At 39.6% G+C, this 144,179-nt stretch overlaps 3 protein-coding genes and 2 long non-coding RNA genes across 5 annotated transcripts; all 5 read right to left on the reverse strand.

The window, feature by feature from the left end:
* Positions 1–55,860: 55,860 nt before the first annotated feature.
* On the reverse strand, positions 55,861–61,581 carry LOC124160596. The gene is made up of 4 exons (XR_006865210.1): positions 61,533–61,581; positions 60,218–60,297; positions 57,661–57,934; positions 55,861–56,253 (listed from the first exon to the last, which is right to left on the reverse strand). It is a non-coding gene; the product is annotated as an uncharacterized LOC124160596 (long non-coding RNA).
* Positions 61,582–62,399: 818 nt separating this feature from the next.
* On the reverse strand, positions 62,400–65,939 carry LOC124160422 (eukaryotic translation initiation factor 3 subunit B-like). Its single transcript, XM_046536276.1, has 2 exons — positions 65,859–65,939; positions 62,400–62,839 (listed from the first exon to the last, which is right to left on the reverse strand). The coding sequence occupies exons 1-2, from the start codon at positions 65,872–65,874 to the stop codon at positions 62,400–62,402; spliced, it is 456 nt and encodes a 151-aa protein (XP_046392232.1). The 5' UTR covers positions 65,875–65,939.
* Positions 65,940–85,826: 19,887 nt separating this feature from the next.
* Positions 85,827–90,241, reverse strand: LOC124160948. Its single transcript, XR_006865289.1, has 3 exons — positions 90,193–90,241; positions 88,877–88,956; positions 85,827–86,236 (listed from the first exon to the last, which is right to left on the reverse strand). It is a non-coding gene; the product is annotated as an uncharacterized LOC124160948 (long non-coding RNA).
* Positions 90,242–91,057: 816 nt separating this feature from the next.
* Positions 91,058–94,592, reverse strand: LOC124161305 (eukaryotic translation initiation factor 3 subunit B-like). The gene is made up of 2 exons (XM_046537613.1): positions 94,512–94,592; positions 91,058–91,498 (listed from the first exon to the last, which is right to left on the reverse strand). The coding sequence occupies exons 1-2, from the start codon at positions 94,525–94,527 to the stop codon at positions 91,059–91,061; spliced, it is 456 nt and encodes a 151-aa protein (XP_046393569.1). The 5' UTR covers positions 94,528–94,592; the 3' UTR covers position 91,058.
* A 34,157-nt stretch (positions 94,593–128,749) lies between these two features.
* On the reverse strand, positions 128,750–132,304 carry LOC124160421 (eukaryotic translation initiation factor 3 subunit B-like). The gene is made up of 2 exons (XM_046536275.1): positions 132,224–132,304; positions 128,750–129,204 (listed from the first exon to the last, which is right to left on the reverse strand). Exons 1-2 carry the CDS (start codon positions 132,237–132,239, stop codon positions 128,765–128,767), a joined length of 456 nt encoding a protein of 151 aa, XP_046392231.1. The 5' UTR covers positions 132,240–132,304; the 3' UTR covers positions 128,750–128,764.
* Between the last annotated feature and the right edge of the window lie 11,875 nt (positions 132,305–144,179).

Raw genomic sequence — 144,179 nt, forward strand, 5'->3', positions numbered from 1 at the left:
CATCTTATGTTCTGCAAAAAAATTATAGCCAACATTTCTGATTACTTAAAACCATCATCAGGGCTTAACTTTGTATATTATATAATATATCAATAAATATAATAATAACATAATATCAATAATATATCAATATCAATAAATATGTATACAGTCAAGCCCTGAAGATGGTTTTACATAAACACAAACATTGGCCATAACTTTTTTGCATAACATACGTTGACCTACACTCCAAGAATTGCTTTAACAAGTATGAAATGAAGACAGAATAAGGAAAAAAATAAATAATGTTATTTTTAAAAATAATAGAATAAATTTCAAAGTACCGTGATGATTAAATTTATATTGCTCCCCTAAAGAGTGGCTACTAAATGGCCAAACGGGAATGTTAAACTATTCGTATCCGTTATTCAAGCTATATTGTCTCGTACAGTATCGTGGCTTTATTTTGAAATGATTGGGAAGGTGTTTGCAGGGGAATTCTTTAGTCACACCTCTCTTCGAACGGACAAAAATTCCATGAAAACGTCCGAAAAATTAACTTGCATCCATCGCTTAGAGGACATGTTCGATTGATAATAAAATACATCTTCATGTCCTCCTCTCTTCGTATTTTGACTTCGAAGAAAGAATTGAATGTAACGGATTTGCTAGAGGCCTACCGGAAATAAAATCGATTAAATAAGCCACGACTACGGTAAATTAATTCCGTCAGGAAAATTGACGCTATGAAATGACACCTTCTTACGTGGCACTAGTAATCTATTCCTTTAGTAAATCGTCCCGAAAACCAATGAAAATGCAAATTCCTTCGACGTAAAAGGATTTTTAAGAGAACAGACGGGAGTTGCCAAGTAGCTCTTTCCGTAGGATGTATTTTATCAAAAAATGAAAAAAATACTCATTCTTAAAGACGTATTTCACGGTATGATAATGTTCAGAAGTTGTTCTGGTACTTACGCAGAGCGTTTCCCATTTTCTCCTTTTTGTTTCTAAAAAATTCACACACTATCGAAGCGTCTGCAAGTCTTTCTTCTCTAAGAAGCGAAGATGGCAGTGTAAATTAGGCATACCTAGCAACGCGTTGCTATCGGCTCCTGAGAGCATTGTTGTGAGGTAATGCTTAGGACTATGCATTTTTATTCGCGGCATTTCATCGCGAATTTACTGTTAGGGCATAGAATTAATAGAGTGTTGTATTCTAAAGTTAGTATATGCATTTTCAATGCATCATACTACATGAAGTGGCGGTGGCAGAAGATTTTTTTCCTTTAAAATGCTTTTGGCTAAAAATGCCACGGATTAGAATGAATTTATTTCTATCCTTGTTGATTTATCGTAATCTATTTTGTGCGCCGCGTATTCGGCTTCAATTATTTACCAACTTTTAATTTATTTGTCCATGCCCTCAATTTAGTTTACAATTTAACTAGTCTAAGTAAGATTTACGACGCGGAAGAAAAAAAGCACGAAAAAATGCAGGCGTTTAAAAATTTAAATTACACATTCGTGTTATTTGGTTTTAGAAATCCCAGTTTAGACGAATGTTAATTGTCAATTTTAATTTCATTTGAAAAAAGCCAGATTGCGGCCATGCTTTGCCACTTAACGTAACGTCGCAAGGTCCGAGATGCCATACGAGTAGTCAGGAATTCTACATCGTCTGAGATTACCAATTCATGCATGTGGCACAGAGCCCAGAGAAACATCTCTTTATAATCACCTATTTTAACCCTATGTTTGGAAAGTTGCCTTCATTTGATGTGATATTAATAATTCCCATCTAAGCCAAGCGATACCTGCTAGAATGGTACTCTTCTACCTGCTAGATCCCTTATCGTCGGGCGTTCATAGCCTCGTTCCAAGTTGGATTCACCCGATGGCAGCCGGAGTCAGAATGAAGTCACACGGGCTTTTCTCAGCATTCATGCTTAGCCATCGCATTTTCGCGAGCTTGAAATTTTTCTCTTTTCATTTAATCGGGAAAAATAGATATTATCATTTAAAATTTTGAAATCGTGAAATACGTACTCCAAGTGTAATAGTGTTTCGATTTAGGAATTTAAAAAAATAGGGAACCACCCTATTATTACCAAATATAGGGCATATTTTACACGCATTTGGTATGTTATAATCCAGTAGTAGATCCAGAGAGGGGCTGTGCGGGGGGTATAGCCCCACCCCCCTTGGGTATCGATATTACTCTAGATAGAATAGGGTAGTTTCTTTAATAAAAGAAAACGAAAGGCATTGATAGCGATTCGTTACCCACCGTTAGTGTATTCATAATATACAAACCATTTTGTTCTAGAAATATCGGTTTAGACGAATTGCAAGGGTCAATTTTATCCTCATTTAAAAAAGGGCAGGCTGGAGCCCATGCGATGCCACTCCATGTGACGTCACAGGGACCTAGTTTCTATAAGAGTAGATAGGAGTTTTACATCGTCTGAGATTACCAATGCATGCATGAGGCGCAGAGCCAAGGGAAACATGTCTTAATAATCACATATTAAAACTGGCTAAGGTGGGAAAGTTTTCTTCGTTTGATAAGGTATTAATAATCCTTATTTAAGCCAAGCGCTACCAGATAGCAGGGTATAAGGCTACCTGCTAGCATCCTCGTCGTATTAGCGCTCAAGGCCTCGCCTCAAGGTCGCCTCACTTGCGGCAACGGGAACCAGAAATGCGTCACATGGAGTTTTCCCATCATTCATACTTAGCCGTCGCGTTTTCGTTGCGCTTCAAAATTTTCAATTTTCATTTAATCGCGAAAATTAGATATCGTAATTGAAAATTTATAAGCGTGAAATACGTATTCCAGGAGTAATAATATTTCGATTTGGGCCTGAAAAAAATAGGAAACCACCCTATTGTAATCTCAGCTCCCCCCCCCTTGTCCCTATCCTGGATTCGCCACTAGTTAACAGGATATTCTTGAAGTAATCTGGAACCTACTGAAATTCAGGTATTTCATGAAGTACCTAAGCAGTGTTTATTTCCTCCCGAAAAAGGAATTAATAAAGTTTACTCCCGTTATCTATCCGTGAAATATCAGCATGGTTAATTCTTTGATGATGATATAACGGATCGCCCAAGTAAATAATGAGGGGATAAGGGCTGACAATGAGAATAGGGGGAGAGAGTCTTCTGAAAACGTTCAGAAGTGGATGGGACAACTTAATTGAATCTGAATCTCGTAAAATAACGAATGCTGCCGTTAAGGCATTGTCGCCAAAAATTACCCATGCCGACATTTTCCAGGTTTGGCCTTTTCATTGTAAAGCGCACAAGCAACCTTACAGTCTGGTGGTTTAACAGCAATAACCCCCCACATGCCGCAAGACACGATGCCTTCTATACACGATTCGGTGTTGCTCTCGAAGCTCCGCATCCTCGGCGCCCGCTGCCTATCTGGGGTTGTGGTTAAATGGGGCCTCCGCGCGGACCCGCCACTTCTTACCTTCCAAAAAATTGGCCAAATGAAGCAGGGAAGGGGAAACAGGTCTAATGGGTATATCGATGCGGAGGAGTCGTCCTTATCTCGTCCCGACTAATCCCGTCTCCTGTGGGTTGTGGCTCTCCGATATGGTCTCGAAGTCTGTGAACAATGACTCGTAATAAACCAAAGTATTCGGCTGCCGTTCTGCTAAGGTCAGCGCCACCCGATTCCTCCTGATGACTCCGCTTTCCGTCTCAATGAGATAGGACCAGGGATGGCCCGACTCTCCGACAACCGTTCCATACTCCCGACGATCCCCACTCAAACGGTGGCACCCGCACGCAATAGGGGTTGTTCTTATGTCCGGTGTCGTCTGTCGTAGTTCCCCTTCTGTCTGTCCACGATGACCTTATTCTGACCTCGTAAGGCTGGGCCATTTGGGATTCAACTTCTTGGTATGAAATGGCAAAGTTGTTCTCAGCTTACGTCCTATTAGAGGTTCCGCCGGGGAATACCCCAACTCGAAGGGTGAAGCATGGTATGCAAGAAGCCCCAAAAATGAGTCTCTTTCTTTCGCCAGCATGTGTTTTGCCGTTTTCACCGCTGCTTCCGCTAGTCCATTACTCTTTGGGTAGTATGGGCTGCTAGTTACGATATCAAATCCGTACTCATTCGCTAATTCTCGGAACTCTATTCCTCCAAATGGTGGCCGATTGTCCGTTGGGGCAACTTGTGGGCAAGGGGGCGACATACCCATAAGGATAATGCGTATAGGTTTTGATACATCAGTGCCATCTATGCCAGTGGTCCATGCTGCCGCGAAGTTTGAATGCACATCTCGGCGCGTGTTTCATTTATTTTTACGCGTCACGATAGGGCGTGCTATTCAGGCTTAATAATGATACTGCAATTGCGAGGAACTTAAAAGCAATGAATGTAAGAAAATCTTCCTGAAGAACTTCTCCAGTTTACCAAAGTGGTAACCATAATACAAGATTAATGTACAAAGTCAACTGGCGATCTGGTGGTTGGTAAGAATAATGATCTCGGAAACTTACTTCAGTGGACATTGGTATTTATTGATAGAATAACTGGTAATAGAAATACAACAATAACAATTTAAATATGACATACTAGAGATGAAATCTGTGGAAGTTAACAATTCTACAAGCACATGAGATGCACAAGCAACAAATATCAATTACAACATGAGATGAGCAGCCTTTGCGTAATTGGAGAAAGATTCCATTACTTAAGTAAACACTCCACAGTTGCAGACAAAGAGGGTGACCCAATTTTCCTTGACGTAGATGTATCTTGCAATAGCTCTGGTACAGGGAAAATAATGCTAATCCTGAAACCATAGACCATAACAACACTTAACTAGAAATAAGCGTGCAAGTTTGGATATCATTTCATGGAAGATAATTATTTAATTAAGAAAGGATGACATTATTTCGTAGGAAGTTGTTCATGATGAGTACCCATTAAGATATACAACATATCTTGGCAGAGGAGTCTTAAAATGAAAGGTTCTTATAAGTTAATATCCATCACTTATACGAAAGGAAGTATTCCAAAAGTAGAAAACGAAAAAAGTAAAGAATATTGTATACCAATTTAGTAGAAATCAAGTTCTTACTTCAAAAGGAAAGACATTTAAGTTTTAAGAAATGTAAACATCGTAGAACACTTAATGAATAATGCTCAATTAATGACAATTAAACAGTTGAAAGGACGGAGTTGAAATAGCAAATTACATACATAACCATCAAAATGATTAGCATTAAACAAACCAAAGCATAGCACTAGCGATTCGTGAGTAGTTTGAACACTAGAAAACCTACAAATACAATGAAAAACATATAGAAATATAAGGAGTACAAGACACCATAAAATACTGAAAACATGAGAAAAGGTAATCACAGGTTGAAATCAAAATGGAATAATGAAGGAAAAAAATTACTCACATTTTCATCACCAAATACATTTCACACCCATGCAATTTAGCAATAACCAAGATCACTGAGACTCACATCCTTCAACGAGCAAATTCCAAAATCGTAAGGGACACTGTAAGCAATAAAAAAAAGTCTGCAGTTAACACTATTGACTATCAATAAGCCTCAATATCACGTTTGTCTACAGCGAGATTCAATATGGCAGCCCCCAGTTCATACCTGCTCAGAAAAACAGGCTACACCAGCGCCTCTATGTTGGGTAGGCCGTTGGACCAATGGGGCTCCGGAAAAATCAAAACAAAAGAGGTTTTCCATACGATATATCGCAGTTTTGTCGCCCCCTTGCTTGTGGGATTCCGTGACGCGCGAATGTGGATTTTATTTTCGCGATCACGTTCGTTTCCCGCGTATTATCCAAATATGCGACTTCCGTGTATTTTGAAAGGTTGTGTACGGTGTTTAAGTATTCACGCCCTCGGCTGTGGAAAATGTCTATTCCTACCATCCTCCAGGGCCGCGCCGACGTCTCCGTCGGTCTCTACGGCTCTATTCGCGATGGACGACGTTCGAGACATTCCGGGCACTTGCTTATCATTTCCAGCATTTTGTGAGACGCTCCTGGTCACCGCACTGACTGACTGCTGCATCCGCCTCCTGTACTTTGGAATACCTAGAAGACCTGCGCGGATACGGCACACCAATCCTTTCTTCTATGATTCCGGGATGCAAACCCTGGTCCCCCTGACTAGTAGACCGTCCAGGAGGGAAAGATTTGCTCGTTCGTGGAAGAAGCTGGTATCCTCCAACAGTAGCTTCTGTTTCCGTGGCCAGCTGTCTTTCGCATACTTACTTATTCGTCGAGTCCTTTCATCTTCTCGTTGCGCTTTCAAAACTCTCTTCAGGAGTTTGTCACTCATTGGTAAATCTGCTTTCACAGCTTCCACGTACAATTCCACGTCTTCATCGGTGAGAATACGCCTTCTTTTGGAGCTTTGGAGATTGGAGATCGTGAGAGAGCATCTGGCGTATGCAATAGGTATCTTTACGGGAACATAAATTTCCTCATAGTCAAAACGCCAGTTGGAGAAAGGCAGCCAGGGAATGCATATTCACAAGTACTTTAGTTGTTTTAGGCTATCATTAGTGCCTCAGAAAGTGTGCCGCATGTATGAACGTAGAAGGCTAACTAAAGGTGTTGTGTATCTAATTATGCATTAAATAAGAATGTAAATCATAGTTCCCAATCAAACTAAAATATACAATTCACAGTTTTTTCCGTATTTTCACGGTCTAGATGTCGTCAAAGTCACGGTTTCTTGCACTATTATAATCCATTTTCGGGTGTACGTCTGCGTGCTTGATATTTATCTCGACGTTTCATTCCACTTACTGGGAACGTCGTCAGGAGAGACCAAGACGCAGACGTACACCCGAAAATGGATTATAATAGTGCATGTAATCGCTGCGAAAACCTTAAAACTAAAATTCACGGTTTCTTGATAAACCATTTAAGGCAGAAATATTGATCTAGTAACGATCATCGGCCGCACGTTAACTAAAAATTAAAGAAACGCGACAGATGCCTTGAATGCATACGCAGCAATGGAAGTTCTATCTCTCCTGACGTCACATATCATTTGCAAAATTCAGCTCCCGCTAATGGTTGTAAGTAGGAAAATGGAGGGACCAGTGTATCAGGGAAATTAAGAAGTTCAACAGATTCAGGCTTCAATTGGTGGAAGTAAGACATTTTTTAATGAAAATTTTTCGTGGATAAGTGTTACGATCTTTTGTTTATTTGAATTAAGGAGTGTCTGAATATTCGCCAGGGTTAATGGACACTTTACCACTTACCATTCTTCCGGCTTTGGTACAGGCTCAAGGTCAATGTGTCATCACGGCACGTGGACCAATAATGCGCTTAAGGACATTTTATTATATAGAATAATATTTGAGGAGAAAAATTGAAAAGACTTCCTTAGACAAAGAACTCGTATCTGGTAACAAAAAGAAAAAGCACCTTAGCTTAGCCAATCTAAGAAAGGTTGCACAAAATGTCTCGACTATAATTTTTTTCTTAGTTAATTATATAATTTGGTCCTATGGACAACTAATAAACGAATTGCAATAGAATAATATTACTTCTGATGGCGTCTAAGAAAACCGCGGTAGATTCCTTATTACTGAAGGCACAACCGATAAGGATTACATGGAAAGAACAAAAGCGCTCCGGGATCACCCGCAGGCAAATAGGATCGATTCTGCTAGTTACCTTAGAAAACAGATTTGTAGTTTTCACGCGACATTCAACAGCTCAGAAATTCCTTCCTAAGCAACAAGCTTACATAAATCATGCATCACATCATAAGGCAACAACTAATTAATATAAGTTTAGTTTGACGCAGCTCTCCTTTCCTCTCTCTTATCCGAAAGCTTTTTCGTAGTATTTCTTTTTTTACAAGTTTGTTCGTTTTGGCTCAGGGGTGAAGCTAGGAATTAAGGCTAGGGGGGGGGGGGGGGTTTATACGCAACCACGTCCGATGTGTGTGGTTTACCCACCAGGATAAGCGGTTGGTGCGGGGGCCCTCCCCCAGAAAATATTTAATACAAGTGCGTAGCAAGGTTTCCGGGTCAACCCGGTATGCATGCTGCACCACCCCGCGAAATTCTCCATCAACATTTTATACAAGTGTTTCAAAATCGTGACTTTTATGGAAATCCGAGGGATATTTCATCAATCCTTACGCTCTTTATTGAGTAAATTAATGAAATTAAGTAAAATGGATTAAATTTAAAAGTTTCTCTTAGCTCTGGGGGAGGGGGGGTTAACCCCCAAAACCCTTCCTCCTCGCTGCGCCACTGACGTCGCTAATGAAGTTATTTTTATGGTTTTACATTTTACTTCTCTCTTCTCCAAACTCCAGCACTTCCTCATTAGTCAAACATTGGATCCATATCTTTATATGTTCATCATTCTCTGGCAGGACCGCATTTCGAATGCCTCCACACTTGACTTCTCTACGGCTGGTCCACGGGAAGAAGGGGTCGGATTGTGGCTTCACCTGGGTAAGATTAAACAAATAAACAAGTCGAGTCAGCTGTCAATGACCACTAGGTCGGCCCTTATTTTTCATAATTGCGAAAAGTTATGTTTTCCTGGTCTCAAAATGATCCAAATGGTGTTTATATTCACGTGTTAAAATTTGGTTACTTTAAAATAACGGCAACCCGTGCCCCAAGGGCCCTAAGTACTAAGGACCCTCAATTGAGTTTTTTGGGGTTGAAATAGCACTATTTCTATGTAAAACGTAAAAGTAAAGCCCTTTAGGGCTGATTTTCTGTTTGTTTTAACCTATCTCTAAGCGTTTAGGAGATATTGTCCGTCGTAATGCAATCAATCCCCCCCTAGGGCGCCACCCCGCACCGCGGCACCGCTGAGGTATGTCCCGCACCACTTACTAGAGACTTCCCCTCAACCCCCTCCCCTCCCTCGGCAAAGACTTTGCTCCTGATGACAAGATTTACATGATAGTGGTACAGTATTGAATAGGTTGCTCCTCTTGTGTCATGATTAATGTTGTTAAAGCCTATAATGTCAATTTTAACCCTTCAATGCCGCCCTATGTACTGGGTTCCGACCCCTTAAACGTTGATTTTTGCCGCCATACGGCCGCGAACCATTCCAGCAGGCTTTGTTCCAAAGTGCTTTTTATGTACAAAATATTATAAGCATGAGTTACAAATGTGTCTATGAATTATAAAGGAATGAAGGGAATGAGCAGGGCTAACAGGGCTCAAACAGTAGGTAGAAATATTCAAGGAAGACGAAACGAGGTAGTCAGTTCACGGATGTAGATCACTGTGGAGAGATAGTTCTTGTGTATAGTGTGCAAAGGATAGAAGGTGCTAAGTTTTTTAGGATGTAAGGAGAAAAGTGGTGAAATAAATACTTTATCATGAACGTGACGTTCATTTTAAGAATAGACCAACAAGGAAATCAAGACTAAATCCAGGCATTGAACTGGTTGGAAAAGAAAGTGAAGAAATACTCGGCTCAAATTTACCGACAGTGTGAGAAGTACTGTGTGTTTTCTATATCACCTAATGGGTTCGAAATTTGTAAGACTTATGGCGAGAAAAACCGTGAGAAATGCGTCTCATCCATAGTATAAAACTAGAATTCCTGTTGTTACGGAAAATAAGGCGATAGAAAAGTTAGAAAAATGACGCGAAGAATGGATGAACGTGCAACGGCAGAAAGAGAGCGCGAACGACAGTGGATATGAAGAGAAGAGAATCTTTCGTAACAAAACTTGATGATTTGCTTGACATTGCAAGGAGCGGTACCATTGCATTTTTGACGCGCGAGGAGGAAAGTGCAGTTAATCTCTCGGATAAATGTGCTTGGGCTGAAGAAATAAAGTTCTTACGCAAATAAAGAGGAGAACGAAATGCAGTTATTGGTTGAATAGATGTCAATACATTCAAGAAGAAATGAAAAGATGTGGTTCTCCGCTCCTTTTGTTGCATTAGCTCCCATCAGTGGCCCGCAGTTCCTACAAAGACTTGTTAATTACGAAAGTGTTAACCTGGACATAGCGAAAGCAGCACAAAAGAGGTTTTCAAACCACTTGTGGTACATGAGTGAGGAGTTGGTATGCCTGTCATTCTTTGACGGATCCATTTCTAGGTGTGAAAAAAACGTGATACGCCGTATGTGGTCTTGTGTAGGAAAATATGATCCACCGAAGAAGGCAGTCTATAAACGTAAAGACATGACTAAGGTATCTATACCAAATTTTGTCACCACTAATTCGAGAAAGCTATTTAATGTATTGTAAATATGTATTGCATTCTTTGATGTGAACATGCTAGAATGTGATGAACATACAAGAACGATTTGCAAATTATTCGGGGTCATTAAGTGGGAAATGATTGTGCAGCGAGAGGAGTGAAACTAATTCAAGATTTTTAGGCAGTGTCGTTGAAGGAAGAGAGCTTTCAAAATATTACTAACAATAAGTGTGACTTATCATCGCAATACAACCCTTACGTGCGGAAAGGCACTTTAATTGCCAAATATGGGATGTCAGTGAAAAATTAGAAATGCAATGAAATTCTATTTTATTTTGGTTAATGTACCGAAATTCATGGACAGAGCGAAAAAAAATTGATCTCTTGGATTGGAAGTATTGTTATGGCAATTAAATTCTTTCTAAAGTAAGCACATTTCTTCAGAGACTAGATCTTGACATCAGGAGCAAAGTCTTTTCCGAGGGAGGGGAGGGGGTTGAGGGGAAGTCTCTAGTAAGTGGTGCGGGACATACCTCAGCGGTGCCGCGGTGCGGGGTGGCGCCCTAGGGGGGGATTGATTGCATTACGACGGACAATATCTCCTAAACGCTTAGAGATAGGTTAAAAAAAACAGAAAATCGGCCCTAAAGGACTTTACTTTTACGTTTTACATAGAAATAGTGCTATTTCAACCCCAAAAAACTCAATTGAGGGTCCTTAGTACTTAGGGCCCTTGGGGCACGGGTTGCCGTTATTTTAAAGTAACCAAATTTTAACACGTGAATATAAACACCATTTGGATCATTTTGAGACCAGGAAAACATAACTTTTCGCAATTATGAAAAATAAGGGCCGGCCTAATGACCACGCCTCGCTTCCATAATAAAGAGGCATGCTCCTTATGTAGCACCTGATGAATCGTTTTCTTAGTTCCATGCTTATACTCCCAGCTGTAAGAAGGTTCCTCGCTCGATAGAAAGCCCTCTTCGCCTGCGCTATTCTACTGATTATTTCTTTCTTTCTTCGCCCATCGTTGATAATTCGGCTTCCTATGGAGCAAAGCTTTCTAACCTCCTCAAGCTTTCGTTTTCTTAATTTGATGCTTGTCCTAGCCTCTCCTCCCTTGCTGCATATTAATATCTTTGTCTTTTTTAATTTTCAGCTAATTTCTGGTCTTTGCTCTTTCCATATTTATCAAGTTCTTCTTAAAATCATTCTCTGTCATGGCTATGACTGCTGTATCGTCTGCTAATCGCAACATACCAAATCTTCCTCTGAGAATGTTGACACCGAAACTCTTCTCCTCGCTCTCACTGACGAATTGATTCCCGCATGAAATCTTATATCGAATCCCACCCCGAGTGTTCACCTCCCACAGAAATGAATAAAATTCAGTTCCTCTCAACTGCCCATCAATAACCGCTTCGTGGATTCCGTAGTACTCTTTCCATCTAATAGTACTATTGTCATCATTAGTCAACAATCCTAAGATTGGTTTAACGAAGCTCTCCATTTCCATCTCCCATCCGCTATCCTTTTCATAGCGACGTATTTCTTCTCTTTTACATCCTCTATAACCCTTTCTCCTGTGTAACTCATTCGAGGCCATTCTTCCCTTCCACCTGTCCTTCTACGATTGTCTTCATGAAACTATCATGTCTCATAATATAACCAACTAAGTTGTTCCGTCTTCTCCTTAAAGTTTTTCGAAGACGCTTGTTTTCTCACATTCTTCCTAGCACTTTTTCATTACTTGCTCGGTCGATCCATTTTATCTTCAACATTCTTCGATGGCACCACATTTCGAATGATTCCACTCTCGACTTCTCGGCTTCTATCCACGAACAAGTCTCGCCTCCATAGTGAAATAAGTACTGATGTAAGTCCTTATATTTTCAATTTTATATTTATTTTTAATGTAAAACTTCAAGGGTTTTCTTACTTAACAATTTTTAACCTAATCTTACACCGGTCTTTCCCACGCCCCATGAAATAATATATAAGCACTACTGCTCCATGGTCACCTATTAGACGCGGGAATTTGGCGCATTCCGCGTAGTGAGTGGGGATGACAATATCAGCTAGGTTTACACCTGCGAGGAATTGCGCGAGTTTACTGTCTGACAGTCAAAATTGCAAGTGTAAACGGGTCGGCGAGCAGTGTCGCTAGCTTGGCGGCGGAGTGTCTGACACTTCGACTCGCAGGTCTAAACATGAAACTTAGCTCTAGCAATTTCTCGCGCTCGCACTGTCGCCTGATGAAACCGCGGGAGAAATTTCCCGACATTTTTGCGGAAGTTGGGCTGAAGTGTAGTTGTGTTGTCTCTCGAATCTCCTGTAATTTGTTTTTTTTTGTTTGTTTTTTGTGTCATGTTGTTTTGTTGATGGATGAAGGGAAAAGGGTGGAACATCCCCTTGAGCAAAGTAGTTACAAATGATCGGAGTTGGAGAAAAACAACTTATTACGTTATATGAATAAAGCGAAATATTGTGGAATGTGACCCGGAAAGATTACAGAAACCGAGTGAAAAATCAGGAATCTTTGCGTGACATTAGCAAGAAGAATAAATACATCAGAGCATGATAAGAGTCACCTAAAAAATAGAGATTGTATGACGAAGATAGTGCATAGATAGAACAGCGCCAAACAAATAGCTATGCAATGCATAGTATGCATGGTACCACTTCAGTGGCACAAATTTTTTCTCAAGTGGATTGAGATGGACAATTTTACTACTTTACTAGTATTAGCTATTCATATAAAATTTGAAGAAAATTATAATTGAACTTTCATAACTTCCTTCGGTCTGGTAATGACTTCAAATATACGATGATATTTAAATAAAGTTAGCATGGAAGTAGTGGCCACAAGCAGTACAAGCTGAGATTTGTATTTCGGAAGGAATAAGGTTCAGTGGATGATTCCTATATGTTTTCCATTTCTATGTTTTCTTCCGCTAAAATCAATTCGCAATAGGGTAGTTTCCTTCATCAAAGAAAATGAAAGGCATTGATTGCGATTCGTTACCCACCATTACTGTATTCATAATATACAAATTATTTCGTTTTAGAAATACCGGTTTAGACGAAAGGCAATGGTCCATTTTTATCCTTATTTGAAAAGGGCCAGATTGGCGCCCATGCGATGCCACTCCACGTGACGTCACAGGGAGCTAGTTCCTATACGAGAAGATAGGAGTCGTCTGAGGTTACCATCGCATGCATGAGGCGCAGAACTCAGGGAAACATGTCTTAAAAATCACTTATTAAAACTGGCTAAGGTCGGAAAGTTTTCTTCATTTGATAAGGTATTAATAATCCTTATTTAAGCCAAGCGCTATCAGCCAGCAGGGTACTCAGCTACCCGCTAGCAGCCTGCGTCGTATCAGCGCTAAGCCTCGCCTCAAGTTCACCTCACAGGGCGGCAGCGGGAGCCAGAAATACGTCACACGGAGAGATTTCCCGGCATTCATACTTAAGCGTCGCGTTTTCGTGCGCTTGAAAATTTTCACTTTTCATTTAATCGCGAAAAATAGATAACGTCATTTAAAAATCTAAAAGCGTGAAATACTTACTCCAGGAGTAGTGATCTTTCGATTTAGGCAATAAAAAAATAATAGGAAACCATCCTATTGGAACCACTGTGCCATCCGTTAGGTTACTGTGGTTACTTACACGTACGTAAACAGGCCAATATAACGAATTAAAACGATTATACTAATCAGAGGCAAGAAAACGTGGGGTTATACCTATCAGCCGCTTACTCGCTGATATCGATTCCCTCAAAACTATGTCCTGTTTTTGGACTTATGGCCCAACAAAGTAGAGCAGATTCTCCAGCTCTGTAGCAGACATCCTGATGAAATTCCTAAACTGTTGAGAGTCCTCTCTTTGTAACTCATTTACTTAAAGTCGAGAAAGCTCTCAAATGTTGCCTTCTATCAATCCATTCCTTAACCCAGATACTCCTCTTATTTTTTTTCTGTTTATGTCCTCTTTGCCAATAATCAAGTAACACTATTGTAGCGGCAGTTTGCGCACGTCTACTTCTTGGCATTGTAAAAAGCTACTGACCACGGTACGGGAGGGACCACTTCCGCGAGTTGAAATTGCACCGAATGCTGTCACATGTAAACGGATTTCATACCAACTGTCGCATCCAACAGTGACACTGGCTCGCGCGAGAGCTCGCAAAACAACTCGCGTCCAACTCTCGGGAAAAATTGCATCTGTGAGTTTACACTATGCACTATTCACACGTACCGGCAAAACCGGTGCCGTTGCCGGCACCGGCGCCGGATTCAATGTAACCAAATGGAAGGCTATACCTGTAGTCCGGTCCGGCATCATTGCCGGCGCGATCGCCGGCACCTACAAGTGCTGCCGGCGATGAACTCGTCAAGTCGGAATCCGGCGCCGGCACCGGTTGTCGGTTACAATGTTTCTTTACCTATACTTGCCCACGTAGGTCAATTTTGCTTGTGCCGGAGAGGAGATTGTCTTCAGCCGTGCCGTTGCTCCTGCGGTAATCACACATTTGTGGCTCTCTTTCATTTCCGAAAATGGGCAGTTTTGAGTAGGATATAGCAACCCTAATCGAACTGGTGGAGAGCAGGCCTTGCTTGTGGGACAAAGCTGCAGATTGCTTCAAAGACAAGGTGGAAAAGCGAAGAGCATGGAGAGAAGTTTACCAGTTTTTAGAAGACGATTTCTTTGAGATTGATAAGAAAGAACAACGCAATATAGGTAAGTCAGTAGGTACTTTAGGTAAGTTTAGTGACCTGATTGTGCTTATTACCAACCTGTAGCTGTAATGCAGGTCAGTAAATGTTGCGCCGGTTGCCAGGTACCTGCAATGTGGAGGAACGTCAAGTAAATAGATTATGGAGGAAAGTCACGGTGTAACTTTTTTTGTATTTTATGGTCATCACCAAGGCTAATCAATGTCTCTTTCCCGATAACTGTTTTATTTCCTTTGAAAGAGCATCCAATTCATTCCTTGATTAATTTTTATTTTTCCATTTTTCTGATTCTCAGTTTATCATTGTTTGAATTCATGCATATTTTTCTCAAAACCCTGTTAAGAGCTCAAATCATTCTGATTTTGTTCATTCTGTCCCTTGATATTGGATATTATTCGCCTTACGATTCCACTATCAAGAAGCGTCTCTTTGTTAATTTCGCGTAATCTGGTGCAGCTTTCGTTGGTAAAGTGTAGCCATTTTAAGTATTTGTAAAAGATATAGTTATGTTTTAATAAATCATTTGCTCTTCCACAATTATTGCCTATCAAGTTTCAATATGAACATTTTTAAAAAAAACTATCGGTTGACGAGATAGTTACTTTGTCGATCACATGAGACAGTTACATTTCCATAATCTAATCTTCCTAATTCTAAGATTGCTCGCTACGCGTTTGCCATTTCATATCGTCTAAGGTATTACTATCTTCCCCAGCCTCCAGCACTATCGCCATTAAAATCGCAATGAAATGTATTTTTTCATCTTTTTAGGCAAACTTATCATGGCGAAATGGCAGAATATCAGGGATTCTATTTTGAAATCATAAAGGAAAAGATCTGGTCAGATCACTCCAAAGAAATATATTTACCACGAGAACTTAAAATTTTTGATGAAAATCTGTCAAAAAGATGATACAATATCAAGCATAGAAGACTCACAGGAGAAGGGACCTGATACTGAGGCTGATGACCACTTTGGCGTGGATATAGAGCATCAGGAAGAGGAAGCCTGTAACTGGGACAAAGCCTGCCACTCTCGCAAAAAAACACAGACGCCAACACGACATAGATAGAGCCATTCTAAATGCTATTACAGATTCTAAACATGAACCTGACGAAGACGAAGCAATTTTTCACTCTGTTTTATCGGTTGTGAGGAAAATGGGTGAAGGAGAAAAAATTGAATTCCGAATTGGTGTCATGCAGCTTGTAAAAAACATCGAAAGCCTGACCGTAAATCACGCGGCCCCTATCCTAGAATTTTCTCCTACCCATTCATCATCACCCTATCAGCATTCCCCATCTTTTGCCTTCTACCCAACACGTTCCATACAACAACCATCATCAGTGGCTTCAAGTCAACAATTGTCATTGCCTCAAAGTGAACATTTACAATCCCCCTGTGACCCTCAAACCAATCACTCAACCACCTTTATTCAAGAACTTTAAAAATATCTTTGTAGATAAACCCAAGTAAAATTTTCTCTGCACTTATTACAATTAAAAGTTAAAGTCGAACCAGCGTGTGTATTAATTTAAACTTGCCTTATTGTTACTGTGAACATTTCCATCGGTGGTATACATGCTCTCATAGTACATAGTATCTTGGCACTGTGTAACTTCTCCAATGCGTCCCAAGAGATAATCGTATGTATGTATACTCATACGAAAATAATTAAAAAACTTAGATTCATCACTTCTAAGCTTTTCATACGTTGTGTAGAAACCATAAAAATTGCCCACTAATTGGTAATTGGTATAGCCTAGGACTTTGTTTATAACTCCATAAACATTGAATTTCCCGAAAATACAAAGTAAATAAGAAAATTGCTGATAAGTTGAAATTAATCACCCAAAGCAAAAAAAAAATAGTAGACTGGGGCCAATGGACCTAGTCCATCCACTATGTAAATTTGTAGTATGCTATAACATGTAATGAGCCCATTCTCATTATTTCTTGCTATGTTTTAAAAGGACATACATTTAGGAAAAGTCACGGAGTCAAAAGGATTTTCCTGCATTTTTGACATAATTATAAACTTTCATAGCAACTACTGGGTCCATTGGTCCCAGTCCATCATTCTAGGGTTAAGAACAGTACATATTAGATACAGTAAAACTCCTTATTTACACTTTTCTAGGGACCCAAGAAAAAAAGTGTAAATTGCGGGAAAATGCAAACAGTGGGAAATATAGAATTTTCACTTTTATTCACATATTGGCTTTGGAAATGTTAATTTTTTAATTGTTCACTAAGCATTATTCCATAACATTGCTTCCCTCTGAAGCACAGCTGGCAACAAAAATTAAAAAATAATCCTGTTTTGTCTGCATTAAAAACATCTTTTGGGCTGCGACCTTCCAGAAGTCTAATATATTCAGATTTTTTCTTCTGAGTTGCTGTCTCTATGTTAACATCTTTGCTTTCACCACTCACCATCTTGTATACAAGACTGTACCAATTTTTGAATCTATCCAACCAACCATTATAGATGCCGTGGAAACTTCGATTCCCAATCTTCTGGGGAAATACTTTTTCTCAAGGGCCTTTGGGCCTCTCTAAAAGTACTGGAGAACCAAGGTAATGCCTTTTGGTCCTTGGTTCAATGAAAGGAAAATCCTGATGATCACCTCCTCGTGGTAGAGAGGGGGCAACGTTATTAAAAACGGCTAACGACACAGGGACCGAGTATCTCCCGGGATAAGGAGACCCCCCCTGTCAAAGCCAACAACCTCTGTAGAGGATGGATGAGCGGACAGGGGTTAGGGCACCCTCTTGCCCTTGGAATGGGAAATCATTCCAAAAGGCGGATGAACCCACGAGGTCAACGGCATAGGATGCGGAAGGCAAGGGGAAACCACCGCATTAAAGACCCTTACGGTATCCCTAGTCCCACTGGACTACAATGAAAGCATGGTGATTCCTGAGAATAAGAAATATTCCGGAGTAATATGCCCACATTCGGATCTCCGGGTGGGCACTATCCCAGGAGAACTGTGTGGTTTGAAAGAGAAGGGAAAGAAGAAGGGAAAGGTAACATCAGCATTGAGAATAGGAACATGGAATGTCAGAACAATGAATAGGAAAGGGAAGTTGGAAAATGTGAAGAAAGAAATGGTGAGACACAACATCAGTATTCTAGGATTAAGTGAAGTAAGATGGGAAGGAGAAGGAGAATTTGATTCAGGAGATTATAAGATTATTTATAAGGGAGGGGAATCTAAGGAAAATGGAGTCGGGTTGATATACAGAAAGAATTTGGAGAAGAATATAACTAAAGTTATGCCAGTAAGCGATAGAGTAGTGGCTATCAAGATACTGAGTGAGCCAGTAGATACATTAATTATCCAAGTGTACTTGCCAACATCAGATGCAGAAGAAGAAGAGATTGAACGGATATATGAGCAAATAGAGGAAATATATGAAGAAAATGGAAAAGGCAAAGTAAGAACTATAATGATGGGAGATTGGAACAGTGTAGTGGGGAATGGAAGAAGGACGAATGTAGTTGGAGATTATGGACTTGGAAGTAGAAATGAAAGAGGAGAAAAATTGATAAATTTTTGTGAGCGCTTGGAGTTATGGATTGCAAATACTTGGTTTAAAAATCATAAAAGAAGGTTGTACACGTGGAAAGCACCTGGAGATATTTCAAGATATCAGATAGATTTTATTATTGTCAATCAAAGATTTAAGAATAGTGTTAAAATGGCAAAAACCTACCCAGGAGCAGATGCTGACTCTGACCACAATCTTCTAGTTACTGATATAAGAACACGATTGAAGCTTGTTAAGAAAGGGATGTTGATAAGGAAATGGGATGTAATAAAGCTGAAAAATGAGAAGAATGAAGCATATAATAAAAATGTTGAGAAAAAATTGGAAGATGTAAGACAAAGTAATGAGGTATCAGAGGAATGGAATAACATTAGGGATGCAATATGGGAAGTCTTAGAAGAGGAAGTTGGTGTTGTACAAAAGGAAAGAAATAGGAAGGAATGGATCACTCAGAGCATGATAGATAAAATGGAGGAAAGGAGAAAGTGGAAAAATGTTCACACTGAAGAAGGAAAAGGGCAATATAGGAAACTTAACAATGAACTACGGAGATTAACTGATAAGGCAAGAGAGGAGTGGATGGAGAGAGAATGCGAGAAGATGGAAGTCCTAGAAGAACAAGGGAGATTGGAAGAAATCTATAAAACAGCTAAAAAGTTCACAAAAAGAGAGCCAAAGAAAATAAGTAAACAAGGAATGTTAAATAAATACGGAAAGATAACAACAGGTGTTGAGGAAAACAAAAACATATGGAAAGAATATGTGAAAGAACTATATGATAGTAAAGACGATCATTCTGAGATGGAGCTGGAAGAGGAATGGGAATGTGAAGAGGTGAATAGAGGACCAAACATACTGAGAAGAGAAGTGGAAAAGGCAATCAAGGATCTCAAGGAAAGGAAAGCAATGGGATGCGATAGAATACCATCAGAAGCATTAAAGAACCTAGGTAACAATGCAATGAGTCGATTAACAAATTTAATCAATAGGATATATGATACCGGGAGCTGGCCTGATGATCTACTTAAAACTATTCTAATACCAATACCAAAGAAATGTAATGCCAAAGAATGTAAAGACTATAGGACAATTAGTCTTATATGCCATGTTACCAAAGTAATTACAAGGATTATATTAAAAAGAATCGAAGGAAGAATTAAAGAAAATATGGGAGAAGATCAATTTGGATTTAGAAAGGGTAAAGGGACTCGTGATGCAATAGGATGCTTGAGGATGATAGGAGAAAGAATGATGGAAGTGAAAAGAGATTTGTTCATTTGCTTTATTGATTGGGAAAAGGCATTTGATAAGGTTAATTGGAATGTGTTATTGAAAATTTTGAAAGACATTGGCATTGATTGGAAAGATAGGAGATTAATAAAAGAGATGTATTGTAGGCAGGTAGTAGTTATAAAAATTGGAGATGATGAAACAGAAGAAATTGGCATAGGAAGAGGAGTGAGGCAAGGGTGCTGCCTTTCTCCAGAGCTCTTCAATGTTTATGCAGAAAAAATGATGGAGAAAGCTTTAGAAAAAGCTAGAGGAGTTGTAATAGGAGGAGAAAGAATAAAAACAATTAAATATGCAGATGATCAGGCAGTGCTGGCAGAAAGTGAAGAAGATTTACAACAAGTGATGGATGATATAATGGATGTGGAAAGGGAATTTGGAATGAACTTAAACATAAATAAAACCAAGGTGATGAGAATCAGCAGAAAAGAAGGTTGTGTTTGTATATCCTTAGAAGGAAATATCATACAGCAAGTACAGACTTTCCAATATTTGGGAAGTCTGGTAAGATGGAATGGAAGTTGTACTGAGGAAATAAGAAGAAGGATATCAATAGGTAAAGGAGCGTATGGAAAGGTAAAAGCATTGTTAACAGCAAAAAGAATTCCAATAGAGATGAGGAAGAGGTTTATGAAATGTTTTGTGTGGAGTGTAGTGTTGTACGGATGTGAATCATGGACTGTTAAAAAGAAGGAGGAGAGATATTTAGAAAGTTTTGAAATGTGGGTATGGAGACGAATGTTGAAAGTGAAGTGGACTGACAGAGTGAAGAATGAGGAAGTTCTAAGAAGAATAGGCGAGGAAAGAAAATTAATACATATGATTCATAAGAGGAAGGCAAGTTGGTTAGGGCATATATTAAGAAGGAATTGTTTGGAACGGAGAATAATAGAAGGGAAGATAGAAGGAAAGAGAGGAAGAGGAAGAAGGAGGATGGGAATGTTGGATGATATATAAGAAGAGGAAGAAAATACAAAGACCTAAAGGAGGATGCTCAGGATAGAGAAAGATGGAGAGAAGTCCAGTGGAAACCTGTCTAAGGACAGTAATCACTGATGATGATGATGATGATGATGATTTGGGCCTGTTTACACGATACATTAATGTCTGTTTGCATGAATGATTTTTGTGGACCGGAACAGGACAGGAAATGTACGAATACAGGCAGGGGCAGATCCAGGATTTTTCTTTCTGGGAGGGGCACAGAGGGCCTGACAGGCAAAAGATCTTGTCTTAATTGAGATTAAAAACAAGATATAACAATGATTTTACTAAATTCTCTTTATTTTTATATCAAAGTTATTCTTATTGAATTAAATGATTGAGCCTCCTTGAGTAATACACAAAATAAAGCGAACGTAATGATGACCATCAGGGATGGATCCAGGATTTCTTTCTGGGGGGCACAAGCAAGGCCATATCCAGGATTTTGTTCTGGAGCGGGGCACAATGATACCACGTTATACAAAACGAACGCAATTATAATTGGACCGTATTAAAAATCTTGCATATTTTTTAAGTGTCTGGGGGGGCACATCCCCCTCCCCCCCATAGATCCTCCTGTGATAACCGTATTCAAATATTGCCTATTTTTTAAGCATCTGGGTGGGGCACATCCTCCGCCCCTAAATCCGACTATGAATGCTTGAATCAAATTTGAACAGGTTATATTTTCTGTTCATGCATACCCACAAGTTGGGTGAATACACCGTGCATTTTCGTGTTCATAATTTAGACATTAACTTGTATGGGTTAATGTACTATGTAAACAGGCCTTTAGATGACACCATTTTCAGGAACATTTGATGATCTTGCACCTAAAAACTACTCTTTTAGAATTCATTCTATTTTTTCTTACCTAGAATTCTTCACATATATTCTCTTTTTTGATAAATGTCCGCACTGGTTTGCATATCCGATCGGATTCCCAGTCCAAATATTCGCGTTGCTTCGCCAGCGTTTGAATCGATGCGGGTTCCGGTGTGGGAATCAACTAGCTCTAAAATTTTCATTTTCTCGTAAATTAAAAATGTCCATTTTTCACCTCGAATTTCCATTTTCAAGCAGGATAAATTCTATTTCCCGTACTAATTTAGTAACACACGAGTATCTGAACCGCTCCTCGGCGATCAAGTGCGTAGTACAAACTGTCGTGCGACTTCATAATTTTTGAAAGTTACAGTTTTTTGCGATACGCTGCTATGTGGATGGGATAATTCAAGTTTAAATAAGTTTTTTTTAAGTATTTAATTAACCCATCTACGCTACGCAACTGTTGAATGAAGTCAGCGCAAATGATCCCAGTTATCGGTCAAGTTTTATAGTTCCGGCATTTATCACGTTTCAGCACGTCTGGTTTCCTCTCAAACTCTCGTATCAAATTATAGGCTACATGATTATTGTCAGCATTGCTTCAGGAGTTCTTGCATTATAATTATTACATAGCTCGATTGCTCAAAACACCTACTTTCATATCGTGAATCTTTCCGCCGCTGACAGAAAACGAGGAAACGTAGTTCAACTTTCCGACGTTAGTGACGTTCTGTCCCGCCACATTCAAATTCTTCCCGAAAATCGTTCTCATTGCGTCTCTTTCTCTTGGATTTTTAAATACAAATGCACGAAAGGAAGCCAAAAGGCAGTTTTTAAGGGGTGATATGCACGATTTATTGTTTTAGTAGGCAAATAATTTTTTTTAGCCGGCACGTCGTGATGCACATAGCGGGAAAACGAAAAAAAACGGCGTAAATACAGGGTTCTATTTACATTGGAGAGATAAGAAATATGACGGGACCCAGAAAAAAACTTGCAATTTGCGGGAAAACGTAAAATTCCGATAACGCAAATACGGGGTTCTACTGTATTTACTAGAACTTGACATCCAAATTATCATTGGGGTTTATTATGGACATATGAGTCCATCAATACACCGGTATCATATTCTCATTAGGGGAAATAACAAATGACAAATTTGAAAAATATTCTTATTCATGAACTAATGTAGGAATCTGCACAACATATTTTACAAGAAAAAATGTAGGTACTCAAGGTAATTATTTTCTTCAGGATCAAGAGCAAACACATATCAATCCTAGGTAGACTCGTCAGTAAATCCAATGCCTAGCACATAGAACTCACAATAAGGGCACAAAGTCGACATGAGACTATCTGAGAACAAGATATATTTTTGGATATTCAATCATAGCTCACATATCAAACAATAGTGTGAGAAAATTCTCAAATCAAGGTTATAATTGTGAGAAGACAACCCATGAAAGAATTGGGTTATCTGCAAATGAAATGATGCCAACAATCCTAGAGACAGTTGGGTTAACCAAAAAACAGCGTAAAATACTCAAAATTAAAATTGTTGTCACTTCATCTTGATTCTTTTCTTCTGTGACCTGATGAGTAGGAGGCAGCAACCATTCCAATCTTTCTCCTATGACTGCTTGCAAATGGGATTTAGGATTCATTAGGAGAATCAGTAAATGCCAACTTTACAGCCATCAATGGGTCCAGCCCACCAGATTCACTTATTTCCTTCAGATTTCGTTGAAAGATGCAAAAATAAAAAGAAAAGTACAGCTTCTACTGGATTAGAGAGACATCGTGAAAATTCTTGGCAGTCTTCAAGATCTCTTCAGCAGTGGGGAGAATATGATTCTGCACACACGTAGAGAGTATCCAAAAGAAAACATTATAAAAAATAAATGATAGTTATAGGATGGAACTATTGCAAAACTTAATAGAGGAATGATTCGTCAAAATTGAATGAACCTTTTTAGTGACCAGAAAACTAATTACCATTAAAATAACAGCCTTTTGTCATGAATGATAGAATGTTTGGCCATTAAAGTCAATTCTCTTCCGCTGTGACGCGATGAGTAGGACGAAGCAATGATTCCAATCTTTCGCCTAAGCGTACTAGGAAATTGGATTTTGGATTTGCTCAGGAACACAATTAAATGACAAAATTACAGCCAGGCCACAGAATCAGCTACTTTTCTTCGGATCACACCGAGAGAAGGAAAGATGAAGAAAAAAATTCAGCTGCTACCGGAGGGGAGACAGCTTCAACAATTCTGGAAGGGGGTGGTCCTTCAGAAGTGAGGAGGATAAGAATCTTCACACACCTGCTGAGTATCTAAAATGACATGAGAGAGAAATGAAAAAAAGGATATTATTATGACAGGATCCTTAAGAACTTGATAGAGGAATGGTATACCAAAATTGATAAAACCTGATATTACTGACCTGAAAACTACATATTTCCCATTCGATCATCGATTCATTCAAGTATGTATGAGGCTATTGCTATCAGAAACACTCTGTACCTGCTTTTCTATTTGTGCATTTTAGACACGTATATTCCATTTATGTGTGAGGCTTGCATGGCATATCGCCATATCGGTCTCGGCTTTCAGACGCTCCTCCACGTTGAGTTGTACATAGGGGACAACAGTTTTTCCAGCAATCCTGCTGGCACCTTGGGGTCAGAGGTACCTATCTATCTAAACCAGTATTAAGGGAACATGAACGCGCCACGGAGAGCAAGCTGTTCCGCCGTTTCGGAGCACGTGTGGTCAGCACCCTGCCACACTGTGGATTTCGATGAGCTTAAATCCTGCGTAATGGAAGCTGTTACTATCCCAGGCTAATCCCAGAAACTATAGAGATAACTAAGCATCCTGAGAACTGCAACAGAGAAGACGGCTACACATTAGCCAACACATGGAAAAGGGTCTTCTACATCAATGACCAATCAGAGCCCACCTGAGATCCAACCAATCAGAACCGACCTAATATCCCTAAAGTTCCTATATAAGACGGCAAAATGTATGCGTCACTACTACCGACCTGAAGACGACAGCAGGATGACTGGAGAAACTGTCTTGAAGAACACAACGCGGAAGAATGCCCAAAAACCGTGACTCATATGTATTAAATTTTTTCAGGAGGGAATGATGAACCATTGAATTACCTGTTCCATGAAACCTGTTACCGGGAATCAAGTCCCAGTAGCAGTACCATGTAAGTAGTAAATTTGCTATAGCTAGTACATCATGTTCATCTTTAAATAGAAAAATAATTATGGATTCAACTCTTTCAACACAGTTAACCAGAAATTATGTGTCTCATTACACAATACATGCATGTTTAGTCCGATATTCTACAAGGAAATGAACAGGCGACAGGGCAGAACAGCAACGTAAATTATTATGATCACCAAAAGTAAAAGTGAAAAGGTGTGATAAGTACCTATTATCTCTGTTTACAGTAAATAAATTTTTACTTGCGTCACTCAGGTGCTAGAGATAAAGTATATGTTTTTGCAAAATAGTTTGTTTAGGTAATTGTTGCCAAAATGGCAGTGATAATTCTTAAATTCAGGGTTGTTGAAGGAATTATTTCATATTATGAGGCAGCAATGGTTCGATTTAATATCGTTAAGTACAACCCTGAATGAAAGTAAAAAATGATGTGCTTGAATATTGAAGGAAATCACGTACATACTACTCTAATAAAAATAACGTACAGTAATTGGCACGGGATGAAAATTATGAGAAGTAGGTATTAATACCACTGAGATCAACGGTTGATAAACCACCATGAACAATCTATTTCTGCGCCAGACTGGAGCCTGGGATGGAGACTACTTGCAACTCATCATCTTCACCTTGATCTTCAGAGGAAAAAAGCGGCAATGTCATTCACAAAAATCATTCTCGTTGGATGTACCAATGCAAGTATGTAGAGGCAATCTTCATTGATTCAGGCAGGAATACATCCAACTGGTTCACAGGCGTATAATGCATTATCAATGGAGAAAATGGATCATTCCTTCGGATGTCTTCCAATCTACGAGAAAATGTAATGGAGAAAAAATATACCATTGCTTTTAATGCAAAAAACAGTTAGAATGTACAAAAACAAAGAGAATCAATTTTGAATGGATGATTTACAACAATAGGTACTTCTATAAAACAGATTTTGTGGGACATGAAATTGGCTGTGATGCTTATTAAAAATAGAAGTAACAAATAACAAAATTAGATACAGAGAGAGCTTTAGAAGTAAGCTAAAATTATAATGGTTGCTACGAGATAGAAGTGAAAGAAGGGAATAATATAATTCCCATTTGCTAATTCTATTCCTTCCCAGATATTGTTACAGCTGTATCTGCATTTCTTTATAGTGTTTGCCAAATATGTAGTAAAATTGTTCTACTTCCTCAAGTTTTGATGAATTACTTTTTTGAGCCTGAGGTTTTATTCATAGAAAGTTTCTCAAACAATATGACAAAGGTTGATATATTAATATATTTTATTTGTTTACATCGCCCCAAAAACAGCTCATTTAAGGCCTTTTACAAACGGGGGAAATAACATCAACCAATGGCTTTCACACACAACCATGCCTTGGGTAGCGACAACCTACCCGGGCAGGACTCGAAACCACGAACGTCGGTTTGGACGGGGAGGACTTGAACCCACTCCCACGGAGATGGTCTGAAGCTTCATTGTTGTTATTTTTTGTTATGTTTCTTCGGTGAAAAGACTTGGAAATTAAGCATTTAATTCTTAAAACTGCTTATAAATTTTACTCTGGCTGCCAAGATGGCGGTGAGCTCTAGGATTGGGCTCCAAGTGTTTGCTGCACCACTTGTTACATTAGTTTGACCAAATATTTGGAATTTGGTCAAACTTCTGTAACAATATAGCACAAAGTTACATGTAAATGGATGCCAATCTCTTTGTAAAGGGCATAAAAATCTTTTCATACAAGCACGAGACAGTCAACACTGAAATTTTTACAGAAGATTAAGGCTTGGTTTTTTACTGAAATTTAATGCATAGAACTAGATGTTGATAGAACTAATGATGCCATGTGACCCTGAAAAATGGAGACTGTTTACTAATACCCCTAATTCCATCTCCTTGCCATAAATGATCATGTTTTAGAACTTTGTACCTCTCAATAACCTAATAAGAAATATAAATTCTAAAGAATCCTTTTTATTCCACCAAATGATAGCAAAATGGCGAAAGTTGAAAGAAGGAATTCCCCCGAAAATGGTGGGTGATGGAGGGAAACAGATGTCATATTTCGATTCAGGAGGTCATTTTGATCAAATATCACCTGAATACCTTGCTACGTGCCTTGAACATGCAATGAGAAAAAGGATAACATGTGTAATGTATTATTGAAATTCATCATACATCAAGAATCATTAGGTGAATGGACCAATTAGGCAAATTAATTGGTCCATTCATGATTACCATATCAACCAAATTTTCAAACGGACAAATGAGAGGTCAAGTAGGCATCTGCTAAAACCAGTATGCATAGTTGAAAATCAATTATGTATTATTCCGCCTATTGGATACATTTCAGTGGATCGTGTTAATTTAATATAAGTTAATATTTTTATTTGTGATGGGTAACTTAATTTACTCTTTGTGGAATTTGTTCTAGTACATACACTGAGCAATTTTTGCTCGGGAATTTCTTTCCCTGCCGCCGTGTGCTCAGTGCTTTTGCGGCATGTGACAGAGGTAGATTCCCAGAGGGTAAGCGATAGTTCCCTGCAAAAGGGGAAACATTTATGGCATGGCACTTTTACCACCGGTGTCATAATATTTTGGAAATTTGATATGATGCACACGATGGAAGTAAAAAATATGAAAAAATCAATATGCACTCCATTTCTTTCAATGGGTTGGATAATTACATGCTATTTCCATCAGAAGGTGGTAAAATGCATGAAGGAAATCAGAGGCCCCTCCTATCCCTCCGCTGGGTATGCCCATGCAACATAAAAGTTCTCGTTCTTATGAAGGAACTGTTAGGACTGAGATTAACAAACTGAATGGGTCCATCTGTGATGAAAATATACCCTGTACTAAGTATTTCTTTGATTCCATCCGCATAGTCCTGGATTAGTTAGTCATTTGAATACATATTCAAATGCCTTTGCTTGAATACGTTAGGTGCTGATGCAAAGGCTCAAGTTAATCCGGAGTGAGTTCCAAATTATAGTCCCTGAGCCAGTTTATGGTTTTTGCGATGCTGGAATATGGAATATATATATATATATATATATATATATATATGCATGTGAAAAAATGATAATACGAACAAATCTCTTACCGATTTGATGATGTGCTGCAGGCCTGGGGCAGGTGTCATTCCCCTAATTCCGCAGCGGGATGAGTGGCCAGGTGTTATGGCTGAAAAAGAAATCAATTTAAATGATATTCATCGTGAGCCAGCTTAAGATGAATTTGGGATCATCTGCTCTACTTAAAACACATGCTATTGCTCCTGGTTATTGTTTCAAGTAGAATCATAAAATGCATGTGAAATGTGCCTTTTTAATGATGATAAGACACACTGTGTTCACTTTGAAATTGAGAGGCACTTTGAGTGAATGTTTTTTGCATGCTGGGGCTGTTCAACATTAAGGATAAATATATAGGCACGTGCTTAGGGGCATTGCAGTCAAAGCGGAAAAGCCTTCTCTCAGGCAAGAAGCAATGATGTATACTGGAGGCACCTCGCAGGGCACTGCCTCGAGCAGGAATATTAATACCAACATTAACAGTAAACAGCATAACGGAACCCACATAATTAGGGATGGGCCAATCAAGGACTTTTTTTCGGATCTTTGATTTTTGGAGCTGGATGTTTCCGATCGGAAATTTTCGAATCCAGATGCGTTTTTACATTACTGATGCTGAGATTCCCCTGATGAATGTTCAATCTCTTGGGAAGAGTCACAATATGTGCCAATTGTATTTTGCCTTTTTTATTTTCCACTGCTGAAATTCTCCTACGTAGCCTCTGCGAGAGTTTTCAAGCAAAACGGTTCATGAGTAGGACAAGAATTGCATGCGACGGTGCATTCAAAGAGAGATTCGGAACTCTTTCCAGCCTTGTGGGGAGTTGAATTCACTGAAGCTATTATTTAATATTTTGCATCTAGATCCTATGTCTTCTGCGACTTTGGATCCGATGTATCTGATGAAGGGCAATATCTGTGGATATTTGTATCCGATTCCATCATCCCTACTTAATTGGATTAACATTACTTACAGAATAGTGTAAATATTAATAAAACATCCCTCCGAAAGCAGTAAAACTAACCATTTTGAACCATTTATATCGAAAATTTTCTGAAGGAGTTCCCCCCACCATTCATACCTTACCCTGGCGGGTATTCCACACCCCCAGAAACCCCAGTATTAGTTGTGCCCATAAACCCCCCCTAGCCTTAAGTCCTAGCTGCGCCCCTGCACCATTGCAACAAGGGAGAAAAAATACGTAGCCTAAAAGCAATCTGGATAGTAAAATTTTATGCAAGTATTTGGGGAAGGGTTCCTGACCCCCTCCTTCACTTACCTCATGAGGTGGGACTTTCGACTTCACCGCGGGCCATGGGTGGTGATGTTTTTACTGGTCACCTCCAGGACCGACCCGCGGCGGTCTCTGTTCCAGGGCCTGGAGGTCTAGGTGTGTTAGTAGATGTTCAATTATCGCCTCCAGCCGGTCAATCTCCGCTACGAGGTCCTCTATATCTCTCCTCAATATGTCCATTTCTCGGAGCATTGACCGGTGGAGGCGATCGTTTGGCCCTGGATGGTCCTGCACCTCACTACTCCCCCTGGCAGGGCCCTCATCTTCATCTTGTTCTTCTCCCGGAGGAGGAGGTGAGGCGGGCGAAGGTGGTGTGCCCGCCTCCGGGGGCACAGGGGACGTGGATTTTGGTGGTTCACTGGTGTTGTCCACTGCTTCCACGCCCGCCCCCGGAGTCACCGTCTCCTCCGGGCAAGGGCCCTCGGCGGCCGGACCCTCCTCCTCATCCCGCCGCTGTGTCCTTCGGCAGCAACATCCTATCGCGGAAAAGAGGAAAGAAAATCAGAGACAGATACTTAGCTCATGCTCGCAATACCAGTTACCAGTTCGCTCACATAGCACAAGGTTTGTTATACTCTTATTTTTCCGTAACGCTCATCCCGACAGACGGCATGCATCGAGGCTTTTCTTCTAATTTCCTCCGTGGGAATGCAGACGAAATTTTTTTCTGGGGTGTCATTGCACAGAGGAACAACGCACCACATGTAATTTTTCCTTCTTTCAGCCATGTTCTCCCTTCAACGCAACGTGGCTCTTCCAAACCTGCAGCTACGACATTACTGGGCTTGGACTCCTACTGAATTATGACGTCACGGCGTAAGATTAGTGGGAGCGGTATTTTTTAGCACGCGAAACTCGGGAGACACTTGGGATTAATATTCTAGTGAATAAACTGAATTTTAAGCGGAAAATGTATATTGCGGTACCAAGTGTTTACTGTAGTAATAATTCAGCACACTCTCTATAAAAAGTATGCAATTTCACTATTATGGATTGGAGAACGATTATTCACAACATTTTAAGCACGGCTATCTGATGTCTATTTTAACCTTAAGAATACTGATTACGTTTCGGTCGAAAACGAACCAATTTTTAAGTACAGAGGCGTCGAGGCAAGCGCTCCCTATCCGGAGCGCAGCCATGAATTAAAGCTGGGGGAGGTTAAAGTACAACTAATAGCGGTGTGTGTGGGGTATGGTATACCCACCAGGATAAGCGGTAGGTGCGAGATTAATAAATTGCAAAATTTAATAATAAATGGTTTAAAATGGTGTGTCTTATACGGCTATCTGAGGGGTATTTAATTAATCCCTACACTATTCTATTGGTAATATCAATCCAATTTAGTAAAACGTATTAAACTTAAAAATTTGTGTGTGCTCTGGGGGGGGGGGTGTTTATCCCCCAAACCCCTCCCCCCCGTCGCTGCGCCACTTCTCCGTATGGTCATGAGTTTGCCCTGTTGCTAGATGCTTTGGAGGCATTGCGATCTGAGTAAGCAAAGCATTCCAAGTCATGAATCGCCCAGAGCTTCCAGCAACAGGGCATCTAGTAAGGTTCTCAAGTCTCTATTGCACCAATTGTGCGAAAAATCCAATGAGACACAAAAACCATCATTCACCGCTTGACCGGGTTTCGAGCCAGGATCCCCCGATATCCGTTCCAGTGCATGCTTTAGCCGGTTGAGCTACCGACGTGTTATTCCCACTTTTGGATATTTCCTTATACTCTACCGGGAAAGGTGGTACGGACTGCTGAGCATTCGATATGCCACAAGCAGTCCAAATCGTCCGCACGGGGCCTTCCTCTCCGGCTGAGGCGCACAATTTGGTCCTCTTGTGATTTCATTTGCTAAGGAGTCCTTGTCCGCCTCAGTCCACAAATATGACGCCTCGGTAGCATTAATTGAACAACGAGCAATTATGAACAACGCATTCGATTGGAAATCCTGCTTTGAATCTTAGCCGAGCTGCGAATGATTTTTGTCTCCGTGGATTTTTCGCACAATTTTTGTATTGCGAGTGACTCCCATCAAGTTATCGCCGTGTTAGTCCTGGTGTACTTAATCTCTCTTGTACCCTTGGGATGCGATGTACCTTATACCTGCGTCACCTGTGAATCAGACTTATGGCTATTCCAGGCAGCGGCGCAGCGAGGGAGGGGGTTTTGGGGGATAAATCCCCCCCCCCCCCAGAACTCAGAGAAATATTTAAGTTTAATCCATTTTACTTATTTGGATCAGTATTACTTACAAAATGATACTAGGACTAATCAAAAATCCCTCAGAAAGCCGTAAAACTCGCCATTTTGAACCATTGTTCTTAATTATTTTCTGGAGGAGGGCCCCCGCATCTCCCCTGCAACTCCTGCTTACACTGATGGGTATGCAATACCTCCACACCCGTTAGTGTTAGTTGCGCCTAAAGCCCCCCTAGCCTTAATTCCAAGCTACGCCCCTGAATGTAGGCTATAATAAATTATCTAAAATATAAAATTTATTCCCCTCACAATGTTCTTGATGTTAAAATATTTCTTGGAGTGTAGGTCATCTTATGTTCTGCAAAAAAATTATAGCCAACATTTCTGATTACTTAAAACCATCATCAGGGCATAACTTTGTACATTATATAATATATCAATAAATATAATAATAACATAATATCAATAATATATCAATATCAATAAATATGTATACAGTTAAGCCCTGAAGATGGTTTTACATAAACACAAGCATTGGCTATAACTTTTTTGCATAACATACGTTGACCTACACTCCAAGAATTGCTTTGACAAGTATTAAATGAAGACAGAATAAGGAAAAAAATAAATAATGTTATTTTTTTAAATAATAGAATAAATTTCAAAGTACCGTGATGATTAAATTTATATTGCTCCCCTAAAGAGTGGCTACTAAATGGCCAAACCGGAATGTTAAACTATTCGTATCCGTTATTCAAGCTATATTGTCTCGTACAGTATCGTGGCTTTGTTTTGAAATGATTGGGAAGGTGTTTGCAGGGGAATTCTTTAGTCACACCTCTCTTCGAATGGAGAAAAATTCCATGAAAACGTCCGAAAAATTAACTTGCATCCATCGCTTAGAGGACATGTTCGATTGATAATAAAATACATCTTCATGTCCTCCTCTCTTCGTATTTTGACTTCGAAGAAAGAATTGAATGTAACGGATTTGCTAGAGGCCTACCGGAAATAAAATCGATTAAATAAGCCACGACTACGGTAAATTAATTCCGTCAGGAAAATTGACGCTATGAAATGACACCTTCTTACGTGGCACTAGTAATCTATTCCTTTAGTAAATCGTCCCGAAAACCAATGAAAATGCAAATTCCTTCGACGTAAAAGGATTTTTAAGAGAACAGACGGGAGTTGCCAAGCAGCTCTTTCCGTAGGATGTATTTTATCAAAAAATGAAAAAAATACTCATTCATAAAGACGTATTTCACGGTATGATAATGTTCAGAAGTTGTTCTGGTACTTACGCAGAGCGTTTCCCATTTTCTCCTTTTTGTTTCTAAAAAATTCACACACTATCGAAGCGTCCGCAAGTCTTTCTTCTCTAAGAAGCGAAGATGGCAGTGTAAATTAGGCATACCTAGCAACGCGTTGCTATCGGCTCCTGAGAGCATTGTTGTGAGGTAATGCTTAGGACTATGCATTTTTATTCGCGGCATTTCATCGCGAATTTACTGTTAGGGCATAGAATTAATAAAGTGTTGTATTCTAAAGTTAGTATGATGCATTTTCAATGCATAATACTACATGAAGTGGCGGTGGCAGAAGATTTTTTCCTTTAAAATGCTTTTGGCTAAAAATGCCACGGATTAGAATGAATTTATTTCTATCCTTGTTGATTTATCGTAATTTATTTTGTGCGCTGCATATTCGGCTTCAATTATTTACCAACTTTATTTTTATTTGTCCATACCCTCAATTTAGTTTAAAATTTAACTAGTCTAAGTAAGATTTACGACGCGGAAGAAAAAAAGCACGAAAAAATGCAGGCGTTTAAAAATTTAAATTACACATTCGTGTTATTTGGTTTTAGAAATCCCAGTTTAGACGAATGTTAATTGTCAATTTTAATTTCATTTGAAAAAAGCCAGATTGCGGCCATGCTTTGCCACTTAACGTAACGTCGCAAGGTCCGAGATGCCATACGAGTAGTCAGGAATTCTACATCGTCTGAGATTACCAATTCATGCATGTGGCACAGAGCCCAGAGAAACATCTCTTTATAATCACCTATGTTAACCCTATGTTTGGAAAGTTGCCTTCATTTGATGTGATATTAATAATTCCCATCTAAGCCAAGCGATACCTGCTAGAATGGTACTCTTCTACCTGCTAGATCCCTTATCATCGCGGCGTTCATAGCCTCGTTCCAAGTTGGATTCACCCGATGGCAGCCGGAGTCAGAATGAAGTCACACGGGCTTTTCTCAGCATTCATGCTTAGCCATCGCATTTTCGCGAGCTTGAAATTTTTCTCTTTTCATTTAATCGGGAAAAATAGATATTATCATTTAAAATTTTGAAATCGTGAAATACGTACTCCAAGTGTAATAGTGTTTCGATTTAGGAATTTAAAAAAATAGGGAACCACCCTATTATTACCAAACTTAGGGCATATTTTACACGCATTTGGTATGTTATAATCCAGTAGTAGATCCAGAGAGGGGCTGTGCGGGGGGTATAGCCCCACCCCCCTTGGGTATCGATTTTACTCTAGATAGAATAGGGTAGTTTCTTTAATCAAAGAAAACGAAAGGCATTGATAGCGATTCGTTACCCACCGTTAGTGTATTCATAATATACAAACCATTTGGTTCTAGAAATATCGGTTTAGACGAATTGCAAGGGTCAATTTTATCCTCATTTAAAAAAGGGCAGGCTGGAGCCCATGCGATGCCACTCCATGTGACGTCACAGGGACCTAGTTTCTATAAGAGTAGATAGGAGTTTTACATCGTCTGAGATTACCAATGCATGCATGAGGCGCAGAGCCAAGGGAAACATGTCTTAATAATCACATATTAAAACTGGCTAAGGTGGGAAAGTTTTCTTCGTTTGATAAGGTATTAATAATCCTTATTTAAGCCAAGCGCTACCAGATAGCAGGGTACAAGGCTACCTGCTAGCATCCTCGTCGTATTAGCGCTCAAGGCCTCGCCTCAAGGTCGCCTCACTTGCGGCAACGGGAACCAGAAATGCGTCACATGGAGTTTTCCCATCATTCATACTTAGCCGTCGCGTTTTCGTTGCGCTTCAAAATTTTCACTTTTCATTTAATCGCGAAAATTAGATATCGTAATCGAAAATTTATAAGCGTGAAATACGTATTCCAGGAGTAACAATCTTTCGATTTGAGCCTTAAAAAAATAGGAAACCACCCTATAGTAATCTCAGCTCCCCCCCCCCTTGTCCCTATCCTGGATTCGCCACTAGTTAACAGGATATTCTTGAAGTAATCTGGAACCTACTGAAATTCAGGTATTTCATGAAGTACCTAAGCAGTGTTTATTTCCCCCCTAAAAAGGAATTAATAAAGTTTACTCCCGTTATCTATCCGTGAAATATCAGCATGGCTAAATCTATGATGATGATATAACGGATCGCCCAGGTAAATAATGAGGGGAAAAGTGCTGACAATGAGAAGAGTGGGAGAAAAAGAGAAGTCTTCTGAAAACCTTCAGAAGAGGAAGGGACAACTCAACTTAATCTGAATCTCGTAAAATAAATAATGCTGCCGTAAAGGCGTTGTTGCCGTAAAATAACCAATGCCGACAATTTCCAGATTTGGCCTCTACACTGTAAAGCGCACAAGCAACCGTACAGTCTGGTGGTTTAACAGCAATAACACCCCACATGCCGCAAGACACGATCCCGTCTCCTGTGGGTTGTGGCTCTCCGATGTGGTCTCGAAGTCTTTGAACAATGACTCGTAAAAAACCAAAGTATTCGGCTGCCGTTCTGCTAAGGTCAGCGCCACCCGATTCCTCCTGATGACTCCGCTTTCCGTCTCAATGAGATAGGACCAGGGATGGCCCGACTCTCCGACAACCGTTCCATACTCCCGACGATCCCCACTCAAACGGTGACTCCCGCACGCAATAGGGGTAGTTCTTCTGTCCGGTGTCGTCGGTCGTAGTTCCCCTTCTGTCTGTCCACGATGACCTTATTCTGACCTCGTAAGGCTGGGCCATTTGGGATTCAACTTCTTGGTATGAAATGGCAAAGTTGTTCTCAGCTTACGTCCTATTAGAGGTTCCGCCGGGGAATACCCCAACTCCAAGGGTGAAGCATGGTATGCAAGAAGCCCCAACCATGGGTCTCTTTCTTTCGCCAGTATGTGTTTTACCTTTTTCACCGCTGCTTCCGCTAGTCCATTTCTCTTTGGGTAGTATGGGCTGCTAGTTACGATATCAAATCCGTACTCATTCGCTAATTCTCGGAACTGTATTCCTCCAAATGGTGGCCCATTGTCCGTTGGGACAACTTGTGGGCAAGGGGGCGACATACCCATAAGGATGATGCGTATGGGTTTTGATACATCAGTGCCATCTATGCCAGTGGTCCAATGCTGCCGCGAAGTTCGAATGCACATCTCGGCGCGTGTTTCAATTTTTTTTACGCGTCACGATAGGGCGTGCTATTCAGGCTTAATAATGATACTGCAATAGGGTTGTTCACCATATTTTTTTTATTTAAGAAATCGAAAGATCGTGCTTCAGAAGGAGCAATGACAATAATATTATGCTATTTTCTTAATTGTACAAGTTTAGAGAAGGCTTTAAACAGTGACAAATTTTACGTTACGCCAAAAAGCCCTACTTCCATCTTGAATTGATGTGTGACGTCACAAGCCTGTAGATGGCTAGATGCCCTACTGCAGTGTTGTTTAAGTGGCTCAGCAGGGTTATTCCACTTTTTTTCAAGATCTCCAGCGTCTGCCGCCAGATCAGTGTTTAAAGAAAATCCAAATTTATCCTTTAATAAGAGTAATAATAAGCAAAATTACCCTTACTTGTACATATTTATTGCTCATCATATCATAAATAGCACTACAACGTACACATTTCACGAGTTGTCTTTTTGATACGAATTATTCGAATATATTCCGAATCAACTGATTCAATGAAAAACTTGACTCACAATAAATATAAAACACTAATAAAACATGATGATCGGTTTTCCAATCACTATGCACACGCTAAAAGAATTTGCACTCCTTGAAGTTCGAAAGATTCTCCACACCTCACTTCTCACTCATCACTAACGACTTAGAATCAGTTTACGTTATTTCACATTGACATTTCGAGGACAATGAAATTAATAGGCTGAAACAAATAGCTAAACCGGTTATTGTAACATCAAAAAACTTCGAATTTCACTATTACTCTTACCCGTACTCTTACCGTAACCAAAATATGACCAAAACGACCAAAACAAAAACAAACAACAGCGCAACGAAATTCGTGAAATGTAAACACTCGTGAATGCTCAAAATGAATAGGTAATAAAATCAAACGGAACATAGAAGCGAACAAACGATTGAAAATTAATATGCGTTCGATGTATCCCTAAAGCACAACTAGCTCAAATATGAAAAATATCCCCTAGGCAATAGTTAGATACCTTAGATCGAAATATATAGGGTTGATTGAACTAGCATGGAAGAAATAAATAATTTCGTCGAAGCAGTTACATTCACAACTCACTTCACTCTTTACTTCATCGTCTATATGCAATCATTCACTTAGGGGTACATTAAGGGCACAAATTGTGTTCACTTGCACTAGAAGCACAATGAAAGTTCACTGCACGTAGTTTCCTAGCCAATGCAGCAATACAAAACTTTCAATTCCTGTCAACGCTACATACGTTGCCTGCCTAACTTGAAGAATGGATTTCATGTCGCCTTGATCCATCCGGAAGCTTCATGCACAACATAGGCCATTTCAAAATAAGGAATAACCTTGGCAAATGTCCAGTCGGCATGCAGAGTACTCAGCTTGGCATCGAGCGATCGAGGGTACAGGCCAGCCGTACAGGCTTGTGTCGTCATCACCTCTATTTCAAGATGGCCGACCGTTTTTGGCGGCGTTTAAAATTGTTCGAATTTTGCTTGCTAATAATTCCATCATTACTTTTTCAACGCATCTGTCATTCATCCCAATCGAAATGAAATTACATCAGAAGTGATATACATTCGTTTTTTTAGACCGTTCTGATAGGCTTGAACAACCCTATTGCGAGAAACTTAAAAGCAATGAATGTAAGAAAATCTTCCTGAAGAACTTCTCCAGTTTACTAAAGCGGTAACCTTAATTCAAGATTAATGTACAAAGTCAACTGGCGATCTGGTGGTTGGTAAGAATAATGATCTCGGAAACTTACTTCAGTGGACATTGGTATTTATTGATAGAATAACTGGTAATAGAAATACAACAATAACAATTTAAATATGACATACTAGAGATGAAATCTGTGGAAGTTAACAATTCTACAAGCACATGAGATGCACAAGCAACAAATATCAATTACAACATGAGATGAGCAGCCTTTGCGTAATAGGAGACAGATTCCATTACTTAAGTAAACACTCCACACTTATAGACAAAGAGGGTGACCCAATTTTCCTTGAGGTAGATGCATCTTGCAATAGCTCTGGTACAGGGAAAATAATGCTAATCCTGAAACCATAGGCCATAACAACCCTTCACTAGAAATAAGCATGAAAGTTTGAATATCATTTCATGGAAGATGATTATTTAATTATGAAAGGAGAAGGACATTATTTCGTAGGAAGTAGTTCATGACGAGTACCCATTAAGATAGCATATCTTGGCAGAGGAGTCTTAAAATGAAAGGTTCTTATAAGTTAATATCCATCACTTATACGAAAGAAAGTATTCCAAAAGTAGAAAACGAAAAAAGTAAAGAATATTGTATACCAATTTAGTAGAAATCAAGTTCTTACTTCAAAAGGAAAGACATTTAAGTTTTAAGAAATGTAAACATCGTAGAACACTTAATGAATAATGCTCAATTAATGACAATTAAACAGTTGAAAGGACAGAGTTGAAATAGCAAATTACATACATAACCATCAAAATGATTAGCATTAAACAAACCAAAGCATAGCACTAGCGATTCGTGAGTAGTTTGAACACTAGAAAAACTACAAATACAATGAAAAACATATAGAAATATAAGGAGTACAAGACACCATAAAATGCTGAAAACATGAGAAAAGGTAATCACAGGTTGAAATCAAAATGGAATGATGAAGGAAACAAATTACTCACATTTTCATCACCAAATACATTTCACACCCATGCAATTTAGCAATAACCAAGATCACTGAGACTCACATCCTTCAACGAGCAAATTCCAAAATCGTAAGGGACACTGTAAGCAATAAAAAAAAGTCTGCAGTTAACACTATTGACTATCAATAAGCCTCAATATCACGTTTGTTTACAGCGAGATTCAATATGGCAGCCCCCAGTTCATACCTGCTCAGAAAAACAGGCTACACCAGCGCCTCTATGTTGGGTAGGCCGTTGGACCAATTGCCTTGTCTACACTACACACTTAACTTAAGTGACTTCACTTAAATATAATCTTAAATGTGGTGCGGTAGCTACACTTGAGCTTTAAGTCGACTTCAGCACCGTGATTGTCTATATCGGGAAGCAGTTATGTTGACAGATGAAGGTCTAGGAGAGCAATTAGTGATTCTTTGATCCAAAGCGACTGTTATTTGAAATAAACTTCCAAACTCCGTGAATTAACCATTTTGGATTCAGAAGGTTAAAAGGAAAGACCGATTTCAGTTCCTGAGGGAACGCTATATGGCGAGAGGTGATGGAGCCAGAGGAATTTAGAATTACTAAGCGTGACTTCGTGGAATGACATATTCATAACGTAAACAAAAACAGTTATTGCTAGTCAAATTCCACTGCTTTATTAAAACCATTGATGTTGAATTTCAGCCATTAATTCCTCCCACGTCCAATGAAATCGCCACATCTTATCTCCCTTGGCATCCCTAGGACTAACATTAAAGCCCTATGCAATAGTTTCAATAACAGAGTGTGGGAAGTTACTGAGTGCATTCGTTTACGTTATTTTCGATTATGACACCATGGAAAATAAACTGTTTTACCGGATCCTCTGCCGTCGTCTCATTGTCAGTCTTAAAATTCCTTAAAACGTTTCTAAGTTTTATAAATCGAGTTTCACCGTGAGCAACAGGTATAGCAATTAGTTTTCACGGAAATAAAACCAACAATAAGATGAGAAACACTACAAAATAAATTCGTCGAATTAATATCCCAACACTAGAAATTAACTAACGTAATAGAACGCTCAATAACCACATCATACAATACAGCACTACTTAGAACATAATCAACGGGATGATGTGAGATGGGTATTTATGTGCCATTTACAACACATGAAGAGCTTCAACCGTGCGGAAACAGTTGCCTACGCAATTTAAGTTGGGTTCTAAGATGACTTAAGTGGAGGTGTACTTAAATGAAGCTGGTGACACCTACACTACCAACTTAAATACAGAGCCAACTTAAGTAGTCACTTAAGTTACTAGTGTAGACCCGGCAAATGGGGCTCCGGAAAAATCTAAACAAAAGAGGTTTTCCATACGATATATCGCAGTTTTGTCGCCCCCTTGCTTGTGGGATTCCGTGACGCGCGAATGTGGATTTTATTTTCGCGATCACTTTCGTTTCCCGCGTATTATCCAAATATGCGACTTCCGTGTATTTTGAAAGGTTGTGTACGGTGTTTAAGTATTCACGCCCTCGGCTGTGGAAAATGCCTATTCCTACCATCCTCCAGGGCCGCGCCGACGTCTCCGTCGGTCTCTACGGCTCTATTCGCGATGGACGACGTTCGAGACATTCCGGGCACTTGCTTATCATTTCCAGCATTTTGTGAGACGCTCCTGGTCACCACACTGACTGACTGCTGCATCCGCCTCCTGTACTTTGGAATACCTAGAAGACCTGCGCGGATACGGCACACCAATCCTTTCTTCTATGATTCCGGGATGCAAACCCTGGTCCCCCTGACTAGTAGACCGTCCAGGAGGGAAAGATTTGCTCGTTCGTGGAAGAAGCTGGTATCCTCCAACAGTAGCTTCTGTTTCCGTGGCCAGCTGTCTTTCGCATACTTACTTATTCGTCGAGTCCTTTCATCTTCTCGTTGCGCTTTCAAAACTCTCTTCAGGAGTTTGTCACTCATTGGTAAATCTGCTTTCACAGCTTCCACGTACAATTCCACGTCTTCATCGGTGAGAATACGCCTTCTTTTGGAGCTTTGGAGATTGGAGATCGTGAGAGAGCATCTGGCGTATGCAATAGGTATCTTTACGGGAACATAAATTTCCTCATAGTCAAAACGCCAGTTGGAGAAAGGCAGCCAGGGAATGCATATTCACAAGTACTTTAGTTGTTTTAGGCTATCATTAGTGCCTCAGAACGTGTGCCTCATGTATGAACGTAGAAGGCTAACTAAAGGTGTTGTGTATCTAATTATGCATTAAATAAGAATGTAAATCATAGTTCCCAATCAAACTAAAATATACAATTCACAGTTTTTTCCGTATTTTCACGGTCTAGATGTCGTCAAAGTCACGGTTTCTTGCACTATTATAATCCATTTTCGGGTGTACGTCTGCGTGCTTAATATTTGTCTCGACGTTTCATTCCACTTACTGGGAACGTCGTCAGGAGAGACCAAGACGCAGACGTACACCCGAAAATGGATTATAATAGTGCATGTAATCGCTGCGAAAACCTTAAAACTAAAATTCACGGTTTCTTGATAAACCATTTAAGGCAGAAATATTGATCTAGTAACGATCATCGGCCGCAGGTTAACTAAAAATTAAAGAAACGCGACAGATGCCTTGAATGCAAACAAAGCAGCAATGGAAGTTCTATCTCTCCTGACGTCACATATCATTTGCAAAATTCAGCTCCCGCTAATGGTTGTAAGTAGGAAAATGGAGGGACCAGTGTATCAGGGAAATTAAGAAGTTCAACAGATTCAGGCTTCAATTGGTGGAAGTAAGACATTTTTTAATGAAAATTTTTCGTGGATAAGTGTTACGATCTTTTGTTTATTTGAATTAAGGAGTGTCTGAATATTCGCCAGGGTTAATGGACACTTTACCACTTACCATTCTTCCGGCTTTGGTACAGGCTCAAGGTCAATGTGTCATCACGGCACGTGGACCAATAATGCGCTTAAGGACATTTTATTATATAGAATAATATTTGAGGAGAAAAATTGAAAAGACTTCCTTAGACAAAGAACTCGTATCTGGTAACAAAAAGAAAAAGCACCTTAGCTTAGCCAATCTAAGAAAGGTTGCACAAAATGTCTCGACTATAATTTTTTTCTTAGTTAATTATATAATTTGGTCCTATGGACAACTAATAAACGAATTGCAATAGAATAATAGTACTTCTGATGGCGTCTAAGAAAACCGCGGTAGATTCCTTATTACTGAAGGCACAACCGATAAGGATTACATGGAAAGAAAAAAAGCGCTCCGGGATCACCCGCAGGCAAATAGGATCGATTCTGCTAGTTACCTTAGAAAACAGATTTGTAGTTTTCACGCGACATTCAACAGCTCAGAAATTCCTTCCTAAGCAACAAGCTTACATAAATCATGCATCACATCATAAGGCAACAACTAATTAATATAAGTTTAGTTTGACGCAGCTCTCCTTTCCTCTCTCTTATCCGAAAGCTTTTTCGTAGTATTTCTTTTTTTACAAGTTTGTTCGTTTTGGCTCAGGGGTGAAGCTAGGAATTAAGGCTAGGGGGGGGGGGGGGTTTATACGCAACCACGTCCGATGTGTGTGGTTTACCCACCAGGATAAGCGGTTGGTGCGGGGGCCCTCCCCCAGAAAATATTTAATACAAGTGCGTAGCAAGGTTTCCGGGTCAACCCGGTATGCATGCTGCACCACCCCGCGAAATTCTCCATCAACATTTTATACAAGTGTTTCAAAATCGTGACTTTTATGGAAATCCGAGGGATATTTCATCAATCCTTACGCTCTTTATTGAGTAAATTAATGAAATTAAGTAAAATGGATTAAATTTAAAAGTTTCTCTTAGCTCTGGGGGAGGGGGGGTTAACCCCCAAAACCCTTCCTCCTCGCTGCGCCACTGACGTCGCTAATGAAGTTATTTTTATGGTTTTACATTTTACTTCTCTCTTCTCCAAACTCCAGCACTTCCTCATTAGTCAAACATTGGATCCATATCTTTATATGTTCATCATTCTCTGGCAGGACCGCATTTCGAATGCCTCCACACTTGACTTCTCTACGGCTGGTCCACGGGAAGAGGGGGTCGGATTGTGGCTTCACCTGGGTAAGATTAAACAAATAAACAAGTCGAGTCAGCTGTCAATGACCACGCCTCGCTTCCATAATAAAGAGGCATGCTCCTTATGTAGCACCTGATGAATCGTTTTCTTAGTTCCATGCTTATACTCCCAGCTGTAAGAAGGTTCCTCGCTCGATAGAAAGCCCTCTTCGCCTGCGCTATTCTACTGATTATTTCTTTCTTTCTTCGCCCATCGTTGATAATTCGGCTTCCTATGGAGCAAAGCTTTCTAACCTCCTCAAGCTTTCGTTTTCTTAATTTGATGCTTGTCCTAGCCTCTCCTCCCTTGCTGCATATTAATATCTTTGTCTTTTTTAATTTTCAGCTAATTTCTGGTCTTTGCTCTTTCCATATTTATCAAGTTCTTCTTAAAATCATTCTCTGTCATGGCTATGACTGCTGTATCGTCTGCTAATCGCAACATACCAAATCTTCCTCTGAGAATGTTGACACCGAAACTCTTCTCCTCGCTCTCACTGACGAATTGATTCCCGCATGAAATCTTATATCGAATCCCACCCCGAGTGTTCACCTCCCACAGAAATGAATAAAATTCAGTTCCTCTCAACTTCCCATCAATAACCGCTTCGTGGATTCCGTAGTACTCTTTCCATCTAATAGTACTATTGTCATCATTAGTCAACAATCCTAAGATTGGTTTAACGAAGCTCTCCATTTCCATCTCCCATCCGCTATCCTTTTCATAGCGACGTATTTCTTCTCTTTTACATCCTCTATAACCCTTTCTCCTGTGTAACTCATTCGAGGCCATTCTTCCCTTCCACCTGTCCTTCTACGATTGTCTTCATGAAACTATCATGTCTCATAATATAACGAACTAAGTTGTTCCGTCTTCTCCTTAAAGTTTTTCGAAGACGCTTGTTTTCTCTCATTCTTCCTAGCACTTTTTCATGCCTTGCTCGGTCGATCCATTTTATCTTCAACATTCTTCGATGGCACCACATTTCGAATGATTCCACTCTCGACTTCTCGGCTTCTATCAACGAACAAGTCTCGCCTCCATAGTGAAATAAGTACTGATGTAAGTCCTTATATTTTCAATTTTATATTTATTTTTAATGTAAAACTTCAAGGGTTTTCTTACTTAACAATTTTTAACCTAATCTTACACCGGTCTTTCCCACGCCCCATGAAATAATATATAAGCACTACTGCTCCATGGTCACCTATTAGACGCGGGAATTTGGCGCATTCCGCGTAGTGAGTGGGGATGACAATATCAGCTAGGTTTACACCTGCGAGGAATTGCGCGAGTTTACTGTCTGACAGTCAAAATTGCAAGTGTAAACGGGTCGGCGAGCAGTGTCGCTAGCTTGGCGGCGGAGTGTCTGACACTTCGACTCGCAGGTCTAAACATGAAACTTAGCTCTAGCAATTTCTCGCGCTCGCACTGTCGCCTGATCAAACCGCGGGAGATATTTCCCGACATTTTTGCGGAAGTTGGGCTGAAGTGTAGTTGTGTTGTCTCTCGAATCTCCTGTAATTTGTTGTTTTTTGTTTGTTTTTTGTGTCATGTTGTTTTGTTGATGGATGAAGGGAAAAGGGTGGAAAATCCCCTTGAGCAAAGTAGTTACAAATGATCGGACTTGGAGAACATAAACTTATTACGTTATATGAATAAAGCGAAATATTGTGGAATGTGACCCGGAAAGATTACAGAAACCGAGTGAAAAATCAGGAATCTTTGCGTGACATTAGCAAGAAGAATAAATACATCAGAGCATGATAAGAGTCACCTAAAAAATAGAGATTGTATGACGAAGATAGTGCATAGGTAGTACAGCGCCAAACATATAGCTATGCATGGTACCACTTCAGTGGCACAAATTTTCTCTCAAGTAGATTGGGATGGACAATTTTACTACTTTACTAGTATTAGCTATTCATATAAAATTTGAAGAAAATTATAATTGAACTTTCATAACTTCCTTCGGTCTGGTAATGACTTCAAATATACGATGATATTTAAATAAAGTTAGCATGGAAGTAGTGGCCACAAGCAGTATAAGCTGAGATTTGTATTTCGGAAGGAATAAGGTTCAGTGGATGATTCCTAAATGTTTTCCATTTCTATGTTTTCTTCCGCTAAAATCAATTCGCAATAGGGTAGTTTCCTTCATCAAAGAAAATGAAAGGCATTGATTGCGATTCGTTACCCACCATTACTGTATTCATAATATACAAATTATTTCGTTTTAGAAATACCGGTTTAGACGAAAGGCAATGGTCCATTTTTATCCTTATTTGAAAAGGGCCAGATTGGCGCCAATGCGATGCCACTCCACGTGACGTCACAGGGAGCTAGTTTCTATACGAGAAGATAGGAGTCGTCTGAGGTTACCGTCGCATGCATGAGGCGCAGAACTCAGGGAAACATGTCTTAAAAATCACTTATTAAAACTGGCTAAGGTCGGAAAGTTTTCTTCATTTGATAAGGTATTAATAATCCTTATTTAAGCCAAGCGCTATCAGCCAGCAGGGTACTCAGCTACCCGCTAGCAGCCTGCGTCGTATCAGCGCTAAGCCTCGCCTCAAGTTCACCTCACAGGGCGGCAGCGGGAGCCAGAAATACGTCACACGGAGAGATTTCCCGGCATTCATACTTAAGCGTCGCGTTTTCGTGCGCTTGAAAATTTTCACTTTTCATTTAATCGCGAAAAATAGATATCGTCATTTAAAAATCTAAAAGCGTGAAATACTTTCTCCAGGAGTAGTGATCTTTCGATTTAGGCAATAAAAAAATAATAGGAAACCATCCTATTGGAACCACTGTGCCATCCGTTAGGTTACTGTGGATACTTACACATACGTAAACAGGCCAGTATAACGAATAAAAACGATAATACTAATCAGAGGCAAGAAAACGTGGGGTTATAACTATCAGCCGCTGACTCGCTGATATCGATTCCCTCAAAACTAATTCCTGTTTTTGGACTTATGGCCCAACAAAGTAGAGCAGATTCTCCAGCTCTGTAGCAGACATCCTGATGAAATTCCAAAACTGTTGAGAGTCCTCTCTTTGTAACTCATTTACTTAAAGTCGAGAAAGCTCTCAAATGTTGCCTTCTATCAATCCATTCCTTAACCCAGATACTCCTCTTATTTTTTTTCTGTTTATGTCCTCTTTGCCAATAATCAAGTAACACTATTGTAGCGGCAGTTTGCGCACGTCTACTTCTTGGCATTGTAAAAAGCTACTGACCACGGTACGGGAGGGACCACTTCCGCGAGTTGAAATTGCACCGAATGCTGTCACATGTAAACGGATTTCATACCAACTGTCGCATCCAACAGTGACACTGGCTCGCGCGAGAGCTCGCAAAACAACTCGCGTCCAACTCTCGGGAAAAATTGCATCTGTGAGTTTACACTATGCACTATTCACACGTACCGGCAAAACCGGTGCCGTTGCCGGCACCGGCGCCGGATTCAATGTAACCAAATGGAAGGCTATACCTGTAGTCCGGTCCGGCATCATTGCCGGCGCGATCGCCGGCACCTACAAGTGCTGCCGGCGATGAACTCGTCAAGTCGGAATCCGGCGCCGGCACCGGTTGTCGGTTACAATGTTTCTTTACCTATACTTGCCCACGTAGGTCAATTTTGCTTGTGCCGGAGAGGAGATTGTCTTCAGCCGTGCCGTTGCTCCTGCGGTAATCACACATTTGTGGCTCTCTTTCATTTCCGAAAATGGGCAGTTTTGAGTAGGATATAGCAACCCTAATCGAACTGGTGGAGAGCAGGCCTTGCTTGTGGGACAAAGCTGCAGATTGCTTCAAAGACAAGGTGGAAAAGCGAAGAGCATGGAGAGAAGTTTACCAGTTTTTAGAAGACGATTTCTTTGAGATTGATAAGAAAGAACAACGCAATATAGGTAAGTCAGTAGGTACTTTAGGTAAGTTTAGTGACCTGATTGTGCTTATTACCAACCTGTAGCTGTAATGCAGGTCAGTAAATGTTGCGCCGGTTGCCAGGTACCTGCAATGTGGAGGAACGTCAAGTAAATAGATTATGGAGGAAAGTCACGGTGTAACTTTTTTTGTATTTTATGGTCATCACCAAGGCTAATCAATGTCTCTTTCCCGATAACTGTTTTATTTCCTTTGAAAGAGCATCCAATTCATTCCTTGATTAATTTTTATTTTTCCATTTTTCTGATTCTCAGTTTATCATTGTTTGAATTCATGCATATTTTTCTCAAAACCCTGTTAAGAGCTCAAATCATTCTGATTTTGTTCATTCTGTCCCTTGATATTGGATATTATTCGCCTTACGATTCCACTATCAAGAAGCGTCTCTTTGTTAATTTCGCGTAATCTGGTGCAGCTTTCGTTGGTAAAGTGTAGCCATTTTAAGTATTTGTAAAAGATATAGTTATGTTTTAATAAATCATTTGCTCTTCCACAATTATTGCCTATCAAGTTTCAATATGAACATTTTTAAAAAAAACTATCGGTTGACGAGATAGTTACTTTGTCGATCACATGAGACAGTTACATTTCCATAATCTAATCTTCCTAATTCTAAGATTGCTCGCTACGCGTTTGCCATTTCATATCGTCTAAGGTATTACTATCTTCCCCAGCCTCCAGCACTATCGCCATTAAAATCGCAATGAAATGTATTTTTTCATCTTTTTAGGCAAACTTATCATGGCGAAATGGCAGAATATCAGGGATTCTATTTTGAAATCATAAAGGAAAAGATCTGGTCAGATCACTCCAAAGAAATATATTTACCACGAGAACTTAAAATTTTTGATGAAAATCTGTCAAAAAGATGATACAATATCAAGCATAGAAGACTCACAGGAGAAGGGACCTGATACTGAGGCTGATGACCACTTTGGCGTGGATATAGAGCATCAGGAAGAGGAAGCCTGTAACTGGGACAAAGCCTGCCACTCTCGCAAAAAAACACAGACGCCAACACGACATAGATAGAGCCATTCTAAATGCTATTACAGATTCTAAACATGAACCTGACGAAGACGAAGCAATTTTTCACTCTGTTTTATCGGTTGTGAGGAAAATGGGTGAAGGAGAAAAAATTGAATTCCGAATTGGTGTCATGCAGCTTGTAAAAAACATCGAAAGCCTGACCGTAAATCACGCGGCCCCTATCCTAGAATTTTCTCCTACCCATTCATCATCACCCTATCAGCATTCCCCATCTTTTGCCTTCTACCCAACACGTTCCATACAACAACCATCATCAGTGGCTTCAAGTCAACAATTGTCATTGCCTCAAAGTGAACATTTACAATCCCCCTGTGACCCTCAAACCAATCACTCAACCACCTTTATTCAAGAACTTTAAAAATATCTTTGTAGATAAACCCAAGTAAAATTTTCTCTGCACTTATTACAATTAAAAGTTAAAGTCGAACCAGCGTGTGTATTAATTTAAACTTGCCTTATTGTTACTGTGAACATTTCCATCGGTGGTATACATGCTCTCATAGTACATAGTATCTTGGCACTGTGTAACTTCTCCAATGCGTCCCAAGAGATAATCGTATGTATGTATACTCATACGAAAATATTTAAAAAACTTAGATTCATCACTTCTAAGCTTTTCATACGTTGTGTAGAAACCATAAAAATTGCCCACTAATTGGTAATTGGTATAGCCTAGGACTTTGTTTATAACTCCATAAACATTGAATCTCCCGAAAATACAAAGTAAATAAGAAAATTGCTGATAAGTTGAAATTAATCACCCAAAGCAAAAAAAAATAGTAGACTGGGGCCAATGGACCCAGTCCATCCACTATGTAAATTTGTAGTATGCTATAACATGTAATGAGCCCATTCTCATTATTTCTTGCTATGTTTTAAAAGGACATACATTTAGGAAAAGTCACGGAGTCAAAAGGATTTTCCTGCATTTTTGACAAAATTATAAACTTTCATAGCAACCAGTGGCGGCGCGTGCGTATACGCATGTTAGCAAGTGCACACCCAAAGATGAATAAATTATAAAAGAAAACTATTCCTTTGCAACGCGAAGGATAAAAGTATTGTCTGCATATGCAAGAAACATGAGCCTCCGAACGCTACAGCTATCTCCTTTTCGAATTCACCGCTCTACAAGTGTGCGATCCCGTGGCATCATGCCGGGCGCATTTTCGGTCTGTGCGATCGCTTGTGGATGCTCTGGCGGGACGAGGTAAGCGGGGGGGTATGTGCTGTTCAAAGGGGTGATGGGAGCCGACTCAAAACCATGCGAATCCGCACGCGCATGTTTTTGGTGACTGACTAGCAGGTAGTGTAGTGGTGTAGCCGCCACCTACACTACCTGCGCCCAGGATCCTAGTCCGTCTACAGAGCCATCTGTATAGCCGTTTTCTACACTACTTCCTCATAGGGTGTAAGGAAAAGAGAATGAATTTCAACTACCGTCACTTGTAAAGGTGTGTTGAGAATAATTATTTTCATGCATGCTAATATTATTTCTGTTCATGCAATTTTAAGGGTAGAATATACCAGTGATATGTTTTGCTTGCTATGTATGTATTCTATTACGACGAAATATGACGCTCATGGATTAGCATTAACATAATATAATTAAATCATCCTATATCTGCTCTAATGCACACCCTAGATAAATTACCACCAGCCGCCACTGATAGCGACTACTGGGTCCATTGGTCCCAGTCCATCATTCTAGGGTTAAGAACAGTACATATTAGATACAGTAAAACTCCTTATTTACACTTTTCTAGGGACCCAAGAAAAAAAGTGTAAATTGCGGGAAAATGCAAACAGTGGGAAATATAGAATTTTCACTTTTATTCACATATTGGCTTTGGAAATGTTAATTTTTTAATTGTTCACTAAGCATTATTCCATAACATTGCTTCCCTCTGAAGCACAGCTGGCAACAAAAATTAAAAAATAATCCTGTTTTGTCTGCATTAAAAACATCTTTTGGGCTGTGACCTTCCAGAAGTCTAATATATTCAGATTCTTTCTTCTGAGTTGCTGTCTCTATGTTAACATCTTTGCTTTCACCACTCACCATCTTGTATACAAGACTGTACCAATTTTTGAATCTATCCAACCAACCATTATAGATGCCGTGGAAACTTCGATTCCCAATCTTCTGGGGAAATACTTTTTCTCAAGGGCCTTTGGGCCTCTCTAAAAGTACTGGAGAACCAAGGTAATGCCTTTTGGTCCTTGGTTCAATGAAAGGAAAATCCTGATGATCACCTCCTCGTGGTAGAGAGGGGGCAACGTTATTAAAAACGGCTAACGACACAGGGACCGAGTATCTCCCGGGATAAGGAGACCCCCCCTGTCAAAGCTAACAACCTCTGTAGAGGATGGATGAGCGGACAGGGGTTAGGGCACCCTCTTGCCCTTGGAATGGGAAATCATTCCAAAAGGCGGATGAACCCACAAGGTCAACGGCATAGGATGCGGAAGGCAAGGGGAAACCACCGCATTAAAGACCCTTACGGTATCCCTAGTCCCACTGGACTACAATGAAAGCATGGTGATTCCTGAGAATAAGAAATATTCCGGAGTAATATGCCCACATTCGGATCTCCGGGTGGGCACTATCCCAGGAGAACTGTGTGGTTTGAAAGAGAAGGGAAAGAAGAAGGGAAAGGTAACATCAGCATTGAGAATAGGAACATGGAATGTCAGAACAATGAATAGGAAAGGGAAGTTGGAAAATGTGAAGAAAGAAATGGTGAGACACAACATCAGTATTCTAGGATTAAGTGAAGTAAGATGGGAAGGAGAAGGAGAATTTGATTCAGGAGATTATAAGATTATTTATAAGGGAGGGGAATCTAAGGAAAATGGAGTCGGGTTGATATACAGAAAGAATTTGGAGAAGAATATAACTAAAGTTATGCCAGTAAGCGATAGAGTAGTGGCTATCAAGATACTGAGTGAGCCAGTAGATACATTAATTATCCAAGTGTACTTGCCAACATCAGATGCAGAAGAAGAAGAGATTGAACGGATATATGAGCAAATAGAGGAAATATATGAAGAAAATGGAAAAGGCAAAGTAAGAACTATAATGATGGGAGATTGGAACAGTGTAGTGGGGAATGGAAGAAGGACGAATGTAGTTGGAGATTATGGACTTGGAAGTAGAAATGAAAGAGGAGAAAAATTGATAAATTTTTGTGAGCGCTTGGAGTTATGGATTGCAAATACTTGGTTTAAAAATCATAAAAGAAGGTTGTACACGTGGAAAGCACCTGGAGATATTTCAAGATATCAGATAGATTTTATTATTGTCAATCAAAGATTTAAGAATAGTGTTAAAATGGCAAAAACCTACCCAGGAGCAGATGCTGACTCTGACCACAATCTTCTAGTTACTGATATAAGAACACGAAAGGGAGGTTGATAAGGAAATGGGATGTAATAAAGCTGAAAAATGAGAAGAATGAAGCATATAATAAAAATGTTGAGAAAAAATTGGAAGATGTAAGACAAAGTAATGAGGTATCAGAGGAATGGAATAGCATTAGGGATGTAATATGGGAAGTCTTAGAAGAGGAAGTTGGTGTTGTACAAAAGGAAAGAAATAGGAAGGAATGGATCACTCAGAGCATGATAGATAAAATGGAGGAAAGGAGAAAGTGGAAAAATGTTCACACTGAAGAAGGAAAAGGGCAATATAGGAAACTTAACAATGAACTACGGAGATTAACTGATAAGGCAAGAGAGGAGTGGATGGAGAGAGAATGCGAGAAGATGGAAGTCCTAGAAGAACAAGGGAGATTGGAAGAAATCTATAAAACAGCTAAAAAGTTCACAAAAAGAGAGCCAAAGAAAATAAGTAAACAAGGAATGTTAAATAAATACGGTAAGATAACAACAGGTGTTGAGGAAAACAAAAACATATGGAAAGAATATGTGAAAGAACTATATGATAGTAAAGACGATCATTCTGAGATGGAGCTGGAAGAGGAATGGGAATGTGAAGAGGTGAATAGAGGACCAAACATACTGAGAAGAGAAGTGGAAAAGGCAATCAAGGATCTCAAGGAAAGGAAAGCAATGGGATGCGATAGAATACCATCAGAAGCATTAAAGAACCTAGGTAACAATGCAATGAGTCGATTAACAAATTTAATCAATAGGATATATGATACCGGGAGCTGGCCTGATGATCTACTTAAAACTATTCTAATACCAATACCAAAGAAATGTAATGCCAAAGAATGTAAAGACTATAGGACAATTAGTCTTATATGCCATGTTACCAAAGTAATTACAAGGATTATATTAAAAAGAATCGAAGGAAGAATTAAAGAAAATATGGGAGAAGATCAATTTGGATTTAGAAAGGGTAAAGGGACTCGTGATGCAATAGGATGCTTGAGGATGATAGGAGATAGAATGATGAAAGTGAATAGAGATTTGTACATTTGCTTTATTGATTGGGAAAAGGCATTTGATAAGGTTAATTGGAATGTGTTATTGAAAATTTTGAAAGACATTGGCATTGATTGGAAAGATAGGAGATTAATAAAAGAGATGTATTGTAGGCAGGTAGTAGTTATAAAAATTGGAGATGATGAAACAGAAGAAATTGGCATAGGAAGAGGAGTGAGGCAAGGGTGCTGCCTTTCTCCAGAGCTCTTCAATGTTTATGCAGAAAAAATGATGGAGAAAGCTTTAGAAAAAGCTAGAGGAGTTGTAATAGGAGGAGAAAGAATAAAAACAATTAAATATGCAGATGATCAGGCAGTGCTGGCAGAAAGTGAAGAAGATTTACAACAAGTGATGGATGATATAATGGATGTGGGGAGGGAATTTGGAATGAACTTAAACATAAATAAAACCAAGGTGATGAGAATCAGCAGAAAAGAAGGTTGTGTTTGTATATCCTTAGAAGGAAATATCATACAGCAAGTACAGACTTTCCAATATTTGGGAAGTCTGGTAAGATGGAATGGAAGTTGTACTGAGGAAATAAGAAGAAGGATATCAATAGGTAAAGGAGCGTATGGAAAGGTAAAAGCATTGTTAACAGCAAAAAGAATTCCAATAGAGATGAGGAAGAGGTTTATGAAATGTTTTGTGTGGAGTGTAGTGTTGTACGGATGTGAATCATGGACTGTTAAAAAGAAGGAGGAGAGATATTTAGAAAGTTTTGAAATGTGGGTATGGAGACGAATGTTGAAAGTGAAGTGGACTGACAGAGTGAAGAATGAGGAAGTTCTAAGAAGAATAGGCGAGGAAAGAAAATTAATACATATGATTCATAAGAGGAAGGCAAGTTGGTTAGGGCATATATTAAGAAGGAATTGTTTGGAACGGAGAATAATAGAAGGGAAGATAGAAGGAAAGAGAGGAAGAGGAAGAAGGAGGATGGGAATGTTGGATGATATATAAGAAGAGGAAGAAAATACAAAGACCTAAAGGAAGATGCTCAGGATAGAGAAAGATGGAGAGAAGTCCAGTGGAAACCTGTCTAAGGACAGTAATCACTGATGATGATGATGATGATGATGATTTGGGCCTGTTTACACGATACATTAATGTCTGTTTGCATGAATGATTTTTGTGGACCGGAACAGGACAGGAAATGTACGAATATAGGCAGTGGCAGATCCAGGATTTTTCTTTCTGGGAGGGGCACAGAGGGCCTGACAGGCAAAAGATCTTGTCTTAATTGAGATTAAAAACAAGATATAACAATGATTTTACTAAATTCTCTTTATTTTTATATCAAAGTTATTCTTATTGAATTAAATGATTGAGCCTCCTTGAGTAATACACAAAATAAAGCGAACGTAATGATGACCATCAGGGATGGATCCAGGATTTCTTTCTGGGGGGCACAAGCAAGGCCATATCCAGGATTTTGTTCTGGAGGGGGGCACAATGATACCACGTTATACAAAACGAACGCAATGATAATTGGACCGTATTAAAAATCTTGCATATCTTTTAAGTGACTGGGGGGGCACATCCCCCCCCCCCCATAGATCCTCCTGTGATAACCGTATTCAAATATTGCCTATTTTTTAAGCATCTGGGTGGGGCACATCCTCCGCCCCTAAATCCGACTATGAATGCTTGAATCATATTTGAACAGGTTATATTTTCTGTTCATGCATACCCACAAGTTGGGTGAATACACCGTGCATTTTCGTGTTCATAATTTAGACATTAACTTGTATGGTTTAATGTACTATGTAAACAGGCCTTTAGATGACACCATTTTCAGGAACATTTGATGATCTTGCACCTAAAAACTACTCTTTTAGAATTCATTCTATTTTTTCTTACCTAGAATTCTTCACATATATTCTCTTTTTTGATAAATGTCCGCACTGGTTTGCATATCCGATCGGATTCCCAGTCCAAATATTCGCGTTGCTTCGCCAGCGTTTGAATCGATGCGGGTTCCGGTGTGGGAATCAACTAGCTCTAAAATTTTCATTTTCTCGTAAATTAAAAATGTCCTATTTTCACCTCGAATTTCCATTTTCAAGCAGGATAAATTCTATTTCCCGTACTAATTTAGTAACACACGAGTATCTGAACCACTCCTCGGCGATCAAGTGCGTAGTACAAACTGTCGTGCGACTTCATAATTTTTGAAAGTTACAGTTGTTTGCGATACGCTGCTTTGTGGATGGGATAATCCAAGTTTAAATAAGTTTTTTTTAAGTATTTAATTAACCCATCTACGCTACGCAACTGTTGAATGAAGTCAGCGCAAATGATCCCAGTTATCGGTCAAGTTTTATAGTTCCGGCATTTATCACGTTTCAGCACGTCTGGTTTCCTCTCAAACTCTCGTATTAAATTATAGGCTACATGATTATTGTCAACATTGCTTCAGGAGTTCTTGCATTATAATTATTACATAGCTCGATTGCTCAAAACACCTACTTTCATATCGTGAATCTTTCCGCCGCTGACAGAAAACGAGAAAACGTAGTTCAACTTTCCGACGTTAGTGACGTTCTGTCCCGCCACATTCAAATTCTTCCCGAAAATAGTTCTCATTGCGTCTCTTTCTCTTGGATTTTTAAATACGAATGCACGAAAGGAAGCCAAAAGACAGTTTTTAAGGGGTGATATGCACGATTTATTGTTTTAGTAGGCAAATAATTTTTTTTAGCCGGCACGTCGTGATGCACATAGCGGGAAAACGAAAAAAAAAACGGCGTAAATACAGGGTTCTATTTACATTGGAGAGATAAGAAATATGACGGGACCCAGAAAAAAACTTGCAATTTGCGGGAAAACGTAAAATTCCGATAACGCAAATACGGGGTTCTACTGTATTTACTAGAACTTGACATCCAAATTATCATTGGGGTTTATTATGGACACATGAGTCCATCAATACACCGGTATCATATTCTCATTAGGGGAAATAACAAATGACTAATTTGAAAAATATTCTTATTCATGAACTAATGTAGGAATCTGCACAACATATTTTACAAGAAAAAATGTAGGTACTCAAGGTAATTATTTTCTTCAGGATCAAGAGCAAACACATATCAATCCTAAGTAGACTCGTCAGTAAATCCAATGCCTAGCACATAGAACTCACAATAAGGGCACAAAGTCGACATGAGACTATCTGAGAACAAGATATATTTTTGGATATTCAATCATAACTCACATATCAAACAATAGTGTGAGAAAATTCTCAAATCAAGGTTATAATTGTGAGAAGACAACCCATGAAAGAATTGGGTTATCTGCAAATGAAATGATGCCAACAATCCTAGAGACAGTTGGGTTAACCACAAAACTGCCTAAAATACTCAAAATTAAAATTGTTGTCACTTCATCTTGATTCTTTTCTTCGGTGACCTGATGAGTAGGAGGCAGCAACCATTCCAATCTTTCTCCTATGGCTGCTTGCAAATGGGATTTAGGATTCATTAGGAGAATCAGTAAATGCCAACTTTACAGCCATCAATGGGTCCAGCCCACCAGATTCACTTATTTCCTTCAGATTTCGTTGAAAGATGCAAAAATAAAAAGAAAAGTACAGCTTCTACTGGATTAGAGAGACATCGTGAAAATTCTTGGCAGTCTTCAAGATCTCTTCAGCAGTGGGGAGAATATGATTCTGCACACATGTAGAGAGTATCCAAAAGAAAACATTATAAAAAATAAATGATAGTTATAGGATGGAACTATTGCAGAACTTAATAGAGGAATGATTCGTCAAAATTGAATGAACCTTTTTAGTGACCAGAAAACTAATTACCATTAAAATAACAGCCTTTTGTCATGAATGATAGAATGTTTGGCCATTAAAGTCAATTCTCTTCCGCTGTGACGCGATGAGTAGGACGAAGCAATGATTCCAATCTTTCGCCTAAGCGTACTAGGAAATTGGATTTTGGATTTGCTCAGGAACACAAAAAAATGACAAAATTACAGCCAGGCCACAGAATCAGCTACTTTTCTTCGGATCACACCGAGAGAAGGAAAGATGAAGAAAAAAATTCAGCTGCTACCGGAGGGGAGACAGCTTCAACAATTCTGGAAGGGGGTGGTCCTTCAGAAGTGAGGAGGATAAGAATCTTCACACACCTGCTGAGTATCTAAAATGACATGAGAGAGAAATGAAAAAAAGGATATTATTGTGACAGGATCCTTAAGAACTTGATAGAGGAATGGTATACCAAAATTGATAAAACCTGATATTACTGACCTGAAAACTACATATTTCCCATTCGATCATCGATTCATTCAAGTATGTATGAGGCTATTGCTATCAGAAACACTCTGTACCTGCTTTTCTATTTGTGCATTTTAGACACGTATATTCCATTTATGTGTGAGGCTTGCATGGCATATCGCCATATCGGTCTCGGCTTTCAGACGCTCCTCCACGTTGAGTTGTACATAGGGGACAACAGTTTTTCCAGCAATCCTGCTGGCGCCTTGGGGTCAGAGGTACCAATCTATCTAAACCAGTATTAAGGGAACATGAACGCGCCACGGAGAGCAAGCAGTTCCGCCGTTTCGGAGCACGTGTGGTCAGCACCCTGCCACACTGTGGATTTCGATGAGCTTAAATCCTGCGTAATGGAAGCTGTTACTATCCTAGGCTAATCCCAGAAACTATAGAGATAACTAAGCATCCTGAGAACTGCAACAGAGAAGACGGCTACACATTAGCCAACACATGGAAAAGGGTCTTCTACATCAATGACCAATCAGAGCCCACCTGAGATCCAACCAATCAGAACCGACCTAATATCCCTAAAGTTCCTATATAAGACGGCAAAATTTATGCGTCACTACTTCCGACCTGAAGACGACAGCAGGATGACTGGAGAAACTGTCTTGAACAACACAACGCGGAAGAATGCCCAAAAACCGTGACTCATATGTATTAAATTTTTTCAGGAGGGAATGATGAACCATTGAATTACCTGTTCCATGAAACCTGTTACCGGGAATCAAGTCCCAGTAGCAGTACCATGTAAGTAGTAAATTTGCTATAGCTAGTACATCATGTTCATCTTTAAATAGAAAAATAATTTTGGATTCAACTCTTTCAACACAGTTAACCAGAAATTATGTGTCTCATTACACAATACATGCATGTTTAGTCCGATATTCTACAAGGAAATGAACAGGCGACAGGGCAGAACAGCAACGTTAATTATTATGATCACCAAAAGTAAAAGTGAAAAGGTGTGATAAGTACCTATTATCTCTGTTTACAGTAAATAAATTTTTACTTGCGTCACTCAGGTGCTAGAGATAAAGTATATTATTTTGCAAAATAGTTTGTATAGGTAATTGTTGCCAAAATGGCAGTGATAATTCTTAAATTAACGGTTGTTGAAGGAATTATTTCATATTATGAGGTGGCAATGGTTCGATTCAATATCGTTAAGTACAACCCTGAATGAAAGTAAAAAATGATGTGCTTGAATATTGAAGGAAATCACGTACATACTACTCTAATAAAAATTATGAGAAGTAGGTATTAATACCACTGAGATCAACGGTTGATAAACCACCATGAACAATCTTTTTCTGCGCCAGACTGGAGCCTGGGATGGAGACTACTTGCAACTCATCATCTTCACCTTGATCTTCAGAGGAAAAAAGCGGCAATGTCATTCACAAAAATCATTCTCGTTGGATGTACCAATGCAAGTAGAGGCAATCTTCATTGATTCAGGCAGGAATACATCCAACTGGTTCACAGGCGTATAATGCATTATCAATGGAGAAAATGGATCATTCCTTCGGATGTCTTCCAATCTACGAGAAAATGTAATGGAGAAATAATATACCATTGATTTCAATGCAAAAAACAGTTAGAATGTACAAAAACAAAGAGAATCAATTTTGAATGGATGATTTACAACAATAGGTACTTCTATAAAACAGATTTTGTGGGACATGAAATTGGCTGTGATGCTTATTAAAAAATAGAAGTAACAAATAACAAAATTAGATACAGAGAGAGCTTTAGAAGTAAGCTAAAATTATAATGGTTGCTACGAGATAGAATTGAAAGAAGGGAATAATATAATTCTCATTTGCAAATTCTATTCCTTCCCAGATATTGTTACAGCTGAATCTGCATTTCTTTATAGTGTTTGCCAAATATGTAGTAAAATTGTTCTACTTCCTCAAGTTTTGATGAATTACTTTTTTGAGCCTGAGGTTTTATGCATAGAAAGTTTCTCAAACAATATGACAAAGGTTGATATATTAATATATTTTATTTGTTTACATCGCCCCAAAAACAGCTCATTTAAGGCCTTTTACAAACGGGGGAAATAACATCAACCAATGGCTTTCACACACAACCATGCCTTGGGTAGGGACAACCTACCCGGGCAGGACTCGAAACCACGAACTTCGGTTTGGACGGGGAGGACTTGAACCCACTCCCACGGAGATGGTCTGAAGCTTCATTGTTGTTATTTTTTGTTATGTTTCTTCGGTGAAAAGACTTGGAAATTAAGCATTTAATTCTTAAAACTGCTTATAAATTTTACTCTGGCTGCCAAGTTGGCGGTGAGCTCTAGGATTGGGCTCCAAGTGTTTGCTGCACCACTTGTTACATTAGTTTGACCAAATATTTGGTATTTGGTCAAACTTCTGTAACAATATAGCACAAAGTTACATGTAAATGGATGCCAATCTCTTTGTAAAGGGCATAAAAATCTTTTCTTACAAGCACGAGACAGTCAACACTGAAATTTTTACAGAAGATTAAGGCTTGGTTTTTTACTGAAATTTAATGCATAGAACTAGATGTTGATAGAACTAATGATGCCATGTGACCCTGAAAAATGGAGACTGTTTACTAATACCCCTAATTCCATCTCCTTGCCATAAATGATCATGTTTTAGAACTTTGTACCTCTCAATAACCTAATAAGAAATATAAATTCTAAAGAATCCTTTTTATTCCACCAAATGATAGCAAAATGGCGAAAGTTGAAAGAAGGAATTCCCCCGAAAATGGTGGGTGATGGAGGGAAACAGATGTCATATTTCGATTCAGGAGGTCATTTTGATCATATATCACCTGAATACCTTGCTACGTGCCTTGAACATGCAATGAGAAAAAGGATAACATGTGTAATGTATTATTGAAATTCATCATACATCAAGAATCATTAGGTGAATGGACCAATTAGGCAAATTAATTGGTCCATTCATGATTACCATATCAACCAAATTTTCAAACGGACAAATGAGAGGTCAAGTAGGCATCAGCTAAAACCAGCATGCATAGTTGAAAATCAATTATGTATTATTCCGCCTGCAGGATACATTTCAGTGGATCATGTTAATTTAATATAAGTTAATATTTTTATTTGTGATGGGTAACTTAATTTACTCTTTGTGGAATTTGTTCTAGTACATTCTCTGAGCAATTTTTGTTCGGGAATTTCTTTCCCTGCCGCCGTGTGCTCAGTGCTTTTGCGGCATGTGACAGAGGTAGATTCCCTGAGGGCAAGCGATAGTTCCCTGCAAAAGGGGAAACATTTATGGCATGCCACTTTTACCACCGGTGTCATAATATTTTGGAAATTTGATATGATGCACACGATGGAAGTAAAAAATATGAAAAAATCAATATGCACTCCATTTCTTTCAATGGGTTGGATAATTACATGCTATTTCCATCAGAAGGTGGTAAAATGCATGAAGGAAATCAGAGGCCCCTCCTATCCCTCCGCTGGGTATGCCCATGCAACATAAAAGTTCTCGTTCTTATGAAGGAACTGTTAGGACTGAGATTAACAAACTGAATGGGTCCATCTGTGATGAAAATATACCCTGTACTAAGTATTTCTTTGATTCCATCCGCATAGTCCTGGATTAGTTAGTCATTTGAATACATATTCAAATGCCTTTGCTTGAATACGTTAGGTGCTGATGCAAAGGCTCAAGTTAATCCGGAGTGAGTTCCAAATTATAGTCCCTGAGCCAGTTTATGGTTTTTGCGATGCTGGAATATGGAATATATATATATATATATATATGCATGTGAAAAAATGATAATACGAACAAATCTCTTACCGATTTGATGATGTGCTGCAGGCCTGGGGCAGGTGTCATTCCCCTAATTCCGCAGCGGGATGAGTGGCCAGGTGTTATGGCTGAAAAAGAAATCAATTTAAATGATATTCATCATGAGCCAGCTTAAGATGAATTTGGGATCATCTGCTCTACTTAAAACACATGCTATTGCTCCTGGTTATTGTTTCAAGTAGAATCATAAAATGCATGTGAAATGTGCCTTTTTAATGATGATAAGACACACTGTGTACACTTTGAAATTGATAGGCACTTTGAGTGAATGTTTTTTGCATGCTGGGGCTGTTCAACCTTAAGGATAAATATATAGGAACGTGCTTAGGGGCATTGCAGTCAAAGCGGAAAAGCCTTCTCTCAGGCAAGAAGCAATGATGTATACTGGAGGCACCTCGCAGGGCACTGCCTCGAGCAGGAATATTAATACCCACATTAACAGTAAACAGCATAACGGAACCCACATAATTAGGGATGGGCCAATCAAGGACTTTTTTTCGAATCTTTGATTTTTGGAGCTGGATGTTTCCGATCGGAAATTTTCGAATCCAGATGCGTTTTTACATTACTGATGCTGAGATTCCCCTGATGAATGTTCAATCTCTTGGGAAGAGTCACAATATGTGCCAATTGTATTTTGCCTTTTTTATTTTCCACTGCTGAAATTCTCCTACGTAGCCTCTGCGAGAGTTTTCAAGCAAAACGGTTCATGAGTAGGACAAGAATTGCATGCGACGGTGCATTCAAAGAGAGATTCGGAACTCTTTCCAGCCTTGTGGGGAGTTGAATTCACTGAAGCTATTATTTAATATTTTGCATCTAGATCCTATGTATTCTGCGACTTTGGATCCGATGTATCTGATGAAGGGCAATATCTGTGGATTTTTGTATCCGATTCCATCATCCCTACACATAATACTATGTGAGTTCCGTCCGCCTGCAGTTGCCCTCTTTGCTAGGGTTTTAAATGTTCTAAGTAACGATTACAGCAGAATACATGCCTAAATAGATATTGAGGAATGAGCAGGGACATTTAGAAATAATGTCCTCTTTTTGTCGCAGGCCCTTCCACTTTGCTCTTCGTTATGCTGGTCGAGGCCCTTTCGTCAGTACAAGTGTAATAGGGGAGGGCAGGAGGCAAAAAAAAGAGGTTACACTGTTTAATTTGGGTAGTATGATCCATATTATAATAGCTGAAAGAACATATCTCAGTCTTGTAGTGCTCTAAGAGTGAGGGATGAATACTTTTTGTTGTAAAAAAGCTGCAACAATTAAAAATGAAATGAGTGTAGGGTTCTCTTACCTCTGGGTGGTTGGCCGCCCATGTAGCAGGGAGTTGGCCCAGGTGTTATGGCCCTGAAATAGTAAATATAGGTAATTGAAGATAAACCTCATTTACTAATTAAAGTTAAAACTCTATCATATTAAGGAAAATGTCACTCAAAAACTAATAATATGTGCGTTGACTGTAATTACATTTGTCATTAAGGATATTCATAAGCTGTTCACAGAAATATGTTCTTGCCATTAAAAATATGTTTTTTTTGTGTAATAATTCGTTTTAGTAGGTAAATTTAGCAGGAAAGATAAATAAATAATTTCTTAGAAAGAGGTAATTTTCAAAAGTTTTCATTTTATCTAGTGTGTGTGTCGACCCAATGGGTGGCGGGCTATAGTCACAAAGGATCTAAAATATATCCACCATTGCAGTGGCGCAGCGAGGGTGTGGGTTTTGGGGGATGAAACCCCCCCAGACCTCGGAAATTTTTTAAAAGTTTAATCCATTTTACTTAATTGGAATAACATTACTTACAGAATAGTGTAAATATTAATAAAACATCCCTCCGAAAGCAGTAAAACTAACCATTTTGAACCATTTATATCGAAAATTTTCTGAAGGAGTTCGCCCCACCATTCATACCTTACCCTGGCAGGTATTCCACACCCCCAGAAACCCCAGTATTAGTTGTGCCCATAAACCCCCCCTAGCCTTAAGTCCTAGCTGCGCCCCTGCACCATTGAAACAAGGGAGAAAAAATACGTAGCCTAAAAGCAATCTGGATAGTAAAATTTTATGCAAGTATTTGGGGAAGGGTTCCTGACCCCCTCCTTCACTTACCTCATGAGGTGGGACTTTCGACTTCACCGCGGGCCATGGGTGGTGATGTTTTTACTGGTCACCTCCAGGACCGACCCGCGGCGGTCTCTGTTCCAGGGCCTGGAGGTCTAGGTGTGTTAGTAGATGTTCAATTATCGCCTCCAGCCGGTCAATCTCCGCTACGAGGTCCTCTATATCTCTCCTCAATATGTCCATTTCTCGGAGCATTGACCGGTGGAGGCGATCGTTTGGCCCTGGATGGTCCTGCACCTCACTACTCCCCCTGGCAGGGCCCTCATCTTCATCTTGTTCTTCTCCCGGAGGAGGAGGTGAGGCGGGCGAAGGTGGTGTGCCCGCCTCCGGGGGCACAGGGGACGTGGATTTTGGTGGTTCACTGGTGTTGTCCACTGCTTCCACGCCCGCCCCCGGAGTCACCGTCTCCTCCGGGCAAGGGCCCTCGGCGGCCGGACCCTCCTCCTCATCCCGCCGCTGTGTCCTTCGGCAGCAACATCCTATCGCGGAAAAGAGGAAAGAAAATCAGAGACAGATACTTAGCTCATGCTCGCAATACCAGTTACCAGTTCGCTCACATAGCACAAGGTTTGTTATACTCTTATTTTTCCGTAACGCTCATCCCGACAGACGGCATGCATCGAGGCTTTTCTTCTAATTTCCTCCGTGGGAATGCAGACGAAATTTTTTTCTGGGGTGTCATTGCACAGAGGAACAATGCACCACATGTAATTTTTCCTTCTTTCAGCCATGTTCTCCCTTAAACGCAACGTGGCTCTTCCAAACCTGCAGCTACGACATTACTGGGCTTGGACTCCTACTGAATTATGACGTCACGGCGTAAGATTAGTGGGAGCGGTATTTTTTAGCACGCGAAACTCGGGAGACACTTGGGATTAATATTCTAGTGAATAAACTGAATTTTAAGCGGAAAATGTATATTGCGGTACCAAGTGTTTACTGTAGTAATAATTCAGCACACTCTCTATAAAAAGTATGCAATTTCACTATTATGGATTGGAGAACGATTATTCACAACATTTTAAGCACGGCTATCTGATGTCTATTTTAACCTTAAGAATACTGATTACGTTTCGGTCGAAAACGAACCAATTTTTAAGTACAGAGGCCTCGAGGCAAGCGCTCCCTATCCGGGGCGCAGCCATGAATTAAAGCTGGGGGAGGTTAAAGTACAACTAATAGCGGTGTGTGTGGGGTATGGTATACCCACCAGGATAAGCGGTAGGTGCGAGATTAATAAATTGCAAAATTTAATAATAAATGGTTTAAAATGGTGTGTTATACGGCTATCTGAGGGGTATTTAATTAATCCCTACACTATTCTATTGGTAATATCAATCCAATTTAGTAAAACGTATTAAACTTAAAAATTTGTGTGTGCTCTGGGGGGGGGGGGTTTATCCCCCAAACCCCTCCCCCCCGTCGCTGCGCCACTTCTCCGTATGGTCATGAGTTTGCCCTGTTGCTAGATGCTTTGGAGGCATTGCGATCTGAGTAAGCAAAGCATTCCAAGTCATGAATCGCCCAGAGCTTCCAGCAACAGGGCATCTAGTAAGGTTCTCAAGTCTCTATTGCACCAATTGTGCGAAAAATCCAATGAGACACAAAAACCATCATTCACCGCTTGACCGGGTTTCGAGCCAGGATCCCCCGATATCCGTTCCAGTGCATGCTTTAGCCGGTTGAGCTACCGACGTGTTATTCCCACTTTTGGATATTTCCTTTTACTCTACCGGACATGGTGGTATGGACTGCTGAGCATTCGATATGCCACAAGCAGTCCAAATCGTCCGCACGGGGCCTTCCTCTCCGGCTGAGGCGCACAATTTGGTCCTCTTGTGATTTCATTTGCTAAGGAGTCCTTGTCCGCCTCAGTCCACAAATATGACGCCTCGGTAGCATTAATTGAACAACGAGCAATTATGAACAACGCATTCGATTGGAAATCCTGCTTTGAATCTTAGCCGAGCTGCGAATGATTTTTGTCTCCGTGGATTTTTCGCACAATTTTTGTATTGCGAGTGACTCCCATCAAGTTATCGCCGTGTTAGTCCTGGTGTACTTAATCTCTCTTGTACCCTTGGGATGCGATGTACCTTATACCTGCGTCACCTGTGAATCAGACTTATGGCTATTCCAGGCAGCGGCGCAGCGAGGGAGGGGGTTTTGGGGGATAAATCCCCCCCCCCCCCAGAACTCAGAGAAATATTTAAGTTTAATCCATTTTACTTATTTGGATCAGTATTACTTACAAAATGATACTAGGACTAATCAAAAATCCCTCAGAAAGCCGTAAAACTCGCCATTTTGAACCATTGTTCTTAATTATTTTCTGGAGGAGGGCCCCCGCATCTCCCCTGCAACTCCTGCTTACACTGATGGGTATGCAATACCTCCACACCCGTTAGTGTTAGTTGCGCCTAAAGCCCCCCTAGTCTTAATTCCAAGCTACGCCCCTGAATGTAGGCTATAATAAATTATCTAAAATATAAAATTTATTCCCCTCACAATGTTCTTGATGTTAAAATATTTCTTGGAGTGTAGGTCATCGTATGTTATGCAAAAAAGTTATAGCCAACGCTTCTGATTAATTAAAACCATCATCAGGGTTTAACTTTGTACATTATATATCAATAAATATAATAATAACATAATATCAATAATATATCAATATCAATAAATATGTATACAGTTAAGCCCTGAAGATGGTTTTACATAAACACAAACATTGGCCATAACTTTTTTGCATAACATACGTTGACCTACACTCCAAGAATTGCTTTAACAAGTATGAAATGAAGACAGAATAAGGAAAAAAATAAATAATGTTATTTTAAAAAATAATAGAATAAATTTCAAAGTACCGTGATGATTAAATTTATATTGCTCCCCTAAAGAGTGGCTACTAAATGGCCAAACCGGAATGTTAAACTATTCGTATCCGTTATTCAAGCTATATTGTCTCGTACAGTATCGTGGCTTTGTTTTGAAATGATTGGGAAGGTGTTTGCAGGGAAATTCTTTAGTCACACCTCTCTTCGAACGGAGAAAAATTCCATGAAAACGTCCCAAAAATTAACTTGCATCCATCGCTTAGAGGACATGTTCGATTGATAATAAAATACATCTTCATGTCCTCCTCTCTTCGTATTTTGACTTCGAAGAAAGAATTGAATGTAACGGATTTGCTAGAGGCCTACCGGAAATAAAATCGATGAAATAAGCCACGACTACGGTAAATTAATTCCGTCAGGAAAATTGACGCTATGAAATGACACCTTCTTACGTAGCACTAGTAATCTATTCCTTTAGTAAATCGTCCCGAAAACCAATGAAAATGCAAATTCCTTCGACGTAAAAGGATTTTTAAGAGAACAGACGGGAGTTGCCAAGCAGCTCTTTCCGTAGGATGTATTTTATCAAAAAATGAAAAAAATACTCATTCATAAAGACGTATTTCACGGTATGATAATGTTCAGAAGTTGTTCTGGTACTTACGCAGAGCGTTTCCCATTTTCTCCTTTTTGTTTCTAAAAAATTCACACACTATCGAAGCGTCTGCAAGTCTTTCTTCTCTAAGAAGCGAAGATGGCAGTGTAAATTAGGCATACCTAGCAACGCGTTGCTATCGGCTCCTGAGAGCATTGTTGTGAGGTAATGCTTAGGACTATGCATTTTTACTCGCGGCATTTCATCGCGAATTTACTTTTAGGGCATAGAATTAATAAAGTGTTGTATTCTAAAGTTAGTATATGCATTTTCAATGCATAATACTACATGAAGTGGCGGTGGCAGAAGATTTTTTCCTTTAAAATGCTTTTGGCTAAAAATGCCACGGATTAGAATGAATTTATTTCTATCCTTGTTGATTTATCGTAATTTATTTTGTGCGCTGCATATTCGGCTTCAATTATTTACCAACTTTATTTTTATTTGTCCATACCCTCAATTTAGTTTAAAATTTAACTAGTCTAAGTAAGATTTACGACGCGGAAGAAAAAAAGCACGAAAAAATGCAGGCGTTTAATAATTTAAATTACACATTCGTGTTATTTGGTTTTAGAAATCCCAGTTTAGACGAATGTTAATTGTCAATTTTAATTTCATTTGAAAAAAGCCAGATTGCGGCCATGCTTTGCCACTTAACGTAACGTCGCAAGGTCCGAGATGCCATACGAGTAGTCAGGAATTCTACATCGTCTGAGATTACCAATTCATGCATGTGGCACAGAACCCAGAGAAACATCTCTTTATAATCACCTATGTTAACCCTATGTTTGGAAAGTTGCCTTCATTTGATGTGATATTAATAATTCCCATCTAAGCCAAGCGATACCTGCTAGAATGGTACTCTTCTACCTGCTAGATCTGCTCTGAGATTACCAATGCATGCATGAGGCGCAGAGCCAAGGGAAACATGTCTTAATAATCACATATTAAAACTGGCTAAGGTGGGAAAGTTTTCTTCGTTTGATAAGGTATTAATAATCCTTATTTAAGCCAAGCGCTACCAGATAGCAGGGTACAAGGCTACCTGCTAGCATCCTCGTCGTATTAGCGCTCAAGGCCTCGCCTAAAGGTCGCCTCACTTGCGGCAACGGGAACCAGAAATGCGTCACATGGAGTTTTCCCATCATTCATACTTAGCCGTCGCGTTTTCGTTGCGCTTCAAAATTTTCACTTTTCATTTAATCGCGAAAATTAGATATCGTAATCGAAAATTTATAAGCGTGAAATACGTATTCCAGGAGTAACAATCTTTCGATTTGGGCCTAAAAAAAATAGGAAACCACCCTATAGTTATCTCAGCCCCCCCCCCCTTGTCCCTATCCTGGATTCGCCACTAGTTAACAGGATATTCTTGAAGTAATCTGGAACCTACTGAAATTCAGGTATTTCATGAAGTACCTAAGCAGTGTTTATTTCCCCCCTAAAAAGGAATTAATAAAGTTTACTCCCGTTATCTATCCGTGAAATATCAGCATGGCTAAATCTATGATGATGATATAACGGATCGCCCAGGTAAATAATGAGGGGAAAAGTGCTGACAATGAGAAGAGTGGGAGAAAAAGAGAAGTCTTCTGAAAACCTTCAGAAGAGGAAGGGACAACTCAACTTAATCTGAATCTCGTTAAATAAATAATGCTGCCGTAAAGGCGTTGTTGCCGTAAAATAACCAATGCCGACAATTTCCAGTTTTGGCCTCTACACTGTAAAGCGCACAAGCAACCGTACAGTCTGGTGGTTTAACAGCAATAACCCCCCACATGCCGCAAGACACGATCCCGTCTCCTGTGGGTTGTGGCTCTCCGATGTGCTCTCGAAGTCTGTGAACAATGACTCGTAATAAACCAAAGTATTCGGCTGCCGTTCTGCTAAGGTCAGCGCCACCCGATTCCTCCTGATGACTCCGCTTTCCGTCTCAATGAGATAGGACCAGGGATGGCCCGACTCTCCGACAACCGTTCCATACTCCCGACGATCCCCACTCAAACGGTGGCTCCCGCACGCAATAGGGGTAGTTCTTCTGTCCGGTGTCGTCGGTCGTAGTTCCCCTTCTGTCTGTCCACGATGACCTTATTCTGACCTCGTAAGGCTGGGCCATTTGGGATTCAACTTCTTGGTATGAAATGGCAAAGTTGTTCTCAGCTTACGTCCTATTAGAGGTTCCGCCGGGGAATACCCCAACTCCAAGGGTGAAGCATGGTATGCAAGAAGCCCCAACCATGGGTCTCTTTCTTTCGCCAGTATGTGTTTTACCTTTTTCACCGCTGCTTCCGCTAGTCCATTTCTCTTTGGGTGGTATGGGCTGCTAGTTACGATATCAAATCCGTACTCATTCGCTAATTCTCGGAACTGTATTCCTCCAAATGGTGGCCCATTGTCCGTTGGGACAACTTGTGGGCAAGGGGGCGACATACCCATAAGGATGATGCGTATGGGTTTTGATACATCAGTGCCATCTATGCCAGTGGTCCAATGCTGCCGCGAAGTTTGAATGCGCATCTCGGCGCGTGTTTCAATTTTTTTTACGCGTCACGATAGGGCGTGCTATTCAGGCTTAATAATGATACTGCAATTGCGAGACACTTAAAAGCAATGAATGTAAGAAAATCTTCCTGAAGAACTTCTCCAGTTTACCAAAGTGGTAACCATAATACAAGATTAATGTACAAAGTCAACTGGCGATCTGGTGGTTGGTAAGAATAATGATCTCGGAAACTTACTTCAGTGGACATTGGTATTTATTGATAGAATAACTGGTAATAGAAATACAACAATAATAATTTAAATATGACATACTAGAGATGAAATCTGTGGAAGTTAACAATTCTACAAGCACATGAGAGGCACAAGCAACAAATATCAATTACAACATGAGATGAGCAGCCTTTGCGTAATTGGAGAAAGATTCCATTACTTAAGTAAACACTCCACAGTTGCAGACAAAGAGGGTGACCCAATTTTCCTTGACGTAGATGTATCTTGCAATAGCTCTGGTACAGGGAAAATAATGCTAATCCTGAAACCATAGACCATGACAACACTAAACTAGAAATAATCGTGCAAGTTTGGATATCATTTCATGGAAGATAATTATTTAATTAAGAAAGGATGACATTATTTCGTAGGAAGTTGTTCATGATGAGTACCCAGTAAGATATACAACATATCTTGGCAGAGGAGTCTTAAAATGAAAGGTTCTTATAAGTTAATATCCATCACTTATACGAAAGAAAGTATTCCAAAAGTAGAAAACGAAAAAAGTAAAGAATATTGTATACCAATTTAGTAGAAATCAAGTTCTTACTTCAAAAGGAAAGACATTAAAGTTTTAAGAAATGTAAACATCGTAGAACACTTAATGAATAATGCTCAATTAATGACAATTAAACAGTTGAAAGGACAGAGTTGAAATAGCAAATTACATACATAACCAACAAAATGATTAGCATTAAACAAACCGAAGCATAGCACTAGCGATTCGTGAGTAGTTTGAACACTAGAAAAACTACAAATACAATGAAAAACATATAGAAATATAAGGAGTACAAGACACCATAAAATGCTGAAAACATGAGAAAAGGTAATCACAGGTTGAAATCAAAATGGAATAATGAAGGAAACAAATTACTCACATTTTCATCACCAAATACATTTCACACCCATGCAATTTAGCAATAACCAAGATCACTGAGACTCACATCCTTCAACGAGCAAATTCCAAAATCGTAAGGGACACTGTAAGCAATAAAAAAAAGTCTGCAGTTAACACTATTGACTATCAATAAGCCTCAATATCACGTTCGTTTACAGCGAGATTCAATATGGCAGCCCCCAGTTCATACCTGCTCAGAAAAACAGGCTACACCAGCGCCTCTATGTTGGGTAGGCCGTTGGACCAATGGGGCTCCGGAAAAATCAAAACAAAAGAGGTTTTCCATACGATATATCGCAGTTTTGTCGCCCCCTTGCTTGTGGGATTCCGTGACGCGCGAATGTGGATTTTATTTTCGCGATCACGTTCGTTTCCCGCGTATTATCCAAATATGCGACTTCCGTGTATTTTGAAAGGTTGTGTACGGTGTTTAAGTATTCACGCCCTCGGCTGTGGAAAATGTCTATTCCTACCATCCTCCAGGGCCGCGCCGACGTCTCCGTCGGTCTCTACGGCTCTATTCGCGATGGACGACGTTCGAGACATTCCGGGCACTTGCTTATCATTTCCAGCATTTTGTGAGACGCTCCTGGTCACCACACTGACTGACTGCTGCATCCGCCTCCTGTACTTTGGAATACCTAGAAGACCTGCGCGGATACGGCACACCAATCCTTTCTTCTATGATTCCGGGATGCAAACCCTGATCCCCCTGACTAGTAGACCGTCCAGGAGGGAAAGATTTGCTCGTTCGTGGTAGAAGCTGGTATCCTCCAACAGTAGCTTCTGTTTCCGTGGCCAGCTCTCTTTCAAATACTTACTTATTCGTCGAGTCCTTTCATCTTCTCGTTGCGCTTTCAAAACTCTCTTCAGGAGTTTGTCACTCATTGGTAAATCTGCTTTCACAGCTTCCACGTACAATTCCACGTCTTCATCGGTGAGAATACGCCTTCTTTTGGAGCTTTGGAGATTGGAGATCGTGAGAGAGCATCTGGCGTATGCAATAGGTATCTTTACGGGGACATAAATTTCCTAGCCTCTCCTCCCTTGCTGCATATTAATATCTTTGTCTTTTTTAATTTTCAGCTAATTTCTGGTCTTTGCTCTTTCCATATTTATCAAGTTCTTCTTAAAATCATTCTCTGTCATGGCTATGACTGCTGTATCGTCTGCTAATCGCAACATACCAAATCTTCCTCTGAGAATGTTGACACCTAAACTCTTCTCCTCGCTCTCACTGACGAATTGATTCCCGCATGAAATCTTATATCGAATCCCACCCCGAGTGTTCACCTCCCACAGAAATGAATAAAATTCAGTTCCTCTCAACTGCCCATCAATAACCGCTTCGTGGATTCCGTAGTACTCTTTCCATCTAATAGTACTATTGTCATCATTAGTCAATAATCTTAAAATTGGTTTAACGAAGCTCTCGATTTATCTCTCCTATCGGCTAGCCTTTTCATAGCGACGTATTTCTTCTCTTTTACATCCTCTATAACCCTTTGTCCTGTGTAACTCATTCGAGGCCATCTCTGGCCATTCTTCCCTTCCACCTGTCCTTCTACGATTGTCTTCATGAAACTATCATGTCTCATAATATAACCAACTAAGTTGTTCCGTCTTCTCCTTAAAGTTTTTCGAAGACGCTTGTTTTCTCACATTCTTCCTAGCACTTTTTCATGCCTTGCTCGGTCGATCCATTTTATCTTCAACATTCTTCGATGCCACCACATTTCGAATGATTCCACTCTCGACTTCTCGGCTTCTATCCACGAACAAGTCTCGCCTCCATAGTTAAATAAGTACTGATGTAAGTCCTTATATTTTCAATTTTATATTTATTTTTAATGTAAAACTTCAAGGGTTTTCTTACTTAACAATTTTTAACCTAATCTTACACCGGTCTTTCCCACGCCCCATGAAATAATATATAAGCACTACTGCTCCATGGTCGACCTATTAGACGCGGGAATTTGGCGCATTCCGCGTAGTGAGTGGGGATGACAATATCAGCTAGGTTTACACCTGCGAGGAATTGCGCGAGTTTACTGTCTGACAGTCAAAATTGCAAGTGTAAACGGGTCGGCGAGCAGTGTCGCTAGCTTGGCGGCGGAGTGTCTGACACTTCGACTCGCAGGTCTAAACATTAAACTTAGCTCTAGCAATTTCTCGCGCTCGCACTGTCGCCTGATGAAACCGCGGGAGATATTTCCCGACATTTTTGCGGAAGTTGGGCTGAAGTGTAGTTGTGTTGTCTCTCGAATCTCCTGTAATTTGTTGTTTTTAGTTTGTTTTTTGTGTCATGTTGATTTGTTGATGGATGAAGGGAAAAGGATGGAAAATCCCCTTGAGCAAAGTAGTTACAAATGATCGGACTTGGGGAAAAAAAACTTATTACGTTATATGAATAAAGCGAAATATTGTGGAATGTGACCCGGAAAGATTACAGAAACCGAGTGAAAAATCAGGAATCTTTGCGTGACATTAGCAAGAAGAATAAATACATCAGAGCATGATAAGAGTCACCTAAAAAATAGAGATTGTATGACGAAGATAGTGCATAGATAGAACAGCGCCAAACAAATAGCTATGCAATGCATAGTATGCATGGTACCACTTCAGTGGCACAAATTTTTTCTCAATTGGATTGGGATGGACAATTTTACTACTTTACTAGTATTAGCTATTCATATAAAATTTGAAGAAAATTATAATTGAACTTTCATAACTTCCCTCGGAGTGGTAATGACTTCAAATATACGATGATATTTAAATAAAGTTAGCATGGAAGTAGTGGCCACAAGCAGTATAAGCTGAGATTTGTATTTCAGATGGAATAAGGTTCAGTGGATGATTCCTATATGTTTTCCATTTCTATGTTTTCTTCCGCTAAAATCAATTCGCAATATGGTAGTTTCCTTCATCAAAGAAAATGAAAGGCATTGATTGCGATTCGTTACCCACCATTACTGTATTCATAATATACAAATTATTTCGTTTTAGAAATACCGGTTTAGACGAAAGGCAATGGTCCATTTTTATCCTTATTTGAAAAGGGCCAGATTGGCGCCCATGCGATGCCACTCCACGTGACGTCACAGGGAGCTAGTTTTTATACGAGAAGATAGGAGTTATACATCGTCTGAGGTTACCATCGCATGCATGAGGCGCAGAACTCAGGGAAACATGTCTTAAAAATCACTTATTAAAACTGGCTAAGGTCGGAAAGTTTTCTTCATTTGATAAGGTATTAATAATCCTTATTTAAGCCAAGCGCTATCAGCCAGCAGGGTACTCAGCTACCCGCTAGCAGCCTGCGTCGTATCAGCGCTAAGCCTCGCCTCAAGTTCACCTCACAGGGCGGCAGCGGGAGCCAGAAATACGTCACACGGAGAGATTTCCCGGCATTCATACTTAAGCGTCGCGTTTTCGTGCGCTTGAAAATTTTCACTTTTCATTTAATCGCGAAAAATAGATATCGTCATTTAAAAATCTAAAAGCGTGAAATACTTACTCCAGGAGTAGTGATCTTTCGATTTAGGCAATAAAAAAATAATAGGAAACCATCCTATTGGAACCACTGTGCCATCCGTTAGGTTACTGTGGATATTTACACGTACGTAAACAGGCCAATATAACGAATAAAAACGATTATACTAATCAGAGGCAAGAAAACGTGGGGTTATAACTATCAGCCGCTGACTCGCTGATTTCGATTCCCTCAAAACTATGTCCTGTTTTTGGACTTATGGCCCAACAAAGTAGAGCAGATTCTCCAGCTCTGTAGCAGACAACCTGATGAAATTCCTAAACTGTTGAGAGTCCTCTCTTTGTAACTCATTTACTTAAAGTCGAGAAAGCTCTCAAATGTTGCCTTCTATCAATCCATTCCTTAACCCAGATACTCCTCTTATTTTTTTTTCTGTTTATGTCCTCTTTGCCAATAATCAAGTAACATAATTGTAGCGGAAGTTTGCGCACGTCTACTTCTTGGCATTGTAAAAAGCTACTGACCACGGTACGGGAGGGACCACTTCCGCGAGTTGAAATTGCACCGAATGCTGTCACATGTAAACGGATTTCATAACAACTGTCGCATCCAACAGTGACACTGGCTCGCGCGAGAGCTCGCAAAACAACTCGCGTCCAACTCTCGGGAAAAATTGCATCTGTGAGTTTACACTATGCACTACTCCAGTGAAAATTTTGTATACAATTGTATACAATTTTATACTGGATTTCCTGCATAAACCTGTACACAAAATGTGTACATTGTATACAAATTTGACTTCATACAATTGTATATACAATTGTATGAAGTCAAATTGTAGATTGTATATACAATTGTATGAAGCAATGTACAGTGTATAAAATTTACACATTTTCATACACTGTATACAATTGTATGAAATGTATACAATTGTATGAAATGCATACAATTGTATGAAATGTATACATTTGTATGAAATGTATGCAATTGTATGAAATGTATACAATTGTATGAAATGTATACAATTATATGAAATGTATACAATTGTATGAAATGTATACAATTGTATGAAATGTATACAATTGCATGAAATGTATACAACTGTATACATTTCATACAATTGTATACAGTGTATGAAAAAGTGTAAAATTAATGCACTGTACACAATGGTATGAAGCCAAATTTGTATACAATGTACACATTTTGTATACAATTGTGTACAGGTTTATACAGGAAATCCGGTGCCGTTGCCGTTGCCGGCACCGGCGCCGGATTCAATGTAACCAAATGGAAGGCTATACATGTAGTCCGGTCCGGCATCATTGCCGGCGCGATCGCCGGCACCTACAAGTGCTGCCGGCGATGAACTCGTCAAGTCGGAATCCGGCGCCGGCACCGGTTGTCGGTTACAATGTTTCTTTACCTATACTTGCCCACGTAGGTCAATTTTGCTTGTGCCGGAGAGGAGATTGTCTTCAGCCGTGCCGTTGCTCCTGCGGTAATCACACATTTGTGGCTCTCTTTCATTTCCGAAAATGGGCAGTTTTGAGTAGGATAGAGCAACCCTAATCGAACTGGTGGAGAGCAGGCCTTGCTTGTGGGACAAAGCTGCAGATTGCTTCAAAGACAAGGTGGAAAAGCGAAGAGCATGGAGAGAAGTTTACCAGTTTTTAGAAGACGATTTCTTTGAGATTGATAAGAAAGAACAACGCAATATAGGTAAGTCAGTAGGTACTTTAGGTAAGTTTAGTGACCTGATTGTGCTTATTACCAACCTGTAGCTGTAATGCAGGTCAGTAAATGTTGCGCCGGTTGCCAGGTACCTGCAATGTGGAGGAACGTCAAGTAAATAGATTATGGAGGAAAGTCACGGTGTAACTTTTTTTGTATTTTATGGTCATCACCAAGGCTAATCAATGTCTCTTTCCCGATAACTGTTTTATTTCCTTTGAAAGAGCATCCAATTCATTCCTTGATTAATTTTTATTTTTCCATTTTTCTGATTCTCAGTTTATCATTGTTTGAATTCATGCATATTTTTCTCAAAACCCTGTTAAGAGCTCAAATCATTCTGATTTTGTTCATTCTGTCCCTTGATATTGGATATTATTCGCCTTACGATTCCACTATCAAGAAGCGTCTCTTTGTTAATTTCGCGTAATCTGGTGCAGCTTTCGTTGGTAAAGTGTAGCCATTTTAAGTATTTGTAAAAGATATAGTTATGTTTCAATAAATCATTTGCTCTTTCACAATTATTGCCTATCAAGTTTCAATATGAACATTTAAAAAAAAAACTATCGGTTGACGAGATAGTTACTTTGTCGATCACATGAGACAGTTACATTTCCATAATCTAATCTTCCTAATTCTAAGATTGCTCGCTACGCGTTTGCCATTTCATATCGTCTAAGGTATTACTATCTTCCCCAGCCTCCAGCACTATCGCCATTAATATCGCAATGAAATGTATTTTTTCATCTTTTTAGGCGAACTTATCATGGCGAAATGGCAGAATATCAGGGATTCTATTTTGAAATCATAAAGGAAAAGATCTGGTCAGATCACTCCAAAGAAATATATTTACCACGAGAACTTAACCCATTTACGGCCAAAGGTGCGAAAACGCACCATTATTTAATTAGTTCGTGAAAAATTATTTACTCCGTTATTTAATAGTTTTTCCATGGTAAATTACCCTTTAGATGGTAAACTTATTTTTAAAACCATTTTCTTTAATAATTTTGACTTGATTATTTAGTTATAATTTTTCAAGTTTACTAAATTTCATGCTCATCGAGGGCTATCAACTTAATATTTTTTTACGAGTGCACTAAGAATATTTATGAATCCTATTACTAGTATCATAAGTGTATCAATAATGCTTAATTACTCAGATTTTTTAAAACCAAATAATATATTTAGAGATGTACAATTTTGACACTTGTATATAATGGTGCGTTTTCGCACCTTTGGCGTTTGGGGGTATGGCGGATTAGGGCTGAGGCACCGTATCGAGAGACAAATGTAGCAAACCTTGGTCACTAATATTGTACGCCGCCCCGTAATTATTCGGTGAATCAATTTAATCCCTGTTGGGTTTTAAATACCATAAAATGTACTTTCTTATCTTATTGGTCTCCCAGCTGTCGTCTTCTAAAATGTGGCTTCTTTTAGCCAATATGTACCAATGAGCAATTTCATTACCCGCCACGAGACCTATCGGTTTTCAACTGTGTGTAATGTACTGTTTCTCAAACAGCGCTGGTAAATCAGAAACGGAACACTGCTACGTATAGTTCAATGGATCTTACCTTCTAACGCTAGAAAAAAGCTTCAAGAAGTTAGTCTCATTGGTCTATTCGCAATCGTTAGGTATGACGGGTGTAACTGGGTGATCCTACATCTTCAATATCAACGTTTCAGGCAACGGAGGAGTGAAAAAAATTATCTTTTTCATTTCATCAAATTTGCCAAGACTACTGTAGGTGGATAATAAAAGAAGGTGTATGTCCACCCAAGATATCTTGACCACTTTAGAGGAAACCCTGGATTCTGTGGATGACGCCACGGATGTTGTCTAAATACCGCCAGACGTTAAGAACTTGACTGATGAAGAAGACGTCGATGATAAAATTTGAACTGCGAAGCCAATTAACAAATACATCGCGGTAACATTGCAAACGCATCGAGGCGATGGCATAGTGGAGCACCGGCTGAGTGCGCAAGAAGAAGAAGGAAAGCCATCATAGTACCAAAAAAGATATTCAGTCGTCTGATAAAAGGCACTAATTTTCCAAAATGGAAAAAGGATATTGATGCTAAGTTTTTGTGTCGTCCAATATCAAAAGAGAAGGAATATGACGAAAAAATAAGACGTAAATTTGGAGGTATGTCTCTATCTGACATTTTCCTCCGGTTTCTTGATGACGAGGTTTGGGAGGGAAAGGTATATTTTTCAAAAAAAAGTAATATATGTTACTTATAGCAGTAGGCATCAGTTACAATTAGTATTGTAGACTTGAGAAGTGTCTTGAGATTTTGATTCTGTCTAGGTATCATGTGCTCCCGCAGCAGGACTTGTGCTTGTCTAAAGATATTATAAAGATAAATGGGTTGAATTAGTTCGTCAAACTATGAGTAGAAAGAGATAAAGGAAAATATCCACCTTTTCTCTCGACAAAACGGACAAATGTGCAAAGCTGAGACCAATATTTACTATGCTGAATGCTAATTTTTTGCAGTTTGGAGTTTGTCCTCGTAACCTTTCTATGGATGAGCAAATGGTTCCGTGATTTGGACGCCACTCAGCGAAAATGATGATAAAAAATAAACCGGTTTGATTAGTGTTCAAATTATGGTGCCTTTGCTCTTCAGATGGTTACCTCATCCAATTTGTCTTCGTATGCAGGGGCTAAATCAATCAAACTTATGGAGTAAAGGTAGGATTAGTAGCTATCTTTGTTTCCCATCTCTTGAAAATAATTCCCGAAATTACTCAGCATCGGTTATTTTTTGACAACTTCTCTTATACATGTTTCTTGTTCCAAACACTGAAGGAAAGGCGATCCTTTGTAACTTGAACCACTCGGGGAAATAGAACTGGAAAGTGCCCGCTTGAAGACCCTAAAGCTTTTGGAAAAAACCTCTGAAAATTGATAATGCTTTTGACGAGGAATCTGAATTGTTCGCGGTCAAATGGAATGAAACCTCTGTTACAATTGTGGCCAGCAACCAATAGCCAATTTACCAATTTGAGAGAAAAGGCATAACTATTCCCCAGCTTCTGTCATTCCAATAATCCCATAGGTGGATTATACATCACGATAATGCAAACGCGAATAATAGAATCAAAATCAGAGGGAAAAAAAGGTGGTGGACATTGTTTACCAATTTACTGGAAAGTGTGTTAACTAATTCATTGAAAATCTATAGGAGGGCAAAAAATGTCATCAATTGATTTATCAAAGATCATATGACGCGCTAACGTCAATAAAAGGTGACCGATTCAGTTATGGCAATCACTAAGAAATACATGCAGAAGGACCATCAAATCCGAAAAAAAGACAAACCTTCTCGTAATTCTTTACTAGCAGACACTAAAGAGGATAATGCAGGTCATATTATCGAAAAAAAGGTAACAAGGAAAGGTGTAGGTAATGTTAAAATGTTAGTCAGTGTTAGGGCACAGTGTATATTTTTGGGTAAAATTTAATGTGCCCTTATATTCAAATAATTTTCATTAATAAAAGGGATTTTTTATAGCATGAACGCTTACTTAATGATTTTAAATACTAAATTATGCGTTTCTATGTGTTTATATATTAAAAAGGTGGAAAAGAATAAGATTTTAGTTTTTCACGGTATGTTAACCGAAGAACCCACATTCCGCCAAAGGTGCGAAAACGCACCATTATTTTTTTGTTATAAATAAATTTTTTAGAGCCTCAAATTTTTCAAAATTTCTTTTCTAGTATCTATTAAGACTAAATATGATGATAAATTCAAATATTTCTACCGAATATTAGCCTTGGCCGTTAATGGGTTAAAATTTTTGATGAAAATCTGTCAAAAAGATGATACAATATCAAGCATAGAAGACTCACAGGAGAAGGGACCTGATACTGAGGCTGATGACCACTTTGGCGTGGATATAGAGCATCAGGAAGAGGAAGCCTGTAACTGGGACAAAGCCTGCCACTCTCGCAAAAAAACACAGACGCCAACACGACATAGATAGAGCCATTCTAAATGCTATTACAGATTCTAAACATGAACCTGACGAAGACGAAGCAATTTTTCACTCTGTTTTATCGGTTGTGAGGAAAATGGGTGAAGGAGAAAAAATTGAATTCCGAATTGGTGTCATGCAGCTTGTAAAAAACATCGAAAGCCTGACCGTAAATCACGCGGCCCCTATCCTAGAATTTTCTCCTACCCATTCATCATCACCCTATCAGCATTCCCCATCTTTTGCCTTCTACCCAACACGTTCCATACAACAACCATCATCAGTGGCTTCAAGTCAACAATTGTCATTGCCTCAAAGTGAACATTTACAATCCCCCTGTGACCCTCAAACCAATCACTCAACCACCTTTATTCAAGAGCTTTAAAAATATCTTTGTAGATAAACCCAAGTAAAATTTTCTCTGCACTTATTACAATTAAAAGTTAAAGTCGAACCAGCGTGTGTATTAATTTAAACTTGCCTTATTGTTACTGTGAACATTTCCATTGGTGGTATACATGCTCTCATAGTAGTATCTTGGCACTGTGTAACTTCTCCAATGCGTCCCAAGAGATAATCGTATGTATGTATACTCATACGAAAATAATTAAAAAACTTAGATTCATCACTTCTAAGCTTTTCATACGTTGTGTAGAAACCATAAAAATTGCCCACTAATTGGTAATTGGTATAGCCTAGGACTTTGTTTATAACTCCATAAACATTGAATTTCCCGAAAATACAAAGTAAATAAGAAAATTGCTGATAAGTTGAAATTAATCACCCAAAGCAAAAAAAATAGTAGACTGGGGCCAATGGACCCAGTCCATCTACTATGTAAATTTGTAGTATGCTATAACATGTAATGAGCCCATTCTCATTATTTCTTGCTATGTTTTAAAAGGACATACATTTAGGAAAAGTCACGGAGTCAAAAGGATTTTCCTGCATTTTTGACATAATTATAAACTTTCATAGCAACTACTGGGTCCATTGGACCCAGTCCATCATTCTGGGGTTAAGAACAGTACATATTAGATATTTACTAGAACTTGACATCCAAATTATCATTGGGGTTTATTATGGACACATGAGTCCATCAATACACCGGTATCATATACTCATTAGGGGAAATAATAAATGACTAATTTGAAAAATATTCTTATTCATAAACTAATGTAGGAATCAGGACAACATATTTTACAAGAAAAAATGTAGGTACTCAAGGTATTATTTTCTTCAGGATCAAGAGCAAACACATATCAATCCTAGGTAGACTCGTCAGTTAATCCAATGCCTAGCACATAGAACTCACAATAAGGGCACAAAGTCGACATGAGACTATCTGAGAACAAGATATATTTTTGGATATTCAATCATAGCTCACATATCAAACAATAGTGTGAGAAAATTCTCAAATCAAGGTTATAATTGTGAGAAGACAACCCATGAAAGAATTGGGTTATCTGCAAATGAAATGATGCCAACAATCCTAGAGACAGTTGGGTTAACCAAAAAACAGCGTAAAATACTCAAAATTAAAATTGTTGTCACTTCATCTTGATTCTTTTCTTCTGTGACCTGATGAGTAGGAGGCAGCAACCATTCCAATCTTTCTCCTATGGCTGCTTGCAAATGGGATTTAGGATTCATTAGGAGAATCAGTAAATGCCAACTTTACAGCCATCAATGGGTCCAGCCCACCAGATTCACTTATTTCCTTCAGATTTCGTTGAAAGATGCAAAAATAAAAAGAAAAGTACAGCTTCTACTGGATTAGAGAGACATCGTGAAAATTCTTGGCAGTCTTCAAGATCTCTTCAGCAGTGGGGAGAATATGATTCTGCACACACGTAGAGAGTATCCAAAAGAAAACATTATAAAAAATAAATGATAGTTATAGGATGGAACTATTGTAAAACTTAATAGAGGAATGATTCGTCAAAATTGAATGAACCTTTTTAGTGACCAGAAAACTAATTACCATTAAAATAACAGCCTTTTGTCATGAATGATAGAATGTTTGGCTATTAAAGTCAATTCTCTTCCGCTGTGACGCGATGAGTAGGACGAAGCAATGATTCCAATCTTTCGCCTAAGCGTACTAGGAAATTGGATTTTGGATTTGCTCAGGAACACAAAAAAATGACAAAATTACAGCCAGGCCACAGAATCAGCTACTTTTCTTCGGATCACACCGAGAGAAGGAAAGATGAAGAAAAAAATTCAGCTGCTACCGGAGGGGAGACAGCTTCAACAATTCTGGAAGGGGGTGGTCCTTCAGAAGTGAGGAGGATAAGAATCTTCACACACCTGCTGAGTAACTAAAATGACATGAGAGAGAAATGAAAAAAGGATATTATTATGACAGGATCCTTAAGAACTTGATAGAGGAATGGTATACCAAAATTGATAAAACCTGATATTACTGACCTGAAAACTACATATTTCCCATTCGATCATCGATTCATTCAAGTATGTATGAGGCTATTGCTATCAGAAACACACTGTACCTGCTTTCCTATTTGTGCATTTTAGACACGTGTATTCCATTTATCTGTGAGGTTTGCATGGCATTTCGTCATATCAGTCTCAGCTTTCAGACGTTCCTCCACGTTGAGTTGTACATAGGGGACAACAGTTTCTCCAGCAATCCTGCTGGCGCCTTGGGGTCAGAGGTACCAATCTATCTAAACCAGTATTAAGGGAACATGAACGCGCCACGGAGAGCAAGCAGTTCCGCCGTTTCGGAGCACGTGTGGTCAGCACCCTGCCACACTGTGGATTTCGATGAGCTTAAATCCTGCGTAATGGAAGCTGTTACTATCCTAGGCTAATCCCAGAAACTATAGAGATAACTAAGCATCCTGAGAACTGCAACAGAGAAGACGGCTACACATTAGCCAACACATGGAAAAGGGTCTTCTACATCAATGACCAATCAGAGCCCACCTGAGATCCAACCAATCAGAACCGACCTAATATCCCTAAAGTTCCTATATAAGACGGCAAAATTTATGCGTCACTACTTCGGACCTGAAGACGACAGCAGGATGACTGGAGAAACTGTCTTGAAGAACACAACGCGGAAGAATGCCCAAAAACCGTGACTCATATGTATTAAATTTTTTCAGGAGGGAATGATGAACCATTGAATTACCTGTTCCATGAAACCTGTTACCGGGAATCAAGTCCCAGTAGCAGTACCATGTAAGTAGTAAATTTGCTATAGCTAGTACATCATGTTCATCTTTAAATAGAAAAATAATTTTGGATTCAACTCTTTCAACACAGTTAACCAGAAATTATGTGTCTCATTACACAATACATGCATGTTTAGTCCGATATTCTACAAGGAAATGAACAGGCGACAGGGCAGAACAGCAACGTAAATTATTATGATCACCAAAAGTAAAAGTGAAAAGGTGTGATAGGGTAGAATGCCCTATTGTTGGCACCCCCCCAGTTGTTGGCACTCTGTAATTAACTGTGTGATATTAAGAGACAGAGATGCATTGCATTTTTGATGCTTCTGTATTTAGAAGCAAAGAAGTTTAATTAATATGTGTCAGCGGTTCCGTCCACCTTAGATCATTTAAGAAGTGACTGCGGACCATATAACCAAGTGCTGCATTTTCTTTGGAGAAATTGGAGGTTTTCTTAGCGAAAAATTAAGAGTGTTACATCATTTGGATGCGTTTTTTATCAATATCAACCCATTAAATAGTATGGAACTTAGATATTTGTAATGATAGTAATACCTCAATGAGGTTGTTTTTTACTTAGAGCCTTTTATCGTAATTAAAATCGATTTTTATGGGGTGCCAATCACTGGTATGTAAATGTTGTTAATTTACAGTGATTGGCACTGGGTGCCAAGTATTGGAAATTTCATCAACTACAGTTATATATTTATTTTGTTCGCCAAATGCATTGTACTGCTAGTATAAATGCGTATTTTATATTTTGGCTCATAGAAATGAGTGCAACCAGTACTTGGCATGGGTGCCAATAACTAGAAAAATGGGTGCCAATAATTGGATATAGTCAAATTAATAATTTCAAAGAATTCCAATAAAAATAATTGATTATTGATGATGTCAAAGAATTCGAGCAAAATAATCGCGGAAATCCTTTTAAGGGCAATACTCCCGAAAATAAGTGGTATCATGGCTTTTTACGCAGATACCCTGAAATTTCTTACCGTTCATTTGAAGGAGTAACTGATGCAAGTGCATGCGTGAGCGATATCCTCTATATATCAGAGGCTGGTTTAAACCTGTGGAGGACATTCTTAAAGAACAAAACAAGTTTGATATCCTCTCTGATCTGAATAGCGTGTTAATTGGCGACTAAACTAATTTCATGGCATGCCCTGAAAAGAACTTAGTTCTTGCTCCTCTGGATCAAAAAATTTATATGAAGTTACCCCCACCGTCACGTGAAGGCAACGCTGACCGTCATAAGTACCTTTTCATCCTCAGGAAATACGTGTCCTCCGATGATCACCTACCTTCTACAGAGGATCCCTAATAAAATAGTCCAAAAGGCTCCTAAAAAATGGGGGATAGGGCGCAGTGACAATAGGTGGATGAGGTCTGAAGTGTTTTTTAAATATATTGGGAATGTTTTTCATCTTTATCTTTTGGAAAATAAAATCCCTTACCATGGTACTGCAGTAGTGTTTTATTGTAGATGGCCACAAAACCCATCTGCTATGCCACCGAAGTTTGCTATGCAAAAAATTTCAAACTATTCCAATTGCTCTGTACCAAAATTCCACAAAAATATTGCAACCCACTGATGTGGCTGCCTTTAGGCCATTAAAGACTGAGTGGAAGGAGGCCGTACTCGAATAGACCAAAAAACCTAACGCCGATAAAAAAGAGGATTTTGTTCCCATTCTTTCAGCCATATTGAACAACATTGACTTATCTAGAATAGTTAAGAATGGTTTCAGGGCATTAGGTCTATATCCATGGAATGCCAACGCAATAGACTATTCTAAGTGCCTAGGAAAGCGTTCATCCAAAGTCAGTGTGAATATCTCAGTTTGTAAGATGAATCCACTTCCATATGATGATTTTTCTTTGATGGTTGGGGAAGAGCAAAGTGAAAATTTTAAAAGTATTCAACAAAATTTGGGAAAAGGAGAGGAATTCAGAGTTCTATGTAGATTGTGGGAGCGCTATCAAATTACAATGCAAATTGATGGAGAATGAGGAAGAAGGAACGGGTGAGAAAGTAATTGTACTTGTACATATCCAGCATAACACAGAAGATACGACTACCGATAGATTTCTGTAGAGACTGAGGCAGCATTATCTGAAATTCCTGCTGCGCCACACATACACAGGTCAGACCTAACAGAGGGTCCATGCCACGATGAAGGATCATATACTGTAACGCCAATGAATATCATTCTTTTTTAGCCTGAAACACGAAAAAGAAAGGAAAAAAGAAGTACCAAAAGGGTACCATTTGTACAAGACGTAAATTGACCCCAGAAAAAATGGAAATAATGCCATAAAAAAGAAAAAAAGAATAAAATAAGAAAACAGAGAAGGAACTAAAAAAGGAGGAAAGGGAGGATAAAAAACTGCAGAAGCAAGCAACAAAGTAGACTTTTAAAGAAAAGGCAATTAAATGACCATTCAAAAGAGAGCCAAAGAGAATGTTAAAGGCAGCTAAAACATTGATATTAGGAAATAGCTACCATTCCAAAGTATTTTTAGTACAGCTTTACCACAAAAACAATAGGCAATTCAAAAGGAGTAAAAGAGTCCATCCAGCTCTGCGAAGGGTCCCAGGTTACCTTAGCGAGGTCCGACAGCCTTGCGAAGGTGTCAATTCGGGGGTGTGTGCTTGTGTCTGTGGTAGTCGCGTGGAAGTAATTCCCGTAAACTGCAACAGGAGGGCATTCTGGCGAAGTGTTGTTTTGCTTATTTCTCTGACGAGTGGTGTCAAATTTTACGGCCATTTGAGAACCCCCTTTTGAATCCTCTATAATAGAGGCCGTAGAGCTCATTTCCCCCGTTCACCAACTATCATCTATCACAAAAACAATGTCTAAAGTCTTTCGCCGTTGAATCTCATCATTCACCGGCATTGGAAGAAAAGTCGTACTCACACCTGTCAGTGGAAGGAATTTACCAATGGTATGTGTAACTCCACTGTGGGGCAAAAGAAGGTAGGAATTGAATGCAGCAGTTGCAAGAAGTTGTATCACCTAAATTGAGTCCCAAAAACACACCAAATGCATCTTCCAGATGTTACTGTCGTTAATCTATTTGTTTGTCATGAATGGTATGAGTTTCCAGAGGACAGTACTTCCCAAAGTGATCTATTGATAATTTGAAGAGAAAAAACAAATATTAATCTAAATACATAATGAACATGTAAAGTATTACTTTTTCGGTCCAAAAATAATTTGTTTTGAGCGTAAAATCATAAAAACGTAAAATTTTAAAGTTACATCATTGGATTTTCATTTAAAGATATTTTACCACCTCTCACTGTTTTAATATGCTTACAGGTAAGATAATGAACGATTCAATAGCTGAAAAAGGCTATATTTCTTTAATATATTATAACTTAAAAGAAAATGTGCTAAGCAGTGCATGAAAATCTGGTGTGCCAATAACTGGAATACAGTGTGCCAATAACTGGATAAAGTGTGCCAATAACTGGGATTATTGGACTTTTTAAACAATCATTTTTAGTAAATAGTTGTATGTATAATATAAATCGCTCACATGGGAATACAAAAAATACATGTCTCTCAGATCTAAGGCAAGTTATAAATAAACTGAAGTTGTGATACAACGGTCACAAGAGTTAATTTTCTTCGTCAAGGTCCTTAAAGTGCCAATAACTGGGTAGTTTACCCTAAGTACCTATTATCTCTGTTTACAGTAAATAAATTTTTACTTGCGTCACTCAGGTGCTAGAGATAAAGTATATTATTTTGCAAAATAGTTTGTATAGGTAATTGTTGCCAAAATGGCAGTGATAATTCTTAAATTAACGGTTGTTGAAGGAATTATTTCATATTATGAGGTGGCAATGGTTCGATTCAATATCGTTAAGTACAACCCTGAATGAAAGTAAAAAATGATGTGCTTGAATATTGAAGGAAATCACGTACATACTACTCTAATAAAAATAACGTACAGTAATTGGCACGGGATGAAAATTATGAGAAGTAGGTATTAATACCACTGAGATCAACGGTTGATAAACCACCATGAACAATCTTTTTCTGCGCCAGACTGGAGCCTGGGATGGAGACTACTTGCAACTCATCATCTTCACCTTGATCTTCAGAGGAAAAAAGCGGCAATGTCATTCACAAAAATCATTCTCGTTGGATGTACCAATGCAAGTATGTAGAGGCAATCTTCATTGATTCAGGCAGGAATACATCCAACTGGTTCACAGGCGTATAATGCATTATCAATGGAGAAAATGGATCATTCCTTCGGATGTCTTCCAATCTACGAGAAAATGTAATGGAGAAATAATATACCATTGCTTTCAATGCAAAAAACAGTTAGAATGTACAAAAACAAAGAGAATCAATTTTGAATGGATGATTTACAACAATAGGTACTTCTATAAAACAGATTTTGTGGGACATGAAATTGGCTGTGATGCTTATTAAAAAATAGAAGTAACAAATAACAAAATTAGATACAGAGAGAGCTTTAGAAGTAAGCTAAAATTATAATGGTTGCTACGAGATAGAAGTGAAAGAAGGGAATAATATAATTCTCATTTGCTAATTCTATTCCTTCCCAGATATTGTTACAGCTGAATCTGCATTTCTTTATAGTGTTTGCCAAATATGTAGTAAAATTGTTCTACTTCCTCAAGTTTTGATGAATTACTTTTTTGAGCCTGAGGTTTTATGCATAGAAAGTTTCTCAAACAATATGACAAAGGTTGATATATTAATATATTTTATTTGTTTACATCGCCCCAAAAACAGCTCATTTAAGGCCTTTTACAAACGGGGGAAATAACATCAACCAATGGCTTTCACACACAACCATGCCTTGGGTAGGGACAACCTACCCGGGCAGGACTCGAAACCACGAACTTCGGTTTGGACGGGGAGGACTTGAACCCACTCCCACGGAGATGGTCTGAAGCTTCATTGTTGTTATTTTTTGTTATGTTTCTTCGGTGAAAAGACTTGGAAATTAAGCATTTAATTCTTAAAACTGCTTATAAATTTTACTCTGGCTGCCAAGTTGGCGGTGAGCTCTAGGATTGGGCTCCAAGTGTTTGCTGCACCACTTGTTACATTAGTTTGACCAAATATTTGGTATTTGGTCAAACTTCTGTAACAATATAGCACAAAGTTACATGTAAATGGATGCCAATCTCTTTGTAAAGGGCATAAAAATCTTTTCTTACAAGCACGAGACAGTCAACACTGAAATTTTTACAGAAGATTAAGGCTTGGTTTTTTACTGAAATTTAATGCATAGAACTAGATGTTGATAGAACTAATGATGCCATGTGACCCTGAAAAATGGAGACTGTTTACTAATACCCCTAATTCCATCTCCTTGCCATAAATGATCATGTTTTAGAACTTTGTACCTCTCAATAACCTAATAAGAAATATAAATTCTAAAGAATCCTTTTTATTCCACCAAATGATAGCAAAATGGCGAAAGTTGAAAGAAGGAATTCCCCCGAAAATGGTGGGTGATGGAGGGAAACAGATGTCATATTTCGATTCAGGAGGTCATTTTGATCATATATCACCTGAATACCTTGCTACGTGCCTTGAACATGCAATGAGAAAAAGGATAACATGTGTAATGTATTATTGAAATTCATCATACATCAAGAATCATTAGGTGAATGGACCAATTAGGCAAATTAATTGGTCCATTCATGATTACCATATCAACCAAATTTTCAAACGGACAAATGAGAGGTCAAGTAGGCATCAGCTAAAACCAGCATGCATAGTTGAAAATCAATTATGTATTATTCCGCCTATTGGATACATTTCAGTGGATCGTGTTAATTTAATATAAGTTAATATTTTTATTTGTGATGGGTAACTTAATTTACTCTTTGTGGAATTTTTTCTAGTACATTCACTGGACAATTTTTGTTCGGGAATAGAGGCCATATTATTGGTATCCCATATTATTGACTTTTGACCTTCAGTTTTCCAACGATAGACCTGATCCAGTGTCTGGAAAATTACAGCAAATTTCAAGAGGTTATTCCTCTTTTGCTATTTCTTCTATTTACTTGTTAATTCTTTTGAATGAAATACATAATTCCATAAGGATGTTATCTGTATTTAACTATCAATGACTAAGATTTAATGATGTCATCAGCAGATTACACCAAAATAAGCAATGACTATATAAGATGGCTCTACATATATTGGCTATCTCAAACACTGGTAGCAGAGAAGATTTTCAGTAAAACATGTAAGCAGAGCTGAGAAAGGGAGTTTCATTTAATTCTTTTCTTTCCCTGCCGCCGTGTGCTCAGTGCTATTGCGGCATGTGACAGAGGTAGATTCCCAGAGGGATAGTTCCCTGCAAAAGGGGAAACATTTATGGCATGCCACTTTTACCACCGGTGTCATAATATTTTGGAAATTTGATATGATGCACACGATGGAAGTAAAAAATATGAAAAAATCAATATGCACTCCATTTCTTTCAATGGGTTGGATAATTACATGCTATTTCCATCAGAAGGTGGTAAAATGCATGAAGGAAATCAGAGGCCCCTCCTATCCCTCCGCTGGGTATGCCCATGCAACATAAAAGTTCTCGTTCTTATGAAGGAACTGTTAGGACTGAGATTAACAAACTGAATGGGTCCATCTGTGATGAAAATATACCCTGTACTAAGTATTTCTTTGATTCCATCCGCATAGTCCTGGATTAGTTAGTCATTTGAATACATATTCAAATGCCTTTGCTTGAATACGTTAGGTGCTGATGCAAAGGCTCAAGTTAATCCGGAGTGAGTTCCAAATTATAGTCCCTGAGCCAGTTTATGGTTTTTGCGATGCTGGAATATGGAATATATATATATATATATATATATATATGCATGTGAAAAAATGATAATACGAACAAATCTCTTACCGATTTGATGATGTGCTGCAGGCCTGGGGCAGGTGTCATTCCCCTAATTCCGCAGCGGGATGAGTGGCCAGGTGTTATGGCTGAAAAAGAAATCAATTTAAATGATATTCATCGTGAGCCAGCTTAAGATGAATTTGGGATCATCTGCTCTACTTAAAACACATGCTATTGCTCCTGGTTATTGTTTCAAGTAGAATCATAAAATGCATGTGAAATGTGCCTTTTTAATGATGATAAGACACACTGTGTACACTTTGAAATTGAGAGGCACTTTGAGTGAATGTTTTTTGCATGCTGGGGCTGTTCAACCTTAAGGATAAATATATAGGAACGTGCTTAGGGGCATTGCAGTCAAAGCGGAAAAGCCTTCTCTCAGGCAAGAAGCAATGATGTATACTGGAGGCACCTCGCAGGGCACTGCCTCGAGCAGGAATATTAATACCCACATTAACAGTAAACAGCATAACGGAACCCACATAATTAGGGATGGGCCAATCAAGGACTTTTTTTCGAATCTTTGATTTTTGGAGCTGGATGTTTCCGATCGGAAATTTTCGAATCCAGATGCGTTTTTACATTACTGATGCTGAGATTCCCCTGATGAATGTTCAATCTCTTGGGAAGAGTCACAATATGTGCCAATTGTATTTTGCCTTTTTTATTTTCCACTGCTGAAATTCTCCTACGTAGCCTCTGCGAGAGTTTTCAAGCAAAACGGTTCATGAGTAGGACAAGAATTGCATGCGACGGTGCATTCAAAGAGAGATTCGGAACTCTTTCCAGCCTTGTGGGGAGTTGAATTCACTGAAGCTATTATTTAATATTTTGCATCTAGATCCTATGTCTTCTGCGACTTTGGATCCGATGTATCTGATGAAGGGCAATATCTGTGGATATTTGTATCCGATTCGACCATCCCTACACATAATACTATGTGAGTTCCGTCCGCCTGCAGTTGCCCTCTTTGCTAGGGTTTTAAATGTTCTAAGTAAGGATTACAGCTATAATACATGCCAAAATAGATATTGAGGAATGAGCAGGGACATTTAGAAATAATGTCCTCTTTTTGTCGCAGGCCCTTCCACTTTGCTCTTCGTTATGCTGGTCGAGGCCCTTTCGTCAGTACAAGTGTAATAGGGGAGGGGAGGAGGCAAAAAAAGGAGGTTACACTGTTTAATTGGGGTAGTATGATCCATATTATAGTAGCTGAAAGAACATATCTCAGTCTTGTAGTGCTCTAAGAGTGACGGATGAATACTTTTTGTTGTAAAAAAGCTGCAACAATTAAAAATGAAATGAGTGTAGGGTTCTCTTACCTCTGGGTGGTTGGCCGCCCATGTAGCAGGGAGTTGGCCCAGGTGTTATGGCCCTGAAATAGTAAATATAGGTAATTGAAGATAAACCTCATTTACTAATTAAAGTTAAAACTCTATCATATTAAGGAAAATGTCACTCAAAAATTAATAATATGTGCGTTGACTGTAATTACATTTGTCATTAAGGATATTCATAAGCTGTTCACAGAAATATGTTCTTGCCATTAAAAATATGTTTTTTTGTGTAATAATTCGTTTTAGTAGGTAAATTTAGCAGGAAAGATAAATAAATAATTTCTTAGAAAGAGGTAATTTTCAAAAGTTTTCATTTTATCTAGTGTGTGTGTCGACCCAATGGGTGGCGGGCTATAGTCACAAAGGATCTAAAATATATCCACCATTGCAGTGGCGCAGCGAGGGGGTGGGTTTTGGGGGATGAAACCCCCCCAGACCTCGGAAATTTTTTAAAAGTTTAATCCATTTTACTTAATTGGATTAACATTACTTACAGAATAGTGTAAATATTAATAAAACATCCCTCCGAAAGCAGTAAAACTAACCATTTTGAACCATTTATATCGAAAATTTTCTGAAGGAGTTCCCCCCACCATTCATACCTTACCCTGGCGGGTATTCCACACCCCCAGAAACCCCAGTATTAGTTGTGCCCATAAACCCCCCCTAGCCTTAAGTCCTAGCTGCGCCCCTGCACCATTGCAACAAGGGAGAAAAAATACGTAGCCTAAAAGCAATCTGGATAGTAAAATTTTATGCAAGTATTTGGGGAAGGGTTCCTGACCCCCTCCTTCACTTACCTCATGAGGTGGGACTTCCGACTTCACCGTGGGCCATGGGTGGTGATGTTTTTACTGGTCACCTCCAGGACCGACCCGCGGCGGTCTCTGTTCCAGGGCCTGGAGGTCTAGGTGTATTAGTAGATGTTCAATTATCGCCTCCAGCCGGTCAATCTCCGCTACGAGGTCCTCGATATCTCTCCTCAATATGTCCATTTCTCGGAGCATTGACCGGTGGAGGCGATCGTTTGGCCCTGGATGGTCCTGCACCTCACTACTCCCCCTGGCAGGGCCCTCATCTTCATCTTGTTCTTCTCCCGGAGGAGGAGGTGAGGCGGGCGAAGGTGGTGTGCCCGCCTCCGGGGGCACAGGGGACGTGGATTTTGGTGGTTCACTGGTGTTGTCCACTGCTTCCACGCCCGCCCCCGGAGTCACCGTCTCCTCCGGGCAAGGGCCCTCGGCGGCCGGACCCTCCTCCTCATCCCGCCGCTGTGTCCTTCGGCAGCAACATCCTATCGCGGAAAAGAGGAAAGAAAATCAGAGACAGATACTTAGCTCATGCTCGCAATACCAGTTACCAGTTCGCTCACATAGCACAAGGTTTGTTATACTCTTATTTTTCCGTAACGCTCATCCCGACAGACGGCATGCATCGAGGCTTTTCTTCTAATTTCCTCCGTGGGAATGCAGACGAAATTTTTTTCTGGGGTGTCATTGCACAGAGGAACAATGCACCACATGTAATTTTTCCTTCTTTCAGCCATGTTCTCCCTTAAACGCAACGTGGCTCTTCCAAACCTGCAGCTACGACATTACTGGGCTTGGACTCCTACTGAATTATGACGTCACGGCGTAAGATTAGTGGGAGCGGTATTTTTTAGCACGCGAAACTCGGGAGACACTTGGGATTAATATTCTAGTGAATAAACTGAATTTTAAGCGGAAAATGTATATTGCGGTACCAAGTGTTTACTGTAGTAATAATTCAGCACACTCTCTATAAAAAGTATGCAATTTCACTATTATGGATTGGAGAACGATTATTCACAACATTTTAAGCACGGCTATCTGATGTCTATTTTAACCTTAAGAATACTGATTACGTTTCGGTCGAAAACGAACCAATTTTTAAGTACAGAGGCCTCGAGGCAAGCGCTCCCTATCCGGGGCGCAGCCATGAATTAAAGCTGGGGGAGGTTAAAGTACAACTAATAGCGGTGTGTGTGGGGTATGGTATACCCACCAGGATAAGCGGTAGGTGCGAGATTAATAAATTGCAAAATTTAATAATAAATGGTTTAAAATGGTGTGTTATACGGCTATCTGAGGGGTATTTAATTAATCCTTACACTATTCTATTGGTAATATCAATCCAATTTAGTAAAACGTATTAAACTTAAAAATTTGTGTGTGCTCTGGGGGGGGGGGTTTATCCCCCAAACCCCTCTCCCCCGTCGCTGCGCCACTGCTCCGTATTGTCATGAGTTTGCCCTGTTGCTAGATGCTTTGGAGGCATTGCGATCTGAGTAAGCAAAGCATTCCAAGTCATGAATCGCCCAGAGCTTCCAGCAACAGGGCATCTAGTAAGGTTCTCAAGTCTCTATTGCACCAATTGTGCGAAAAATCCAATGAGACACAAAAACCATCATTCACCGCTTGACCGGGTTTCGAGCCAGGATCCCCCGATATCCGTTCCAGTGCATGCTTTAGCCGGTTGAGCTACCGACGTGTTATTCCCACTTTTGGATATTTCCTTTTACTCTACCGGACAAGGTGGTATGGACTGCTGAGCATTCGATATGCCACAAGCAGTCCAAATCGTCCGCACGGGGCCTTCCTCTCCGGCTGAGGCGCACAATTTGGTCCTCTTGTGATTTCATTTGCTAAGGAGTCCTTGTCCGCCTCAGTCCACAAATATGACGCCTCGGTAGCATTAATTGAACAACGAGCAATTATGAACAACGCATTCGATTGGAAATCCTGCTTTGAATCTTAGCCGAGCTGCGAATGATTTTTGTCTCCGTGGATTTTTCGCACAATTTTTGTATTGCGAGTGACTCCCATCAAGTTATCGCCGTGTTAGTCCTGGTGTACTTAATCTCTCTTGTACCCTTGGGATGCGATGTACCTTATACCTGCGTCACCTGTGAATCAGACTTATGGCTATTCCAGGCAGCGGCGCAGCGAGGGAGGGGGTTTTGGGGGATAAATCCCCCCCCCCAGAACTCAGAGAAATATTTAAGTTTAATCCATTTTACTTATTTGGATCAGTATTACTTACAAAATAATACTAGGACTAATCAAAAATCCCTCAGAAAGCCGTAAAACTCGCCATTTTGAACCATTGTTCTTAATTATTTTCTGGAGGAGGGCCCCCGCATCTCCCCTGCAACTCCTGCTTACACTGATGGGTATGCAATACCTCCACACCCGTTAGTGTTAGTTGCGCCTAAAGCCCCCCTAGCCTTAATTCCAAGCTACGCCCCTGAATGTAGGCTATAATATTATCTAAAATATAAAATTTATTCCCCTCACAATGTTCTTGATGTTAAAATATTTCTTGGAGTGTAGGTCATCGTATGTTATGCAAAAAAGTTATAGCCAACGCTTCTGATTAATTAAAACCATCATCAGGGCTTAACTTTGTACATTATATATCAATAAATATAATAATAACATAATATCAATAATATATCAATATCAATAAATATGTATACAGTTAAGCCCTGAAGATGGTTTTACATAAACACAAACATTGGCCATAACTTTTTTGCATAACATACGTTGACCTACACTCCAATAATTGCTTTAACAAGTATGAAATGAAGACAGAATAAGGAAAAAAATAAATAATGTTATTTTAAAAAATAATAGAATAAATTTCAAAGTACCGTGATGATTAAATTTATATTGCTCCCCTAAAGAGTGGCTACTAAATGGCCAAACGGGAATGTTAAACTATTCGCATCCGTTATTCAAGCTATATTGTCTCGTACAGTATCGTGGCTTTATTTTGAAATGATTGGGAAGGTGTTTGCAGGGGAATTCTTTAGTCACACCTCTCTTCGAACGGACAAAAATTCCATGAAAACGTCCGAAAAATTAACTTGCATCCATCGCTTAGAGGACATGTTCGATTGATAATAAAATACATCTTCATGTCCTCCTCTCTTCGTATTTTGTCTTCGAAGAAAGAATTGAATGTAACGGATTTGCTAGAGGCCTGCCGAAAATAAAATCGATTAAATAAGCCACGACTACGGTAAATTAATTCCGTCAGGAAAATTGACGCTATGAAATGACACCTTCTTACGTGGCACTAGTAATCTATTCCTTTAGTAAATCGTCCCGAAAACCAATGAAAATGCAAATTCCTTCGACGTAAAAGGATTTTTAAGAGAACAGACGGGAGTTGCCAAGCAGCTCTTTCCGTAGGATGTATTTTATCAAAAAATGAAAAAAATACTCATTCATAAAGACGTATTTCACGGTATGATAATGTTCAGAAGTTGTTCTGGTACTTACGCAGAGCGTTTCCCATTTTCTCCTTTTTGTTTCTAAAAAATTCACACACTATCGAAGCGTCTGCAAGTCTTTCTTCTCTAAGAAGCGAAGATGGCAGTGTAAATTAGGCATACCTAGCAACGCGTTGCTATCGGCTCCTGAGAGCATTGTTGTGAGGTAATGCTTAGGACTATGCATTTTTATTCGCGGCATTTCCTCGCGAATTTACTGTTAGGGCATAGAATTAATAAAGTGTTGTATTCTAAAGTTAGTATATGCATTTTCAATGCATAATACTACATGAAGTGGCGGTGGCAGAAAATTTTTTTCCTTTCAAATGCTTTTGGCTAAAATGCCACGGATTAGAATGGATTTATTTCTATCCTTGTTGATTTATCGTAATTTATTTTGTGCGCCGCATATTCGGCTTCAATTATTTACCAACTTTTAATTTATTTGTCCATACCCTCAATTTAGTTTAAAATTTAACTAGTCTAAGTAAGATTTACGACGCGGAAGAAAAAAAGCACGAAAAAATGCAGGCGTTTAATAATTTAAATTACACATTCGTGTTATTTGGTTTTAGAAATCCCAGTTTAGACGAATGTTAATTGTCAATTTTAATTTCATTTGAAAAAAGCCAGATTGCGGCCATGCTTTGCCACTTAACGTAACGTCGCAAGGTCCGAGATGCCATACGAGTAGTCAGGAATTCTACATCGTCTGAGATTACCAATTCATGCATGTGGCAAAGAGCCCAGAGAAACATCTCTTTATAATCACCTATTTTAACCCTATGTTTGGAAAGTTGCCTTCATTTGATGTGATATTAATAATTCCCATCTAAGCCAAGCGATACCTGCTAGAATGGTACTCTTCTACCTGCTATATCCCTTATCGTCGCGGCGTTCATAGCTTCGTTCCAAGTTGGATTCACCCGATGGCAGCCGGAGTCAGAATGAAGTCACACGGGCTTTTCTCAGCATTCATGCTTAGCCATCGCATTTTCGCGAGCTTGAAATTTTTCTCTTTTCATTTAATCGGGAAAAATAGATATTATCATTTAAAATTTTGAAATCGTGAAATACGTACTCCAAGTGTAATAGTGTTTCGATTTAGGAATTTAAAAAAATAGGGAACCACCCTATTATTACCAAACTTAGGGCATATTTTACACGCATTTGGTATGTTATAATCCAGTAGTAGATCCAGAGAGGGGCTGTGCGGGGGGTATAGCCCCACCCCCCTTGGGTATCGATTTTACTCTAGATAGAATAGGGTAGTTTCTTTAATCAAAGAAAACGAAAGGCATTGATAGCGATTCGTTACCCACCGTTAGTGTATTCATAATATACAAACCATTTGGTTCTAGAAATATCGGTTTAGACGAATTGCAAGGGTCAATTTTATCCTCATTTAAAAAAGGGCAGGCTGGAGCCCATGCGATGCCACTCCATGTGACGTCACAGGGACCTAGTTTCTATAAGAGTAGATAGGAGTTTTCCATCGTCTGAGATTACCAATGCATGCATGAGGCGCAGAGCCAAGGGAAACATGTCTTAATAATCACATATTAAAACTGGCTAAGGTGGGAAAGTTTTCTTCGTTTGATAAGGTATTAATAATCCTTATTTAAGCCAAGCGCTACCAGATAGCAGGGTACAAGGCTACCTGCTAGCATCCTCGTCGTATTAGCGCTCAAGGCCTCGCCTCAAGGTCGCCTCACTTGCGGCAACGGGAACCAGAAATGCGTCACATGGAGTTTTCCCATCATTCATACTTAGCCGTCGCGTTTTCGTTGCGCTTCAAAATTTTCACTTTTCATTTAATCGCGAAAATTAGATATCGTAATCGAAAATTTATAAGCGTGAAATACGTATTCCAGGAGTAACAATCTTTCGATTTGAGCCTTAAAAAAATAGGAAACCACCCTATAGTAATCTCAGCTCCCCCCCCCCTTGTCCCTATCCTGGATTCGCCACTAGTTAACAGGATATTCTTGAAGTAATCTGGAACCTACTGAAATTCAGGTATTTCATGAAGTACCTAAGCAGTGTTTATTTCCCCCCTAAAAAGGAATTAATAAAGTTTACTCCCGTTATCTATCCGTGAAATATCAGCATGGCTAAATCTATGATGATGATATAACGGATCGCCCAGGTAAATAATGAGGGGAAAAGTGCTGACAATGAGAAGAGTGGGAGAAAAAGAGAAGTCTTCTGAAAACCTTCAGAAGAGGAAGGGACAACTCAACTCAATCTGAATCTCGTTAAATAAATAATGCTGCCGTAAAGGCGTTGTTGCCGTAAAATAACCAATGCCGACAATTTCCAGTTTTGGCCTCTACACTGTAAAGCGCACAAGCAACCGTACAGTCTGGTGGTTTAACAGCAATAACCCCCCACATGCCGCAAGACACGATCCCGTCTCCTGTGGGTTGTGGCTCTCCGATGTGGTCTCGAAGTCTGTGAACAATGACTCGTAATAAACCAAAGTATTCGGCTGCCGTTCTGCTAAGGTCAGCGCCACCCGATTCCTCCTGATGACTCCGCTTTCCGTCTCAATGAGATAGGACCAGGGATGGCCCGACTCTCCGACAACCGTTCCATACTCCCGACGATCCCCACTCAAACGGTGGCTCCCGCACGCAATAGGGGTAGTTCTTCTGTCCGGTGTCGTCGGTCGTAGTTCCCCTTCTGTCTGTCCACGATGACCTTATTCTGACCTCGTAAGGCTGGGCCATTTGGGATTCAACTTCTTGGTATGAAATGGCAAAGTTGTTCTCAGCTTACGTCCTATTAGAGGTTCCGCCGGGGAATACCCCAACTCCAAGGGTGAAGCATGGTATGCAAGAAGCCCCAAAAATGAGTCTCTTTCTTTCGCCAGCATGTGTTTTGCCGTTTTCACCGCTGCTTCCGCTAATCGATTACTCTTTGGGTAGTATGGGCTGCTAGTTACGATATCAAATCCGTACTCATTCGCTAATTCTCGGAACTGTATTCCTCCAAATGGTGGCCCATTGTCCGTTGGGACGACTTGTGGGCAAGGGGGCGACATACCCATAAGGATAATGCGTATAGGTTTTGATACATCAGTGCCATCTATGCCAGTGGTCCAATGCTGCCGCGAAGTTCGAATGCACATCTCGGCGCGTGTTTCAATTATTTTTACGCGTCACGATAGGGCGTGCTATTCAGGCTTAACCCTTTCGAGACCGCGGAGTTTTCGTCTTAGCTTGACTGCTGTACCGCTCCCCAAGAGACTCTTCTTTCTCGTGGTACGGAGCATTTTTGGAGGGCATTCGTTAAGATGGGTCTCGCTGAGCCTTTTTCGACCCCTCCCTGCTGGGGCTCCGTATTATCTCGGACTCCAAGAGTAGTTGTGCTCCCTCCTTTCCGGGTTTACGACCATACCTGCGGCATTGGTTCGCGGTCAACTTATGTATTGCTTATATGTATTTAGCAAATGGATAATTCTTGCTTGCACGTAAATTACAGACATTGAATATAATTCCTCATTTTTATCTGAGCATTGTCAAATTTTAAACGAAGTTATAAGGCCATTATCAAAGCATTTAACGCAGCAACAATTTCCATGTTGATGTTTATACATAACTCGAGATATAAGTTAATATTTGTCGTAGAATTTCGTTTAAAAATTCTAAAGGCTGCTCAAAAGACAAACAATTCAATTCTTAGTTTATATTTCTTGAGAAATGAACAAATATTTATTTCGAAAATTGACTCTATAAACAATTGTATGACCGCAGTCCCTTACCGCTGAGAGAGGTTATGCCCCGTTTACACCACGATCGTCGCGACGTTGATCCGTACGATCGTAACCTCAAAACGTCGTGTAGACGCGCAGAGTTACCATCGTAGGCCTTAGTACCTAACACTGCCGAACTTACGATGGTTAGCGCTAGTGTGCCAAGAAAAAAGAGTTAGGAAATGAAGATCGATGCATATACGATTCTTTCGCGCCGTTGCAATCTTGATACAATAATTGATATTTCATAAATAACTCTAATATATATAAGATATATGGCAACGATTGAAGACATTATTGAGCAGGTAATGGAAGGACGTGATGGGAAAGTTTTTTCTGATGTTCTATTTACCAAATGATATCGGATATTCTCTACTATACCAGTTTTATGCATTTCTTTATTTACAGGTTAACCCATAACCATGTATCCTTACATTATACTTCACAGATGATGGAAAATAACAAACATGCACAACATTTTAACCAATTAAAGCATTGTATACAGGATTTCACGATAAAATTCGCCAGAAATAACCATAACATTTAGATGAGGACATGGAGATATCAATACTTGTGCCGAATCAAGCCGAAATCTAAGCCTTTTCTAGTTAAATTATAACGGCAATATGTACTGTCTTTAATGCGTGAATATTCTTGAATGTTTTGACATATTCTCTCGAAGAATCTAGTTTCTTAAAGACTTCACGGACTGTTATGACTTAAAGTTTTAGTTTTATCTCATCATAGCTGGGAGTTGAAGACATAATTTGCTCTATGGTAATTAAAAACATGCAGGTGAGGATTTATATGGCTATGACGGGATACATTAAAAGTTACTAATAAAGGAGATAGGAACAATCTAAATATTAATTGATAATTTTGCAGAGGAATACGCCTTTTTTGGAGGATCCTTGGTCGTGCAAGAGTTTTCAAATTAACTAGGGAAAGAATATATGAAGTGTTGTAATCAGACAAAGAGATTAATAAATCGTAATTAATTAATTTGAAAAATTTATTTTGGACACGTTCAATCCGGATTGAGTCGATATTATAATAAAGTGACCAGTTAGCAAAATATTCCAATTTGGAACGTAGCAAGGAGACATATCCACTGTCTTTACCGCATGAATATTGCTAAACTTTGGACAGATTCCCATAAAGAAACCTACATTCTTCAACGTTTTACCGACAGTTCGGTCTAGCTTCAGTTTTAGCACATGAAAACATTAATATTCTTTTGCTTCTTAATTTCCAGGATTTCAATTTTCTCACGCAGTGTCGTCGTCAGTTGTTAAATGACACAATTCCACAACGAGGGCAGCACTGAGTTACGATGGTAACTTTTAGACGTGTAAACGTGCAGTAGTCGCGATCAACGTCGCGACGATCGTGGTGTAAACGGGGCATTATAAAAGACGAAGGGTCCGGGTACCTGCTCCCGGATTCGGAGGGTTAATTCTAAACCCCGAAGCGTTGGGTCCCGAGACAAAGGCGACCTAAACCCACGACCGTCCTGAAAGGGGGAGAGCTCGAAAACGTATATATACGGGTTTCGTTTTCTTGACCGGGAAAATCTCACACGTATATATACGCCCGTGGTCTCCCGGGTCAGGAAACGTCCACACGTATATATACGTGTACGGTAGGGAAAAGGTTAATAATGATACTGCAATTGCGAGAAACTTAAAAGCAATGAATGTAAGAAAATCTTCCTGAAGAACTTCTCCAGTTTACTAAAGCGGTAACCTTAATACAAGATTAATGTACAAAGTCAACTGGCGATCTGGTGGTTGGTAAGAATAATGATCTCGGAAACTTACTTCAGTGGACATTGGTATTTATTGATAGAATAACTGGTAATAGAAATACAACAATAACAATTTAAATATGACATACTAGAGATGAAATCTGTGGAAGTTAACAATTCTACAAGCACATGAGATGCACAAGCAACAAATATCAATTACAACATGAGATGAGCAGCCTTTGCGTAATAGGAGAAAGATTCCATTACTTAAGTAAACACTCCACAGTTGCAGACAAAGAGGGTGACCCAATTTTCCTTGACGTAGATGTATCTTGCAATAGCTCTGGTACAGGGAAAATAATGCTAATCCTGAAACCATAGACCATAACAACACTTAACTAGAAATAAGCGTGCAAGTTTGGATATCATTTCATGGAAGATAATTATTTAATTAAGAAAGGATGACATTATTTCGTAGGAAGTTGTTCATGATGAGTACCCATTAAGATATACAACATATCTTGGCAGAGGAGTCTTAAAATGAAAGGTTCTTATAAGTTAATATCCATCACTTATACGAAAGAAAGTATTCCAAAAGTAGAAAACGAAAAAAGTAAAGAAAATTGTATACCAATTTAGTAGAAATCACCCTGTAAACCATAATGGTTGCCACAACGTTGCAGCAACGTCTCACGGCAACCAACTGGGAGTTCCATGCAACGTTGTGACAACGTCTTATTTACTGCCAAACGTCCTCCGTACTACGTTTTCACAACGTCTTCACAACATCTTTGCAACGTGACACATAACATGATTGCAACCTGCCTGCAACCTTCTGTAAACCATATAGGTTGCCACAACGTTGCAGCTACGTCTCACGTCAACCAATTTACTGCCAAAATTTAATCCTTACTACATTTTCACAAATCGTCGCCACCAGAAGCGTAACGTGATGCAACCTTTAATAAATAATACTTTAAATTGTGTCGTTTCAAAGGAAATTTTTTTATTATTCCTTATTTACAATTTGTTTTCCTTTCCTCCACCCTCTGATGCCTTGACTCAGCGTGCCTGAACCAGTCAATTGCCTTCTCCTTTATGTGCTTATGGCCATATTCCTTTAATGTGGGCCTGCAACGGAAAGCATCTGAAATTAAATTTTAGTAAGGATTTTAGACACAAGTAGTTTTATTGAACAGTTCCCATTTTGAAATAATTTTATAAGCACAACATACCAATAATACAGGCACACGTTCTGGTGGCACAGAACTGGATTTTTTTAGTGTTCATTTTGGAATGGCCGAAAAATGAAAATCTCCGACCAAGGTTATTGGTAAATAGGTGGTATAACATGCCGAAAACACCCTCAGTAATGTTATTCCGACCTCGTCTGCATAACTCTACAGTCTGAAAAATCAGAGGAATTTTTACAACACAAAAAAACTCACAAATAGCTACTTATAAAAGCCCATCAAACAAATGACACTCAAAAGTTTTATTTTACCAGAGCTGCGTGGAATGGCTTTTTGAGGAGTTCCACCTTCAGGGCATCAAATTCTTCCATTGTATCCATGGGGAATTTCCAGGTCAATAATAAGTCGTTGTCACTTTCATCTGGCATCTGGCAGTTCGACTTAGCTCTTTTCAAAGCCCGAATTTCCTTTAAAATTTCCAGCTGCGTCTTCTCAATTCTCTTTAAATACTGAAGAAGGTCTTCAGAAATAACTATGGGACCAGAAGAAGTTTACATTACTAAAAAATATGTATAATGTACTTTTCATCTTATTATAAAGGTGAGAAGTAAATTGACTATAATATAATTAAGACAGTAGTTTTTATAGGGCCATTTTTAAATAGATGCACATAACCAATAAGATGTGATGGTCAGCTGATGAAATCAGCAGGATTAGTATTGCACTTGCCACTTAGGTCAGAGCCCACAAATTTGGACTTTCTATGAGGCAAGAGTTGGCAAATTACTTCATATGAAATGACAAACAAGGGTTTGAGACACGAGCTTGGCTGCATATACTTAGTCATTTTCTTGAGCGATTCTATTATCATTACTGTCATTACATGAGATCTTGAAATGACCTCGATAATTAAGGCGTAAGCAGTTAATTTTCCCACAAAATCCACCTGATAAATTTAAGGCTGGAGAGTGGTTTCTTTACTTTAGAGAAATAAAAGTTTAGTCCAAATGTTAATGAAATAAGCAAGCACAACAATAATTGAATGTCATTCAAAGAAAACAGAAATTATCTCATGATATTTTTTAGAACAGCCAATCTTGAAAATCATAGGAATGGTAATAAAAATAATCGAATGCTAGGGTTGTATTGAAAGGGAGAGTACTAACTTTGAATACAACCCAAGAGACTAGAGAGCATAATTCAATTCTGGGCGCTGGACAGCACAAAATAACAAAAGTAATGTCCTTGCAAGAATTTCAACAAAATGCAAGGATGGATTGCTGATAGCTCTCAAGGAAAATACCTAAGCTACTGACATATGTTGGTCTCATTGAAGTATTTAATTAATAGAAATTTGAAAACTTTACTTACAGCTTAGAGCCAAATGAATGTGTGTCTGTCCAAACTTTATGTTCCCTTTAAGGCCTTCCAATAAATAATATTTTGCAATATCATCTAAGAATGATGCTCTCAACCCACGCCTTGTTGCTTCTGGTGGAGTAGAACCCCCAACTCTTTTCAAAAAATCAATCTGAAATAAAAATTATTATATTAGGGATAATTCATTGAACCAAAGGCTGTACACATCCACTATGACAATTTTACATGAAGAATACTGGGTGTCCCATTTATCTTGATCACCCGAAATAACTTTTTGTCCAGATGGAAATTCAAAAATTTGTCAAGCAAATGTTCATTAGCCGTCAGGGGGACATTAATTAGCATGATTGACTTCCTTGTAGCTTTATTATTTACAAAGATATGAACAGCGGTATGTCTTTTTAAAATGGCACCCTATATTTTTTATTTGGCAGTTCATTTCCTCTCCTAAAGACTTATTCAAAAATGTAGCACAGTGGACCATTAACATAAACACAGTGTTATGAAAAATGTCTGACTCAATAGCACTTAGTGCAGGAAGGCGGGTATTGTAACTACTCCACCAGTCATTCATAAAAAATATAGGGTGTCATTTAAAAAAGACATACCACTCTTCAAATCTTTGTAGAAACAAAGATACAAGGAAGGCAGTCATGCTGATTAATGTCCCCCTGAGGGCTTATGAACATTTGCTTGACACATTTTTGAACTTCCATCTGAACAAAAAGTTATTTCGGGTGGTCAAGATAAATGGGATACCCTGCATAATTGGAATCAAGATCAAACAGTCTGCTTGCTTAGAAGAAAACAATATTAGGGAGCCAACGCATCTCAAAGTCTTTGATCACTCTATTGAAAAGTGCTTCAAGCAAACATAAAGGAAGATGAATCTAAACCATTTCCTATACTGGGCTGGGTATTAATAATATTACCACAGATAAACTGATATTCACTTTATCATTATGGCCCAATGGTTTTATCTGAGTAATGTGCACAAATAGACTTGCCTCCAACAAATCAAATCCCATTACTTATCCCCTCTTTAACAAAATCACAGTGACATCTTTAACTACAAAAAATATCAAAAATGAGACACAAAATTGATTGAAATGTTTTCTTTTAATAACAATTACCTGATTGGAACTTTGATCCAAAACTTTTTACATCATCATGAAGATGTTTTTGACATGAAGCTACACTTAAACCCACTACACCTAAATGAAAAATAAACACTATAAAAAATGTAAATAACTTTAAATGACTCAATAAATAGTAAAGCCGAGAAGTTTTTCTTCATAATCCTCCCACACTACGGTGATGCAATGCGTCAAGCATTAAAATAAATTTAAGTTTATGCATACCTATGCAATGTTTTTCAATCCACAGAAGATGGATTGACTGAGCTGTCTCAGGAAGTGTGAGAAGGTTGAAAATATTAAGAATATGCTTCATTTAAAATAAAAAATGTTGCAATAAGCAACACTTCTACTTAACCAGATTCTGATGAAGGAAGCAAAAGTAGAACTTCAGCGGTTGATAAACTTTTGTTGGAGAAGTTTCGCAAACATAACACTACAAAATTACGTAGTAACAGTAGATGATTGCCTAGGTGCTGGTGAAACAAGTAAAAGAAGAACTTAAGAGGCTGATATGCTTCGGCAGGATCAATTCCGCTCACGAAGAACACAACACAGTTCACGTAACATTATTAATGTGCACATGAATACGACAACGGCCATCAAACGGCCATGGCCGTTGGCATGTTGTTTTTCTCTCGATGGAAATCGACTATTGGTGGAATCGACCATGGATGGTATCCACAATCGATAGCTCGACATCGCGGGCGGGAGTCTACATCTTGGTAGGCGAAAAATTAAGTTTCGCCTTATGACTTGAGGAATAAATCCCACTGGGAAATATATCTTTTTTGTATCATCGCCTTAGTAGATTAAAAAGCACGAGTGAAATCACATTTCGAAGAACATTCTTCTTTATGAAACGAGGAAAACTTATCATGGCAGGATTTTTTTTTACATCTTAAGGGAATTGATTGATTTTTTAATTAATCTGCATTTCGTAGCACCCCAGGTGGACGGCGTTCTTGGGTGTTCCGAAAAGAAATGATGAAACACACTGTAACAACTGTGACTCAGTTATTACATACACAAAAGCCTACTGTCAAAATATATACCGCGAATATCCCACAATGGTTCGCAATGTCTCTGGGACGAAATAGGAATATAAGGGATCAAAATAGGATATTCCAGGAATATCCTCTGCTGTGTGGGTACCTATTCTTTTAGCTCAATATTTTCATATTTTAATGAATGAGGGAAAATTGTTGTAAGGACGTTGCAAAGCAACCTGTCTGCAACGTTGCAAAGAGACCTAAGTAGCTCTGCAACCTCGTGCAACCTGTCTGCAACGTTGCCAGGACGTTGCAAAGAGCCCTCAACAGCCCTGCAACCTCTGCAACCTCGTGCAACCTGACTGCAACGTTGCTGCAACTCATTGTGCTTACAGGGCAAGTTCTTACTTCAAAAGGAAAGACATTAAAGTTTTAAGAAATGTAAACATCGTAGAACACTTAATGAATAATGCTCAATTAATGACAATTAAACAGTTGAAAGGACAGAGTTGAAATAGCAAATTACATACATAACCAACAAAATGATTAGCATTAAACAAACCAAAGCATAGCACTAGCGATTCGTGAGTAGTTTGAACACTAGAAAAACTACAAATACAATGAAAAACATATAGAAATATAAGGAGTACAAGACACCATAAAATGCTGAAAACATGAGAAAAGGTAATCACAGGTTGAAATCAAAATGGAATAATGAAGGAAACAAATTACTCACATTTTCATCACCAAATACATTTCACACCCATGCAATTTAGCAATAACCAAGATCACTGAGACTCACATCCTTCAACGAGCAAATTCCAAAATCGTAAGGGACACTGTAAGCAATAAAAAAAAGTCTGCAGTTAACACTATTGACTATCAATAAGCCTCAATATCACGTTCGTTTACAGCGAGATTCAATATGGCAGCCCCCAGTTCATACCTGCTCAGAAAAACAGGCTACACCAGCGCCTCTATGTTGGGTAGGCCGTTGGACCAATGGGGCTCCGGAAAAATCAAAACAAAAGAGGTTTTCCATACGATATATCGCAGTTTTGTCGCCCCCTTGCTTGTGGGATTCCGTGACGCGCGAATGTGGATTTTATTTTCGCGATCACGTTCGTTTCCCGCGTATTATCCAAATATGCGACTTCCGTGTATTTTGAAAGGTTGTGTACGGTGTTTAAGTATTCACGCCCTCGGCTGTGGAAAATGTCTATTCCTACCATCCTCCAGGGCCGCGCCGACGTCTCCGTCGGTCTCTACGGCTCTATTCGCGATGGACGACGTTCGAGACATTCCGGGCACTTGCTTATCATTTCCAGCATTTTGTGAGACGCTCCTGGTCACCGCACTGACTGACTGCTGCATCCGCCTCCTGTACTTTGGAATACATAGAAGACCTGCGCGGATACGGCACACCAATCCTTTCTTCTATGATTCCGGGATGCAAACCCTGATCCCCCTGACTAGTAGACCGTCCAGGAGGGAAAGATTTGCTCGTTCGTGGAAGAAGCTGGTATCCTCCAACAGTAGCTTCTGTTTCCGTGGCCAGCTGTCTTTCGCATACTTACTTATTCGTCGAGTCCTTTCATCTTCTCGTTGCGCTTTCAAAACTCTCTTCAGGAGTTTGTCACTCATTGGTAAATCTGCTTTCACAGCTTCCACGTACAATTCCACGTCTTCATCGGTGAGAATACGCCTTCTTTTGGAGCTTTGGAGATTGGAGATCGTGAGAGAGCATCTGGCGTATGCAATAGGTATCTTTACGGGAACATAAATTTCCTCATAGTCAAAACGCCAGTTGGAGAAAGGCAGCCAGGGAATGCATATTCACAAGTACTTTAGTTGTTTTAGGCTATCATTAGTGCCTCAGAAAGTGTGCCGCATGTATGAACGTAGAAGGCTAACTAAAGGTGTTGTGTATCTAATTATGCATTAAATAAGAATGTAAATCATAGTTCCCAATCAAACTAAAATATACAATTCACAGTTTTTTCCGTATTTTCACGGTCTAGATGTCGTCAAAGTCACGGTTTCTTGCACTATTATAATCCATTTTCGGGTGTACGTCTGCGTGCTTAATATTTGTCTCGACGTTTCATTCCACTTACTGGGAACGTCGTCAGGAGAGACCAAGACGCAGACGTACACCCGAAAATGGATTATAATAGTGCATGTAATCGCTGCGAAAACCTTAAAACTAAAATTCACGGTTTCTTGATAAACCATTTAAGGCAGAAATATTGATCTAGTAACGATCATCGGCCGCAGGTTAACTAAAAATTAAAGAAACGCGACAGATGCCTTGAATGCAAACAAAGCAGCAATGGAAGTTCTATCTCTCCTGACGTCACATATCATTTGCAAAATTCAGCTCCCGCTAATGGTTGTAAGTAGGAAAATGGAGGGACCAGTGTATCAGGGAAATTAAGAAGTTCAACAGATTCAGGCTTCAATTGGTGGAAGTAAGACATTTTTTAATGAAAATTTTTCGTGGATAAGTGTTACGATCTTTTGTTTATTTGAATTAAGGAGTGTCTGAATATTCGCCAGGGTTAATGGACACTTTACCACTTACCATTCTTCCGGCTTTGGTACAGGCTCAAGGTCAATGTGTCATCACGGCACGTGGACCAATAATGCGCTTAAGGACATTTTATTATATAGAATAATATTTGAGGAGAAAAATTGAAAAGACTTCCTTAGACAAAGAACTCGTATCTGGTAACAAAAAGAAAAAGCACCTTAGCTTAGCCAATCTAAGAAAGGTTGCACAAAATGTCTCGACTATAATTTTTTTCTTAGTTAATTATATAATTTGGTCCTATGGACAACTAATAAACGAATTGCAATAGAATAATAGTACTTCTGATGGCGTCTAAGAAAACCGCGGTAGATTCCTTATTACTGAAGGCACAACCGATAAGGATTACATGGAAAGAAAAAAAGCGCTCCGGGATCACCCGCAGGCAAATAGGATCGATTCTGCTAGTTACCTTAGAAAACAGATTTGTAGTTTTCACGCGACATTCAACAGCTCAGAAATTCCTTCCTAAGCAACAAGCTTACATAAATCATGCATCACATCATAAGGCAACAACTAATTAATATAAGTTTAGTTTGACGCAGCTCTCCTTTCCTCTCTCTTATCCGAAAGCTTTTTCGTAGTATTTCTTTTTTTACAAGTTTGTTCGTTTTGGCTCAGGGGTGAAGCTAGGAATTAAGGCTAGGGGGGGGGGTTTATACGCAACCACGTCCGATGTGTGTGGTTTACCCACCAGGATAAGCGGTTGGTGCGGGGGCCCTCCCCCAGAAAATATTTAATACAAGTGCGTAGCAAGGTTTCCGGGTCAACCCGGTATGCATGCTGCACCACCCCGCGAAATTCTCCATCAACATTTTATACAAGTGTTTCAAAATCGTGACTTTTATGGAAATCCGAGGGATATTTCATCAATCCTTACGCTCTTTATTGAGTAAATTAATGAAATTAAGTAAAATGGATTAAATTTAAAAGTTTCTCTTAGCTCTGGGGGAGGGGGGGTTAACCCCCAAAACCCTTCCTCCTCGCTGCGCCACTGACGTCGCTAATGAAGTTATTTTTATGGTTTTACATTTTACTTCTCTCTTCTCCAAACTCCAGCACTTCCTCATTAGTCAAACATTGGATCCATATCTTTATATGTTCATCATTCTCTGGCAGGACCGCATTTCGAATGCCTCCACACTTGACTTCTCTACGGCTGGTCCACGGGAAGAGGGGGTCGGATTGTGGCTTCACCTGGGTAAGATTAAACAAATAAACAAGTCGAGTCAGCTTTCAATGACCACGCCTCGCTTCCATAATAAAGAGGCATGCTCCTTATGTAGCACCTGATGAATCGTTTTCTTAGTTCCATGCTTATACTCCCAGCTGTAAGAAGGTTCCTCGCTCGATAGAAAGCCCTCTTCGCCTGCGCTATTCTACTGATTATTTCTTTCTTTCTTCGCCCATCGTTGATAATTCGGCTTCCTATGGAGCAAAGCTTTCTAACCTCCTCAAGCTTTCGTTTTCTTAATTTGATGCTTGTCCTAGCCTCTCCTCCCTTGCTGCATATTAATATCTTTGTCTTTTTTAATTTTCAGCTAATTTCTGGTCTTTGCTCTTTCCATATTTATCAAGTTCTTCTTAAAATCATTCTCTGTCATGGCTATGACTGCTGTATCGTCTGCTAATCGCAACATACCAAATCTTCCTCTGAGAATGTTGACACCGAAACTCTTCTCCTCGCTCTCACTGACGAATTGATTCCCGCATGAAATCTTATATCGAATCCCACCCCGAGTGTTCACCTCCCACAGAAATGAATAAAATTCAGTTCCTCTCAACTGCCCATCAATAACCGCTTCGTGGATTCCGTAGTACTCTTTCCATCTAATAGTACTATTGTCATCATTAGTCAATAATCTCAAAATTGGTTTAACGAAGCTCTCGATTTATCTCTCCTATCGGCTAGCCTTTTCATAGCGACGTATTTCTTCTCTTTCACATCCTCTATAACCCTTTGTCCTGTGTAACTCATTCGAGGCCATCTCTGGCCATTCTTCCCTTCCACCTGTCCTTCTACGATTGTCTTCATGAAACTATCATGTCTCATAATATAACCAACTAAGTTGTTCCGTCTTCTCCTTAAAGTTTTTCGAAGACGCTTGTTTTCTCACATTCTTCCTAGCACTTTTTCATGCCTTGCTCGGTCGATCCATTTTATCTTCAACATTCTTCGATGCCACCACATTTCGAATGATTCCACTCTCGACTTCTCGGCTTCTATCCACGAACAAGTCTCGCCTCCATAGTGAAATAAGTACTGATGTAAGTCCTTATATTTTCAATTTTATATTTATTTTTAATGTAAAACTTCAAGGGTTTTCTTACTTAACAATTTTTAACCTAATCTTACACCGGTCTTTCCCACGCCCCATGAAATAATATATAAGCACTACTGCTCCATGGTCGACCTATTAGACGCGGGAATTTGGCGCATTCCGCTTAGTGAGTGGGGATGACAATATCAGCTAGGTTTACACTTGCGAGAAATTGCGCGAGTTTACTGTCTGACAGTCAAAATTGCAAGTGTAAACGGGTCGGCGAGCAGTGTCGCTAGCTTGGCGGCGGAGTGTCTGACACTTCGACTCGCAGGTCTAAACATGAAACTTAGCTCTAGCAATTTCTCGCGCTCGCACTGTCGCCTGATCAAACTGTGGGAGATATTTCCCGACATTTTTGCGGAAGTTGGGCTGAAGTGTAGTTGTGTTGTCTCTCGAATCTCCTGTAATTTGTTGTTTTTTGTTTGTTATTTGTGTCATGTTGTTTTGTTGATGGATGAAGGGAAAAGGATGGAAAATCCCCTTGAGCAAAGTAGTTACAAATGATCGGACTTGGAGAAAAAAAACTTATTACGTTATATGAATAAAGCGAAATATTGTGGAATGTGACCCGGAAAGATTACAGAAACCGAGTGAAAAATCAGGAATCTTTGCGTGAATTAGCAAGAAGAATAAATACATCAGAGCATGATAAGAGTCACCTAAAAAATAAAGATTGTATGACGAAGATAGTGCATAGATAGTACAGCGCCAAACATATAGCTATGCATGGTACCACTTCAGTGGCACAAATTTTCTCTCAAGTAGATTGGGATGGACAATTTTACTACTTTACTAGTATTAGCTATTCATATAAAATTTGAAGAAAATTATAATTGAACTTTCATAACTTCCTTCGGTCTGGTAATGACTTCAAATATACGATGATATTTAAATAAAGTTAGCATGGAAGTAGTGGCCACAAGCAGTATAAGCTGAGATTTGTATTTCAGATGGAATAAGGTTCAGTGGATCATTCCTATATGTTTTCCATTTCTATGTTTTCTTCCGCTAAAATCAATTCGCAATAGGGTAGTTTCCTTCATCAAAGAAAATGAAAGGCATTGATTGCGATTCGTTACCCACCATTACTGTATTCATAATATACAAATTATTTCGTTTTAGAAATACCGGTTTAGACGAAAGGCAATGGTCCATTTTTATCCTTATTTCAAAAGGGCCAGATTGGCGCCCATGCGATGCCACTCCACGTGACGTCACAGGGAGCTAGTTTTTATACGAGAAGATAGGAGTTATACATCGTCTGAGGTTACCATCGCATGCATGAGGCGCAGAACTCAGGGAAACATGTCTTAAAAATCACTTATTAAAACTGGCTAAGGTCGGAAAGTTTTCTTCATTTGATAAGGTATTAATAATCCTTATTTAAGCCAAGCGCTATCAGCCAGCAGGGTACTCAGCTACCCGCTAGCAGCCTGCGTCGTATCAGCGCTAAGCCTCGCCTCAAGTTCACCTCACAGGGCGGCAGCGGGAGCCAGAAATACGTCACACGGAGAGATTTCCCGGCATTCATACTTAAGCGTCGCGTTTTCGTGCGCTTGAAAATTTTCACTTTTCATTTAATCGCGAAAAATAGATATCGTCATTTAAAAATCTAAAAGCGTGAAATACTTACTCCAGGAGTAGTGATCTTTCGATTTAGGCAATAAAAAAATAATAGGAAACCATCCTATTGGAACCACTGTGCCATCCGTTAGGTTACTGTGGATACTTACACGTACGTAAACAGGCCAATATAACGAATAAAAACGATTATACTAATCAGAGGCAAGAAAACGTGGGGTTATACCTATCAGCCGCTGACTCGCTGATATCGATTCCCTCAAAACTAATTCCTATATATAAAATGATGTTTCCTGGAGTTTAGGTCAATAAATTAAAAGTTAGCAGCCAACGTTTCGTTTTATTTTAAAAACATCTTCAGGGCTATGTTAGAAAAAAAAAAATTATGAAACAATATAAAATGCAGAGAATTAGGCAATATACAATATATATACATAAAAAAGGAGCAATCGTGCCTTTTTTTATATAAACAATATAATTAATAGAAATATATATAAACATATTGTGACGGAACAGGCCCGTTTCCCTGCCAGCCCGTCGACCCGTCTCAGCCCTCACGCCCCCGAGTGTTACCCCCTCCTTCTTTCCTTCCCCGACAGCTCGCCACTCCGAAATCTGGTTTCGGTAGAATGTGATTTTGGGAAAAATATTGCAGAAGAATACGATCTTAGATCGTTTATTAGGGCGCCACCCAAAACCGCGGCCCACGAACTAGCTTTGCCGGTAGAAGCAAGGACGTTCCAAACTCCCAGGATTAAATAATTGTTAATACGGGTGGACAATATGACAATGCGGACACTGGTTGTTTGACTCACGCACGGACAAGGGTTTGAGGATCCGACGAATGAACACTGACCTTTTACATTATGCACAAAAATCACCATTTATTATTGAGACTTTGGCGAAAACAACGAAAAACCATCAACGCACTGATGAAAAATCACCCTTGAACAATACTAAGCCTAATCTACAAACTAATGATGGATGAATGAACACAAGCAAAAAGATGAAATACCCTTGATGACACAAAGAAATAAGAATTGAAAAGCCATTACATGTTCCTCGTCCGCCTCCTGGAAAGACGGGAAATTATGATACATTAAATTGCCCTTATTTACGGGCGTAAGACGTGCAATCAATAGTCCTTTTCTGTTCAATTAACTATTTAAAAACTCGGTGCAGTTATTGACTTTTTGCAGTCTCGCATGAACTCTTGCGAAAGTGACTTGATTGGTCTTTACATGAATCACCGGTATTTGGATGAAGTAGACGGACTTTAGAGTGGTAATCTTTACCCTCTTGGTACTGCTTGAAGCACTTGGGAATGTGATAATACGGGAATAATTACTGGAGATTGATACTTATGGGCATGGCAGTCTGTGGTTCCCGACGACTCCGTCGCCAGCGATTCGGGGAGCTTTTTGGCTGCTCCGGATGAAAACGGCCCACAAGCGCAGCGACGGCCTCACTTTCGGCACAGATGTCGCCTTCTCAAACGCCTGGGCCAGCACCTTTATCCGTGCTCCGGAATCAGAAACTGCTCCACTTCCCCCGGTCGCTCTCCGTCACACACCTCTGCAATCACAGCCGTTGCCTTTCTTGGGTCTCCTTCCCTCTCACAGCTGAGCATTGACTGCCAGCTCCCAATTATGTGCTCTCTCTCTGCTGGTACCTCGAGACAGGCTTGTCTCCCTCTCCACCAACAGACCAGTACCGTGTCCGTTCACCAACTGACCTTCATCCCCACTTCTCCTCCTACCACGTAACCTCGCTATTCCCGATTTTTCCGTTACGGAAAGCTGACACACGTCACTCACTTTGAATTTTAGCCAATCACGTCACTGCACAAGTGGCGTGATCGCCTTACATCCTATGGGTACAATTGAATGGGAACTAAAACCATGGTATATTACCGTCTTATACTACATGAAGGTCAGAGTCACTTCGCCCGATCTACGTAATCTTCCACGGGGAAGATCGTAGCCGCGTGAGGCGCGCTGACATGGGATGAAAAGAAAAAATATCGTGACCACCCGTCACAAAGCCCCCCAGCGTGAATGAGTTTTTTTTCCGAAAAAAAAAAAAAACGAGTTCACGTCTCAGAAACGAAAAATAAATACCCAATGAACAATTTTCAAACACGAATGAAAATAAAAATACAGACAAAGAAAAATTCACTTGGCATGGGCTGCTCAAATTAAATTTTATGCCCGATAAGGAATTAAAGAATATGCATTGAACGTTCCTAGTCTGGATCCGTCCTCTCTTTCCAACATATAAGCATTGTGGCCTGCCTGGCCTGAGATCCTGAAGGGTCCCGTAAATAAATGAAAAAATTTATGAAAAAGTCCCAATTTCGTATCGGACACCCTTGGTGTCCTCAAGAGTACAGAGTCTCCAATTTTGAATTTAGAAAAAACCCTTTGCTGATGCTTTACCCGCCGTTTCGCGGACTTCTTTAAGTTTCTTGTGATTAACTTCACAATTGATCTACGACCCATTATTGGTAATGGAAATTGTCTAACTAACGCGTGAAGAATTTCACCATTACTTAACGGAGGAGAACACAAACGAGCTTGTGCCAATTTATCTGTGGCAAATTGCTTCATCGTTACTGCACCCTCTCGACTGTATCTACCAGTCATTACTCTGGCACGGTAATTATACTGCGTGTCCGCATCCCAGAAATTTGACAAAAACTTCTGTTCAAATTCTTGATAGGTTTGAGGCAATGGAAATAGCGCGTTTCCCCAAACTTTCGCGTTACCAGATAGCATTTGGTAAAACAATTGTGGCTTTAATGCCTCCGGAACTGCTGCTAACGAGAAATAATTTTTTACGTCTCGCAAAAATGCTATGGGATGTTCATTATCTCGCGCGGAGAAGCGGGGTTTGTTCACAGCTAGAATATGATTCGAGAACTCTGTGGAAATAGCCCCCCTTCCCTCTATGGCCGCGATCTTAGCCTCAATCGCACTGACCCTCTCATCATTCCTTTCGTCGGGTTCGCGACGAACATGCTCTAATGCGTCCGTACGCGCGTTAATCTGCCTTACTTCTGCCTCAATTATTTTATGACACTCATCATGAACATCTTTCAATTTTACTTCGACGGTTCCCACTCTATCGTTGACTTGGGCTATCTCTCTCCTGAGACGACCATTATCAGTTTTTGCCTCTCGTTGTAGGTTGGCAATATCGCGGGACATAGTTCCTATCTTCTCACTACATTGATTGAACGCTAACCTACATTCTGATCGCATTTCACCGACGGTATCGCGCATCCTATCTTCAAAACACTGTAGTTTACGCTCAAAACTAATTTGGATAGCTTCTTGGCCTTTTTGCATAGTTTCATGGTTATTTTGTATTTTACTTTCTAAACTAATTTGGCCTTTTTGTGTAGTTTCATGGTTTTTTTGTATTGCCTGCATTATGGACATCAATATATCATTATTACATGATCTAACCTGCGGCTGTATCACTTCTAAGGATTCGTCCTTATGATCGGCACGCTGTTCCTCTTCCCGATACTCCGATTTATCCAAAACCATTCCCTGTATACAATTCGCTAAATCATCGGTGTCTGAATTCTCACTTCGCTCTTCCGATTCCTCGTCTTGAATCACCCCACTCTCCCTATACTGGGTAAAAGCTGACCCCTTTTTCTCGTCCGCCATTCCGTATCTTTCGCAATTCATAAAAAAAAACACAACTGACTCTCCTCTAAAAGCATGTGTCACTGCCTCTACCCCGTCAATCTCACCATCCGCGTCAAAAACTGTGGCCAAACTCTCCACCTAGTTGAATGCCAAAAATTGTCGTGATCGCCAAAATCTGTGGCGGATCGGGCCCACCGCGTTGGTACGCCAATTAAACTGTGACGGAACAGGCCCGTTTCCCTGCCAGCCCGTCGACCCGTCTCAGCCCTCACGCCCCCGAGTGTTACCCCCTCCTTCTTTCCTTCCCCGACAGCTCGCCACTCCGAAATCTGGTTTCGGTAGAATGTGATTTTGGGAAAAATATTGCAGAAGAATACGATCTTAGATCGTTTATTAGGGCGCCACCCAAAACCGCGGCCCACGAACTAGCTTTGCCGGTAGAAGCAAGGACGTTCCAAACTCCCAGGATTAAATAATTGTTAATACGGGTGGACAATATGACAATGCGGACACTGGTTGTTTGACTCACGCACGGACAAGGGTTTGAGGATCCGACGAATGAACACTGACCTTTTACATTATGCACAAAAATCACCATTTATTATTGAGACTTTGGCGAAAACAACGAAAAACCATCAACGCACTGATGAAAAATCACCCTTGAACAATACTAAGCCAAATCTACAAACTAATGATGGATGAATGAACACAAGCAAAAAGATGAAATACCCTTGATGACACAAAGAAATAAGAATTGAAAAGCCATTACATGTTCCTCGTCTGCCTCCTGGAAAGACGGGAAATTATGATACATTAAATTGCCCTTATTTACGGGCGTAAGACGTGCAATCAATAGTCCTTTTCTGTTCAATTAACTATTTAAAAACTCGGTGCAGTTATTGACTTTTTGCAGTCTCGCATGAACTCTTGCGAAAGTGACTTGATTGGTCTTTACATGAATCACCGGTATTTGGATGAAGTAGACGGACTTTAGAGTGGTAATCTTTACCCTCTTGGTACTGCTTGAAGCACTTGGGAATGTGATAATACGGGAATAATTACTGGAGATTGATACTTATGGGCATGGCAGTCTGTGGTTCCCGACGACTCCGTCGCCAGCGATTCGGGGAGCTTTTTGGCTGCTCCGGATGAAAACGGCCCACAAGCGCAGCGACGGCCTCACTTTCGGCACAGATGTCGCCTTCTCAAACGCCTGGGCCAGCACCTTTATCCGTGCTCCGGAATCAGAAACTGCTCCACTTCCCCCGGTCGCTCTCCGTCACACACCTCTGCAATCACAGCCGTTGCCTTTCTTGGGTCTCCTTCCCTCTCACAGCTGAGCATTGACTGCCAGCTCCCAATTATGTGCTCTCTCTCTGCTGGTACCTCGAGACAGGCTTGTCTCCCTCTCCACCAACAGACCAGTACCGTGTCCGTTCACCAACTGACCTTCATCCCCACTTCTCCTCCTACCACGTAACCTCGCTATTCCCGATTTTTCCGTTACGGAAAGCTGACACACGTCACTCACTTTGAATTTTAGCCAATCACGTCACTGCACAAGTGGCGTGATCGCCTTACATCCTATGGGTACAATTGAATGGGAACTAAAACCATGGTATATTACCGTCTTATACTACATGAAGGTCAGAGTCACTTCGCCCGATCTACGTAATCTTCCACGGGGAAGATCGTAGCCGCGTGAGGCGCGCTGACATGGGATGAAAAGAAAAAATATCGTGACCACCCGTCACAATATATATATGAACAGAATGGATTATACAAAAAATTTTGACATACCTCTAAACTTTGAATACATTTATTGATATTTGGTTTCTACGGTATTGAAACAACCTAGGTTACCATTAATTTTGATGTAACATCAAAATTAATGGTAACCTCTATAGAGCCATTCTAAATGCTATTACAGATTCTAAACATGAACCTGACGAAGACGAAGCAATTTTTCACTCTGTTTTATCGGTTGTGAGGAAAATGGGTGAAGGAGAAAAAATTGAATTCCGAATTGGTGTCATGCAGCTTGTAAAAAACATCGAAAGCCTGACCGTAAATCACGCGGCCCCTATCCTAGAATTTTCTCCTACCCATTCATCATCACCCTATCAGCATTCCCCATCTTTTGCCTTCTACCCAACACGTTCCATACAACAACCATCATCAGTGGCTTCAAGTCAACAATTGTCATTGCCTCAAAGTGAACATTTACAATCCCCCTGTGACCCTCAAACCAATCACTCAACCACCTTTATTCAAGAACTTTAAAAATATCTTTGTAGATAAACCCAAGTAAAATTTTCTCTGCACTTATTACAATTAAAAGTTAGAGTCGAACCAGCGTGTGTATTAATTTAAACTTGCCTTATTGTTACTGTGAACATTTCCATCGGTGGTATACATGCTCTCATAGTACATAGTATCTTGGCACTGTGTAACTTCTCCAATGCGTCCCAAGAGATAATCGTATGTATGTATACTCATACGAAAATAATTAAAAAACTTAGATTCATCACTTCTAAGCTTTTCATACGTTGTGTAGAAACCATAAAAATTGCCCACTAATTGGTGATTGGTATAGCCTAGGACTTTGTTTATAACTCCATAAACATTGAATCTGCCGAAAATACAAAGTAAATAAGAAAATTGCTGATAAGTTGAAATTAATCACCCAAAGCAAAAAAAAATAGTAGACTGGGGCCAATGGACCCAGTCCATCCACTATGTAAATTTGTAGTATGCTATAACATGTAATGAGCCCATTCTCATTATTTCTTGCTATGTTTTAAAAGGACATACATTTAGGAAAAGTCACGGAGTCAAAAGGATTTTCCTGCATTTTTGACATAATTATAAACTTTCATAGCAACTACTGGGTCCATTGGACCCAGTCCATCATTCTAGGGTTATGAACAGTACATATTAGATACAGTAAAACTCCTTATTTACACTTTTCTAGGGACCCAAGAAAAAAAATGTAAATTGCGGGAAAATGCAAACAGTGGGAAATATAGAATTTTCACTTTTATTCACATATTGGCTTTGGAAATGTTAATTTTTTAATTGTTCACTAAGCATTATTCCATAACATTGCTTCCCTCTGAAGCACAGCTGGCAACAAAAATTAAAAAATAATCCTGTTTTGTCTGCATTAAAAACATCTTTTGGGCTGTGACCTTCCAGAAGTCTAATATATTCAGATTCTTTCTTCTGAGTTGCTGTCTCTATGTTAACATCTTTGCTTTCACCACTCACCATCTTGTATACAAGACTGTACCAATTTTTGAATCTATCCAACCAACCATTATAGATGCCGTGGAAACTTCGATTCCCAATCTTCTGGGGAAATACTTTTTCTCAAGGGCCTTTGGGCCTCTCTAAAAGTACTGGAGAACCAAGGTAATGCCTTTTGGTCCTTGGTTCAATGAAAGGAAAATCCTGATGATCACCTCCTCGTGGTAGAGAGGGGGCAACGTTATTAAAAACGGCTAACGACACAGGGACCGAGTATCTCCCGGGATAAGGAGACCCCCCCTGTCAAAGCCAACAACCTCTGTAGAGGATGGATGAGCGGACAGGGGTTAGGGCACCCTCTTGCCCTTGGAATGGGAAATCATTCCAAAAGGCGGATGAACCCACGAGGTCAACGGCATAGGATGCGGAAGGCAAGGGGAAACCACCGCATTAAAGACCCTTACGGTATCCCTAGTCCCACTGGACTACAATGAAAGCATGGTGATTCCTGAGAATAAGAAATATTCCGGAGTAATATGCCCACATTCGGATCTCCGGGTGGGCACTATCCCAGGAGAACTGTGTGGTTTGAAAGAGAAGGGAAAGAAGAAGGGAAAGGTAACATCGGCATTGAGAATAGGAACATGGAATGTCAGAACAATGAATAGGAAAGGGAAGTTGGAAAATGTGAAGAAAGAAATCGTGAGACACAACGTCAGTATTCTAGGATTAAGTGAAGTAAGATGGGAAGGAGAAGGAAAATTTGATTAAGGAGATTATAAGATTATTTATAAGGGAGGGGAATCTAAGGAAAATGGAGTCGGGTTGATATACAGAAAGAATTTGGAGAAGAATATAACTAAAGTTATGCCAGTAAGCGATAGAGTAGTGGCAATCAAGATACTGAGTGAGCCAGTAGATACATTAATTATCCAAGTGTACTTGCCAACATCAGATGCAGAAGAAGAAGAGATTGAACGGATATATGAGCAAATAGAGGAAATATATGAAGAAAATGGAAAAGGCAAAGTAAGAACTATAATGATGGGAGATTGGAACAGTGTAGTGGGGAATGGAAGAAGGACGAATGTAGTTGGAGATTATGGACTTGGAAGTAGAAATGAAAGAGGAGAAAAATTGATAAATTTTTGTGAGCGCTTGGAGTTATGGATTGCAAATACTTGGTTTAAAAATCATAAAAGAAGGTTGTACACGTGGAAAGCACCTGGAGATATTTCAAGATATCAGATAGATTTTATTATTGTCAATCAAAGATTTAAGAATAGTGTTAAAATGGCAAAAACCTACCCAGGAGCAGATGCTGACTCTGACCACAATCTTCTAGTTACTGATATAAGAACACGATTGAAGCTTGTTAAGAAAGGGATGTTGATAAGGAAATGGGATGTAAAAAAGCTGAAAAATGAGAAGAATGAAGCATATAATAAAAATGTTGAGAAAAAATTGGAAGATGTAAGACAAAGTAATGAGGTATCAGAGGAATGGAATAACATTAGGGATGCAATATGGGAAGTCTTAGAAGAGGAAGTTGGTGTTGTACAAAAGGAAAGAAATAGGAAGGAATGGATCACTCAGAGCATGATAGATAAAATGGAGGAAAGGAGAAAGTGGAAAAATGTTCACACTGAAGAAGGAAAAGGGCAATATAGGAAACTTAACAATGAACTACGGAGATTAACTGATAAGGCAAGAGAGGAGTGGATGGAGAGAGAATGCGAGAAGATGGAAGTCCTAGAAGAACAAGCGAGATTGGAAGAAATCTATAAAACAGCTAAAAAGTTCACAAAAAGAGAGCCAAAGAAAATAAGTAAACAAGGAATGTTAAATAAATACGGAAAGATAACAACAGGTGTTGAGGAAAACAAAAACATATGGAAAGAATATGTGAAAGAACTATATGATAGTAAAGACGATCATTCTGAGATGGAGCTGGAAGAGGAATGGGAATGTGAAGAGGTGAATAGAGGACCAAACATACTGAGAAGAGAAGTGGAAAAGGCAATCAAGGATCTCAAGGAAAGGAAAGCAATGGGATGCGATAGAATACCATCAGAAGCATTAAAGAACCTAGGTAACAATGCAATGAGTCGATTAACAAATTTAATCAATAGGATATATGATACCGGGAGCTGGCCTGATGATCTACTTAAAACTATTCTAATACCAATACCAAAGAAATGTAATGCAAAAGAATGTAAAGACTATAGGACAATTAGTCTTATATGCCATGTTACCAAAGTAATTACAAGGATTATATTAAAAAGAATCGAAGGAAGAATTAAAGAAAATATGGGAGAAGATCAATTTGGATTTAGAAAGGGTAATGGGACTCGTGATGCAATAGGATGCTTGAGGATGATAGGAGAAAGAATGATGGAAGTGAAAAGAGATTTGTACATTTGCTTTATTGATTGGGAAAAGGCATTTGATAAGGTTAATTGGAATGTGTTATTGAAAATTTTGAAAGACATTAGCATTGATTGGAAAGATAGGAGATTAATAAAAGAGATGTATTGTAGGCAGGTAGTAGTTATAAAAATTGGAGATGATGAAACAGAAGAAATTGGCATAGGAAGAGGAGTGAGGCAAGGGTGCTGCCTTTCTCCAGAGCTCTTCAATGTTTATGCAGAAAAATGATGGAGAAAGCTTTAGAAAAAGCTAGAGGAGTTGTAATAGGAGGAGAAAGAATAAAAACAATTAAATATGCAGATGATCAGGCAGTGCTGGCAGAAAGTGAAGAAGATTTACAACAAGTGATGGATGATATAATGGATGTGGGGAGGGAATTTGGAATGAACTTAAACATAAATAAAACCAAGGTGATGAGAATCAGCAGAAAAGAAGGTTGTGTTTGTATATCCTTAGAAGGAAATATCATACAGCAAGTACAGACTTTCCAATATTTGGGAAGTCTGGTAAGATGGAATGGAAGTTGTACTGAGGAAATAAGAAGAAGGATATCAATAGGTAAAGGAGCGTATGGAAAGGTAAAAGCATTGTTAACAGCAAAAAGAATTCCAATAGAGATGAGGAAGAGGTTTATGAAATGTTTTGTGTGGAGTGTAGTGTTGTACGGATGTGAATCATGGACTGTTAAAAAGAAGGAGGAGAGATATTTAGAAAGTTTTGAAATGTGGGTATGGAGACGAATGTTGAAAGTGAAGTGGACTGACAGAGTGAAGAATGAGGAAGTTCTAAGAAGAATAGGCGAGGAAAGAAAATTAATACATATGATTCATAAGAGGAAGGCAAGTTGGTTAGGGCATATATTAAGAAGGAATTGTTTGGAACGGAGAATAATAGAAGGGAAGATAGAAGGAAAGAGAGGAAGAGGAAGAAGGAGGATGGGAATGTTGGATGATATATAAGAAGAGGAAGAAAATACAAAGACCTAAAGGAGGATGCTCAGGATAGAGAAAGATGGAGAGAAGTCCAGTGGAAACCTGTCTAAGGACAGTAATCACTGATGAGACTATCTGAGAACAAGATATATTTTTGGATATTCAATCATAACTCACATATCAAACAATAGTGTGAGAAAATTCTCAAATCAAGGTTATAATTGTGAGAAGACAACCCATGAAAGAATTGGGTTATCTGCAAATGAAATGATGCCAACAATCCTAGAGACAGTTGGGTTAACCACAAAACTGCCTAAAATACTCAAAATTAAAATTGTTGTCACTTCATCTTGATTCTTTTCTTCGGTGACCTGATGAGTAGGAGGCAGCAACCATTCCAATCTTTCTCCTATGGCTGCTTGCAAATGGGATTTAGGATTCATTAGGAGAATCAGTAAATGCCAACTTTACAGCCATCAATGGGTCCAGCCCACCAGATTCACTTATTTCCTTCAGATTTCGTTGAAAGATGCAAAAATAAAAAGAAAAGTACAGCTTCTACTGGATTAGAGAGACATCGTGAAAATTCTTGGCAGTCTTCAAGATCTCTTCAGCAGTGGGGAGAATATGATTCTGCACACACGTAGAGAGTATCCAAAAGAAAACATTATAAAAAATAAATGATAGTTATAGGATGGAACTATTGCAAAACTTAATAGAGGAATGATTCGTCAAAATTGAATGAACCTTTTTAGTGACCAGAAAACTAATTACCATTAAAATAACAGCCTTTTGTCATGAATGATAGAATGTTTGGCCATTAAAGTCAATTCTCTTCCGCTGTGACGCGATGAGTAGGACGAAGCAATGATTCCAATCTTTCGCCTAAGCGTACTAGGAAATTGGATTTTGGATTTGCTCAGGAACACAAAAAAATGACAAAATTACAGCCAGGCCACAGAATCAGCTACTTTTCTTCGGATCACACCGAGAGAAGGAAAGATGAAGAAAAAAATTCAGCTGCTACTGGAGGGGAGACAGCTTCAACAATTCTGGAAGGGGGTGGTCCTTCAGAAGTGAGGAGGATAAGAATCTTCACACACCTGCTGAGTATCTAAAGTGACATGAGAGAGAAATGAAAAAAAGGATATTATTGTGACAGGATCCTTAAGAACTTGATAGAGGAATGGTATACCAAAATTGATAAAACCTGATATTACTGACCTGAAAACTACATATTTCCCATTCGATCATCGATTCATTCAAGTATGTATGAGGCTATTGCTATCAGAAAAACTCTGTACCTGCTTTTCTATTTGTGCATTTTAGACACGTATATTCCATTTATGTGTGAGGCTTGCATGGCATATCGCCATATCGGTCTCGGCTTTCAGACGCTCCTCCACGTTGAGTTGTACATAGGGGACAACAGTTTTTCCAGCAATCCTGCTGGCGCCTTGGGGTCAGAGGTACCAATCTATCTAAACCAGTATTAAGGGAACATGAACACGCCACGGAGAGCAAGCTGTTCCGCCGTTTCGGAGCACGTGTGGTCAGCACCCTGCCACACTGTGGATTTCGATGAGCTTAAATCCTGCGCAATGAAAGCTGTTACTATCCTAGGCTAATCCCAGAAGCTATAGAGATAACTAAGCATCCTGAGAACTGCAACAGAGAAGACGGCTACACATTAGCCAACACATGGAAAAGGGTCTTCTACATCAATGACCAATCAGAGCCCACCTGAGATCCAACCAATCAGAACCGACCTAATATCCCTAAAGTTCCTATATAAGACGGCAAAATGTATGCGTCACTACTTCCGACCTGAAGACGAGAGCAGGATGACTGGAGAAACTGTCTTGAACAACACAACGCGGAAGAATGCCCAAAAACCGTGACTCATATGTATTAAATTTTTTCAGGAGGGAATGATGAACCATTGAATTACCTGTTCCATGAAACCTGTTACCGGGAATCAAGTCCCAGTAGCAGTACCATGTAAGTAGTAAATTTGCTATAGATAGTACATCATGTTCATCTTTAAATAGAAAAATAATTTTGGATTCAACTCTTTCAACACAGTTAACCAGAAATTATGTGTCTCATTACACAATACATGCATGTTTAGTCCGATATTCTACAAGGAAATGAACAGGCGACAGGGCAGAACAGCAACGTAAATTATTATGATCACCAAAAGTAAAAGTGAAAAGGTGTGATAAGTACCTATTATCTCTGTTTACAGTAAATAAATTTTTACTTGCGTCACTCAGGTGCTAGAGATAAAGTATAGGTTTTTGCAAAATAGTTTGTTTAGGTAAATGTTGCCAAAATGGCAGTGATAATTCTTAAATTAACGGTTGTTGAAGGAATTATTTCATATTAAGAGGTGGCAATGGTTCGATTCAATATCGTTAAGTACAACCCTGAATGAAAGTAAAAAATGATGTGCTTGAATATTGAAGGAAATCACGTACATACTACTCTAATAAAAATAACGTACAGTAATTGGCACGGGATGAAAATTATGAGAAGTAGGTATTAATACCACTGAGATCAACGGTTGATAAACCACCATGAACAATCTTTTTCTGCGCCAGACTGGAGCCTGGGATGGAGACTACTTGCAACTCATCATCTTCACCTTGATCTTCAGAGGAAAAAAGCGGCAATGTCATTCACAAAAATCATTCTCGTTGGATGTACCAATGCAAGTAGAGGCAATCTTCATTGATTCAGGCAGGAATACATCCAACTGGTTCACAGGCGTATAATGCATTATCAATGGAGAAAATGGATCATTCCTTCGGATGTCTTCCAATCTACGAGAAAATGTAATGGAGAAATAATATACCATTGCTTTCAATGCAAAAAACAGTTAGAATGTACAAAAAAAAACAGAATCAATTTTGAATGGATGATTTACAACAATAGGTACTTCTATAAAACAGATTTTGTGGGACATGAAATTGGCTGTGATGCTTATTAAAAAATAGAAGTAACAAATAACAAAATTAGATACAGAGAGAGCTTTAGAAGTAAGCTAAAATTATAATGGTTGCTACGAGATAGAAGTGAAAGAAGGGAATAATATAATTCTCATTTGCTAATTCTATTCCTTCCCAGATATTGTTACAGCTGAATCTGCATTTCTTTATAGTGTTTGCCAAATATGTAGTAAAATTGTTCTACTTCCTCAAGTTTTGATGAATTACTTTTTTGAGCCTGAGGTTTTATGCATAGAAAGTTTCTCAAACAATATGACAAAGGTTGATATATTAATATATTTTATTTGTTTACATCGCCCCAAAAACAGCTCATTTAAGGCCTTTTACAAACGGGGGAAATAACATCAACCAATGGCTTTCACACACAACCATGCCTTGGGTAGGGACAACCTACCCGGGCAGGACTCGAAACCACGAACTTCGGTTTGGACGGGGAGGACTTGAACCCACTCCCACGGAGATGGTCTGAAGCTTCATTGTTGTTATTTTTTGTTATGTTTCTTCGGTGAAAAGACTTGGAAATTAAGCATTTAATTCTTAAAACTGCTTATAAATTTTACTCTGGCTGCCAAGTTGGCGGTGAGCTCTAGGATTGGGCTCCAAGTGTTTGCTGCACCACTTGTTACATTAGTTTGACCAAATATTTGGTATTTGGTCAAACTTCTGTAACAATATAGCACAAAGTTACATGTAAATGGATGCCAATCTCTTTGTAAAGGGCATAAAAATCTTTTCTTACAAGCACGAGACAGTCAACACTGAAATTTTTACAGAAGATTAAGGCTTGGTTTTTTACTGAAATTTAATGCATAGAACTAGATGTTGATAGAACTAATGATGCCATGTGACCCTGAAAAATGGAGACTGTTTACTAATACCCCTAATTCCATCTCCTTGCCATAAATGATCATGTTTTAGAACTTTGTACCTCTCAATAACCTAATAAGAAATATAAATTCTAAAGAATCCTTTTTATTCCACCAAATGATAGCAAAATGGCGAAAGTTGAAAGAAGGAATTCCCCCGAAAATGGTTGGTGATGGAGGGAAACAGATGTCATATTTCGATTCAGGAGGTCATTTTGATCATATATCACCTGAATACCTTGCTACGTGCCTTGAACATGCAATGAGAAAAAGGATAACATGTGTAATGTATTATTGAAATTCATCATACATCAAGAATCATTAGGTGAATGGACCAATTAGGCAAATTAATTGGTCCATTCATGATTACCATATCAACCAAATTTTCAAACGGACAGATGAGAGGTCAAGTAGGCATCAGCTAAAACCAGCATGCATAGTTGAAAATCAATTATGTATTATTCCGCCTACAGGATACATTTCAGTGGATCGTGTTAATTTAATATAAGTTAATATTTTTATTTGTGATGGGTAACTTAATTTACTCTTTGTGGAATTTGTTCTAGTACATACACTGAGCAATTTTTGCTCGGGAATTTCTTTCCCTGCCGCCGTGTGCTCAGTGCTTTTGCGGCATGTGACAGAGGTAGATTCCCAGAGGGTAAGCGATAGTTCCCTGCAAAAGGGGAAACATTTATGGCATGCCACTTTTACCACCGGTGTCATAATATTTTGGAAATTTGATATGATGCACACGATGGAAGTAAAAAATATGAAAAAATCAATATGCACTCCATTTCTTTCAATGGGTTGGATAATTACATGCTATTTCCATCAGAAGGTGGTAAAATGCATGAAGGAAATCAGAGGCCCCTCCTATCCCTCCGCTGGGTATGCCCATGCAACATAAAAGTTCTCGTTCTTATGAAGGAACTGTTAGGACTGAGATTAACAAACTGAATGGGTCCATCTGTGATGAAAATATACCCTGTACTAAGTATTTCTTTGATTCCATCCGCATAGTCCTGGATTAGTTAGTCATTTGAATACATATTCAAATGCCTCTGCTTGAATACGTTAGGTGCTGATGCAAAGGCTCAAGTTAATCCGGAGTGAGTTCCAAATTATAGTCCCTGAGCCAGTTTATGGTTTTTGCGATGCTGGAATATGGAATATATATATATATATATATATGCATGTGAAAAAATGATAATACGAACAAATCTCTTACCGATTTGATGATGTGCTGCAGGCCTGGGGCAGGTGTCATTCCCCTAATTCCGCAGCGGGATGAGTGGCCAGGTGTTATGGCTGAAAAAGAAATCAATTTAAATGATATTCATCGTGAGCCAGCTTAAGATGAATTTGGGATCATCTGCTCTACTTAAAACACATGCTATTGCTCCTGGTTATTGTTTCAAGTAGAATCATAAAATGCATGTGAAATGTGCCTTTTTAATGATGATAAGACACACTGTGTACACTTTGAAATTGAGAGGCACTTTGAGTGAATGTTTTTTGCATGCTGGGGCTGTTCAACCTTAAGGATAAATATATAGGAACGTGCTTAGGGGCATTGCAGTCAAAGCAGAAAAGCCTTCTCTCAGGCAAGAAGCAATGATGTATACTGGAGGCACCTCGCAGGGCACTGCCTCGAGCAGGAATATTAATACCCACATTAACAGTAAACAGCATAACGGAACCCACATAATTAGGGATGGGCCAATCAAGGACTTTTTTTCGGATCTTTGATTTTTGGAGCTGGATGTTTCCGATCGGAAATTTTCGAATCCAGATGCGTTTTTACATTACTGATGCTGAGATTCCCCTGATGAATGTTCAATCTCTTGGGAAGAGTCACAATATGTGCCAATTGTATTTTGCCTTTTTTATTTTCCACTGCTGAAATTCTCCTACGTAGCCTCTGCGAGAGTTTTCAAGCAAAACGGTTCATGAGTAGGACAAGAATTGCATGCGACGGTGCATTCAAAGAGAGATTCGGAACTCTTTCCAGCCTTGTGGGGAGTTGAATTCACTGAAGCTATTATTTAATATTTTGCATCTAGATCCTATGTCTTCTGCGACTTTGGATCCGATGTATCTGATGAAGGGCAATATCTGTGGATATTTGTATCCGATTCGACCATCCCTACACATAATACTATGTGAGTTCCGTCCGCCTGCAGTTGCCCTCTTTGCTAGGGTTTTAAATGTTCTAAGTAAGGATTACAGCTATAATACATGCCAAAATAGATATTGAGGAATGAGCAGGGACATTTAGAAATAATGTCCTCTTTTTGTCGCAGGCCCTTCCACTTTGCTCTTCGTTATGCTGGTCGAGGCCCTTTCGTCAGTACAAGTGTAATAGGGGAGGGGAGGAGGCAAAAAAAGGAGGTTACACTGTTTAATTGGGGTAGTATGATCCATATTATAGTAGCTGAAAGAACATATCTCAGTCTTGTAGTGCTCTAAGAGTGACGGATGAATACTTTTTGTTGTAAAAAAGCTGCAACAATTAAAAATGAAATGAGTGTAGGGTTCTCTTACCTCTGGGTGGTTGGCCGCCCATGTAGCAGGGAGTTGGCCCAGGTGTTATGTCCCTGAAATAGTAAATATAGGTAATTGAAGATAAACCTCATTTACTAATTAAAGTTAAAACTCTATCATATTAAGGAAAATGTCACTCAAAAATTAATAATATGTGCGTTGACTGTAATTACATTTGTCATTAAGGATATTCATAAGCTGTTCACAGAAATATGTTCTTGCCATTAAAAATATGTTTTTTTGTGTAATAATTCGTTTTAGTAGGTAAATTTAGCAGGAAAGATAAATAAATAATTTCTTAGAAAGAGGTAATTTTCAAAAGTTTTCATTTTATCTAGTGTGTGTGTCGACCCAATGGGTGGCGGGCTATAGTCACAAAGGATCTAAAGTATATCCACCATTGCAGTGGCGCAGCGAGGGGGTGGGTTTTGGGGGATGAAACCCTCCCAGACCTCGGACATTTTTTAAAAGTTTAATCCATTTTACTTAATTGGATTAACATTACTTACAGAATAGTGTAAATATTAATAAAACATCCCTCCGAAAGCAGTAAAACTAACCATTTTGAACCATTTATATCGAAAATTTTCTGAAGGAGTTCGCCCCACCATTCATACCTTACCCTGGCAGGTATTCCACACCCCCAGAAACCCCAGTATTAGTTGTGCCCATAAACCCCCCCTAGCCTTAAGTCCTAGCTGCGCCCCTGCACCATTGCAACAAGGGAGAAAAAATACGTAGCCTAAAAGCAATCTGGATAGTAAAATTTTATGCAAGTATTTGGGGAAGGGTTCCTGACCCCCTCCTTCACTTACCTCATGAGGTGGGACTTCCGACTTCACCGTGGGCCATGGGTGGTGATGTTTTTACTGGTCACCTCCAGGACCGACCCGCGGCGGTCTCTGTTCCAGGGCCTGGAGGTCTAGGTGTATTAGTAGATGTTCAATTATCGCCTCCAGCCGGTCAATCTCCGCTACGAGGTCCTCGATATCTCTCCTCAATATGTCCATTTCTCGGAGCATTGACCGGTGGAGGCGATCGTTTGGCCCTGGATGGTCCTGCACCTCACTACTCCCCCTGGCAGGGCCCTCATCTTCATCTTGTTCTTCTCCCGGAGGAGGAGGTGAGGCGGGCGAAGGTGGTGTGCCCGCCTCCGGGGGCACAGGGGACGTGGATTTTGGTGGTTCACTGGTGTTGTCCACTGCTTCCACGCCCGCCCCCGGAGTCACCGTCTCCTCCGGGCAAGGGCCCTCGGCGGCCGGACCCTCCTCCTCATCCCGCCGCTGTGTCCTTCGGCAGCAACATCCTATCGCGGAAAAGAGGAAAGAAAATCAGAGACAGATACTTAGCTCATGCTCGCAATACCAGTTACCAGTTCGCTCACATAGCACAAGGTTTGTTATACTCTTATTTTTCCGTAACGCTCATCCCGACAGACGGCATGCATCGAGGCTTTTCTTCTAATTTCCTCCGTGGGAATGCAGACGAAATTTTTTTCTGGGGTGTCATTGCATAGAGGAACAATGCACCACATGTAATTTTTCCTTCTTTCAGCCATGTTCTCCCTTAAACGCAACGTGGCTCTTCCAAACCTGCAGCTACGACATTACTGGGCTTGGACTCCTACTGAATTATGACGTCACGGCGTAAGATTAGTGGGAGCGGTATTTTTTAGCACGCGAAACTCGGGAGACACTTGGGATTAATATTCTAGTGAATAAACTGAATTTTAAGCGGAAAATGTATATTGCGGTACCAAGTGTTTACTGTAGTAATAATTCAGCACACTCTCTATAAAAAGTATGCAATTTCACTATTATGGATTGGAGAACGATTATTCACAACATTTTAAGCACGGCTATCTGATGTCTATTTTAACCTTAAGAATACTGATTACGTTTCGGTCGAAAACGAACCAATTTTTAAGTACAGAGGCCTCGAGGCAAGCGCTCCCTATCCGGGGCGCAGCCATGAATTAAAGCTGGGGGAGGTTAAAGTACAACTAATAGCGGTGTGTGTGGGGTATGGTATACCCACCAGGATAAGCGGTAGGTGCGAGATTAATAAATTGCAAAATTTAATAATAAATGGTTTAAAATGGTGTGTTATACGGCTATCTGAGGGGTATTTAATTAATCCCTACACTATTCTATTGGTAATATCAATCCAATTTAGTAAAACGTATTAAACTTAAAAATTTGTGTGTGCTCTGGGGGGGGGGGGGTTTATCCCCCAAACCCCTCCCCCCCGTCGCTGCGCCACTTCTCCGTATGGTCATGAGTTTGCCCTGTTGCTAGATGCTTTGGAGGCATTGCGATCTGAGTAAGCAAAGCATTCCAAGTCATGAATCGCCCAGAGCTTCCAGCAACAGGGCATCTAGTAAGGTTCTCAAGTCTCTATTGCACCAATTGTGCGAAAAATCCAATGAGACACAAAAACCATCATTCACCGCTTGACCGGGTTTCGAGCCAGGATCCCCCGATATCCGTTCCAGTGCATGCTTTAGCCGGTTGAGCTACCGACGTGTTATTCCCACTTTTGGATATTTCCTTTTACTCTACCGGACAAGGTGGTATGGACTGCTGAGCATTCGATATGCCACAAGCAGTCCAAATCGTCCGCACGGGGCCTTCCTCTCCGGCTGAGGCGCACAATTTGGTCCTCTTGTGATTTCATTTGCTAAGGAGTCCTTGTCCGCCTCAGTCCACAAATATGACGCCTCGGTAGCATTAATTGAACAACGAGCAATTATGAACAACGCATTCGATTGGAAATCCTGCTTTGAATCTTAGCCGAGCTGCGAATGATTTTTGTCTCCGTGGATTTTTCGCACAATTTTTGTATTGCGAGTGACTCCCATCAAGTTATCGCCGTGTTAGTCCTGGTGTACTTAATCTCTCTTGTACCCTTGGGATGCGATGTACCTTATACCTGCGTCACCTGTGAATCAGACTTATGGCTATTCCAGGCAGCGGCGCAGCGAGGGAGGGGGTTTTGGGGGATAAATCCCCCCCCCCCCAGAACTCAGAGAAATATTTAAGTTTAATCCATTTTACTTATTTGGATCAGTATTACTTACAAAATGATACTAGGACTAATCAAAAATCCCTCAGAAAGCCGTAAAACTCGCCATTTTGAACCATTGTTCTTAATTATTTTCTGGAGGAGGGCCCCCGCATCTCCCCTGCAACTCCTGCTTACACTGATGGGTATGCAATACCTCCACACCCGTTAGTGTTAGTTGCGCCTAAAGCCCCCCTAGCCTTAATTCCAAGCTACGCCCCTGAATGTAGGCTATAATAAATTATCTAAAATATAAAATTTATTCCCCTCACAATGTTATTGATGTTAAAATATTTCTTGGAGTGTGGGTCAACGTATGTTATGAAAAAAAGTTATAGCCAACGCTTCTGATTAATTAAAACCATCATCAGGGCTTAACTTTGTACATTATATATCAATAAATATAATAATAACATAATATCAATAATATATCAATATCAATTAATATGTATACAGTTAAGCCCTGAAGATGGTTTTACATAAACACAAACATTGGCCATAACTTTTTTGCATAACATACGTTGACCTACACTCCAAGAATTGCTTTGACAAGTATTAAATGAAGACAGAATAAGGAAAAAAATAAATAATGTTATTTTTTTAAATAATAGAATAAATTTCAAAGTACCGTGATGATTAAATTTATATTGCTCCCCTAAAGAGTGGCTACTAAATGGCCAAACGGGAATGTTAAACTATTCGTATCCGTTATTCAAGCTATATTGTCTCTTACAGTATCGTGGTTTTCTTTTGAAATGATTGGAAAGGTGTTTGCAGAGGAATGTTTTAGTCACACCTCTCTTCGAATGGAGAAAAATTCCATGAAAACGTCCCAAAAATTAACTTGCATCCATCGCTTAGAGGACATGTTCGATTGATAATAAAATACATCTTCATGTCCTCCTCTCTTCGTATTTTGACTTCGAAGAAAGAATTGAATGTAACGGATTTGCTAGAGGCCTACCGGAAATAAAATCGATTAAATAAGCCACGACTACGGTAAATTAATTCCGTCAGGAAAATTGACGCTATGAAATGACACCTTCTTACGTGGCACTAGTAATCTATTCCTTTAGTAAATCGTCCCGAAAACCAATGAAAATGCAAATTCCTTCGACGTAAAAGGATTTTTAAGAGAACAGACGGGAGTTGCCAAGCAGCTCTTTCCGTAGGATGTATTTTATCAAAAAATGAAAAAAATACTCATTCTTAAAGACGTATTTCACGGTATGATAATGTTCAGAAGTTGTTCTGGTACTTACGCAGAGCGTTTCCCATTTTCTCCTTTTTGTTTCTAAAAAATTCACACACTATCGAAGCGTCTGCAAGTCTTTCTTCTCTAAGAAGCGAAGATGGCAGTGTAAATTAGGAATACCTAGCAACGCGTTGCTATCGGCTCCTGAGAGCATTGTTGTGAGGTAATGCTTAGGACTATGCATTTTTATTCGCGGCATTTCCTCGCGAATTTACTGTTAGGGCATAGAATTAATAAAGTGTTGTATTCTAAAGTTAGTATGATGCATTTTCAATGCATAATACTACATGAAGTGGCGGTGGCAGAAGATTTTTTCCTTTCAAATGCTTTTGGCTAAAAATGCCACGGATTAGAATGAATTTATTTCTATCCTTGTTGATTTATCGTAATATATTTTGTGCGCCGCGTATTCGGCTTCAATTATTTACCAACTTTTAATTTATTTGTCCATTACCTCAATTTAGTTTACAATTTAACTAGTCTAAGTAAGATTTACGACGCGGAAGAAAAAAAGCACGAAAAAATGCAGGCGTTTAATAATTTAAATTACACATTCGTGTTATTTGGTTTTAGAAATCCCAGTTTAGACGAATGTTAATTGTCAATTTTAATTTCATTTGAAAAAAGCCAGATTGCGGCCATGCTTTGCCACTTAACGTAACGTCGCAAGGTCCGAGATGCCATACGAGTAGTCAGGAATTCTACATCGTCTGAGATTACCAATTCATGCATGTGGCACAGAGCCCAGAGAAACATCTCTTTATAATCACCTATGTTAACCCTATGTTTGGAAAGTTGCCTTCATTTGATGTGATATTAATAATTCCCATCTAAGCCAAGCGATACCTGCTAGAATGGTACTCTTCTACCTGCTAGATCCCTTATCGTCGCGGCGTTCATAGCCTCGTTCCAAGTTGGATTCACCCGATGGCAGCCGGAGTCAGAATGAAGTCACACGGGCTTTTCTCAGCATTCATGCTTAGCCATCGCATTTTCGCGAGCTTGAAATTTTTCTCTTTTCATTTAATCGGGAAAAATAGATATTATCATTTAAAATTTTGAAATCGTGAAATACGTACTCCAAGTGTAATAGTGTTTCGATTTAGGAATTTAAAAAAATAGGGAACCACCCTATTATTACCAAACTTAGGGCATATTTTACACGCATTTGGTATGTTATAATCCAGTAGTAGATCCAGAGAGGGGCTGTGCGGGGGGTATAGCCCCACCCCCCTTGGGTATCGATTTTACTCTAGATAGAATAGGGTAGTTTCTTTAATCAAAGAAAACGAAAGGCATTGATAGCGATTCGTTACCCACCGTTAGTGTATTCATAATATACAAACCATTTGGTTCTAGAAATATCGGTTTAGACGAATTGCAAGGGTCAATTTTATCCTCATTTAAAAAAGGGCAGGCTGGAGCCCATGCGATGCCACTCCATGTGACGTCACAGGGACCTAGTTTCTATAAGAGTAGATAGGAGTTTTACATCGTCTGAGATTACCAATGCATGCATGAGGCGCAGAGCCAAGGGAAACATGTCTTAATAATCACATATTAAAACTGGCTAAGGTGGGAAAGTTTTCTTCGTTTGATAAGGTATTAATAATCCTTATTTAAGCCAAGCGCTACCAGATAGCAGGGTACAAGGCTACCTGCTAGCATCCTCGTCGTATTAGCGCTCAAGGCCTCGCCTCAAGGTCGCCTCACTTGCGGCAACGGGAACCAGAAATGCGTCACATGGAGTTTTCCCATCATTCATACTTAGCCGTCGCGTTTTCGTTGCGCTTCAAAATTTTCACTTTTCATTTAATCGCGAAAATTAGATATCGTAATCGAAAATTTATAAGCGTGAAATACGTATTCCAGGAGTAATAATCTTTCGATTTGGGCCTGAAAAAAATAGGAAACCACCCTATTGTAATCTCAGCTCCCCCCCCCCTTGTCCCTATCCTGGATTCGCCACTAGTTAACAGGATATTCTTGAAGTAATCTGGAACCTACTGAAATTCAGGTATTTCATGAAGTACCTAAGCAGTGTTTATTTCCTCCCGAAAAAGGAATTAATAATGTTTACTCCCGTTATCTATCCGTGAAATATCAGCATGGTTAATTCTTTGATGATGATATAACGGATCGCCCAAGTAAATAATGAGGGGAAAAGGGCTGACAATGAGAATAGGGGGAGAGAGTCTTCTGAAAACGTTCAGAAGTGGATGGGTTAACTTAATTGAATTTGAATCTCGTAAAATAACGAATGCTGCCGTTAAGGCATTGTCGCCAAAAATTACCCATGCCGACATTTTCCAGGTTTGGCCTTTTCATTGTAAAGCGCACAAGCAACCGTACAGTCTGGTGGTTTAACAGCAATAACCCCCCACATGCCGCAAGACACGATGCCTTCTACACACGATTCGGTGTTGCTCTCGAAGCTCCGCATCCTCGGCGCCCGCTGCCTATCTGGGGTTGTGGTTATATGGGGCCTCCGCGCGGACCCGCCACTTCTTACCTTCCAAAAAAATGGCCAAATGAAGCAGGGAAGGGGAAACAGGTCTAATGGGTATATCGTTGCGGAGGAGTCGTCCTTATCTCGTCCCGACTAATCCCGTCTCCTGTGGGTTGTGGCTCTCCGATGTGGTCTCGAAGTCTGTGAGCAATGACTCGTAATAAACCAAAGTATTCGGCTGCCGTTCTGCTAAGGTCAGCGCCACCCGATTCCTCCTGATGACTCCGCTTTCCGTCACAATGAGATAGGACCAGGGATGGCCCGACTCTCCGACAACCGTTCCATACTCCCGACGATCCCCACTCAAACGGTGGCACCCGCACGCAATAGGGGTTGTTCTTATGTCCGGTGTCGTCTGTCGTAGTTCCCCTTCTGTCTGTCCACGATGACCTTATTCTGACCTCGTAAGGCTGGGCCATTTGGGATTCAACTTCTTGGTATGAAATGGCAAAGTTGTTCTCAGCTTACGTCCTATTAGAGGTTCCGCCGGGGAATACCCCAACTCCAAGGGTGAAGCATGGTATGCAAGAAGCCCCAAAAATGAGTCTCTTTCTTTCGCCAGCATGTGTTTTGCCGTTTTCACCGCTGCTTCCGCTAATCGATTACTCTTTGGGTAGTATGGGCTGCTAGTTACGATATCAAATCCGTACTCATTCGCTAATTCTCGGAACTCTATTCCTCCAAATGGTGGCCCATTGTCCGTTGGGGCAACTTGTGGGCAAGGGGGCGACATACCCATAAGGATAATGCGTATAGGTTTTGATACATCAGTGCCATCTATGCCAGTGGTCCATGCTGCCGCGAAGTTTGAATGCACATCTCGGCGCGTGTTTCAATTATTTTTACGCGTCACGATAGGGCGTGCTATTCAGGCTTAATAATGATACTGCAATTGCGAGAAACTTAAAAGCAATGAATGTAAGAAAATCTTCCTGAAGAACTTCTCCAGTTTACTAAAGCGGTAACCATAATACAAGATTAATGTACAAAGTCAACTGGCGATCTGGTGGTTGGTAAGAATAATGATCTCGGAAACTTACTTCAGTGGACATTGGTATTTATTGATAGAATAACTGGTAATAGAAATACAACAATAACAATTTAAATATGACATACTATAGATGAAATCTGTAGAAGTTAACAATTCTACAAGCACATGAGATGCACAAGCAACAAATATCAATTACAACATGAGATGAGCAGCCTTTGCGTAATTGGAGAAAGATTCCATTACTTAAGTAAACACTCCACAGTTGCAGACAAAAAGGGTGACCCAATTTTCCTTGACGTAGATGTATCTTGCAATAGCTCTGGTACAGGGAAAATAATGCTGATCCTGAAACCATAGACCATAACAACACTTAACTAGAAATAAGCGTGCAAGTTTGGATATCATTTCATGGAAGATAATTATTTAATTAAGAAAGGATGACATTATTTCGTAGGAAGTTGTTCATGATGAGTACCCAGTAAGATATACAACATATCTTGGCAGAGGAGTCTTAAAATGAAAGGTTCTTATAAGTTAATATCCATCACTTATACGAAAGAAAGTATTCCAAAAGTAGAAAACGAAAAAAGTAAAGAAAATTGTATACCAATTTAGTAGAAATCAAGTTCTTACTTCAAAAGGAAAGACATTATAGTTTTAAGAAATGTAAAAATCGTAGAACACTTAATGAATAATGCGCAATTAATGACAATTAAACAGTTGAAAGGACAGAGTTGAAATAGCAAATTACATACATAACCAACAAAATGATTAGCATTAAACAAACCGAAGCATAGCACTAGCGATTCGTGAGTAGTTTGAACACTAGAAAAACTACAAATACAATGAAAAACATATAGAAATATAAGGAGTACAAGACACCATAAAATGCTGAAAACATGAGAAAAGGTAATCACAGGTTGAAATCAAAATGGAATAATGAAGGAAACAAATTACTCACATTTTCATCACCAAATACATTTCACACCCATGCAATTTAGCAATAACCAAGATCACTGAGACTCACATCCTTCAACGAGCAAATTCCAAAATCGTAAGGGACACTGTAAGCAATAAAAAAAAGTCTGCAGTTAACACTATTGACTATCAATAAGCCTCAATATCACGTTTGTCTACAGCGAGATTCAATATGGCAGCCCCCAGTTCATACCTGCTCAGAAAAACAGGCTACACCAGCGCCTCTATGTTGGGTAGGCCGTTGGACCAATGGGGCTCCGGAAAAATCAAAACAAAAGAGGTTTTCCATACGATATATCGCAGTTTTGTCGCCCCCTTGCTTGTGGGATTCCGTGACGCGCGAATGTGGATTTTATTTTCGCGATCACGTTCGTTTCCCGCGTATTATCCAAATATGCGACTTCCGTGTATTTTGAAAGGTTGTGTACGGTGTTTAAGTATTCACGCCCTCGGCTGTGGAAAATGTCTATTCCTACCATCCTCCAGGGCCGCGCCAACGTCTCCGTCGGTCTCTACGGCTCTATTCGCGATGGACGACGTTCGAGACATTCCGGGCACTTGCTTATCATTTCCAGCATTTTGTGAGACGCTCCTGGTCACCGCACTGACTGACTGCTGCATCCGCCTCCTGTACTTTGGAATACCTAGAAGACCTGCGCGGATACGGCACACCAATCCTTTCTTCTATGATTCCGGGATGCAAACCCTGATCCCCCTGACTAGTAGACCGTCCAGGAGGGAAAGATTTGCTCGTTCGTGGAAGAAGCTGGTATCCTCCAACAGTAGCTTCTGTTTCCGTGGCCAGCTGTCTTTCGCATACTTACTTATTCGTCGAGTCCTTTCATCTTCTCGTTGCGCTTTCAAAACTCTTTTCAGGAGTTTGTCACTCATTGGTAAATCTGCTTTCACAGCTTCCACGTACAATTCCACGTCTTCATCGGTGAGAATACGCCTTCTTTTGGAGCTTTGGAGATTGGAGATCGTGAGAGAGCATCTGGCGTATGCAATAGGTATCTTTACGGGAACATAAATTTCCTCATAGTCAAAACGCCAGTTGGAGAAAGGCAGCCAGGGAATGCATATTCACAAGTACTTTAGTTGTTTTAGGCTATCATTAGTGCCTCAGAACGTGTGCCGCATGTATGAACGTAGAAGGCTAACTAAAGGTGTTGTGTATCTAATTATGCATTAAATAAGAATGTAAATCATAGTTCCCAATCAAACTAAAATATACAATTCACAGTTTTTTCCGTATTTTCACGGTCTAGATGTCGTCAAAGTCACGGTTTCTTGCACTATTATAATCCATTTTCGGGTGTACGTCTGCGTGCTTAATATTTGTCTCGACGTTTCATTCCACTTACTGGGATCGTCGTCAGGAGAGACCAAGACGCAGACGTACACCCGAAAATGGATTATAATAGTGCATGTAATCGCTGCGAAAACCTTAAAACTAAAATTCACGGTTTCTTGATAAACCATTTAAGGCAGAAATATTGATCTAGTAACGATCATCGGCCGCAGGTTAACTAAAAATTAAAGAAACGCGACAGATGCCTTGAATGCAAACAAAGCAGCAATGGAAGTTCTATCTCTCCTGACGTCACATATCATTTGCAAAATTCAGCTCCCGCTAATGGTTGTAAGTAGGAAAATGGAGGGACCAGTGTATCAGGGAAATTAAGAAGTTCAACAGATTCAGGCTTCAATTGGTGGAAGTAAGACATTTTTTAATGAAAATTTTTCGTGGATAAGTGTTACGATCTTTTGTTTATTTGAATTAAGGAGTGTCTGAATATTCGCCAGGGTTAATGGACACTTTACCACTTACCATTCTTCCGGCTTTGGTACAGGCTCAAGGTCAATGTGTCATCACGGCACGTGGACCAATAATGCGCTTAAGGACATTTTATTATATAGAATAATATTTGAGGAGAAAAATTGAAAAGACTTCCTTAGACAAAGAACTCGTATCTGGTAACAAAAAGAAAAAGCACCTTAGCTTAGCCAATCTAAGAAAGGTTGCACAAAATGTCTCGACTATAATTTTTTTCTTAGTTAATTATATAATTTGGTCCTATGGACAACTAATAAACGAATTGCAATAGAATAATAGTACTTCTGATGGCGTCTAAGAAAACCGCGGTAGATTCCTTATTACTGAAGGCACAACCGATAAGGATTACATGGAAAGAAAAAAAGCGCTCCGGGATCACCCGCAGGCAAATAGGATCGATTCTGCTAGTTACCTTAGAAAACAGATTTGTAGTTTTCACGCGACATTCAACAGCTCAGAAATTCCTTCCTAAGCAACAAGCTTACATAAATCATGCATCACATCATAAGGCAACAACTAATTAATATAAGTTTAGTTTGACGCAGCTCTCCTTTCCTCTCTCTTATCCGAAAGCTTTTTCGTAGTATTTCTTTTTTTACAAGTTTGTTCGTTTTGGCTCAGGGGTGAAGCTAGGAATTAAGGCTAGGGGGGGGGGGGTTTATACGCAACCACGTCCGATGTGTGTGGTTTACCCACCAGGATAAGCGGTTGGTGCGGGGGCCCTCCCCCAGAAAATATTTAATACAAGTGCGTAGCAAGGTTTCCGGGTCAACCCGGTATGCATGCTGCACCACCCCGCGAAATTCTCCATCAACATTTTATACAAGTGTTTCAAAATCGTGACTTTTATGGAAATCCGAGGGATATTTCATCAATCCTTACGCTCTTTATTGAGTAAATTAATGAAATTAAGTAAAATGGATTAAATTTAAAAGTTTCTCTTAGCTCTGGGGGAGGGGGGGTTAACCCCCAAAACCCTTCCTCCTCGCTGCGCCACTGACGTCGCTAATGAAGTTATTTTTATGGTTTTACATTTTACTTCTCTCTTCTCCAAACTCCAGCACTTCCTCATTAGTCAAACATTGGATCCATATCTTTATATGTTCATCATTCTCTGGCAGGACCGCATTTCGAATGCCTCCACACTTGACTTCTCTACGGCTGGTCCACGGGAAGAGGGGGTCGGATTGTGGCTTCACCTGGGTAAGATTAAACAAATAAACAAGTCGAGTCAGCTTTCAATGACCACGCCTCGCTTCCATAATAAAGAGGCATGCTCCTTATGTAGCACCTGATGAATCGTTTTCTTAGTTCCATGCTTATACTCCCAGCTGTAAGAAGGTTCCTCGCTCGATAGAAAGCCCTCTTCGCCTGCGCTATTCTACTGATTATTTCTTTCTTTCTTCGCCCATCGTTGATAATTCGGCTTCCTATGGAGCAAAGCTTTCTAACCTCCTCAAGCTTTCGTTTTCTTAATTTGATGCTTGTCCTAGCCTCTCCTCCCTTGCTGCATATTAATATCTTTGTCTTTTTTAATTTTCAGCTAATTTCTGGTCTTTGCTCTTTCCATATTTATCAAGTTCTTCTTAAAATCATTCTCTGTCATGGCTATGACTGCTGTATCGTCTGCTAATCGCAACATACCAAATCTTCCTCTGAGAATGTTGACACCGAAACTCTTCTCCTCGCTCTCACTGACGAATTGATTCCCGCATGAAATCTTATATCGAATCCCACCCCGAGTGTTCACCTCCCACAGAAATGAATAAAATTCAGTTCCTCTCAACTTCCCATCAATAACCGCTTCGTGGATTCCGTAGTACTCTTTCCATCTAATAGTACTATTGTCATCATTAGTCAATAATCTCAAAATTGGTTTAACGAAGCTCTCGATTTATCTCTCCTATCGGCTAGCCTTTTCATAGCGACGTATTTCTTCTCTTTCACATCCTCTATAACCCTTTGTCCTGTGTAACTCATTCGAGGCCATCTCTGGCCATTCTTCCCTTCCACCTGTCCTTCTACGATTGTCTTCATGAAACTATCATGTCTCATAATATAACCAACTAAGTTGTTCCGTCTTCTCCTTAAAGTTTTTCGAAGACGCTTGTTTTCTCACATTCTTCCTAGCACTTTTTCATGCCTTGCTCGGTCGATCCATTTTATCTTCAACATTCTTCGATGGCACCACATTTCGAATGATTCCACTCTCGACTTCTCGGCTTCTATCCACGAACAAGTCTCGCCTCCATAGTGAAATAAGTACTGATGTAAGTCCTTATATTTTCAATTTTATATTTATTTTTAATGTAAAACTTCAAGGGTTTTCTTACTTAACAATTTTTAACCTAATCTTACACCGATCTTTCCCACGCCCCATGAAATAATATATAAGCACTACTGCTCCATGGTCACCTATTAGACGCGGGAATTTGGCGCATTCCGCGTAGTGAGTGGGGATGACAATATCAGCTAGGTTTACACCTGCGAGGAATTGCGCGAGTTTACTGTCTGACAGTCAAAATTGCAAGTGTAAACGGGTCGGCGAGCAGTGTCGCTAGCTTGGCGGCGGAGTGTCTGACACTTCGACTCGCAGGTCTAAACATGAAACTTAGCTCTAGCAATTTCTCGCGCTCGCACTGTCGCCTGATCAAACTGTGGGAGATATTTCCCGACATTTTTGCGGAAGTTGGGCTGAAGTGTAGTTGTGTTTTCTCTCGAATCTCCTGTAATTTGTTGTTTTTTGTTTGTTTTTTGTGTCATGTTGATTTGTTGATGGATGAAGGGAAAAGGATGGAAAATCCCCTTGAGCAAAGTAGTTACAAATGATCGGACTTGGAGAAAAAAAACTTATTACGTTATATGAATAAAGCGAAATATTGTGGAATGTGACCCGGAAAGATTACAGAAACCGAGTGAAAAATCAGGAATCTTTGCGTGACATTAGCAAGAAGAATAAATACATCAGAGCATGATAAGAGTCACCTAAAAAATAGAGATTGTATGACGAAGATAGTGCATAGATAGAACAGCGCCAAACAAATAGCTATGCAATGCATAGTATGCATGGTACCACTTCAGTGGCACAAATTTTTTCTCAAGTGGATTGGGATGGACAATTTTACTACTTTACTAGTATTAGCTATTCATATAAAATTTGAAGAAAATTATAATTGAACTTTCATAACTTCCCTCGGTCTGGTAATGACTTCAAATATACGATGATATTTAATTAAAGTTAGCATGGAAGTAGTGGCCACAAGCAGTATAAGCTGAGATTTGTATTTCAGATGGAATAAGGTTCAGTGGATCATTCCTATATGTTTTCCATTTCTATGTTTTCTTCCGCTAAAATCAATTCGCAATAGGGTAGTTTCTTTCATCAAAGAAAACGAAAGGCATTGATTGCGATTCGTTACCCACCATTACTGTATTCATAATATACAAATTATTTCGTTTTAGAAATACCGGTTTAGACGAAAGGCAATGGTCCATTTTTATCCTTATTTCAAAAGGGCCAGATTGGCGCCCATGCGATGCCACTCCACGTGACGTCGCAGGGAGCTAGTTTCTATACGAGAAGATAGGAGTTATACATCGTCTGAGGTTACCATCGCATGCATGAGGCGCAGAACTCAGGGAAACATGTCTTAAAAATCACTTATTAAAACTGGCTAAGGTCGGAAAGTTTTCTTCATTTGATAAGGTATTAATAATCCTTATTTAAGCCAAGCGCTATCAGCCAGCAGGGTACTCAGCTACCCGCTAGCAGCCTGCGTCGTATCAGCGCTAAGCCTCGCCTCAAGTTCACCTCACAGGGCGGCAGCGGGAGCCAGAAATACGTCACACGGAGAGATTTCCCGGCATTCATACTTAAGCGTCGCGTTTTCGTGCGCTTGAAAATTTTCACTTTTCATTTAATCGCGAAAAATAGATATCGTCATTTAAAAATCTAAAAGCGTGAAATACTTACTCCAGGAGTAGTGATCTTTCGATTTAGGCAATAAAAAAATAATAGGAAACCATCCTATTGGAACCACTGTGCCATCCGTTAGGTTACTGTGGATACTTACACATACGTAAACAGGCCAATATAACGAATAAAAACGATAATACTAATCAGAGGCAAGAAAACGTGGGGTTATAACTATCAGCCGCTGACTCGCTGATATCGATTCCCTCAAAACTATGTCCTGTTTTTGGACTTATGGCCCAACAAAGTAGAGCAGATTCTCCAGCTCTGTAGCAGACATCCTGATGAAATTCCAAAACTGTTGAGAGTCCTCTCTTTGTAACTCATTTACTTAAAGTCGAGAAAGCTCTCAAATGTTGCCTTCTATCAATCCATTCCTTAACCCAGATACTCCTCTTATTTTTTTTCTGTTTATGTCCTCTTTGCCAATAATCAAGTAACACTATTGTAGCGGCAGTTTGCGCACGTCTACTTCTTGGCATTGTAAAAAGCTACTGACCACGGTACGGGAGGGACCACTTCCGCGAGTTGAAATTGCACCGAATGCTGTCACATGTAACGGATTTCATAACAACTGTCGCATCCAACAGTGACACTGGCTCGCGCGAGAGCTCGCAAAACAACTCGCGTCCAACACTCGGGAAAAATTGCATCTGTGAGTTTACACTATGCACTATTCACACGTACCGGCAAAACCGGTGCCGTTGCCGGCACCGGCGCCGGATTCAATGTAACCAAATGGAAGGCTATACCTGTAGTCCGGTCCGGCATCATTGCCGGCGCGATCGCCGGCACCTACAAGTGCTGCCGGCGATGAACTCGTCAAGTCGGAATCCGGCGCCGGCACCGGTTGTCGGTTACAATGTTTCTTTACCTATACTTGCCCACGTAGGTCAATTTTGCTTGTGCCGGAGAGGAGATTGTCTTCAGCCGTGCCGTTGCTCCTGCGGTAATCACACATTTGTGGCTCTCTTTCATTTCCGAAAATGGGCAGTTTTGAGTAGGATATAGCAACCCTAATCGAACTGGTGGAGAGCAGGCCTTGCTTGTGGGACAAAGCTGCAGATTGCTTCAAAGACAAGGTGGAAAAGCGAAGAGCATGGAGAGAAGTTTACCAGTTTTTAGAAGACGATTTCTTTGAGATTGATAAGAAAGAACAACGCAATATAGGTAAGTCAGTAGGTACTTTAGGTAAGTTTAGTGACCTGATTGTGCTTATTACCAACCTGTAGCTGTAATGCAGGTCAGTAAATGTTGCGCCGGTTGCCAGGTACCTGCAATGTGGAGGAACGTCAAGTAAATAGATTATGGAGGAAAGTCACGGTGTAACTTTTTTTGTATTTTATGGTCATCACCAAGGCTAATCAATGTCTCTTTCCCGATAACTGTTTTATTTCCTTTGAAAGAGCATCCAATTCATTCCTTGATTAATTTTTATTTTTCCATTTTTCTGATTCTCAGTTTATCATTGTTTGAATTCATGCATATTTTTCTCAAAACCCTGTTAAGAGCTCAAATCATTCTGATTTTGTTCATTCTGTCCCTTGATATTGGATATTATTCGCCTTACGATTCCACTATCAAGAAGCGTCTCTTTGTTAATTTCGGGTAATCTGGTGCAGCTTTCGTTGGTAAAGTGTAGCCATTTTAAGTATTTGTAAAAGATATAGTTATG

Source organism: Ischnura elegans, chromosome 6 (assembly GCF_921293095.1).
Source record: "Ischnura elegans chromosome 6, ioIscEleg1.1, whole genome shotgun sequence".
Classification (NCBI taxonomy): domain Eukaryota; kingdom Metazoa; phylum Arthropoda; class Insecta; order Odonata; family Coenagrionidae; genus Ischnura; species Ischnura elegans.